General features: G+C 46.7%; 1 protein-coding gene across 1 annotated transcript; it reads right to left on the reverse strand.

The window, feature by feature from the left end:
* Positions 1 to 63,070: 63,070 nt before the first annotated feature.
* KCNU1 (potassium calcium-activated channel subfamily U member 1) lies at positions 63,071 to 103,925 on the reverse strand. Its single transcript, XM_065747153.1, has 29 exons — positions 103,766 to 103,925; positions 102,030 to 102,148; positions 101,441 to 101,502; positions 99,579 to 99,669; positions 98,907 to 99,018; positions 98,192 to 98,267; positions 97,719 to 97,794; positions 97,216 to 97,386; positions 96,695 to 96,786; positions 95,979 to 96,089; positions 94,993 to 95,098; positions 93,884 to 93,966; positions 93,210 to 93,279; positions 92,718 to 92,873; positions 91,398 to 91,510; positions 91,228 to 91,296; positions 90,102 to 90,191; positions 89,880 to 89,968; positions 86,817 to 86,913; positions 76,167 to 76,266; positions 73,730 to 73,954; positions 73,158 to 73,329; positions 70,106 to 70,183; positions 67,796 to 67,935; positions 65,118 to 65,312; positions 64,714 to 64,817; positions 63,898 to 64,033; positions 63,253 to 63,366; positions 63,071 to 63,120 (listed from the first exon to the last, which is right to left on the reverse strand). Exons 1-27 carry the CDS (start codon positions 103,923 to 103,925, stop codon positions 63,934 to 63,936), a joined length of 3,057 nt encoding a protein of 1,018 aa, XP_065603225.1. The 3' UTR covers positions 63,071 to 63,120; positions 63,253 to 63,366; positions 63,898 to 63,933.
* Between the last annotated feature and the right edge of the window lie 40,254 nt (positions 103,926 to 144,179).

Genomic DNA, 144,179 nt, shown 5'->3' on the forward strand with positions numbered 1-144,179 from the left:
GGCTGTGCACAGGGGGCTCAGGGCACTGCCCCACAGAAGGCACCAAAGGGCAGCAAATAGTAATGGAAATGTTTTCATCTCAGGTCTTGATGGAAAAAGCAGGAAGACTGAGCACCAAACACCTCCTCGTTTGCACTTGGGTCTCTTAATCAAACGGAAATTTCAGCCCTAATCCCAAACTGTGCTTCTCAGAAAGGATTGCGAAAGGATCCTTCATCAGGAGGAGCAGAAGCTCAGGGAATCCATTAACACCCATTCCATTGATGGAGAGAAGGAAGGCGACCTGCTCTGCGGCTCAGCTCACCCCGCTTCCCTCCATCCCCATCCCATCTCCATCCCCACCTCTGTTCCCATCCCCCTCCCCACCTCAGGGTTACATCCACCCCACTTGCTGGGGCTGCCAGCAGTGCTGTGAGCAGGCAGGAGGGCTCCTGGGGTCTTGACCCCTGCAAAGGACCCGGGCTGCACGTTGGGATGCTCAGCTCTGCCCCTGCCCCATGTCACCACGAGGCCCTCACAGCCTGGCCCCAGCTCCCTGGCACAGAGCCGTACCCGAGCATAACTCAGACGCCATTCATCCTCATTCCAGCCACAGGAACAGGAGGATTTTAAGGTGAAATCGTCTGATCAAAGTGAGTTTACGGAGCTCCTTTAAACAAATTTTTACAATAATAATTTCTCTGTGCAGTGCCTGCAATAAAAAGACAATAGATGAGATGGCCACGGAGCGAGCCCGCGGCCGTAAATCACCGCAGGGCCCCGCGCTGCTCTGCCAGCATCCTGCACTGCCTCGTGTGCTTTATGGTGTCATCTGCGTCCCAGCATCCCCAGAGTGAATTACAGCCTCGCAGGCAGCGGGTGGCCATCTATTATCCCACATGTAAACAGGTATTCAAATAGCAGCTTCAGAGCTCTCTCCTCGGCATTTAATCATGCCTGTAATCTAACCCCAGTCCTTGCCAAGGTCGCAGCTCTGATTGCTCTTTCTCCAGCGCTGCAGGTTTCAGCCGGCAGTGGTGACAGCCTCAGACGAGCTGATTGTCCCCCAAATTAACTCTGATGCTCTGTGTGGAATAATGCAGCAGCAACGCAGTCTGAATGCCAGTCTGGGACCTGGCTGCGGTGCCCACGGGTGGGACGGGACATCCCCGGGTGGGCCGTGACCAGGGGACATCCCGTGGCTGTGGTCCCATCCTTCCCCACGCTCAGTTCTCTCCTCAGCTCCTGGGCAGCGCGGTCCCACAAAGTGCAATTCAACACGTGCATCCTGATCCCGTGCTGGGCTGAAGTCAATGAGAGCTGAAGGTGCTCAGCAAAGCTTTTAAGGGATCAGGTCCTTGAAGCATGATCAATAATCAGCTCATCATCCTCCCCGCTTCGCTTTCCCCTTTGCTGCCTTTCTAAAAGCGGTTGAGAAATTCCTCGGTCGCTGCCCAACTAGCGGGCAGTAAATCCACAGAATATAAAGATGATTTTCATTTCCATTGGGCTACTCTATTTTTCTCTCTAAATATTTCAAGGGAGCTCGATTCATGGCTTCTCCTTTGGCGTTAAAAGAAAATAATAATAATTTTTTATTTAAAAGGTAGAGAGCAAAGCCCCGAGCGCCGGGGCCCTCCGTATTGTGTTTCAAATGGTTCCCAGCTTCATTACTAGCTCTAAGCAAGTTCTGTATACATCACCTAGTTTAATTCAGCAATATCATCAGTGTCAATGGGCATCCAGCGGCTGCCGGCTATTGGTCATCCGGACCTGACACAAACTCAATAAATACTCCATAACCCCTGACAGCCGCCAGCAGATTAGCCCGAAATGAACGATTGCCCAACCAACACCTGCTGAACCAAATCACCGTGCTGAGTGATGGGCCCGCGCCGAGCTCTGACCACAAGTGAGATCAGGGGAAGAATGATTTTGTACTTGAAGAAAAGAATTAGAGATGGTGGTGGGAGCGACTGGAGGGCCTTTGGGAGGCCCCGGCTCCTCCTGCCACGCTGACCACGCAGCCCCGTATTATTCTATACGTTACTGACGTTACCGTCGGCGTCTTCATTTCACGCCCGATGTATTATGGCCATACGTGATTATTTTAAGCCTTTTTTGCTCAGTTTTTAACCACTGAGGGCCGCACGCTGTGATGCCCTTGAGCTCTGGCTGCTCCATCTGCCGTCACAGAGGTGCTGCTGTTGGTGTCTGGGGGGGGGTGATGGAGTCCAGGGCTTGGTGAGGCCCCTGGCAGCTCCTGCACACCCAGAGGAGCTGTGCCTCCTGCATCTGTTGCACTCCTGTACTGCCTTGGGCAAGTAGTTTGCAATCGGATTCTTGAAGGGTTCAGCTCTCAAGAAAACCAAAGGGATTATCTGCATGCTGAAGAGCTGTCAAAGCAGAGCTGGGCCAGCAGAGCCACGGTCAGCTCGGGGCGTCTGCTGCCTCAGTTTCCCCATAAGCTCATCAAGAAACATCCCTGTGTGACTGCGGCCTTTTTTCCTATGAAATGAAGGCTCTTTTTGGCTCGATGACGCTCCCCATGTCATCCCAGCAGTCACTTTGCACCAGAAGAAACAATCTGCTGCAGAACCTGGAGAGGCTGAGCCTTCCGATGACGCAGCCAAGACCCCCACCCTGCTGCAGGCTGTGTCCTGGGGGTGGCTGCTGACCCCTGCCCACCCCCACGGCGTGCCCCCGCCAGCCCCGGGCACTGCAGGGCTGCAGGATGAGCCCCGCTCGCCGCATCACCTTCATTTTTCTGCTGGGAATCTGTCATCATTTTCACTACCCGGAATAGCTGTCACTCCGCTTTTGGCTCCGCGATCCTGTTTTGATTCCAGCCCTTATCGAGTTTATCTAGAATCCTTCTGCTCATTTAAAAGGAAAAAAAAAAAAAAAAAAAAGGAAAAAAAAACACCCCCCCAAAAAACCTCTCATTGGAAGTGCTTAGAGGAGTTTGTCTGTGGCAGATCCCAGGGAGCCCTGCGTGGGTTTGATGTGCTCCAGCCCCGTGGCTGCCCTGGTTTTGAGGAGCTGTCTGGACCAGGGGCCCGACAGAGCCTTCAGAGTAATGCGATTTGTGGGAGAGCCACGGTGTGGGCTCACCAACACTGCTGCTCCCACTGCCAGCTCCAATCAGATACCAGCCTGACCTCGGCGAGCGGTGTCTTTTCCTATAAATTTTGGCATCACATTGAGTTACATCATTCGTGCTCCATTATGTGCTGTTACAGGCAAGGAGTCACGCAAGTTAATGCAGCATCTGCCTGGAATTGAAAGGCGTGGGGCTGAGAGCCCCCAAAACGTGTGGCTGTGCCACGGGGAAGCATCGCTCTGCAGGCGGAGGTCCCCGCACTGATGTGCATTCTTTGCACCCCCTCCTCAATTCCTTTTCTTGACAAGGAAGGCACGGCGATTCTGCTCGGTTTGGAGGCAGAGCTTGCTGCCTAGAGCTCCATCTGGGGGCACCATCTGGGGATGCTGCCGAGCACACAGCACTGAGCGGGTGGGAGATGCGGGGACCCCACTGCAGTCACCCCCGGGGGCTCAGGGGCAGCGCCGGGCAACGATGGGACCTTCATCCCCACGGTGCCTTCCAGCTCCTTCCTGGCATCCCTCGGCTCACAGCGCGGCAATGCGCACTTCTCTCCCTTCTGCTTAATTTGCTCCTAGCTGCTTTACAGAGCCCCTCACCAATTAAGCAATTAGCAGCTAATTTAATTTGCTCTATCAGGACCGCGGCGCGCTGAGTGCCGTGGTGATGATGCACGAAGCGAGCGCTGTCCTCGCGTGCAGTGCTGCTGCAGCCCACGTGTGACACACGGGGCACGGGACACACTGCCGTGGCACTTCTCCCCCTGCGGGCTCTGACACAAAGCCCCCCCGGCCCCCACACTCTCACCCCCATGGCTCTGTGTCTCTCATGGCTCTGTGTCTCGGGGCGATACTTTTTGGCAGTAGCATCTCCTGAGTTCATCATTACATCTTGAGCAACGGTAAAATATGTCGTGTAGGTCTGAGAGCTCGGAGTCACTTTCCTTCATTTAATTTCAGTCTTCAGGCCACGCTCAGTTATTGATTCCATCCTATCCTATAGAAGTTTCACTTGCTGTTCCTTTCGATATCAGAAAGAAGAAGCACTCTGCCTTTTTTCTTCCTGAATAATGCAAGAGAGACGGGAGGAGAACACGAGCACTGGGCAGAGGTCGCAGGATGGGATGAGTCCCCAGCACTCCCTGTGCTCTTTGCACCAGTGGGACAGAGCCCAGGTCAACTCAGAAGGTGCTGTCTGCCCAATGCCACTGCACAGCACTGGGACAGCAGCAGCCCCGGACCACACCGACCTGGGAAGGCTGAGGTCATGGGGATGTGCTCACATCACAGTGGGAGGAGGGACTGGGGAAGAACTGCCCCCGGACAGCTCCATCTGCTGCCTTCCAGGCTCTGCCTTGAAGGAGTTTTTCGCTGTAATTGTAATTGATGTTTTCCTTCGTCCTTGTAAAATGGTTTAGTGGTTCGGAAATGATTTAAAGGTGGAATAAATATGCAAAACCGGAGCAGGTTTCCGTCAGCCTGCAGCTCCTCTCCCTGCAGATAGGCTGCGAGGCGCCTCATGCACGTCAGTGCTTAGGGGACAAAGTGATGTGACACTCCCCAACACCTCTGCTCTAACAGACACAGTGCTGGGGGGGTGGGCGATCAGCACTAGGCTGACAGTGCTGGGGGGCTGGGGTCTGCCTGCTGCCCTCAACACTGAGGCTGTGCTAATGCAGTTCATTCCTTTTCATTTAGCAGGTGCTTGTAAATAAGGCTGTTTTCCAGCTTTTAGGACCCAAGATGACCGCAGTCCTCCAGCTTCACGTGCAGTTCCTGAGCTATGAGCAATGGCAGCCAACCCGGAGAGCCAAGGTGGCGAAGGCCCCACGGAATGGCTTGTCATCTCTCCCCATGCCATCCCAACAGGTTGTGCCTGGACAGGTCACAGGGGGATCCCAGGAGCAGGGGCTGGTGTCTCCCAGTTACTCTGCAAGGGATTGGAGTGCATGCCTCTGGGGTGCTGGGTGCCTGCCTGGGGAATGGGGGTGCTCATGATGCTGAGTTCGTTGATTGTACAGTAAATTCCCTTCAGTGACAGTCATAGAATCGTTGAGTTGGAAGGGGCTTTCAAAGGTCTTCCAGTTCAACTGCCCTGCAGCAAACAGGGAGGCCTACAGCTCAGACCCACAGTGACCGTGGACATCTTGCATCAGTGCCAACTTACTCTTAGCTTGTGATGGTTTGAGTTGAAAGGGAGTTCTGGCCATCAAATCAGGCACCAGACCAGGTTGCCCCATGCCCATGCAACCTGGACTTGAAGACCTAGCCCCTCGGATGGTGTCTCCTGTTTTAAATCGAAATAAATAACTCAGTCAGCGCTTCTGCTACGACTCGCTGCCTTGTAGCATAGCTGAGGCTGAAGCAATTCACCAAAAATGAGAGATTTTTACAGCTCCACAGGGCTGTACTTCCAGAGGGGTATTGTGGGTGGATGTCACAGAGATTGGGGGTACACGGATGGGGAAGGAGCACGTGGGGAGGGGCTGCCTGCAGGTGCCCCAGACACCATTTCCTCCAGAAGGACGGCTCAGAAAATCCCAGAGAGCCCTGAGATGGGGTTGTTGTTGCTGTTATTGTTATTATTGTTGTTATTCTTTTAAAAAGTTACTTCTGAAGACTGCTGTGCTGGTGACATTCCCTTCAAGCTGCAATAACTAACCTGTCACAGCCTACAAACGCTGACAATACAGCTCCGTGTGGGGTTGACTTAATAAACCTCATTTACATTCATTTTGATTCGCTCAGGCATTGAAAAACATTTCACGGGGAAAAAGAAATAAGCAGGAACCTCTCCAAGCTGACACGATGTTAGCTGATATGATACGAACGGACTTAATAGCAGCACGTATGAGAACATGCATTCCTTACAATATTTGCAAATGGGCTTCTTTCTATTCTCCCTCAATCTCTGCTCCCCATCTCCTGTGCTGGTGCCACTTGTGGTCACGGCGTCGCTTGTGCAGCTCATCTCTGCACTGCCAATGTCCCTCCTGAGCTCAGAGCTGAGCCCTGAGCCCCAGTTTGGTCGTGTCCCCAAAGCTGCCACTCTTTACGCTCGGTCCATCCCTTCCCACGGGCTCCTGGTGCTCCTCACATCCCACTTTTCCCTGCCCACAGCTGCTGGGAGCGGTGCAGTGCAGGAGGAACCCTCCAGGGAAAGTTGAGAGCATGAATCACCATCGAGCTAGAAGTTTATCTTACCTCGAAGAGTGATAAACACACAAGGCGAGGTGGGTCTGTTATTTCTGTGAGCTTTTTCCTGCTGGCGCGGGTTTAAAAGGAGTTCCTCAGGATTTACATCTGCCTAAGATCAGAATGAAACAGAACGGGTTCAGCAGAACGGGATTCTGCAGACGGACACATGGGGCTCGCTTGGTTTCTCTTATCTGATTTGCATCACAGGGGGACGGAATCATTCAAGCACTGGATATGAGCGACTGAGAAGAAGAAAATAAATGAAAACAGCACCAAAAGCGCAACAGGGGGAGAGGTGTGAGGAGCAGGACACCATCCACAGGTGCTGGAAAGGGAAGAGCAGGGCCACGGTGTGAAGGATGCTGCTTGGTGGTGGGGATCACCACGCAGCCCTATGGCACTCCCAGAGCAGCCATGGGGTGATGGGAGCGGTGCTGAGTGGCCACAGTTCCACTCATTGTTTTAACACATTCGGAGGTGTTGGTCCCTCTCCTCCCTCTCCACACTTGGGCAAATTGACAGGGATAGGGAAAATTGAGTTGTATCCGTGCCCTCCGGGGAGGCTCACGTTGCTGCCTGCGTTCGCAAGCACTCATTTCCTACATCCACTGATGAGAGTTCCCATCGACTGCTGACCCCGAAACGCCGATGCTGATCAATGGCCCCCAGCATCTCACTGACACATCCATCGACAGCACTCCCACCACGGTGAGGGCTGGGGTGGGGACAGCTCCAGCACTGACGCATGTGGGGAAGCTCTCTCAGAGCAGGGGAAGGTGCACCTGCTGAGGGCCACGGGTTTCCTGGTGGTGTCACAGCAGCTGCTTTGCCCAGAGAGGGGAGTTCCCATGAATGGAGACAGTTCCATATGCACTGCCCCATAAGCACCACGTGGAGCGTGTTTCCATGCAGGGAGCCCTCCTGGCACACGCTGAGTGTCCCACCGCTCATCCAGGCGAGGAGCAGAGGGGAAAAAAATGAAAGAATATTGAACTTCTAATGCACTGTAATTACCAAATGATCCTATCTCAGAAGCAATAGGGCCCCTTGGGATTTATTGCTGTATTAACAGTGGTTTTCCATTGCATTACTTAATGAATAATGTCTGGGCTAATAGCACACCAAAAAAAAAAAAAAGAAGAACACAACTCCAGTGTAATTATTATTTCTTCTAATGCAGCCACTTCTTACATAAATACCCATCTCTCTTTATTGGGCTGTTGTTTAAAAAATGCTTCCTATTAAATTGCCGTCGGTGCGAGGCATACGTCATCGTTATTATTTCTTCTCCTGCTCCACGAGGCCTCCTCCCCCTCCCGGGTGCTGTGCACACCCCAGGGACCACTCGGGTGCCCCCAGTGCCACCCCCATTCTGCTACCTGAGCTCCCAGGGAGCTGCAGAGACCTCAGCTGTGCAAACAGCCGAGCCTCTGTTTATTTTGGTAGCCTCACAAAATATTTATGGAGAGTTATTCGAGCAGAAAGGCTGAATGGAGATCATTGCAATGTGTCAAATTAAAGAGTGCTTAATGCTGCCTAATCTCCCGGTAATTACTGCTGTGGCAGCGGATGGCATTAGAGCTGGGTAAGAAAGCTAATGATAGTCAGAGAGGAGCCCGGTTGGGTGTCAGTACAGCTCTGCCATCCCCTGCTCCAACAAGTGGCTCTTCCTCTCCACGTGCAGAAAATCCATCTCCGTGGACCTCTCTGCAGCATCATCACCCGTGGACGCGTGGTTACGCGTGCTCTGCCAGCACAGTGCCCCAAACACAGCCTGCGGTGCTCACCCCTTCAGCTGTGCCCCCAGGAGCTGCAGAGCAACTAAAGGAAGGAGCAGACAAGGAAAGCACTGTAGGGCAGAGGGCTCAAAGGACCCGGAGTCCCAGCAAAGCACAGAATGGGTTGGGCTGGAAGGGGCCTTCAAGATCACTGAGCTGCATCCCACTGCTGCCCACAGTTGGGCGCTTCACTTCGGGTGCGTGGGGTCGGTGGGCAACTGCACACGAGGGTGAGGAAGAAGAGGGGATGAAGGCAGCGCCCCATGGGCCCTGGGGGTCCGGGAAGTCAGCGCAGGGAGGGCTGAACCGGTCTGTTCCAGTTACAGAGCTCAGCAAGCGTGAGGTTCATCATTAACTGTCAAACAGCGGTTTTAATCAGCCCTGCTCCTTGGCGGAAGATAGATTTAATATCAAGGCACATTTTCAGAGCCATTAGTTTAATTATGACAGGTGTCTGCAAACTGGATGGCTTCGCTTTCAAGCTATGAATGACAGCGCTTAATTCTCCAGGCCCACGGGGGCCACTAGGGTACTTTAACAAAAATGAGCTTCCATTAAAGTGTAAGTGTTTCTTTCTTCCTTCTTCTTTTTTTTTTTTTTTAATATATATTATATATAAATATATTTCTCTCCTTCCGTTCCCTCTCCTCTCTGCATACTTCAAACCGAGAGCTGATCAGAAAATTGCCCTTTAGTGGAAGGCAAATTTCCTCTCCCATTAGGGCTTACATTACAGGTTAGGAAGGCTGTGCCCCGTGTCCCCTGGTCAGGCAGAAGCACTGTAATTTGCTGCTTAACCTTTCTGTTATCCATCTGCCTCCAGTGTTTTCCCAATAAATAGGTAAATAATAATAAATGACGGAGCTTTGGGTGCCTATAGGGATGCTGACAGTGGGGATGTACACCTCCCAGCTCTGCAGGCTGCCCCGGTGTGTAGAGGCCCTCCATATCACACTACTTCACATCCGTCTATCTTACACACCCCAAATCTTCCCTGATAAATGGCAGCTAACAGATGCCAAACTCATTCCACTTGCAAACACAGCACCAATGCACTCTCGTCCCACACAGCACCAGGGGATCCCCTCCTCACCCAACCCTTCCAGTGCAGTGCTACAGGGCAGGGGTAGTGCAGCTGCACCGAGAGCATCCTCATCTGCACAGGGATCTTAAGTGGTGCTGCCAAACTCATACATGCAAAACAAGTCCAGATTGACACTGGCATTCAATACATATCAAGGCATATAAAGGCATAGAGGGATTTTAAGGAAGCATCCAGGTGGTGGAGGCACCCAGCAGGAGCTGTTTTTAGATGGGGTGTAGCCCTCCAGCACCCATCACCTCCTAAAGCCACTGGGCTCTCATAGGAAAAAGACACATTCCCAAGATCCGTGGACAAAGTTAACCACAAAGCTGATTCAATTTCTGCATGACTTTCCAATTCCTTTTTTTTTTAAAAACAAAACAACAAAACCTGAACAATGTGCTTCTCCAGAACACAGCCCCCTGTCCCCTTCCTCTTCATCCTGCTTGGAAATGCCTCTGCCTTTGTTCCTCCCCAGGAGGGATCTGGCAGGTTCTAGCACAGGAGGAATCTTGGAGAAACAGCAGAAGTTATTTAAGTCCAAACACATAAAATTATACATATTCAAAACAAAGAGCATGGGAACTTGGCAGGAGAGGGTGTCTAAGTTACCAAAGCAGCCATAACTCAAGAGCTGACAAATGATGTGGGTTTGAAATGACTATTTATTCTGGTATTTAATAACACAAATCCAGAGCGTGGAAACTGCTCTACAGCTACATCGCATTGTCTTTCGTGCCTCCAAGTCACTGAGGGCTATAAGGACTGAACACTGCTGTGGTTTATATAATTTAATGCCATTCTTACAGCGTTTTACTGCAGAAAAATACATGATCAGCAAGGAAAGGGATTTCCCTGGCTGGTTTCTGAGCTAGCATTGTTCCTGAGACTTGGGAGCTTAGTGAGGCATTGAGTAGCACAGGGGGACTTGTGTCACAGGAAGCCCACCAGCTCCCCATCAGTCCTCCTGTCCGCATGGAGAGCTGCATCTCCCAGCTTCTCAGCCTCAGAACGAGCCTGGCTCAGGCTGGGGCAGCTCACAGGTCCCCCTGTGCTCAACTATGTGAGCTCCTTAGCCTTGCTTTTGTCACAAGATGAATTTCACCCACAGACCTCGTGCTGATGGGGAGCCTGCTGGGCAAGCTTGCTGACCCAACCAAACTGAAGTAAATAACACAAAATGAAACTGGTTGTCCCATTGCAAAGTAGCACCAACAAACAGCTCAGAAAGCAGCACGTGCTTCTACAGAGAGCTGCTGGAAGAAGAAGTCCACAGGGATTTGTTTGCTTCACCTTAAATGCCATGAAGTTACCCAAACTTCAGAGGCATTACTCAAAGAGAAGATCACATTCCCCCCCGAGCATGGTGACTTTCTGGCTGGGACACCTACTTAAATCCATCAGAGATGCACGGAAGCATTCAGCCCTGAAGAGAGGACCACACCAGAGCGCTGTGAACCAGCTCTGGTGAGGCAGCAGCACTTCTTCCCCTCATCTTCTCCATAGAGAAAACACAGAGTAGAGCTCCATAAATTATAGGCTGTGCCACGAGAAATAATCTCTCAGGATTACACAAGGATTACAGCAAATACCGGGAAACGAAACAGAGAAAAACAACTGTATCAGGACCAAGAAGACGGGGAACCAGCGCCGATGGGCTGTAAGTCACACGGGGGGGATGGGGTTACTCTTGGAGCCACGCATCACTCTGGGGGGAGTTTGGGGGGTTTTATACTGTGCCAGCCCAGCTGGAGCTGGGGAGTGGGGGCAGTGGGAGCCTGGGGAGCCCTGGAAGCCCTCACCTGCAGCCAGCCTGGCTCACAGCCACCCCGCTGTGCCCGGGTGTAGGGGAACCAGCGGCTGCTGTGGCACAGCCTGCTGGAACACAGCCCAAAAATCCCCGCAGGCTTCGGGCGAGCGTTCCCGTATTTACTGCTCCTGGAGTACCTCATTATTTAAGCCCCGACGTGTGATGCTGAGGACAGCTGACTCAGGGCTCTCGGTGCTCCGGGTCTGTGCACAAATGCTTTTTCAGAGCTCTGCTCACCTGCAATCCACGCCGACCCGTGAGCAGCCTGCACTAAAAACAGCAAGCCTGTAATTTTGTGCCCAGTTGCCGTTTCACTTCCCTCTTTCTCTTGTGACCTTGATACGTCTGTGGTCCCAGGGAGGTGCAGCAAATGGGAAACAGCATTTTGCTCCCGTGTTTCATCTGAGAAGAGGTGGTGGCAAGCACACAACCCGTGGTCCTGAGTTAGAAGCAGCACCTGGGGCAGCAGCATGGGGACACGGTCCCTGCAGACACTGGCAGGGATTTCCTTAAGGTCAGGCTCTGGCTTCAGCAGAGCCCAGCCCAGCTCCCACAGACTGCCAACCTGCAATCCCAGCCCTTTGTTTCTCTTTTACCGTAGTTGAAAAGAAAGCAACAGAAAAGAAAGAGACCCATCAACACAGCTACAAAGATCAGCTCCCCAGAAAGAAAGCTACAATGCATAGGTTATGGTTTCCTGCTAAAACAAACCCCCTCGCAGAATGATTTCATAGGCCATGCTAATTATTTTTAGGGCAAGCATAATAAAACCCAGGTGATTTGCCTTTAGCAATTTCTTCTTATCTTCACACAGCTCTGGATCATTTACCCACATGGCAAGCAATTACAATGAGCCCTGCAGTTCTTAACAGACATCTTTTGTCGAAACCCAGCAAGAGTACACAGAGGTTAATATGCTTTTGCACTACAAAAATCTGGGCATTGTCTTGTGTATTGTAAGACGTGCCTGTGACATGCTGAATTCGGCTGATTTACAAGATCAGCAGAGCAGGAGGTTTTCCCACTGGGAGCCTTTTCCACGCTGCTTTCTCGTCGGGCAGCTGCGGGCAGGAGTGGGCTCTGCTGTGCTGTGCTGGGGGAGGGCTGGCATGGATGGGGAAAGGAGCAGTCCCCTGCTGTGGAGCTCTGCCTGCTCTGTGGCACTGTCTCTCCATTGTGTGCTGAATAGAAAGTCCACTGAAGCCGACTCTGGGGCACCCAAGGGTGCTTATATCCAAATATAAATTTGGATAGGTGTAGAGCTGCCCGCTGGGCAGCCAAGAGAAAATCACTCTTGATGCAGTAGAGCTCTTCATCTCTTCAAGCAGTGATTCCAGCCCAGCATTCAGCCCCAGGCTTTGGCCAGCACAGCTTGTTGGGAAAGGAGAATCTCCCCTGGCACCTCCAGCTCCGACACCACGGGGATGATGCTCGGCCCCCACGTGTCCCTGGAAGAGCCGTGGACAGAAGGAGAAGGCCATTGTGTGGCATGAAGAAATAATTAAAAAAAGCCCTTGGAAGAGTTGGCAGCATAAAAATTTCTGGCTCTGTCGTCTCTCTGTTTCTGCGAGCAGCAAAAGATCCATAATTCTCACACTTAATGTAATTCCAAGGCATCTAAAGTGATTTACAGTCAGTTTACTCAATACTTTCAGCTTTATTTAATGTAACAGTTATGGCACATAAAAAGTTTATTGAAAATCCTTTGGGAGTATGATTGAGTAAGAAACAGTCATTGCTAATACCATTACAAGGGCTGAGGAGAAGGATCCCAGCATGTTCCCTCGGTGACCTTTGTGGCTCTGGGATCCGGGGTCACCTCGGGAAATCTCCGCTCTCCCGGGCGGTGGGAGCTTCTGGGAAGTGGAGTGGGGTGGAATCTCCCTCCTGCCAAACCTGCTCCCTTCAGCCATTATTTATTTTCGTGTTTGCCATTTGTGAGCAGAGCTGGAGAGGGCTGCGTGGGGTGGGGCTGGGTCGGGAGTGGGGCAGCAGTGGGGGCGGCGTGGATCCCTCCCCGCGGGTCATGAACTCTTCCAGCATCCCTGCTCTGCCAAGCTTCTCCTCCAACACAGAACTGCAAGAAGCCGTTCGTTTGCTTCAGCAATTAACCAACGTTACTTTCACCATCATCAGAGCAGCAGCTATCATTTCATAATTGTCAACACCATCAGCGATAGCACCCGCAGCGGCGAACAAAACCTCGACATCAATTTCTGTCGGGTGCTCCCGCCGTGTTGGCAGCCCACCAGCACCGCTCGGGGTTCACATCTCCCTTGAAGGGCTCTGAGAAGAGTGCAGTTGGACTAGATGATCTTATGGTTGGACTAGATGATCCTGTAGGTCCTTTCCAACCTTATGAACCTATGAACCTATGAACAGTGAGTGGCAGCACCCAACGCTCTGCACCCAACCCAGGTCTGAAGGCACAGAGCAGTGCCAGCAGCTCCCTGCCCCACCACTGTCCCTTCCCTCGGCCCCATTTCCCCGTTTCCAACCCCATGTCCGGGGTTGTTTGCGTCGAGCTGTCTTTTCCAGGGAGCAGAGGTGAAAGGTGCGTTACGGGAAGGTGGGAGGAGCCAGCAAGAGCAGTGAGAAACGCGAAAAAATAAAGTGCACAGAACTATCTGGAATAAATAGGCGGTAGAAGGAAAACATGTTCCACATGTGCATGTTCCACAAACAGAAGAAAGGTTACGTTTTTTAGATAAGGCGACTGTGATGGATTGTTTAGCTGCATTTGTCAATCAAGTATTAAGACTTGCAGAATTAAAATCAGAGCGGTTCAGAGAAGGATTCCAAGCTCTCCAAAACATCAGGTTTGGCATTTAGAGAGCTATCAAGCTATCATCTCTAGACAGACAAACAGATAGATGGATGGATGATTTGGAGGAAAGGATGGAGACATTCTTTCAAGGCTTTTTTTTTTTTCTTTCCAAGAGATGATTTGCTTTTGCCAAGAATTCAGCCTGGGGAAAAGTCCAAATGCAGCATTTCCTCCAGCTCAAACTGGGGCTCGGCCCAAACCAAACCTTGGCTCTGCAGTCCTGCTCTCAGCAGGGCCACGGGGAGTGGGATCCGGCGCCGGGAGCCCACCCTGCTTTAGGGGAACAGTGACGTGCGTGGCTATGGGGAGGGACACCTGCCTTTGCCCCCAGAAGCACCACGTACAGGTGCCCAAATGTTAATGCCGAACAGATGGAGGAGGAGAAAAGCAGCATTTCATGCTGCAATGGGCAGAGCAGCCTCCAACAAGCCCACTATTGTTAGACAGAAATTCCTAGAAACAGATGCAGCAAACTCAGCACTTCGGAGCCAGTTCTGGAGTTTGGGGTCTGCTGGGAGAAGGCTGTGTAGCTTATGGATTAATGTACTATTATTACATTACTCTTTAAGCTCCAAAGGTCTGCCAGGAAACCTAAGCCTACTATCTATTGAATGACATTTTAAGAACAAATAATACATTAATATATTTAATTTGAGAATAAACACATATATTATAGGAAGGGATTTTGTCTATGCTGATAAGTCAGCGCCTGACCTTTCTGCTGTGCTCCCCCGGTGCTGAGCCATGGGGGACCTCCTCTGTGCTCAGTGCTGCTCCTGCAGCCAGCGCTGCCGGGAGATGGGAGTGCAGCATCGTCGGCCCTTCCACTCTAATCCACTGCTACACTAAATCTCGTTGCCTCAAATTAGTTAATCAATTAAGTGTCAAACCACAAAACGTTAGTGATCGCAGCTGGAATTTATTGCCTTGGCACACGCTTTTGTCTGCTGCTTCTCTTCTTTATGCAGGTTTCTCCAGATGAAAACTTTGGGACATCCCATCCTTGGCCTCGTTAGGGAAGGGCTGGTGAGGGCGGGCTGCTCTTCGTCTCCAATGGAGGCAGAAAAGGGCTGGAAGTGCATCGTGCTGGGGAGGCACAGCCACCTCCAACCCATGGGGCTGAGCCCCATCTTCATGTGCTCCATCACAACCAGTGGTGGCAAACCCAAGTCCCATTATCTGCACGGAAAGTCTCAGAAGCTGGAAGGGTTTTCAGGGAGGGGTTTTAGAGGGTCAACAAGAAGATAAAGCTGATAACAGAAACGTTCATCTTCTTCAGAAGGCAGGTGAAAGCATTCAGCTTTGGAAAAGATTTCTGGTCAAGAAAGAAAACGGTTTGTTTTCTTGGAAGCAGCTTCAGAAGTGAACGTTGTGCTTTAAAGAGTAAGGAAAGTTCAGAAAGTTTTAGTTTTGATTGTTATTATCGAAAAACAAACAAAGAAAAGAACCTCATAGAAATGACTTTTCAATGGCAATTTCAGTTCTGAGCGAAAACCTATTTTTCATTTCAATTGGGTTTAGAAGAAGAATATTCACCCAGTCCCAGTCCCCAGGGCTAATGTCTGCGAGAAGTGCATGGCTGAGGGTCACCTTCGCCCCATTTGGAATCCCAAGGCTGGAGCAGAGAGGGGAGGAGATGAGCACTGGATCCTTGGGGTCCCCAGGTGGGATGAGTGATGCCAGCCGAGTTATTGTTGCACTGGGAACAAATGAAAGCATCCTGCTGCTGGGCTCTGTCACTGTCCTGCTCCTGGTGATCAGCTGGAAATGTAAACACGACAGCCAGACTTTGGGAAAGCCAGTGCAGGACGATGGGGGGAAAAATTGCAAAAGTGAGGTTTATTGATCCCCGGTCGAGATTGATGGCACAATAAGAGCAGGAGGCGAAGAGTGATTTTGCTTTTGAAAACGTTGATGAATAAGCACTCAGGGGCAACAAATAGCTGGACTCACCAGATGATGGACGGTGGCAGGCGAACAAGATGCATTTTTATAAATGGGTGAAAGGAGAGGAGGACTTATTAAAAAAAATGAATGACCACATGTGGCAGGGATATGCCACTGGGGAGAAGCCAGCCATTGATTTATGTGCACTACTGGCATTTGAAAATTCAATAATAACATTGACAAATGAGAGGCAAAGCTGGCCAGAGGACAGCAGAGAACTTGGAGTGGAGAAAGAAAATGCCAAGGTCAGGATGAAGGAACAGAAAAACATGCTTGTGTTGGAAAGGCTCTGAGTTAACTCATCTATATAAAGACATTAAGAAAAATCGCTCTGGGATCAGAGCTCACCATCACAACTCCATGGCACGAGCTGGGGAGAGGCCAATGGAGGCACTGGGCAATGTGGTGTTGGGAGCAGGGATCGATGCAGCTCCTTCTGCTTTTGCTACGCGGGTGCCTGGAGCATCCCTGGCACCTCCAGACTCACACAGCCCGCAGCTCCTGGGAGCAGCTGGCACGACACCCTGAGCACGAGCTGGGGGCAGCACTCAGGGAGCTCTGCTGCAGCCTCAGGCACAGTGCTGGTTCCTGCATCCCCTGCGAAGGAGTGGGAACGGAGCTCATCACAGCCACCGCCGGTGACCACCAGAACGGGCCGTCCCCAGCAGCCTCAGGACGCACCACGGCACGCAATGTTACCTTAACATTTGATCCACTTAACGAGCCCCCAGTTTTTTCCCTGTGTCTCTTCTGGCTCTGTTACAATTGGCACTAAAAGAGCACGGGCAGCAGGAGAGGCCACGAGCAGAGCGTGGGGGAGTGCGGCAGGAATGCGCTTTGCCCTTTCTCTCCGTCCCCACGGGCACGAATCCATCTCAGGAGATGTCTTTTCTAAATGCTGGGAGGTCAGAGGTGTGGCTGGAGCACAGCTCTGTGCAGAGGTGTGCTCGGTTGCTGCAGCACTTGCTGGGATGATCCCCAGCCCCAGCAGCTCACTGGGATCAGTGGGAGGGATGCCTTGTGTAGCTCACATCCTCCAGGTGGGAACTGTGACAATATATGTGCTTTTCTTTTCCTGGCCTTGTTTTTTTTTCTTTTTTCTTTTTTTGGTGAAGCAGTTCTTTCCCACCTTGAGCTGGTTCATGGTTCATGGTGCCTTATTGCTCTGCTTTCCAACCTGGTAAATCTCACTGCCAGAGCAGGCTTTAGCCTTAAATGTCACCTAATATCATGTCACTGATGAGCAGATGCGCAGCACTGGGCTGTGGGATTTAGGATCTGCCCATGGGTGAGCTCCCAGAGAAGGAATCCTTGGGTACCTGTGGGACTCAACCCCAGGACCTGCTCTCCTCCACCCACAGCAAACTTTGGCCCCGTGGTTTGGGGAAATTCCTCAACATGAGGTCCAAATGCTGAGTTACACTGAGATGGACACAAAGCAAAGCTCGTTCCCTTGTGCTACCACAGCACAGGTGTCCATGGAAGGGTTGCACAAACTCCCAGGAAGACTTCCATTGCTGAGAACAGAAAGCAAACCTTGAGTTTCCTCAATCCCAGGATCTCAAAAGAGTTCATGTTGGCAAGGAACCCTGTACAGGTAGGTAAAGTGACGTACAGGGAATTCACCAGCTTCACCTACGTTTTATGGGCAGTTTGTGGATGAAAACAGACCAAAACTGCTGCAGGGATGGCCAGAGCCCCTTACAGATCTCATACAGATGCACTTCACCCCTCGATCTCACAGTTCTACACCATTGATGAAGGCTGGCATGGAGTGCCTCACTTGTTCTGCTTGCTGCAAAAAACCAAACCACTCTGCTCCAGTTTGACACAGCTGAAATCGTTATAGAAGGGGAAAAGTTGAAGAGATGATAAAATCTCCACAGCCCACCCCGGTGCCTGTCCCAGGCAGTGCTCTGCCTGCAATGGGGCTCTGCAAACAAATCCCAAACAGTGCAGCTGAGGACAGCGTTATTTAGGGTTTGGAGCCAGCACTGCAGGAGCCCTCCAGGCCCAGTCCCCAGTGCTGTAAACTGGGAGAATTCTGCTGTTGTGAGGTCTGCAAACAGCAAGTGAGGATCTGCCGGAGGATCTCACCCCCTCCTCCCCACGTGGGTTGGAGCAGCTCCCAAGAATCACTCCAGAGCCCATTAAAACAAACGTAAGATACCTCCAATCATTATTACTCATTTTTATGGCCACGTTGTTCACAAATGACTGAATTTAGCTGTCAAACGTATAGAAAAGAAAAATAAAATCAAAGCATCAGCCATCTGCGCCCCGGAAAATGTTTGTATTTCCATTGGTTGTTTATGGCAGGAAGGTCTCAGCTCCTTAGCTCCTTTGTTCCACGCCGTATTAGTTATTGCATGGGAAATGGGTGTTATTCACTTCGCCATTTATAAGGCTTTTGCATCCCCCCCCTTCTCGTGCATGCTCTCTCCCTCTATGTATTTTTAGCTCATATGTCTCAGATTGACGCACGGAATGGTGTTTGTTTTACTGGTTCTGTCTCTCTAATAGTTTTTCATTGCAAAGGGGATCCAGCAGTTGTTATTTACTCTGCTTCCTTCCAGTGCCATTACTGTGAGTGCTCGGTTCAATCAGTCCCATTGCCTGAGAGCTGTGAGGTTCCCTGATCTGAGTGAAGGAGAGGGGAGCAGGGGGGCCCTGAACCCATCCCCAAACAAGAACTGGGGCTCTGCAGAGTGCTCTGTGGCCACAGGAGGAATCCACTCCACCATTCCTTGAGGCAGTTTTCCAGCACAGTTTAATGGCATTGCTCACAAACCGGGGCCCTCTCTCAGACTGAGTGCCCCAAATCCAGAAGCCACTTAGGAAAACCTTGGCCAAAAGGCATCAAGAATGAGGCACAGTTGTTGCAAGTGAGAGTTCTGCTCCATCAGATCATGTAAACACATATTTAGCTCTAAGTGGATAAGTAATCCCTCTGAAAGCCACCCAGGTCGAACGTTTTCCAGCTCTGAGCTGTGCTCCAGCTGAGCATCTCATTTTTCCTCTTTCAGTCCCCCTGCAGGAAAGCGCAAGCAGAAGTTAAAACCCTAGTGCTGCCTCCACCTTCACCCCAAGCCTGAGCTCACGTTCCCTCCCCTTCCCTGACAGCAAGCTGTGAGCGGTGGGAACATAAATGCGCTGAGTTCCTTGGGCATCAAAACATATGGGTCACCAGGGAGGCTCCTGTGAAGTGTGGAGTGCTGCTGTGGGCCCTGTGCTGTCAGACAGATGCTACAGGGGAAGGAAAGAGGAAATAAAGGGCATCTAAGGAGCAAGCAGGAAGGCGGCAGTGCCTTCCAGGCAGGAGTGCAGGGAGCAATGCAAGGATGGAGGTACCAGTAACACCAGCAAGGCACCACGGGCTGTCCCCATCACACCGCGCTGTGGACAGCACGTGGCTGCCAACCTGCGGGGATGCTGAGTGAGAAACCCGGGGAAGCAGAGTGAGGAAATGAATTCCAGGCAGGGGGAGGACGAGCGAAACGCACGTCTCTCTTCTCAAGGCAGCTGGGCTTATTTTAATGGGCAAGGTCAGCAAAGAAATGACCAGGAAGAGAAATCGCTGCCATTACAAATCAGTCGCGATCTTGTATCAATTATTCCCCGTGCAGTTCCCTTGCCTTGGGCTGAAGCAAACACGGCCTAATCAGTTTTACATCTACGTTTAATTTTATTGGAAAGAGGAGCTGGCAATGCATCATGGGGCTGCAGCGTGACATGAAAGGTGACCCCTGCCAACTTAATGACACAATACATAACCCTTAATGAAGTCACTATCTTGTCCTTTTTTTGCTGTCTCAGCCTGATGATTTATGATGGCATCATTTTGCTTTGCCCTCTTTTCATTTCAGCTTGACAAAGTGGATGAAACAATTATCTTCGTTATCGGCCAGAGCAGGAGAAATGTGATAGTTGAGAAATTCTGCAGGTGGAGGGCCACAGCTATGGATCAAACAAATGGAGAAACGCACTCAGGAATTGGGGGGTTCTCCCTTTCTCCTCTCTCTCAGACTGCAGAAGATGGATCGAGGGCCCCAAGCAGCCCCGCAAGCCCTACATCATTGTGGCAAGGAGCAATTTCAAGGAAAGAGATCTGTGGAGCAGCAGAGAGAGGAAAGCTGGGAGGTTTCAGTCAGTTTTCTTTCTCAGTTTTTCCTCTCCTCCCATGCACTGATATGACACAGGCCCATGGCTATGCCTGATGGCAGTTGCTAGCCATGTGTGCAGGTGCTGGGTGCTAACGGCCACGTGCTCATGCCTCTGCACAGCCAGATGTGTGTACGCACGTTTCCATCTGATTTTATGCGTAATTCAAATCAGCATAAGCTTCGTTGTAATTCTTCAGGGCTTGGTCTACCTCTGCCACGGCCACAGCTCCTCTGGCCGTTACCACCTGTACCTTGATGCTTTGAGCAAAGCCACTGCCCAGCCTTTCTACCAACTTTAAGAGAAAACAGAGTACTTTAGAGTACCTTCTTCCCTTGCTACCTACAGAGGTTGCATGATGGAAGCCTTCTTCCACTGACAGATGCAGATGGAAGCTGACGGCACGGTATTTCAGTCCTGCTAGGCAGAGATGACAAAGTGCCCTTGCTAGCCATATGCTTGATGGCACTTGGAACTGCCACACAGCAATATTTTTGGCTGGTGCTGCTCAGGGTCTGATGTGGCTGTTGCTGTTTACTTGGTTTCTCCTCTACACTGAGATGATTCAGGATGACTGTGAGCAGACCTCGACAGCAGCGTTTTAGGCACATGAACAAATTGCTGCAATTCCTCACAGATTTTAAGAGATGAGAAGGACAGACTTGGCTGTTGCACTCCTGCCCTTTGACCACACAGGGCTGCTCCTTGCAACACCACAGCCCAAGCACAGCCATTCCTCAGCCCTCCAAACATCACCATCCAGGCCTCAAACAGCACGCAGCCAAATCAATCACGTTGCCCTGCTCCTCACTGTGGACTTACATATTTGGAAGGTATATGGTTAACAGAGTGAATCATGTTAAATAGCACTGTAGCTCAGATATTTTACAGCTGGTATATTAGAAAGCTTATTGCGATGGAAAGACAATCAAAATAAAGGAAAGTGCTCACCCATGTCCTAAGCTCATGGTAGGAAACACTAAGGGAACAATCTCCAGAAGGAGATCCTTCCCCAGTGGTGGTCAGCCCTTAAATGGGGTCTGGGAGAGGTGGAGTTAGATCCCACCCCTTCTGGTCACACAGGTTCATCGTCTTCACCTGTACTCGCTCCCATGGTGGACTCAGTGCTCTCCTCAGGTGATCCATCAGTGGTCCAGGCTGTGATTCACCAGTTCCCATACAGAAGGCTACACCTATTTTGAGCCACGTTCTTGATTTTTTTTTTAATATTAATGGGAAACCTTCCAGGACTTTACCACTGCTTCTTCAGCCTTGTAGGGATCATTCAGGTTGAGACCTCTCTCCAAGGAACCAGTTAGAGTACCTCTAAGTTCTTCTGCCTCATTCCTGACGAATACAAAACACACTCATCAACTTCTATTCTACATCAGGGCCCTCATCAGCCCCAGCTTCATCCTCCTCCTCACAAGGAAGGCTTTCTGTCCATGCCGCGGCTTGAGCAGCTCAGGCAGGGTGAGGAAGGAATGAGAAGACAAATGTAGTTTGGCAGGACATTACGGGAAACCACAATATTGCCTTGTAATGCAGCTCCTATCTGATCAGCAGAGTCAAATGTGGTGCTGGAGTTGTGTCTCAGAGGAAGCAGGACCAGCCGCTCCCGTCAAGCCGATTGCAGAGATCTTCCCTGAGATACTCCCCCTGCCTGTCAGGCACCAGCTGCTGAGGAATTCCCTGCATGTGCTGCAGTGACCCCGTGGAGCAAAGGCAGACCTTTCCCCGTCCCCATCCCTCTGACCTTCCCTTCCCTCCTCCAAGAGCCGCAGCCACAAAGCTGCACGGATGGGTGCATGGCACCGCTGGGTTCTGGAGGCTTAGGGGACTGAAAAAATGGGGATGTGGGAGTGGGACGCAGCTCTTGAATTGCTCCTTTCGTTTCCTGACTCCTTCCTTCTGCCCTCACAGGAGGTATTCCCTGCTCCTCTTGTCAGTTTGGACAGCTTCCTAGGAATTCATTCACATGGAAGGTGATGAATGTGATGCGTTGGCAGACAACACAAGCAGCAGTAGCCTCTAGTAGCTTCAGAATCATCAGCAAAATCTTAACTAGTTCATTCTCAGAGCTGTCCTGCAAACCAGACAGGTATGAAAGCCATCGGATAAGGGAAGTCATGAGTCCCTGAGATCACTGAACACCGAAGGCAACACCAAGGTCCTCAGGTGGCCTTACCCAGAGCCCATTGCAGGCGTTGGATGTGACCAAAGCCAACTTGAAACCCACAGAGGGGGAAGGCAGGGCTGTTTGAGGGACTGCTGCGGTAATTATGGCCAACATTGGAACTGGTTGGACGAAAGGAGTGAGCAAACAACTGACTGCAGGGTAGTTTAATCATAACTAATGAAAGACGGCCGCTCTGTGAGTAGCTGCATGCAGACCCGGCAGTGGTTTGAGCAGCTGAGGGCGATGTGTAGTGGCTGTTTTCTGATCTCTCTTTATATGCCCATTCTTTCTCACGTCCTTGCTTTAAGAGGTTTTACAGCTTTTACATCGCAGTCCTTGCTGTGGTGTCCAAGGGGATTTAACAGCTACAGCCTGACACACGGCTCTGGTTTGGGGAAGAAGCAGCAGCAGCCCCTTCCCAGGAAGGCTGTGATTTTCTGTCGGTCAGACTGAGCTCTCCAAGGGTTAACGCATCCTTCCGCTTTGCCTTCATCCCACTGCCAAAACCCTGCTCACTCGTCTGCTGCGCTTCCTCCGCGTGTCAGCAAAGGAAATCCGTAATCTCCCAGCTACAGATTTGGGGAACTTTGACATCCCCTAATGAGGTAAACACATTACTGTCATGTACAAACAAACAGCGACAAATTAGCAGTTGACACTGAGGCAGGAACGGCGGAGCCGTGCAGCACTCTTACAGGCAATTAGTGCTGTGCCAGAAGGGTCCGGCTGGCCCTGCCCAGCCCTTCCTCCCCATTGAATTCCTCCTCCTCCTCCTCCTCCTGTGCCACCTGCCAGCCCACTGGGCGATGGGTGGCATCACCAGCAGTGCCCACAGGCACCTGGAGGGAACCCCATGGCTCTTGGCTCCCAGGCCCCGCAGGCACTGTCCCACTCCCAAAAATGGAGGTGCTGAAGGCCAGGCAGGATGGGGCCCTGGGCTGCCTGACGCAGTGGATAGCATCCAGCCCATGGCAAAGGTTGGAACCTGATGGTATCTGAGGTCCCTTGAGTCTATGAAAAAGGGTCAGGGACTGAAGTCGGATGGGAAGGGGAAACCGAAGTGGGAAAGAGAGAGGTCTGACTTCTATTTCACCCAAAGCCGTCCCTATTAAGCACAAGCCAGGGCAGTAGGCCCACGGTCAAAGGGCTTTATTATTCTAATTGCTTTGCGAGGGTGGGAGCCTGTAGATGAGGACCCAAATCAGCCATCATTCAGAATAATAACTGCGGACAAAAATAAATAAATAAAGACGGGATCCAGCCAAAAAAAGGAGCTCACATTATCAGCCAATAAACCAATAATCCATTAGTGACCAAGGTTGCTGAATAATATAGTACTTTCACAGCGCCCATAATTTATTCTGCAGACTAGAGAATAGACACGATTATTAGAGTGAGGGCTACTGGATGACACATGATGCATGACCACGCGGCATTGATCTTCACACAACAGGAAGGTGTCTAGACGGGGAGATGTATGGCCACGCGATCCAGAGCAGGGCATATTTCATGCGGGGCCTAATGGAGTAGTGGAGGCCGTGATGGATGACTTGCCTGGTTTCAGTAGCAGAGCAGTTATAGCAGTGCTAATGCGTGACCTCTCCCGCTCTCTGCGTCCTTCATTCAGTCAGGGTGACCTCATTTAAAGGGATGGAAAATGAGAGGCGCAGAGGACGAGGGGGAGGGAGGGGGAGGGAGGGAGAGGAGGAGAAGAAGAGAGAAATAAGAAAAATAAAAGATAGAGAGAGTGTGTGATGCAGGTGAACAGCCTCTCGGGAACTTCCAGCCCGCTGCAGGCTTACCCCAGCAGCGGGGTAGGACCTGGCTATCAGAAGCAATGAATGGGTCATCGGTATTTTCAAATTATTATTATTATTTTTAAAACTTCTGAGGCTTTCGTTAAGGAAAACAGAAAACCAGATGTTTTCCAGGTATTTTGTCCTATTTTTCCCATCTAACACCACCACCCTTCGACGGAAACTGGTGAGGATGTTGCCCCTCCTGATGAAACCATCCTCCCCAGGAACTCCCAGCCAACTTGTCCCAGGGCTGGGCAGCCTCGTGCTGAGTGCATGCTCTGCCCCAACTGCCGTGCAAAGCTCATGGTGCAGACGGGTGGAGAAAGGGCCAGGTTATCCTCTCTGCTCACACGAATGGGATGCAGAGCACACATCGCTGCTTGGAGTCACGAGGGAGGGATCAGAGCAGAGCCAGGAGCTCCCCCCCAGGCTCCTGGGGCTATGCCCTGAGCACAGGAGCATCCCTCCCATTCTCTTAACCTCTGTGACCCCAACCCTGCTCCACGTGCACCCCACAGCAGCTTTGCGACCCCAAACCCATCCATGGAGCCAGAAAACTCCTTCCACTTTCCTTCCCCTCCTCGAAGGGCTCTGACTCCCTGAGCTGACTGGAGAGAAGCAGAGAGTGGACATTTACTGTGTTTCCTTTACCATCTGGGCTTATTAAAAACTGCGCAGCAAATTAAAAATAGGTGGGAACAAAGATGGGGGAATGACATAGAGGGCTGCAGAAAATTCTCTGTGTACTTTTAAAAGCTGGAATTGCCATATGGACTGGCAGAGAGACATGTTTTACATTTCCACTGGTACATGACTGACATCATTTAGCATTAACTTCTATTTGAATAAAATGGTAGTAGACATTTAGGTAATATTACAGGGCAATAAATGTTTTAAAGAGCCTTGGGGGGATGCTCTTGAAACACAGTCCAGACCAGAACTCTAAAAATATGTCTTAATATATATTAACCTCTTTTAGGACTTTTGGCTCTCAAACAAATAATGGAGGATAACCCCTCCCCTTTTTGCTCTTGAAATTAAGAGTCCCCAGCTAGATATTTTTTTTCCCCTTTTTCCTCTTTAGCTGTGCTGGGAAGAACATGAGGGAATGTAGTTAAAATTCAAAAAGGTTCCCCTTTATCATTACCATGAATCAACACAATAAATGAGCCCCTTCAGAGCACGGTAATAAGAATTTGATAAATCATCAGCCAAAAATTAACTAGATGTCAAAACAATCTTTGGGAAGTGTGATGGATTAGGGGCGATAGTGGCAATTAATCTCCCAGCATGAGTTCACAGGAGAGACTGAGCGCTGGGAGATGGATCGGGGGGAGACCACGGCCTCGCAAGGTCAGGACACTGCAGAAAGGAATGGGAGAGGGAGAGAGAGACGGAGGAAAGAAGAAAAAATTCCACTGAGTCGGCAATCCGCGGCCCCCAGCAGCCGAGGTAGAGGTCAGTCACATGCCTTTGAAAACCTTTCTGTCTCCAGCTGCTCTCGCTGATGAGGCAAGCACTTTTCTGCTCTGCTAATAAATGCCACAAGCCAGCTCATGGGGTACAACACATGGCTGGAGAGCAGGGGAGCGGGCGGGCCCTGTCCTGCTCCGCGAACACGAGGCAGCAGGATGCTGCACACGGATCCTCCTCTGCCGCGGGGATTCACCATACAGGGCAGGGATAGCACAGAGGAACTGGGGCTGGGGATGGAGGGGGAGAAGCAGGGAGCAAAATGTTCCAGCTCTGCTCCTTCAGCAGTGCCTCTGGAGCACAGAGTGCCTCAAAACACCTCAGTTTCCCCAGGTTTGCGTTGGAGGTGATGATGGCACTGCAGCAGCGTTTCATCTGCTGAGGTTGGGAGGCACCTTGGGACTCCCAGAGGAAGAGGTGGGAGGGTTATGTGCTGTGTTATCAAGGCATGCCTGGCAGGGATGCGCTGAGGATGCTTTCCCTCCCACCCTCAGAGTTAATTCCTTAAAGCACCGCTCATCCCACCCTTCCACTCTGGGAAATAGATTGCATTCCCTGCGCTGGTTACTTCTGCATCCCATATCCCAACAGCAGCACAGCTCCCAGCTCAAACGGAGCACGGTACCAACTGGAGAATATATACAGAGAGGCAGTGGCTGCTGTGTTGCTGCCCTGGGCAACTGCTCACTCTGCTGGTGCTGCACAGCTCCCTGCTCTGCTTCCCATTACGTCCAGCCCCAGCTAATTGTGTGGATGCCAGCAGCTCTGCTCTGCATGCAGCGTGAGCTGGGCCACCCCAGGGACAACGCACACGATCTGCCTGATCCACACCCTCCCTTCTTTGCACAGTCTCTGCCACCCGGATTCCTTTGCAATCCAAGGAGGGAAAAAAGAAAAAAAAAAATAGGTGATGAAAGAAAATCCAAAGTCGGGCAATCGCCTGGCAGGGCTCCTGCTGACTCCTCACACCTCTCACTGGGCCTCGGGGCATGGAGCTCCCAGTGACATCTCTCCCAACGCATGCAGAGCTGCCATACGCTCAGAGCTGGGAGCACAGGGCTGTGCTGGGGGCACGGACGTGTCCACAGCTGCCCACGTTAGCAGCAACAGAGACCGCAGGAAAATAAATAATTGGCCCAGATCCTCTGTAGCCACACTGCTGCGGTTCTCCACTTCATCACTCCGAGGCTCGCAATCCCTTTCCTGAGCTGTTTAGCATCTCTCCTCACATTTTCATTGCTGGAGCATTGTTGGCTTTGATACACACTGCGCTCTTCCCCTCAAGCGACAAGGAACAAATGTTCAGTGCAACACAGAAAGCACCCACGGGGCGAGGAAGGAGAGCCTCAGCCTCCTGCTTTCACCACTCCGAGCGGGGAGAGGGCAGGGGGTGGCAGCTGGGGACAGCAGCTTGGCTCGCCAGAGGTTCTCCATTGCAGCCTTGGGTGGGAGGATGGGCAGTGCCTGCTGCTGACAGCACAGGAAGGGAGGGATGCTCGGTCTGGGCAGAGTGCTTGGCAGCAGAGCGCAGCCCTCGTGGCTCACAGTGAGCTGGAAACCTCTGAGATGGGACTGCAGCACGTGGAGGTGATGTTCAGAACGTGAGTGGTGAAAGTGGAGCTTGGAATCAGAAGTGGTTGTGGAGTGAACCAGCAAAATAGGGCCCTCTGGCCACGGCAGCGAGCTGGTAGCTCTCTCTGCTCAACCCCCCTGTTTCTGGGCCAAGAAGGTCAAGATTGGAGATGCACCTGAAGCAATAGTGCTGTCAAATGTTGCTTGTGGGCTCTGGCACAGCACCCCGAGATTCAGCTCTGCTGGAGATGTCACTACAGCTGACACAGCACCGATGCAGCACAAGGTGTGGACCTTTTCCTGGAGGAACCAAAGCCCACAGAAGGATTTCTGCTCCTTGGTGAGACGCCTCGGGGCCAAACACCACTACGTGTGCTGTAGTGTATACCTAACTTCACTGCTGTGTTGACTGACACCTGTTTATAGGACAGGACTCCCATTTGTGAGAGGCCCCAACTGCCGTGCTCCTGTGTGTCCGCACTGTGGCCAGCTCCTCTCTTATACATTTGCATCCTTAAGAGAGAACTTTAATTTTTCTTTCCCTCCATCACATTGCATCTTTCACGACGTCCCTGGGTTGCTGGTACTGCTCTGTGCAAGAGACAACCGCCTGGCAAACGTTTGGGTACTGCTGGCTGTCGGCACATTGCAATGTCAGAAAGATTTCTGGGCAAGGGGAAAAAAAAAATAGAAGAAACAAAAATCTCACCCAGCTGGAACGCTTTCCCAGCATGCCTGTCTCCTCTCAAGACAGACAGGGCTTGGACGGAACAGATGTTTCCACCCAAAAGCAGATGTGGAGATGTTACTTTCCCAGGGAGGAAATGTGGTGGGGTTTATTATTAACCAACAGCCCCCATCTGACAGCTTCCCTTGACCAACAGTTGGAAAATCTGGAATAAAAAAACACCACCCCCTAAGCCAAGTGGTGGCAGGAAGCAGCCAGCCCTGATGGACTCGCTTGATTTATTGTTATTAATTACAACCCGGAAATGACCAACAACATCTGGGAGAGCCAAACATGGAAGGGAAAGCAAGCTGAGCACAGGGGCCAAATTTGTCATTTTGAGATGGCCTCAGCACGCTGCTGAGCTTTGGGAAAGGCAGCTGCAGAGTGAGAGCAGCATCTGTAGGGCTGCAGGAAGCGGCCAGCAGGGGAAGGGTGACAGTGACCCCATCCCAAACCAAATGCAGTGGATGGGAACGGGAATGCTTCAGAAAGGCCAAGGGTCTCAGTGAAGACAGGAGCCAGACCCCTCCCTGGGGGCATGCTGCTAACCTCAGGTGTTGCACCAAGCCCCAGCTCCCAGCTCCCAGCAAAGAAACCCTCCCTCGTGCTTCAGCTGCAATGAAAAACTGCCCACTGTTAAGCCTGACCGCATTTGCTTTGGGATATTAAAGTTCTTTTTCAAAAGGGAGCAGTAGATTCACTGTGCCCTCTTCACCTCTACAGAAAGATGGGTAGAAATTGAACCTGAATGGGTCATTTCCACCCCCTGCTCTTTTCCTTAATTCGTTTCGTAAGGCACACACTGCAAAAACCAACTGCGGGAAGGTGAGGAGAAGTGCCCCATAATTGAGAACAATACCTCCAAGGGGCTTTTCCAATGAGGTGCAGATTTCTCAGGCATGCATTTTCTGAGCTGAAGTCAGTATAATGAAGTCCAGAACTTCTAGGTTTCCCCTTTAATATATCCATCATGTCTAGATCCATTATTGACATGTTGACTTTCTTGTTTCTGATTTAAGCTGCCAGACTCAGTAAAATTGCCTTGACAGCTTTAACATTTGTGGCAGAACACTGACATGATGTTACTTACAGCTAATTAAAGTTGAGAGCATAATAAACAATCTCGGGATCCTAGCAACCTAATTTCCTCGGGTATTGAGTTTGCTGGATCTTGAGCAGAGTTGTTTGAAGCCCCGTGGAGTTCTGAGCCTGACCTCCCTGCTTTGCACATCGGGGTCCCTGAATTCAGCTGGGTGACACCAATGCAACTGGGGAAATGGGGAGAGATGGGGCTGGTGGCAGGCACGGGACTGGGAAACTGGGAGGGCCACATCAGTGTGGGGGAATGAGCCACTGCATTCAAGCTAATGAGAAATGAGATGAAAGCGAGCAAAGGAGAATGGAGTGACTACCAAGATGTCTTTTCCTCTGCAAGTGAGCTCAGTCTGACTGCTCAGCACGTGGCTCAAGTTCCTCCCAAGCAGGGGCACTGGAAAGGCACTGGGGGGGCAGAGGGAGTACAGCAAGGGGACCTCATGGAGGAAGATTTGCTCTCACCAGCCAGAAGACCCAGGAAGCTCTATAACTACACCAGTTCGTTTTCCTTCCTCTCCCATTCCATCTCAAAGCCAGCTTGTTTTGCATGGCACAGTGGAAAATGGCATACACAAATTTTCTCTGCCTCCCTGGAGACCAGGAGTTCAGTCAAGGGCAGCATTTCACCTTTTCTTCTGATGAAGCCGTTTTCACTGTTTATTTTAACAACAAAACAAAACTCGCCGTCCCCAAATGAGATTCCTCAAGCTGACTCAGCCAGCAAATCAGCGTTTTTCTTGTCTGCAGTCAATCGAAAAGCACGACTCACTTGTGCAGCATCAACTGAAATTGGAGGTGAATTAAATCCAAAATCTCCCTCTGTTCTCACAAGTGAGTGACATGCCTCCCTGATTGCCAGTTTCTTGAGTGTTATTGGACCGATTTCCCCCACTTCCACTATCGCTCCTCGTTCTGCAAAGTAGGGCAACAGCAACATTTCATCTCTTGCAAAGTCTTGAACGCAGCGCAGCGGCAGCATCGCTGCCATCAGAGCAAACAGAAGTTGGGATGGATCAAGCTCCATCTCCATGGGAAGTGTTCTGCTCCAAGCACGCTGCGTTTGAGCCTACAGAACCTCATGAAGTCACCGTGAGTGGATGGTGCATCTGTAAGGTCAGGAGGTAATACGTAACCAAGTGTTGACCGAGGGGAGTGAAGAGCTTGGAGGTTAATGAGGCTCATGGCAGAGCGTGGAGACCAATGACTCCACCAGGAGGAATTTCTCCTGCTCCCGAGGAATGGTGTACAAACATGGGCCCTCTGCACTGCCCTCCCCCCCGGAGCCAGGGAGGGCCGTAGGGGGGTCCTCGGAGTCTGCAGATGTGACAGTGTTCGCAGCACTCACTCCCATTCAAGTTTCCTCTCCTGTTTTAGTCCTCCCCCTTTCCTGGTGTTCTCTAAGCCCAGGACTTGTTCTCAGTAGCAGGAGGGCACGGGCAGAACGGATGGTGGAGGGACAGAGAAGGAAAAGGAGAATTCATGTTTCCCCAAACCTACGCCAAAATAAAAATGTTCCCAAACCCCTGCGGGCTGCACCCATCCCCATCCCCAGTTAACACAGCTCCACTGAATTCACCGCAGGGGAAAAAAAAAACCAACACAGCTCTGGGATGAAGGACTCCTGCAAAAGCAGCATTTCCTCCCTTTTGTCTTGGCTGCGGCTGTTTTCGGTTCCTGATTGTTCAGCCTCTTTATTCCTCACTTTCAGACTCTTGTTCACTTCCAGCTGGGCTGTATGTGTGCCTCCGAGATCCAGTGGGAAAGGTGGAGCACGGTGACCCCCAGTCATTAATCAAGCTGCCTAAGCCGGGGCCTTTTCACAGCCAGAGCCTGATTATTGGCTCTTGGGAGCTGCGTAATAAAATGACAAGGGGAGTGAGTCTATTTCCTGCCGCCAAACTGCTGACATTAATTCACACCAGGGGGCTCGGGGAAGACAGCAGGAGGGGGAGTGGGGAAAGAATCTGTGCAAGCAACCCCTGCAGGACCTGCATGCCGATATACGGCTGCTGCATGCACGTGTGCACAGCCGTGCAATGCACCACTGTGTAATGCACAGCCCTGTAATGCAAGGCCGTGGTACACATATAACACATATAACACACAGATGGGTAACGCACGGCCATGCTCATGCACACACCATCGTGCTCACGTCCCCGGGCACGGGACCCCCAACCAGAATGAGAAGCAGACTGCTGGGCCATGCTCTGTTTGCATCTCACGGTGGTGATCGGTGGCTGCAGAGAGCTGTGATGCCAAATACCTGCCGTGCTTCTGGGGGGCACGAAACCATCGTAACCGTCGGGAGAACAACCAACCCAAAATAAACACCAGAACCGACAGCAACAAACGAAAGCAGAAACACCACAAGGTCAACACTGGAAGGGTTTGTAAGCCAAGTCCTGGCGGAGTTGTTTCGAAGAAAACGGGGCTATGGCATCCCCACATTCCTGCTGCAGAGGAATAAATGGGATGGTAAATACAACTGGTAGCAATTTTCTAAGATTGGAGGAATTCTTGTTCCTTTCTTTTTTTTTTTCTTAGCTAATAGTCCTTTTGTCCTGACTCTCAACGTTTTGCTAATCAGCTCATATCATATGGGAGCTATCAGCAGAGACAGTCAAGCCTGGGGATATGTAAAGCCTTTCCACTGCCTGAAGAATCCAAGGAGACCTTTGACACTTGACAAATTCCCTTGCAAGGGAAGGGTAAGGGAAGAAAGTCAGAGCCAAAAGCTGTCAAGTTGTTGTTTCATTAGCCCTCAAACAGAATCCTAAAATGCTCCTTTACCATGATACCTTTTTTCTATGGGGCATCCATGGAAGATCCACTTTGCTCAGAGCTCTCCTTTCCGTGCTGCTGGCTCAGCTCCCCTCCGTGCCCAGAGCCACCGGGGCCAGGGAGATGGGCCCAAAGGTAAATTTTGCAAAGGTGTTGGGGAACTGGGGCTGTGTTCTGCCTGGAAACATCCCACAAGCAATCAGGCATATAACTCTGATGCTGGAAGTGCCACCACAAGAGGAGTTTCTGGTGTAAGCAGAACCTGGAGGTGCGTATTGCTCTGCTGCGAAGCCACCCTGAAATAACCCATAAGAAAGCGCAGGGGGGCTGACAGGAGGTGCTACTGAAGCCTCTGCTCTGCAGCCCGGCCCTTCTTTTTCCTCTCCTATTGCAACAAATGAAAGGTGGAAATCAGGGAAACTCAAAACAAAGTCAATTGGAAGCGACAGAGCTGAACCCCAGCGCAGCGGATTGGAGGAGACGAAGGCTCTGATGGAGCCTGGTGTTGAGCACTTCGACGCTCAGTGAGGGCCAGCAGTGAACCTGATGCTGCACTGGGAGGAGGAAGGCTGTAAATCCAACAGAACAGCATCACCACTTCTCACGTGTGCGTGTGAGCAAGAAGGGCCCGATAAAAGAAGAGACCCATTTGCCGTTGCAACTATATCAAACCTACTACAAAAAGTCACTTCGAGGTCACTGTTTTTGTCCGGTATTTCAATACATTAAATGCAATTACTTCATTGTTGATTTACCTGTCATTAGAGGCATGTGTTTGAACATGATTTATTGAGTGAGTTTTGTGCCAGTTGACTTGCAATAGATTGCACAATATTCAAAAAGGCTCATTTGCTTGGCATTACATTAGAAGCAGGGTGATTGCAACACAAAGCAATGTAAATGAGTTCTGAGAGGCTCCATCATTCATGTTGTCATGTACTGAATCCTATTATTATTTATTACCATAATTGTACTGTGTTTCCTGGGGCGATAAATTAGGACTGATGGGTCCCGCTGACAGCCAAGGACTGGACTCGCTCTATATAATTTAATAGGGATACTGTTGGATCTCTGCTTGGAGGAGACTTAGGGAGGAATTTAGTAACTAAGCAAAACCTTTCCTGAAAAAAATTAAAAATAAAATAAAAGCAGCAAAGTTTTGGTGTGTGTGGTTTTTTTTTTTCTTTTCTCCCTTGGCAGCAATTTAAGTCTTGATAAAAGCTGCAAAGGAAATGGGAGCACTCTGTCTTTCATAATAGGATTGTTAAAAAAATCACTGCCCTGTGTCACAATCTGTTTTCTGCTCCCTGCTGACAGGCAGCCTCACGGCGCTGGGAACGGAGGGACAGGGACGGCTTAAAGGGACCGCACAGCAGCACAGGGACGGCCCAAGAGCTGCCCCACCCCGGCAGAGGTTACCCCCCCACATCATTCACACCGTGGCTGAATGGTTTGGGCTGGGAGGGACCTCAAAGATCACCTACATCCTGAACCAGAGCCACGAGGAGCACCGTAGCAGTGCTGCTGGTGGAGCTAGCTGGAGAAGGGCACATCTCAGCCTCTACGCTCCGGATTAAGATTCAGCAATAAAACTCTTCTTTCCATGCCTTAACCACTGCAGTGCTCAATCTTTCTACAGCACTCTTTGCAGACAGACTCGGAGCTGCAGAACCCTGGAGCTGTTGGATTAGAACGGGTTAATGGTCCCTACAGCGCTGTACATTGTGTTTGTGAGCAACCAAACGTCCATAAATCCTCCTAGTGGACAATTTTATGGAATAATCAACACATCGGGGATATTTCCTTCTAGCCCACCCTGAGTTAGTGACAGCCTCACGCTGCGAGGCATGAGAGCTTATTGACTGGATCCATCTCCTGCTCAAGTCAATAAATGTCTGTCAATTCAGGTCCATTCAAATCAGATTTTTATTGACATGAGAAGCAACGCAAAACCCTGCCAAAGCGTGAGAAAATGACAGCACATCCCCACCTTCTGTGGGGCACACACAACCTGCGCTGTTTACATACAGACTCACAGCTTCACCAGACGTGAGCTGTCCTCCACTGAGCTTCATTGACTTCATAGGGCCGAGCACTGCTGGCTAGAAACAGGATCCATCCCACTCCTCCGAGGACACCATGTCTTATTGGAAATAGGGCCGCACAGATATCCCCCTGCCAAGAACCCCATAGCAGAGCCCATACCCACTGCCATTGCACCGTCCACATCCCCGTTCCCCCTCCTCCCTGGGGACCACTGCTCCAGCTCACGTTCCCTCTGCCCCACACAGACATACGAAACTTGTCACTCAGACTTCAAAGGCGCTTTTCGCTCACCCCTCCGCAGCGGTGACACATTTTTGGCCAAGCACATCACATTAATAGAATTTGCTGTCAAAGCAGAAGGCTTTCAAACAATGGAAGGATTGTACAGTGTGCGGCACGGCTGATGGGCAGATCACCAGGTAACCTGATGCAAGAGCTATAAAATGCCTCAAAGACGCACGCGAGAAGCGCAGAGCCCAGTTTTGCAGAGAGCCTTGAGGTTTGTAGGGGTTGGGGTTATTTTTGGTATATCCTTTGGAACAAACCTTAACGTTGGAATCCTTTGGGTTTCCAAACCTCGCTTCAGTCCAACGTGTGCATTTCCTTCACCGGCACAATGCATTTTCACTTACTTCAGTGCTCCCTGCTCGGACCTACTGGGCATGGAGAGCCCCACAAGACCACGCTGGATAGTGCAGAGAGACCACCACCACGTTTGGCATCAGCCACACAGGCCACTGGACAGCCCCCTCAGACAGAGAGGGGCGATGACTTCGGGCACCGACCCCACACGGACCCCGACACGGATGCTCTGAGCTGCACCGGTGTGCTCCCAAAACCTGAGCATCCTTCTCCACACCTCCGGGAGCACAATGTGGCACAGAGTGTGGCTGACTGGAGAGATGAAGATATTAAGCATGTGTCTCTGTCAGTGATGGCCATTATCGTTAGCAGACTAGCTACTATTCCCTATATATTCCTTTTAGAACCGTTTACAGCTGAAACATTTTTAATGGCTCAATGAATATGAATGCAACATTTATAACCATTTACACATATGAGACTTTGGGGCACATCCATCTTTCATTGCAGGCACATAACCTCCCATTACAGCGCTGTCACGCTGAAGGGGGAGCCGGGAGGAGAGGACCCCACTTTGCAGTGAAAGATGAGGACATTATTTCTGCCTGTTTTGTGAAACACATGTTCAGAAATCCCCCTTATTGTCACCGCAGACGACTCTCCCAGTCACGCACTTATTTAGGCTCTGTATAATTTCATTAACAATGGAGAAGTGCAGGCCACTACATCTGTTAGCAGACATAATTTTAGACAAATACAACTTCTTATCAAATAAGCCTGCAATAAATGTTTCATGAACAGAACCCTTCAATAGAACTCCCAACACTAATTTAATGAGAAGTATCAAATGATTTTTTTTTTTTATTCTGATATCTCCCCAGAGACAAATGATACTTTGCAGGCCTATTTTTAACAAATGAATTATTGACTTAAACTGGCACAATTAATCACAATATAATGGGATCAGGGGATGTTAGAGGCTCATTCAGCGCGGCAGATGATGAGTACTGACTCTTCCAAGAAATGAGGCTCTTTAATCACTCCCAGATTAACAGCTACATGCTTTCAAATTTCAATCACAGGGACCTGGCAGAGGGGAATGAAAAGGGCCTCCTCCAGGGGAAGGAGGATGAGGAGGGCTTCCGACCGCAGCCCTGGTGACCACTGTCCCCAAAACTGACTTCTCCAGGGTAAGGGCAGTATGGAACACAGGCTGCCCATGTATGAACTCTTCCTCTCAGCCTTTATCAAGTCACAGTTTTGGCTCCAGAGGGATAGAGCATGCTTGTGGACTGTCGGGCTGCTCAACACCTACCATTAATGGGAAATCTGCAGGACATAGCAGAAAAATCTTCTCCATTCATCCCTTCCTTAGAACAATTGCCATTTTTCTACTCTCCTGCAAAAGGTGATACTGTGTGGGAGAGCATGGGCACAACAATGCTTTTCTTGTCAGTTTGGTTTGGTTTTGCTTTAGTTATGTTCTGTTTTTTTACTCTGCAGATTAGTAACTCCTTTTCTGTCCTCAAAGGCTGCAAAGTTCTCCTGGAAGGAACCTCATTCAGCCCCAGAAAACAACACGGAGAAGAGCACACTCCCAGAAATGCCTCTGCAGCTGTGCTGGTGCCATCCAACCACAAATGGATCCCCCTGAGCGACATCTCACCCATCTGGGCAAGAAACCCTTCTCATAGCAGTCACACCACCCAACCCATGTCCATAAGAACAAGGCAGGGAATTAATCCCTGAAGGGCTTTCCAGCTGGTAATTCTTTTTCAGCATGTGCAGGACTGCTCTGTGTGATCTGAGCACCCTTGTGCTGCAGACAGGTATTGCATGAGCTGCTTTCCACACCTCAAATGTAAGATGAGCTTCTGATTTATCACTTTGACTACGCTCTCCTCATGTGTGAGTGCATCCCCAGCAGCAGTGATGTGATGCAGTTGTCCTGCAGTAATTGGGAGTGGAAGTTCCTTCAGCTCCCCAGACAATGTTTGAGCCAATTAAAGAGGAATTCAGAAGCCTTTGTGACAAATGACAGCAAAAATGATAAGAATAAAGGTGAAGTTTTAAAGCCAAAAGTGAAGCATTAAGGCAAACAGTGCACACTGCAACCGTGTGGGAAGTCAGATACTGTGGCTGTGTTACTTTGCTCAGCCCAAGCTGAGGGCTCTGCCTTTGCTCAGCGGCAGTTTGTGACATCTCAGACACCTCAAGCAGAGCTTCCCCCCTCAGCCTGTGCTGCCCAAGGTGCTTGCAATACCCTGGAATCTTGCAGGGAAAAAAATTCAGTTTGGCAAGTGTATGGGAACTGTTGAATCACGGCCTGAACCACTGATGGATCACCCGAGGTGAGCACTGAGTCAGCTACAGAGTACAGGTGAAGGCAATGCATCTGTGTGATCAGAAGGGGTGGGCTCTGACTGCACCTCTCCTAGACCCCACTGAAGGTCTGACCACCAGTGGGGGAAGGATCTCTTTCTGGAGATCTTTGTCTTCCTGATCCACAGCTCCAGACTTCCAGACAACAACAAAAGCAATCCCGCAGGGCGTGCAGATGTTTTGCCAAGGAGGACGTCAGTTTTCTGTGCACTCCGACCCTGATCCTTGGTGGAGCTGACAGAGCTTTGCTGCGTTCACTGTGTGGCTTCAACAGCTGCACATCCCCAAGCCAGGAGGAAACGCTGCAGCTCCCATTACCCCTAAACCCACATGGAAAGGGGATCAGCCACTCGTGCTGGAAAAGGAGTGGGGAAGAGGCTGGGAAGGTGGCAGATGTCCTGGGCTGTGCCAGAGTTTTTCCAACGCGTGTCATTGCCTTCAAGGCAGAGAGCAGAGATGGGGAATGGCAGATGAAGGCTGTCCGTGCCACGGCGTGCCTGCATCTCCTCAGAACCAGAGCTGCTCTTGGAGCAGGGGCCAGCTCCCGGGTCTCCAGTGGAGGTCTGGTAGCCAAAAACATTCTCTTCCTCATGTTAATTTATGGGCCTGTCAGAGAGTTAGAATTGATTGGGAAGAGGTCTTGTTTTACCTACGGTGGGAGGAAATCGAGGGATGTTAGCAGCAATGCTGGGCACATTATCATCTGCTGGTTCCATTTAACAACTTCTCACAACATATGCAGTTTACATTATGGTATCCTGCACATGTAGTCTTTGGCTGAAAATATCCTCCAGAGCTCTGAATTTATGGTCATGCAAATACTCAGAGAAGCAAGAAACACGCATGCCAAAGAATGAAAAAGGAAAGCCTTCGTTTCTGCTTCTAGGTCACGTTAACTCTCCCCCTGCTGTGCTGCAGCAGAACAAGGGATGCCGGTGTTCACCAGGCACCCTCAGCTCTGCAATGGCAATTCCTCAAATACCAGCATCTCACACAGATTTCCTTGGCTTCCATGGGCAGCTGGAGCTGGGCCTCTGAGAAAGATCTGCTCTCAGCCAAGCTGTCTGTTCTCTCTGCAGGCCTGGCACAACTACAGCCCTCACTCTGCCGCCGTTCCCACCAGTGCCACATCCATGGGGCCGTCTCCTGAGCCCCAGCACAAAGCTTGGGGCAGCAAGCAAACCCCCAGCATCAGAGCTCTTTGAGCACAGCATAAGGAGCCTGACCCATTCTCACACTGTTATTTCTCCTGTTTTATTCCACATGAAAGAAGAAGATGGAACTAAATCTCTTTGTCCTTTTCTGCAGAACTTAACTCTCTGCAGTGGTACCTGCACAGACATCCAGGATCCATCCCAGGAGCGACGGAGATGCATGGGATGACCCTGAGCTCATCAGCCCTTCCTGCCCCGTTAATATGTGGGGCACAATGCTGCTGGTTCTGGAGCTGTGGGCTCACCACCCCCACGTGGGTCTCTGCGTGGCACCGTCCGGTGGCTGTAATTTTTGACACGGTGGGATTGCAGGTTTAATAAAAGAAAAGAAAAACAAGAAGACATTGTTCAAAGACCTCCATTTCCCGTTAGGGCAGAAACAATACGTGCGCAGCCAATGGAGCAATCTGTCACCTGTCAGCTGCTGGCCAAACCTTTGTGGGAAATGAATTTTCAAGTGCAATTTCAGGTGCCCATTGATGTAACGCTGTGGCATAGCGGGGATGGATGACGTGGGACGTGGTGCTGGAGGAGGGGGTGAATTTCTGAGGAAGCACCACTACTCCCAGCCCTGGGCTGGGTGGAGCAGCAGTGCAAATGGGATCATTCCTAGTGCTGCACATTGACCACTGCACTCAGCAACGCTCAGCTTCAGAGGGCTGTGAGCTTTCAGCCAATATAAAGCAGCATGTTAGGAAATGAAAGCGAGTTTGTGCTGCTCGGATCTGTTTTATTATTGCAACAGTTCAAAAATGAGATCTCGTATCTGTGAGAAAATTGTGACTGAAGTTGTTCCTGCATCGATAAAACCAACCCACATTCCCACCCCCCTTTTAATTTTTTAATCAGCTGATTCAGTCACCGCACGATATCACTCTGCGTTCACATCTTTATCAAAAGCAGTAATAAAATATTCACTCGGATTTTTGTTTACCAAAGTGTCTTTTGTGTGTGGATGAAATATCTCTAAAATCAGCTCGTTTGTGTCTTCGCTGAGCAGTATATGAGAGCATCATTGGTGCTGGTGAAACGTAAGGCATTCTGACAGCCGCTACCTGCTCTGTGAGCACTCAGCAGGGGAAAGCAGCATTCCAGTTCCCCAATTCCCTTCTTTCTTCCCACCATCTTCTTCTGGTTTTGCTCATTTCTGAGCACTCTGTGTCCTCGATATCATCCGAACACCGTAGAACCAAATATAAGGGAACGTGCTGAGTGGTGACTGAGCCCATCGTCCTAAAACGACCATTTAGGACAAATCCCTTCAAGCTCACAAATGCCATTCTTTTCCTTTCAAAGGTCTCGTCTACAGGGTACACTGAGAGAAGTTGAGACAAATGGAGGCAAGGTATGAAGTTAATAAGCGTACATCAAAGCCCCGTGGTTAGATGAAACTGCAGCAAGCTGCAGACGTGTTATTGTGAAGCGGAGCAACCACATGGGGCTTTAATAGCACCAAGCTTCTGTTTGCAGCCTCATGCAATTAGTTACTCCTCGTGGCTCCCTGCAGAGACAGGCCCCAAGCACACCGAGGGACTGTGGGCTGCACGAGCTGCTGCCATCCAGCCGAGCTGCAGTGAGCTGCTGGGGCACTGACACAGGGCTCTGCCCCACGCCCCGCAGCCCCACACCTCAATGGGGCTTGTGGGGTCCACCCGACCCACTGGATGTGTGCTGCAACGTGACCTGGGCCATATCCTGCCTGTTTCAGAGCAGCTCTGGAGGCACAGCTACCGCAGATGGGCGATGATGATGCAAATGAGAGCAGGGGGAGGTACAACAATGAATTTTCTGGGCTTTCTACAAAGTGCATCTGTTCCGTCTGATGGAAGTCAGGAGGGCTGGGGAAGTTTCGCTCCAGGAATTGCAACAGGTTGCAGTGCACACTGCTCCTCTTTCGACGATTGATGAGGATGCAGTGACAGAAGGACGGAGCAAATGGAGCTCCTTCCTCCACCCCTCTCCTAACAAACAACCCCACTGAGTGCAGGTTGGACCTTACGAGCTGCCTCCTCCTGAGAGCCTGGGCAGAAATTCACCTTTTCTGGCTGTGGTCAATGAGGGTAAAGAAAACAATCCCGTTGTCTGAGTTGTAGCTGCATGATTTTGGCAAACAAAGGAGAGCCTCCACTGTCTGCAGAGCGATGCCCGTGCTCCCACAGTGCCCAGGCCCTGCTCTGCTGGGGGCTGTTTCCATCCATGGGGGGATGCAGCACAGAGGATGTCATTGCAGAACCAGGAGTGTGGGACACGCACTCGTCTGCAAGCAGGTGTTAAGTGAATCCCTCCAAAAGGACAGGATTCACGCTTCCACCAGCTTTGGGATGAATTAGCATGAATTCATAATCCATAAATCCTGGTGGCAGCAGAACAGCATCCCTCCTGTTGTTATTTATTTTGAGATTTTCACTGGGGCAATAGCTTTACGTTTGACATTTATATAGGTCACAGTGAGCTAATAGCCATCTGCCATCTGGGGACTTTTATAATGAACATTGCAGAAGACTATGAAACAATCTCTGGCATTTCCGATTTGAACATAAGCTGAAATAGGGTTGATCTTTACAATATGCTCTGCTGTCTCTCTTCAGGTTTGCATTAGTCATTTGCCTGGCCTTGCTACACACACACGCACGCTTGCACATATGGGATGTGGTGGGCTTCAGCACTGAGTGCTATCAGTTAATCACCACGGGCACGAGAAGCACAATACCTTGCACTGCTGTGGAGGACCCCGCTCACACCTGAAAGCTCTGAGCACATTTCAGAGATGGTCATGACCCCCCTGCAGTGACAGTGTGGGACTGTCAGCCTTCAAGTAGGTGCATAGATGTGAAATCACTCCTGCAACGTCGTGTACCCTCTCTCAGCATCACCCCCCCTGCTCCGCTAAACCCAAATAGGATTTGGGATCTGCCCGGTAGGAGATGCCCTTAGGAATGTGTTATTTCCTTATGGCATCTGAGTGAGCTGCGCTGCTCTCGTGGATGGGGAGAGAGGAAAAGGTGAAGTGAGTTTGCTGAGTGGCAGTGAGCACCTCCAGGAGCTGTGAGCAGAGATGGGTGCCCGGGCTTTCAGGTCAGAACAGGGAGGGCATGGCCGCCCCTTCTCCCTGCACCTACGTGCTGTTTGCTTTACAACACAAATCTGTGGAAGGGCGGAATGTGCTCAGATGGATGAGAATACCCCATCTCGATTAGTCACTCTCCAAAAGGCCTCCTAGGGGGCCAGGGCTCCTTAATGCTGCTTGTTCCTCTCGAGTTCCCCGAGCCTCAGCAGGCCGCGGGGTAATAAATTACATTTGTCTCTGCCTTAGCAGCAGCAGCTCGGCCGAGCCCTCCTCTCCATGACTCAACTCGTGATGAAATGCCTATTTCCTGGTGCTGAGATCTGTGAAAATTGGTCTTTCCAGGCTCCTTCCTGAGGGACGTGCCTCGGTGAGGCAGCCGGGGCATCTTTGATCAGATGAGCTCTGCTCCCTCCCTTCCTGACGCAGACGCCTGGTCCTGGGGTGCCAATATTTGTATTATGTCTTTTGAAGACGACACACAGCGCGTTTGAAATCCAATCCCCTCTCACGGGGCCGTGGGGACGGGATGCCACGGAGATGCCTGAGCACTGACCAGGTTTTGACCTGGTCCTACGAGGACTCAGGTTACACGCAGTACTCTGCTGACTCCGATAAGCGTAAATGTTTTGGGCTGTAACTTCTGCAGAGTTCAGCAGGTGACAGCTTAAACAACTTAAACTCAGCTGCTGCTGTGAATGCTGATGCACAGTGGGGAGGGGGCAGAAGGGCTGGAGAGCCCAGGGAGGGCACCTTCTCTGCTCCCACCACTGCACTCTCCTCTCCCAGCAGTGCTCAGGCTAGGAGGACAGCCTGACATCTCTACTGGCACCAGCACAGTCCCATTCTCCTTCCCCTGGCCTCAGCCTCATGCAGTTACTCTGCACAGTTGCAAACATCCATGGCATTGCCTGTGTCACTGCCCCTCATTCAGTAGCATCACTATCGACACCGGTCCAAGTGAGAGCACAGCTTCCCTCCAATGGAAGGCATAAAGAGATGAACGCTGTAAGAACTCTACCTCTGCTTCTCCCTTCCCAACAGCAGCACGTAGCCAAGGCTGTACTTCAAGTGCTGCTCATTCTTCTCAGCACCACTGGCAGTACATAATGCAGCTCAGCCCGTGGAGTGCTCCCTGTATTGTTATTAATGTCCATGTCACAGCTGCTTGCATAGGATGTCCATCACACCCAGAGATCACTGCTTGCCAAAGGTGCCAGGAGCTCATCCCGGGTCCTGCAGGGGCTCAGACCCAGCTCCTCTTTGAATTACAAAGGGAGAGGTGGGCAGGAAGGCAGAGCAAAGCTTCAGTTTCAGTTGAGGAGGGGGGGGGGGGGGATCACGCAAAGGGTACAGAAGAGAAATGAAAGCAAAGGGGACCTTCTAAATGCTGGGAATACACACTTGCACTGACCACAGTGGGTAAACTAACTTTTGTTTCACTTGAAACAGAGCAGCCCCTTTGCCCACTCCCTGTGCCCTGTCCCACCCAGCAGCTCCCAGCAATGTCCCAGCCCTGTGCTCTGCACGTCCTTCAGCACTGCCTCCTGCAATCTGATGTCAATCACAGCTGTTTTAAAGCACTGGATTTCTAAATCCAGACTTGTGCTTATTTAACAATACGCTGCTTTGATCAGTGTAATACAAGCAAAACTGAGAGAAAGGAGCCCTTCTTTTCCCCTCCTCTCCTGAAACAGCCTCACCAGGCCTCCAGCTTGTAAAACCAAAGCAATTGCAATCTTTAATTTTATTTCCTTTATTTTCGGGCTAACAGTTAGGTGCTGGTTTCCATTAGGGGTGTTCTGAGTGGATATAAAGTTATTTTAAATAAAAAACATGTTGAGCTTTAGGGGAAAGAAAAACTCCACAGCTCAATTAGGAAGAAACGTCTTTGCAATGCAAGACAGTGCCCCCAGTGCTGTGGACAGGCCCAGTGGCTTGGGAAGGAGTCTTTCTTGTTAATTGCATTGCTCTGACCAGGGCTTCATTAGTGGTGGGTGGGATGGATTCGACTCATGGATGCAAGAGGGTGAGAGCTCCGGGCATTTGTGGGAAATGTCATTTCAGGAGCACATAACTTCTTACTTCTGAGCCTCACAAAACCAAATTGAGATTTCACCTGGATTTCATTCAGATAAATACAGGATTCAATGGAGTAGGACCAAGCTCACGCTTACAGCTCCATAAAGCCAAAGATGCTGTGCTGGGACAGCCCTCCACGTGGCTACTCCACTGATTCTGGTCCTGCTATGCCAGCCCACGCTGCTGATCCAACAGAGCACACAGGCTGGTGTCTGCAGTAGAGATGCTGTGAACTGCTGCCACTGCACATGGAATCAGATACAGCTCAGGAGCTGGATTTACACTGATCTGACTAAAAATGTCATTGTGCCTTCAGAGCGTGGGCCTGGCCAACCCAGTGCCAGCACAGCTCCTGCACTGAGTGAGCATGCTTCACCAGAACAGCACTGCTTTCAGACTGCTCGGATCTCCTGCTCAGGATGTGTGTACTGCATGGACTTGGTAGCTCTGGGGATGCTCAGGGCCACCATTTAATCCTCTTCAGTTCAGACTGACTAAAAGCTGAGACTGAATGCTCAAAGATGAGATTAAGATGAGAACACCTAATAGTGCTCTTTTGAGGACTGACTTCAGCAAAATGGTCTGGCACCAAATTTAGGGTGAGGAGTGCACTTACCCAAGAACAGGAATTGGTCTCTGTGGTGGTAATAGCTATTATCCTATTATTATTACAACTAGGAGCAGCTCTCCTGTCTCCTGTAAGGAGTATTTCCAGCACTCATTCCCTGACAGGCACAGGAAGGCTGGCAGCACCCTGGGGAAGCTCTGTGGGATGGAGGCACACCACCACACAGCCCTGAGCTTGGTCCTCCTGGACCAGGACCTCATTACAGTGAGTGCTGACCAAGCACTGGCAGCCAGCATTACTCCAGAGTGCTGAGCTGCAAGTGCAGCAGAGCAGTGCAGTTGCCTGTGCTTCAAAATGCTAATTCATTTTCCCAGGATATGTGAGTTGGTTTTATGATATCAGCATTTTATAGCTGGAAAGTGATGGGTTTCTTTTCAGCTCAGGGAATGCCCCACCAGGGCATTGGATCACCAAAGTCTTTGGGCACAGCCACGGTCCCTTTCCAGGGCTTCCAGGTGGCCACCTCCAAAAGCAAAGGCATCTCAAGACAAACCCCTTGGACATTCTTGGGCCTGGCAAATCCCACCTCACTGTGCCTCTGCACAGTCCTTGTGTGCACGTGGGGAGTTTGCAGAGCCAGGAGCTGCTGTTGGAGAGGGGACACGGCCCCGTGCTGCCACGAGTGCTATTGTACCTCTGCTGGCAGTTGCTGCATTACTATGACAGCTGCAAACCTCGATGAGTGAATAACCTAATCGAGCCATTAAAGGAAACAGAAGCCCTCTGCCCTGTTTGATTTCTCTCTGTAATGATGTAAAGTGCACTTTAATGGAGTCAAAGTGGTCCTGGGCCATTCTTGTTAAGGCCATTTGATGCAGTGCTATTGAGTCCCACTGCTAGCGTTCATTACCTCCCTTCAGCTCTCTCCCCTGCTGCATTGTAGTTCAGACTTCCCAGCACAGTTTCTCTGCTGCTACAGCCCCTTGCCTGCGTTTTGTCTACATAAATTAGACCTTGTGCAGCATATTGGCCTGTCAGGGGACTAGGAAGAAACTGTATATTGTTTCTGGCATTCCCGGGCCCTTCTGCCCCTGACATCTGCTGTGTTTGTGACAGGGAATACATTCCTGACTCATTATCCGGGCAAGCGGAATCCCTCCCTGACAGCACCATTAATCAGAATCAAGCAGTCCGGCAAATAAAAAAAAGGAGAGAGAGAGAGAGAAGAGGGAAAAGAAAGAGAGCGAAGAAAAGAGACGGTTTCTAACTTTCACTTTTGTGTCATTCCAGTGTCTGGACAAGCAGTAATCCATCTTTCTGAGTGACAGCTCTGATGGATGGCATTATTTATGCTTTTGTGTATTAAAAGACAGTTGTGGCGCTGCCTTGTCACTCTTCCAGAGATTTAATTTGAAGGGAAAGAGGGCAAAGATCAGAGGATCCGGGCTGGGGAGCTCTGCCTGGGAGGGATGGGGAGCAGAGGGGGGAGCGAGGTGCTCCAGGAGGTGATTGCCCCTACAGGTACTGAGACTTCTGGGTTTCACTGCGCATCTCTATTAGTGCCTCCCAGGGTTGGAGGTCTGTCTGCTGACACGAGTGAGTCTGACATCCCTTGCAGGGAGGCACTGTTTAGGGTGAGATGGGCATATGCTTAATTTTCCGTACATAATTTGTGTATGCAAACGTTATCCTATACCCACATCCACGTACCACCGTGTGCACACAACTGGGTGTCTTCAAATTCATCCTGAACACGTGGGGTTTTTTTTTTGCTCTAGCATCTTCAGAGTCGCAGAACACACACCTGACAGCTAAATGCACACAAAGTCAGCCCCGGGGATGCATCCCAAAGCAAACACTGCATCCACAGGTTCAATTTCTTAACATTTCCTTACTACACTCTTTGCAAACAAACTGAAGTTGAAACAAAGGGTTGCATTCTTGAAATCTGATGCATTTTTACTCATTTAAAGCTACAGGGAAAAAAAAAAAGAAAACAACCAATGCCTTTCACTTCATCTGGAAAATGAAGTTTGAGTGTTAATCCAGCCTTGTGGCTTTGTCTTTACATCCCCCCACGCACGGATCAGCTGAGTGTGCAACGCAGCAGTCCCGCCGTGAAGATTTAGATGCCCACACTTCCATCCCTACCATCTCCTGCCTGCAGACACCACTGCTGTTTGCATGTGAAGTGCCAGGCTGGGAGCTGGCTCACACCGATCCATTTATAACGTCGGAACCACAGGGAGTGTAAATCCATGCCTTTGTTTGACGGCGCTGATTTATGTGCTGGCAGAGGAACCCGTGGATATTTATACAGCGTATACCACACCGTATATAAATACCAGAACTTGGTCAAAGTGTGTTTCTATGAGGATATTATATATAGTGGTACATGAGGAAATAAGCAGGCCATGCTTGTTTCAAGAGCAAGCAGGTATATCTTTCTGAAGACTGTGGATTATGTGTCCTTGTGTCAGCAGTGAATTTGGCACTACGCATACTCACGTTTCTGCAGCCCTGACCATAGGAAGAACCTCCCAGGACCTGCTGCCTCACCTGCAGAGTGCACAGAGCTGACCTTCCTGGTCTGAGGACCACAGTTAACTTACTACAGCACATTACAGGAATAAGCCATCCCAAATTTAGCTGACATAGCTGAATTAGAAGCAGAAATCTTACCTGGAAAAGCTGGTTTGCATTGCAGCCAGACATCCATCTCTTTCTTCTGATGTCTCCCAGGACAGAACTGAGTGAGCTGCCTCGATTCCTGCTGCTGCCAACGAGGAGACCCACAGAGGTGCCAGTGTCACTCCGCCAGATGCATCCACCTGAGCATAAAATTGAAGAGAGCTGCTTGGTCACAAGTAGAGCAAGGCTGCTGGCCTCTGCCTGCAGGAGCGATGTGAGTGCAGGTCCAGCAGCTGCCAGCTGTGTGTGTAACGCTGTGCACGGGTCTGTAGGAGCACAGTGGTTTGGGTGTCTGGGTCACAAACACAGAGGTGACAGCACGGAGCTCCCTGCAGCGTAACTACACTGACTGACACCTGGTTTTGACCTGAGAAAATGTGAAATAGCTAGAAACATCCTTCTCATTATTTATAACTCCTGTTTTTGGATGACCTGTCTCCTGATGATTTTGACACACATCTGCTTTGGAACCCCTTAGTCAACAGACAACATTTGCTTTTAATTAATACTGATTTGTTTTATCCCCTAGTCCCAGCAGGTTTCATTCCCCTCTCCTAGGCTATTGGCATCAGCAGCAGTGGCCTTGCCACACCTATCAAATCTGGGCAACAGCCACTGCTGACACTACGGATCCACGGTAAAATCCCAAGCACGTCAGAAACTGCCAAAGTTCTCAGCTAAATCCGGGAATGGTGTTGACTTGCAGGCCCAGCTGGATCATTGCTATCGTCCTCTTGGACTCTTCTTCCTGAGGAGAGTGCATCCATCTCCTCTTCCTATCCGCAGGGATTATTCATCTCAGCTGCATTACAGCACTCAGATGGAACTCCGTATTTCCAGCACTACCCACGGACAGGCAGGGAAACTGAGCAATTGAGAACCCAGCAGCCCAGGATCACACCTGGGTGTTCTGCTGGAGGTGGAGCTCACCTGCACTGACTTCATCTGGAAAGGTTCCCCAAAGGGATGACATCACAGCAACCCCAGGCACTGAGCTGTCCTTGCCGAGTGGGGTGTTGTGGAACAGCCCTATAGTTGCTCCAGAGTTTGTATTTCAATGGAATTTTCAATGGAGACACAGCAGTCGTCTTTCATATGATCTCTGCAGAGACAACAATGAGAGTCAATCTTATTTTCAATCTTACTGTATCTACCTTCTTCAAATGGTACTGTGCAATAAATAAATACATCTGAGATTGAACCTCTACTGGGGTAAGTGGTGTAAAATGTTCCTGTCTCTGGTGAAAACGATCTCTACCCACTGAAGATCTGCCCCTTGATCTCCAAAGCCAGGGGAACACAAGCTCCTGTGCTTGAAGCACAGTGGTGGCAGTGCTTAATTCTATTCCATCGCCTGTCAGAGCAGCAGACAGAAGAAGGAATATATTGGTGTCATATGGAAACCACGGCTTGATGACGGACAAAATTAAATCCTTGCATTTGGACATAAACCATGGTAACACAAAATATGCAGCAAGTCAAGCTTGGTTTTCAATACTGAAAACACAAGGCCCCACTTGGCAGGCTGGGGAGGGATATTAGTCAGATTCAGACATGGTTTTCTTTGTTTTTTGAAGGATAAATAATTATGTGTTGAGATATTCCAGACTCGTGTTAACACAGTTGTGTGTGAACCACGGCAGAGGATGCTGTGAGAATGGGAAGGACTGAAGTTCCTTTAAACAACAAAGGGCCTGGAAATCCTGGACAAGCTCAGGGGCTCACTGCTGGAAAACGGCCCCACAGCTTCCTCAAAATATGTCTGCCACATCAATCCCCATCAATCAAACCTTCCAAACGTTTATTTGCTTTCTTGATGTTCTTAGGATGGGAGGTGAAGGTGCTGGCTCACCAAGTCCAACCATCAACCTATCCTGAGCTCTGATTTGCACTGATCCCTCATCGCTGTGTCCACTGCTCTACGTCTTGCACAATCCCATTGCCCTCACAAGTGTAAAATGGAACTTATAAATCACATTCTAGAAAGGGCAAAGGACATAAATGTCAGCACAGCAGAGTGAGTTTACGTGGATGAAGTCAAGCTGAGTAGCACAGATACGGCATGGAGCTGGACTTCATGTCTCACTGATGCTCCTGGTCCAAAGCTTTGCTCATTAATGAGGCCATGATTCTGTTATTCAAACTCGTGTTAAGTGGTTCCTCAGGCAAAGATCCAGCAAAGCACTTAGGCAAATTCATAAATTTATGTCCCATTGACTTCTGTGCAACTATTTATATGCTCAAAGTCATGCATGTCTTAAATGCATCTCCAGATCAGGCCTTGTACTCAACAAACAGCCTTCCTGCAGCAGCGTAAAGCCCAAGCTTCCAAGATTCACAAATTCACATTGTAATTTCCCCAAGCTACAATGGCAACATAGAATGCAGCATCAGAAAATGCTTTAAAAAGAAAAAAAGTCATAGCATTGAACTTCTGAGGCTAATAATTCTGGATAGGAACGATCTTTACCAAAGTGAAAGAGACAAAAATGAATGAAAGCTACGCCTCCCATCTTAGCTCATGCCCTTAGAAGATCAGAGCTTCAGAAAAATATGATGCTGTAAAACTTGTAATCAAGTCACTAAAGTCAGAAGATTGATTCTCATCTTTGAAAAGACTGAAATCTTTAGAGCTGCCCCAGTACAACCAGCAAAGTGCCACTGGAGCTGTGCACTGAGGGGAGGGGCTGCCCTCTGTGCTGGTGTCTTCTGGATGCTGCTCCTCAGTCACTGAGGTCTTTCAGCTCTGGTTTTGTAGAGCTGTGCCATTTCTTATTCTGTTCCACTGCTTAAAGGTCATTTCTGAAATGAGTATTTGAATCCCCAACCAGTAGCAATTGAACTGACTTTTAGTAAGGAGTCCCCTGGCTTGTGTTCTGTGGCATGTATGAGTTCTCATCATCCTTTTGACCAAAGTCACAGCTGACCCACGTCCGAGCAGGGCTGATGGAGTGCTTGGGAGCAGCTCTGGATCAATCGTCCCTCTTTTAGAAGGGCATATTTCAGTTCTCACAGACTTCAGGCACTGAGGATCTCAGAACCTCCTGCATTTGTGCCTGTGTGATTCACCTTTCACTCCTTTATTTCCCAAATGCAGCACAACACATTCTTTAAACGATCAAATATTTTAAATCCCAAAGCACCGTTCTGCAGAAAGTGATTTAGAGTCAGCTCAAGCTGCTGTTAATATAATTGGTAATTTCATCAAACTAAAGGCTGCAGTGATTTATTTTTAATTATACTCGCTATTTCTATGCAGGAAACAGTCATACCCGTGCCATGCCTGCACCTGACTCCCCATCCCCATTTCCATTCCCATTCCCATTCTCATCGCCATCCCCATTTCCATTTCCATTTCCATTCCCATTCCCATTCCCATTCTCATCCCCATTTCCATTCCCATTCCCATTCCCATTCTCATCCCCATCCCCATTTCCATTTCCATTTCCATTTCCATTCCCATTCCCATTCCCATTCTCATCCCCATTTCCATTCCCATTCCCATTCCCATTCCCATCCCCATCCCTATCTCCATGCCCATCCCAATCCCCATTTCCATTCCCATTTCCATTTCCATTCCCATTCCCATTTCCATTCCAATTCCCATTCCCATCCCTATTCCCATCCCCATCCCAATCCCTATAATCATTTCCATCCCCATTTCCATCCCCATTTCCATCCCTATCCCCATCCCCACACTCTGAGCTGTCTGTGGCTGCAGGGGCTCACAGGGGATGGGCTGACGCTGACCAGCAGCGACCAGCAGCAGCATTTACAACTCTGGATTTTTCCCCTTCTCCTTCCCGTGCAGCTTTTCAGAGCTAACATGGGCTGCGAGAGATGAACACGCAATTAAACCCTCAGGGAAACCTGCCTTGATGAAAATCTCCGGGCGGAAAAAAAAAAAATCCTGAGGCTTTCCACGTTTTGTGGGATTTGTGCTTCTCGCTGCTCTCCTCCACGCAAAGCCTTTGAGGAACAGATTAACTTTGTCTGCTGGAGAACTTTAGCTGCAGGAAACTCCAGTCTGCTGCGATTGCTCCGCTTCCCTTTGACGAGGCCCTGCACCCCGCGGCCGACAACCCGCATTACGCCCCACTGCTCTCAGCGGGGTCGCCTTACATTGCATCACCACTAAATGGAAACCACCCAGTGACACCAGGGGAAACCTGAGCTCACTGCTCTGATCCTTCCCTGCCCTGCACAGGGACGGCTTCGTTTGGGATGTGGAAGAAAGGAATAGCAAAACTCAGCGTCACGGATTTGCCTTTCGCCTGCGGGGCTGCAGGGATGAGCGTGTACCCACCCACGTCTGTGCAGGGAGAGGTCCCATAGGTGCCAGCCCAGAGCCCCGTGTGCTCTGAGGGCTTTGTGCTCCAGCCGTGAGCACATTCATTGTGTTGCTGGCCTGGTTGTACAATACCCTCTGCAAACTCAGCGGGGAAATCAGGTCCATAAGGTTGAGGGTTAAGCGCTAAAATGGTGGTTTTCAAAAAGCAGACAGGGAGATTAAATGCACGTTGACATATGAAACTAAACATACCCACAGGCCATGGAATAGGTTCCCCAGATCTGAATGGATGCACAAACAAGGCTCATTTCCCTCCTCCCTGTCTACCAGCACCCAGCCAACACACTTCATCGTCCATAGAGACGCGGCATTATAAAGATCACGCAGCCTAGAAAAGTACAAAAGCGATTTAAAATGTTCTAATCTCATTAATCTATTTCTTCTCCCTGAAGACATTCGAAGCCCAGGCCAGATCCTCAGCTGGCAAGTAAAGTAGGAAAGCACTTACGTAAGACCTTGAATTTAAGCTTATGCTTCAATTGTATTTACCACAAAGTTCATTTCGAGACAAATTCAAGCTAAGACAATATTCCTACAGAAAAAAAAACACCTCTCTGAAGCCGAAGCCTTCACAGTACCAATGGAGCTAATTTGCCTCACCTAATTACACACTAATTCTGTGCAAACCAGACAAACTTCTGCGGTGGACTGGGGCCACTCCTGACCTCACTGCAGTGTGATCCCACTTAATGCCCCTAAGCTTCGCACATGTGAAGAAACCAGTGCAAATGTAGCTCGGCCACATCTGTAATTGGAGGTACCGTGAGCGTGCCTGTATTGCATTATTGTTATTATTGCTATTGACAGTATAAATGGCAGCACCGTAATGGGACAACAGCATCAGGTCTCAGGGAGGCAGAGGGTAAGGAGACATTAATGTGTGCAGTCAACATGCATCTCGCACTAAGAGAGTGTGCTGGTATGAGTGGTTCTGACACCTAGAACATAAACCAGATGGCCCCTTTCTTACACCATATCATGCAAAAAGAGATTTGAATTAATTCATGTAGAAATCATGACAATTCTGTTACTGTTGGAACTCAGTACGGCGGACAGGGTGGCAGTAGATTATGCTGAATTTTTAACTTATCAAATACCAGTGACAGATGTCACTGCCTGTGCTCCTTTGTCGTCTCCCATCCTTTCTCCATCTCAGAGCCCTCGTTTCCCTTCTCCAGAGCAGCAGATCTGGAAAAGTATTTACATTAAATTTTGTGCACTACTTTCTCCAAGTCCCTGTGTAAAAAGCAAACCCGAAGTGTGTTCCCAAAGATCACAAAGAGATCGGGGTAACATTTTTCAGTCAACACCTCCTCTCCACCCTTTTTCATTGCGATGCCACTCAAAACGAATCAGATTTTACAGATCAGAGCCCCATGTGCTCCATCACTGCCCTTTGCATACCTCCTCAGTATCACACAGAGCCATAGGGGTGGGAAGGGGCCTCTGCAGCTCCCACTGAACCCCTCTGACACAGGTTCCCCACAATGGGAAGGCATTCAGGTGAGTCTTGAATCTCACCAGAGGACTGGACTGCTCCACCTCTCTGTGCAGGTAACAAATTTCACCCTTATGTGCAGATGGAGCTGCCTGGGCTCCAGTCTGTGCCCTTGTCCTGATGCTGGGCACTGCTGGACAGAGCCCGGCCCATCCATTTGACTCTAAGTCTCCAGATATTGTCGAGCGTTGCTCAGATCCCTTCTCAGCCTTGTCTTCTCCGGGTGAGCAGCCCCAGGGCTCTCAGCCTGTCCCCACCCGGAGGTGCTTCAGTCCCCCACCATCTTTGCAGCCCTGTGCCAGCCTCTCTCTGGCAGTCCAGTCTGCCTGGAACTGGGGAGCTCTGCACTGGGCACAGTGCTCCAGATGTGGCCTCCCCAGGGGCAGAGCAGAGAGGAGGAGCATCTCCCTGCCATGCTGGCTGCACTCTGTGCAGTGCTCCCTTTGGTCTTCTTGCCCACCAGGGCATACCACCGTCTCATGGTCAACCACTGGTCCATCAGAGCATCTCCTCGGCCACTGGGGCACGCTGCAGGCTCTCTCTGCACAGTGTGTCCCCGCTGACCGTGCCAGCCCCACACTGGGTGGTTTGCAGCACCTTTCAGCACCCAATCCTCAGCCAATATGGCTTCAACCCATCTGCCGGGGTCCTCCCACCGCTCAACCGCCCGCGTGGTTTCGTTGGCTCTGGCAGAGAGCAGCGGTGCTGAAGTCACCTTTCATCAGCGGGGATCAGGCTCAAGCCACCGCCTCTTTGGATGTGTGAGCAGTGCTTCCACCTCCTGTCACCAGGATGACAGATCCACCAGGGCCTGGCACCTGGGCGTGCCACAGAGCCGGCTCTCAGCTCACAGCACACACGGCCCTTCTTCCTTTTCAATTTTTATTTATTTATTTTTTTCCCACTGGGGAACTTTCTCCTCCATTTCCCCCCCCCCACCCCCGAACCTGAATGAACACTTCTTTCAGTAATGGGTTTTTTCCACCTGGTTGACTTGATGAAAGGTTTATGAGTTGACATTATGTGTGAGAAGAACAAAGCGAGCGCGGGGACGTGTGCGTGCGTGGGGGTGGGGAGCGGCCTCGGCAGAGCTGCTGAAAACTTTATTACAAACTAAGAGATGCTGGGAGCAATAAATCAGCTGGATGCTCCCTGTGACACTGCTGAAAGCTGCCGTCACGGAGCAGGAGAGCACACAGGGCTGCACTGGGCACTGGGAGATGCAGGAGAGGGCGAGGGGAAGGTGGAGAGGAGCTGAGAACACACGGAAGAGCCTGCAGTGCTCCCACCCTTTGTGACTGCCCCAGAACCACCACCGTGGGGTCCCAGCTCGGGTGGGACGGTGCTGTTAGGAGGGATTAGGAGGAAATCGACAGCTACTTATTTACCAACAAACAGATGAACGTCAGCTTGCTGCCAGTGTTTGAAGACTACTACACCTAAAACAAACAAAAGAATCTCAGCTGTTGTTTGTTGGGAAGCTGGAGTTAATAGGGTTATCCCTTCGGAGATCAAGACCCACCCAGAGCAGTTTCACTTAGCTTGGCAGAGAAGGGCAGCAAGGGCTCGTGTGGCTCCAGCTGAGCCTGCACCACACGGAGCAGCACTGCTGCCAGCTCTGAGCACATCCCAAAGCAGCACCTGCGGGCAGCTCAGCGGGGCTGTGCTCAGCCCTCCTGGTTTTATGTTCAGCCCGTGTTTTTAAAGCACTAGCCTTAGTTCTGCTCTAATTTAGACCTGTGTTAATGAGCTCTGTCTCTGCTGAGGTGAAGAGAGTTTCTCTGGAGCAGCAGGTAGTGGCTTTCCCTGACTCAGCTGAATAAATCTCCCCGAGTATCGCTGTATCGTGGCGAGCAAACCGAGCCCCATCTCGTGAAAACCTCTGAGCTCCTGCAGCTGTGTGCACTCGGTGCTATTTCTCCCTAGCAATCCCATGCAGTACACAAAGGCAAACACGTTTCTATTTTAGACCCTAATCCAAGGCTACTGCGTGCCTTCGGAGTGCGGATGTCCTGGAAATGTCAGCGCAGAGCGGTGTGCTCGAGCGATTAGAGCCGTTCCATTTTGCAAATGACAGAGCACAGTCACAGATGATACTCCAGCCATGGGGTCAGGCACAGTTGTTCAGGCTTAACTTGTTGAATTGGTCGTTAATAGAAAGGAGAAGGGGCAAATGCTGAAAGGTCCTGAGCAGCTGTAACGTTCCTCAGGTCAGTATTTCTGAAGCTTTTATCACAGAGGAATAATAGCCTCTCCCCTGTAACAACCCGTGGGCACTGCAAGCTGTAGAGAGATGAGTTTAGTGGTGGAAATATCAGGCCAAAAAAGGAGGTTTGATATTTGCAGCTTTGTCATGTGTCAGAAAGTACTGACATCTGCTGAGCCATCTATAAACGGAAAGTGGAGATGGATGAGGGAACTGGGCAGGACCAGAGATGGCAATGGGGAGAGCTCCGAGGAGATGAGGACTTAACCAGGGCTGCTGAGGGGCAGACAGAGGGACAATTGGGAATGCAGCCTCCAACTGTGGTTGGGACAGAGCCCAGGTCCATGTGCCGTGCAGTCCAAGAGCAGTACAGGGTGAGCAGCTGCGCTCAGAGCAGGGCTGGGGAGCACAGCTCTGCACGGTGCAGCCTGAAAGCGAAGTTCACATGGAAGGAGTCGTGTGAACTCACCCTGCTGGGATCCTGGAGGCCCAGATTTCCCATTGCAGACAGCTGAACTCAGGCACTGCACAGTGAGCACGGACTGCAGGCTGGAAGGAAGCGGAGCTGCATGAGCAGTACTTCCAGGAGTGACTAATACTATAGGATGCCTCTATTTTTAGGTACCAAATCTGAGAGCTTCTTATCTGCAGACAGTGAGAACTGAGTAGCTTTCACATTTTTAGAAAACCAGGTGCTTTTAAGATGCACCTTTAAAATCGAGTTCTGTTCTAAATCACTGCTGAGGATCTTGGCTGGTGTGTAATTGTGCTCCCAGGCACTGGCTCTGAAAAGCAGCCAGAGCTCTGTCCTAGATCAGCATGCAGTGACACGCATCATTCACACTAATGGACTACCTCTAGCTGTGCTGGGGGAGAGGGAAGGGTGGGGAAAAAGTGCCAAGATGTACTTAAAAAAAAGTAGAAGAAGAATCAGGTGCAATTACAGCTCCAGGCTGCGTGCTTGGTGTTAATCATTCGCTTCATCTCTGGCTCATCTCTGCTCTACACTTCTGCACTGCGAGCAATTCAGATGTTCTTTAAGAAGCAAAGTACAGACATGCTTGAATCTAGGATGAGCCCCACGTTGTGAGGTTTCTGCCCAGCACAGGGAGAAGCCCTCCTTTTGTAGGGCCTGCATCAGTCTGAGGAGAGCTCGGGAAAGGAAGAGCCACAAGATACCTGGTTACCCAAACAGTTCCAAGCCAAACTTCCAACTAAACAAGCAAACTGCTGCATCCAACTGATGTGCCCAAGTTCATAGCATGACACTTAGAAAATGAGAGCAGCACTTGATCCTACTGCAGACTGCTGTTCAGGAAGCAGTGTCCGTCCTTGCGTTCCAGCTGGAGCTGAGCAGGTAATAAAACACTCAGAGCTACTTTATGGGATGCCTAATGGAGCAGGGAGACCAGAAATGGGACCGGGAACAAGTGTGGTATTCAGGACACACGTACACTAGGGCTATAAAGAGCAAAATGGTCTCTAGTGCTTCCCCACACGTTTCTTACAGAGCTGGTGCCCTCACAGGACTATCCACGTGGAACTGACATCTCTTTCCTTCAAGATATTAATGCAGAGATGTTTCAGAGGAAATATTTTGGGGATTTTTTTTTACCATACAAGTTCACTTGCCCTGAATTCCCTGTTGTTTCACTGTCTGGCCATTCAGTACCATGAAGTCCTTCTGGAGTGGGAGCAACCCTTTTGTGACATCTGCTCTTCTGCCTCTTTCCTAAATGATGAACATTCCAGCCCACCACCTCCCCAACACCCATCACCCTATCCCGAGCAGCAGTCCTGCTCTGTTTGCTGTGGCAGTTTGCTCCCTCCCCATGTCACCAAGTCCTACACAGAGGTGAAGGCTGCAAGCTGTCAAGGTGAGGATCCCAAAGAAGGACGTGGTCAGTTCCTCCAGATCACTCTGTCACAAATGGGCCCTTTTTCTGAAGAGTGGAGGAGTTGAAGTCGAGACCAGCAACGCATCCCTGCTCACATCCCAGAGAGCAAGGCCTCCCCCCTGACAAGCTGTTGATTACGAGCTCTGATTTCTCAGCCTCAGACCTGCTTTTCCTTTTCCTTGGGAGCAAATCTGATCCATGCACTTGCTGACTAATGCTAACAAATCATGCCAATTGTTGCTTGCTGGAATCACCTTTCAATGGGGAGCTGACAGCAAGAACAATGCGTCTGTTTGCAGCCTGGGGAGGCTGTGGGGAGCATCTGTCATCAGAGGAGCTGCTTGTCAAAAGAGGTTTCAGGCTCTGGCTGCTTCTCAGAGCAGGGAAAAGAGACGTGCACAGGCCCATCACTGGACTGCTGCTCTGCACCAGTGGTGCTTTCATCTGTTTCCTTCTTTGCTTGCCCAGGCGACTTTGTTCTATCAGATGCAGCTTTTAATTAGGAGAGTTATATGTGCCATTAGTGGTTTACCTGAAGGGAAATTGAACTGTGTATACAGCACCACTCTGCTATTCCCTGTTTATACTAAGCTGGATTTCCCTTTTGATAATTACTGAGGGAGATGTGGGACTGTTTCAAGATTCAGCTCAGCTAGTTAAGGTTTTACTGGAGGAAGGAATTTAGCCACCGAAATCGCCATGGGCAGCATTGCAACCGGTTGGGTAGGAAAGAAGCAAACAGCAACCACCACTTAAGCAGGGCAGATGACATCAAAGAGGCATTCCACCAGGGGGTTGTGTAGCAGTCAGTAAATGATGCACGTACAAAGCAATAAAGGAGCTATAATCATGCCTCGCTATTGCATGGGCACTTTTCATCCTGAAGTACTTTAAAGGCTGCAGATCTGCCCGCTGGAGTTGATGTTCACTCTTTCTGTTCTTTCAGTGTTTGGATCAAGGAGGCACGATGCTGTGGTACCTGTTGGCTCCCCGAGCAGCTCACAGTCTACGTGTGAAGTCTAAGAAGTCAAGAAGTGCTGAGCGAGGAGTTACAAATGCGTCTCAGCACTTCCTAGGAGTTATGCAGCACTTGCAATGGTGTGAAAGGAAGAGCTAGCAGGCAACTGCTGTCCTCAGCCTTGCTCTCTGCCAAAGCATTACTTTCCTCAACAATGACACATGGCTTGCCTTTTGGAAATACTTGTGCATCCACAGGGTTTACCAAACCAAGCAGGAACTACACATGCTCAATTGCACAGTAGGTGATGTGGATCCCCTGGAGGTAATTGACCCTAATACGAGAGTGGGTTGTCAGGCTGTCTCATCTGTCTCCTGGAAAAGGCCTGCTGGCAGAGATACTGCTTCGTTAGAAAGCAAGCGAGTGTTTGAAGTTCATTTCTGTCTTCTGCAGGCAGAAGCTCATAAGAGCACCCAGAAGCTGCCAGCATACAAGCAGCAGTTCTGGTTAAATTATGAGTTGTGAGACCATGAAAGCAAGGGAAGGCTTGCAGGAGAGAGGCTTAGCTACCTATGTTTTAATTTCATCTCAGCATCCCAGTGAGGATATCTATCTGTGTCACCCTCCACACCGCCCCATACGGGTGGTGGCTGTGTCACCTCCTCCCGAGAGGTCCAATAATGTAATCACTCCAACCTGCAGAGCTCTGTTTGCCAACTCTGACAAAGCTGTGCACTGCAGACTGCGTGGAAAGGAGCAGAAACGTGTAAAGTTAGCCTCTGCTTTTCCTTTTCTGGTTTCAGAAGAAAACTGGCTTGATTACCTCCACAATGTATTATGCAACGTAGATCAAGACTCGCTTATTTTTGCCCAGCAATTCTCACGAGCTGAGCTGTTTTGCAACATGAGACGAGGAAGTAAAAACTGAGAGCTTAATAGAAAGCAACAGACGCAGACAAGCAGACATCAGCATCTAATGATGTTTGAAGAGCTTCTCTCTTTCAGCCCAGCGTCTGTTTGGCCTGGGGGCATCGTGGACTGTGTCAGTCAAAGCGTCTGTGGCACCCATTGTTTGTGAAGAAAGCTGCAATTACTCATATTTGACGACTCAGTGCTACAAAGCCTTGTGAGGTTCAAAGCTGCCCACCTGGCGTTTCCTGCTATCAAGCACCCAGCTCTGAGCCACAGCTTTGGGAATCCTTCCACCATCCTTTCCCACACACCCAAACCTTCTCTCCCTCTCTTTCTGGCCTTCCTTTCACCCGGATATCACACTGCGAAGGCTGAGAGCACCCAGCCGAGGACCGAAGTGACTCGGTGCAGTGCACTCTACCCCGAAGAGCTCTACGAGTTGGGCAGGGCTGCTCTGAGCACCGCCCAAACTCAGAGGCTGAGGAGGGCTCCTTTCACGGCGCTGCATTATTATAGAGACATGTGTCTGAAGATGCCACGATTGTAACAGAGAACGTTTATTTTGTCTGCAACCCAGCTGGCTGCTCTCTGTATTTCAAACCTCTTCAAGTAAATAAACGAGAGGACTCCACTTTTCCCCTCTACGCTACAGTGTATACACGAGTGTTATTTCACGTATCAGATGCCTGTACAAAAACTGCTGTCAGGCTATTAATTATCTGGAAAAACACCTTGAAACTTGACTCGATGAGGGCGCGTTGCAAATGGGCTCTAATGGCTTTTATTTCTCATTTCTGTCACCCGAGATCTAATCTGCCATCTCCTCATTTTTTATCCTCTCTGTTCCCCTCCAACATCACTGAGGAGCGCTTCCCTCGGTGCCAGGCAGGGGTTGGGTGATGTGATGAGATCAGGGGATGTTCTGGGCAGGGGAAGGTCGGCTGTGCAGTGCTGGGAAGGAGTTTTGGGTGCAAAAGAGCACAACTGTGAGGCTGCTCCTGCTCCTTCTCCTCCCAGCAAATGGAAGAATGCGAGAGGACCTTGAAAAGCATTGCTGTAATTCTTACTGATCCGTGTCCTGTTAAGGACTTACAGCCAGACTTCAGAATCGTTCGGATGCTCTCAGGTTGTTCATTGGGTACATTCACTAATGAATTTGCCTATCTGCTTGCCTTTAAATGATCAGACCTCGGGTACACGGGTGGGAAAGCAGTTCCTGACCGGAGCTGTGCGGCGTGAGATGCTCAGGGAGAAGCCACAAGTTCTCCTCCTCAGCCACTCTGACACAGTGCTCAGTTTTGGAGATCCCTCTTCTGCTTTATTGGGTTACGCAAACATCACTTGAAGGAATATTTCTCAAACCTCCTGTGGGAATCCAACCCAATTTCCAGAGACAACGCGGGTGCAAAAATGACTAACGCTGCTCTTTGAGGAGGGGAGGAGATTTAAGGCTTTTGACTCAAGGGTTTCTTTTCCCTTTTTCTTTTTCATTTCCCTCCTTCTTCTAAGTATCTCTTTATTCATCACTTTAATTACCTAATCGTAAATTTCTTTAGGGGGTTACTTAGAAGGAAAATTAGCATCAAAGCTTGGCAGTAAATTCAGGGGCCTTTGGAGCAGGTCCAAGCTGTTTCACCTGTGATTAATTAGATGATTTTTTTTTTCTTTAAGTGCCAGAGGGCTGTTGAGGTCTTTAAGCAGTTACATGACTGCTGGCAGCTCAGGAATTATGATTGATGTATTCGTTTGGCATTCAGGACTTCTGCTTCTTTCTGGAGTTGCAGGGAGAAGTGAGAACAGAGGACGAGCTGCACTGATGGAGGCAAAACGCTCATCTCCAGCACACCTGAAAGAGCACCAGAATGGGTGGGACAGCACTCAGCAGAACCACAGGGAGAAATGGAGAAACATCTGTCACTCAGATCAGTGCCTTACAGAGGCACAAGTCCAAGGCAGAGCAGCACTGCTCTCTTTCTAAGCTTCCTTCGAGAAGGCCTGGGCTTATTGGAGAGAGAAAACAAGAGGAAAACTCAAATCTCAGCCTTAGAAACATTCTGTAGGGGGGGAAGTATAGAGATAAAAGATGCCCTGTGTCTCCCACCCATGCTAGGATAGAGGAGCTTGGGAAAAGCACCTGAAAATGGAGACAGGGAGCACAGCGGGCTGCGCCTGTGCTGCCACTGCTCCAGCCACGTTTCCTGGGAAATGGAAAAACTTCAGCCATTAATGCTTATTAGTTGGCACATGTGTACTACAGAAAAAGTGTCAGAAGCATTAATGATGCACTTGCAGATTGCTTAATATGGTTAGCTCACCTAATTCACTTTGCACGGCCTCCTGCTGCAAGTGCGGAAGCAATCAGCAGTTAAACTGCTGCAGTCCCCCGTAGCTGGCCCCAGGGAGATCAGGATGGGACCATGGGTTTATGGTACTCCAGTGGCAGGTCAAGAGAGTAAGCTCATGGAGATGGATGGAGAAGCAGCAGAGAGCCCTTCCTTCAGCATGGAGCAGCCAGAGAACCCACTGCCAATTACGGATTGGGAGAGGCTGCCTTCTGTTCTGGCATTAATTGAAACCATCGGGTGTTTGGAGCTGATCGCAGCAGAGTGAAATTGGATCTCAGGCAAGATGCTTTGCAGGAAGAGGTGCGTGTGCTCTCCAAAGCTGAGCTCCTGCTGTCGTGCCCTTCCTCCCAGGTGCTCTCAGGACAGCCCCACGTCCCCTTGTGGCAGCAGACAGGACGTGGCCCTGCTGGGAAGCACTGTCCATCTCTGTGGGCACTCCCCATCGCTGCTCAGAGAGCCATGACACCCGATGTCTGCAGTCCCCTCTTGTTTTTAGCAACGGCCACCCTTCCCTGTCCAACACTGATGGAATCTGGATTGTCCTCAGAGCTCACTGGCTTTGTGTCAGTCACCAGCTGCAGCGTGCTGTACAGCACAGCCTGGTGCAGCCCTCACTGCTCGCCGTGCTGGACTGGAGCAGGCTGCAGGAAGGGATGTGCATATTCACCAACTTAGGGGCAAGTGCAGAGCTCTGTGTGCGTGTGTGCATGCCCTCGCAATAGGGAAAGCTGCATTCTGTCCTTGCTTATGCCACACATCTGCTAGATGTCTCTCAGCTGCTTCCCTGGTAACGCTTTGTGTACAACACCTGAGCTCACGAGATCAGGGACGGCTTCTCATTGCTTCTAACCTCAAATCTGCACAACTCAATTGGAAACTGCGAGCACTGCTAAAGAATAAAACCTGCAGATATCAGTCCCTATGCACAGGGAGGTCTTCCTGCTCACGAAGGGTACAGGTGAACAAACTTTGGCACAGAGATCCTGTAGCAGCTCTGCATACCACGCTGTGGTTTTCGCTGCAGGAGCTGAACTTATTTATACTACAGCTCTATAAATGTGTGACCCTGCAAATATGCAAGATCCTGCTGCTGAGGAATCAAAGGTGGCAGCTTCAGAAAGCGTGTTTGCATGAGCCCAGACACACATTCTCTCCTCCACCTTTGCTTTTCACAGTTTGTGACAACAGAGATTATTCCGTGTTGGAAGAATGTGGCATTGTTGACATTAAAAGAAAGAAAGAAAGAAAGCAGCAGGAGCAGCAAACAGGCCTTTGCTTTGCTCGAACAGCACAGGCTTTCTTGATCAGCTGTCTGAGGTGCCTCATCTGTACAAAGCATTTAAACCTGTCTAACATCAAAAAGTAAGGTAAGACGAGTCACTTTGATGCTCCAGAGCACATGCCTAACATGATTACTGCGGAATCTCCTGGTGATAATGGAATTATGCAAAGGAGGCCTTGACCCATTAATGCTTTTACCTTCCTTAGGATTTCTGTCCCCCTTCTTCTGTGAGAAGCAGAACTGCTTGCTCAGAGATAGCAGCTAAACAAAACCTTGGAATAAGCAAAGTGAAAGAGGTCCCTTCATCACCTTGTCATCTCCCCCTGCTCCACCTCACCCCGGTACATTGCAGCAGTTGTGGGTTAAACAACCAGAAATCCAACACACAGAAAAAGCTCCATAAGTGGACACAGGCACATTCCCCCTTCTCTAACAGTTTTACACCACGCATAGCTCTTTTTTTTTCCTTCTTCTGGTAGTTCTTAGAGTAAAAATGCATTGACATTGCACAAGAGCTGCTTAAAACCTGTATACAGATCTGGGCATGCACGTGTAGATATTTAAAACCAACAGAGCAATAAGAAAAGAAGATGTTACCTCCTCTGTGCTTAGTCTGAATTAGAGCTGTAAATAAAGAAGAGTTCAGGTGATGGTGATAAAGAAAGCTTGATCTCAGCTCTTCCTGCAGCTCACAGTTGGACCAGGGGCTGCAAAGCCTGCCTGGGCTCTTCCTTCCACCTTTTAACAGTCTCTGTCTCAGAAAATATTGCGAGCTATGGAACAGACTGAGGACCCTGTTATGGAAACCTCGACCTGCCAGAGGGGTGAGTAGATCCCAGTGCACAAATTCTTATCTGAGTTCGTAGATACAGCGAGCAATTTTAGGCCAGAAAACCTCCTACCAAGAGATCAGCTGTCCTGGCTCAGTTTCAGGTCTGCAAAGGGCTGGCAATGGGAAAACTCTTCCGTGGTATTTTGTTTGCTCTAAGCACGGTTCACTGATTCCTACTTACAGTTCCAGATAGATTGCACAATTACTTTCTTCCAGGAAAGATGAGTCCAACACATTGAGACACAGACTGAATCCAAACCCCACACTTCCCCAGGAGCAGATTTATTTCCATCTGGAGTTTTGGTCCAAGCGTTTTCCCTTGCTTATTACTCACATGGTTTGAGTGGAGTTCCTAAATGTCCCATCCTAAATCAGTGCCCATTTACACCAGGCTAAACAAATCACAAGAGACAGCCCCCTCCCCTGAAGCTCCTCATTACCCAAATTACCAAGTATGTTATTATTTTCCCTGTGTTCAGTGGGCAGCAATAGGATACTGAGATTGAAATCACTCACGCAAGGTCATACAGCCTGTTTGCAGGTTGGTTCTGAAGCCAGTTGTCTGACACTTAACAGTGCTTTATTTTATTCCTCAAGGGAAAAAGCCCAAGTCCAGGCCCAGCCATTCCCACGGGTGGGAAAGCTTCAGGAGGATTTATTTGCAACAAAGGCCTTATATTTCCCTTCTTCCTGCCTAAAACAGAAAAAAAAAAAGACCAAGACCATACTCTTGAGCTTCAGGGATCTGTTAATTGGCTCCCTAGTAAAATTACAGAGACTCAGCTGCCTGATAATGATTGTAAATGACAGAGACTATCAGGTTTACCTTGTGATGTCCCTGGGGAGCTTGCAGTTAGTTTAGTCTGAACTCTGCATCAGCTGTTTGGGTTCCTTTCTTCTCGGCATGTGGTATCTGGACTCAAGCTGCAGTCTTTCAAACCTAATTAGTGTTAGGGGAAAGAGAGAGGGGAAAAGGGAAAAAAAAAACCCAACATTCTCCTGCTTCCCTCCACTGACTGTAACACAAGGGTGGGACCTGACTTATGGCATGAGTAAATGGGGGATGATTTGGGGTTGTTTGTTTTGTTTTTAAATGTATACCAATCCAGCATCTGTGGTTATGCATGCAAGAAAAGTGCACTGTGCAGTGCTGGAGCCTTGGAACTGAGTTGTACAGCAGAGCATCTCTAACCTTGATAGAGTATTGTGTTTGAATGCAGTTGGATCTGTTTTATGCTCAGCAGAAACTCAGGTTTTTGCCTTTGCAGATCTTTCGCTGTCTGATAGGCACTGCTGTTAGAGTGCTGTTTTCAACGCCGATCTCTTGCTTGCTCAAATTTCAACTACCCACTGCCCCCTAAGAAATAAGAACACCAAAAATTTATCGTGGGGTCTCAATCCATTTCTACAGTCCTTTATTTGCAGGGCACTTTGCAGTCTCACTGTTCTGGCACGGAGGTGTCTGTAGTACCTGCTCTCTTGCTTTGTCACTGACCCCACTTTCCTCTTAGAGGTCTTCAGTTGTTGCAATGTTGAATGGGACAATAGAGAAAAGCAGATCTGTAGGCAGCATCTTCAAATTGCTGGCAGGCCGAGCAATGACAAACCTGAAAAAGCAGTGGTATGTGAGATTCAGAGTGCACTTTGTGCTGAATTTCTGAGGAAGAATGCTGCGGGGTTCTGTGTATGAATAATGACAGACTGCATCTGCAGAATTCCTTGGAACGATGAGACAATACGTGGAGCTTTATTGTACCTGTCTGTTCACCTAGGAGTGGCCCCCTTTTTTAAAATGAAAACTAATTAGTCTCTGAAACAGCTGCCAAAACGTGTGATGGAGTTTTGATTGCCCAAAATCTCTAAATCAAAACTGAGCATCTCTCTGAGGGATCTGGAGATCAAGCGATCGCTGAAACCTTGGAATGAAAGTATCAGAGAGCAGAAGAGCTTAGGTGAGGCAGTGCCCACAAACCCTCTGAAATCTCTGCCCTCAGCAGTGTTACTAACTTCGTGCTCCAGCAGCTCTCTAATGAAGAAAAGATAAATCACACTTCAAATGAACTTCAGGGAGCCTCATGAAAGCACCAGTAAACACCGGATCTCCAGAAATAATCAGACAGCCACGTTCAGCCTGCTCACAGGCCTGCTTCAATTGGCCTTAACTGCCTACGAGGATGTCTGAACCCAAAAAATAAGGAATTCAGATTGCCTCCTGCAGATGCCTGACTTCAAAGTCATGAGTGGCATCCCTTGACTGATGGCACAACTTGTAATGAAGCGTGCTTGCCTGCTCTTGTACGGATTGGGCTCCTCCATCAGTCGGTAGAGTCCAAAACAGAGTATTCCAAACTTGTCTAAAGCTTTGCAGTAGATGTCTCCAAAGGAATCCTCCTGCAATAAAAGAAAACACTCTTAACTCAAAGAGTCCGAAGTGGAGAACTAGGTCCAGCACTGCATCAGTCACTGAGCCAACTGTTCACTCCTTTTAGTCTCATCATATTGGCTAAGAGAGACAGAAAGCAAAATGCCCAAATCCCCTAAAGGTTAAAACCTAAGGTAAGGCTGTCTGATGTCTTCCATCCCCTTAAAATGTGGCTTAAGCTATGCAGTGATCTTCAGCTGAATGAAACGAAGCTCCAGGCAATGAGAACCAGTGCAGACCCTGCAGTCCCACTCCGTGATGTGACTCACCATTCCCCCTGACAACAACCTCCCTGACAGCGGCAGGAGTGCCAGCTTGCACCTGACTTGGGAGGGATTTTGGACCACGTTGTCCAGATTTCTGCTCAGCCTACTGTCCTCTTCCCAATGCTGCTCCAGCACAGGGCATGTCCTGCTCGTCACCAAAGTCTGCAGCAAAGCCAAGATGCGATGGTTGTAGTAGGTCTGGGAAGGGAGAAATAAGGACGGTGTAAAGGCAAAAGAGTAGACATACCTTTATATACCAGACTCCTGAAAGACAAGCACGTTTCTCCAGTGAAAACCTGGAGAATGTGATCAGAGGCTTTAGAGGGTTTTTTTGTTTGTTTGTTTTTGTACACTTTGATTAGTCCTCAATTGCATTAGTCCTCAATTAAAGTTTTCTGACACAAAGATTTGAAGACAAAAAAAGACCCAGCGTGTTATTAGTTTTTATTTTTCATTATTATTTTAAATTATTTGATCTGTAAGTGCTCCTCTGCAGTGCATCAAATAATTCATTTCCTACATTGAGCCACTTTGTGGAGTCTGTCACCCGTGTTCACCTGAGGAAAGAAACTAAACAAGGTGCAGAGAAGGATCGCTGCTGCTAAATCCAAGCTGAACTCAAATCCGCTTAAGAACTTCTGACCATATTGTTGGGCAAAAGGGTATAATGCTGTTAGAGTAATTCTCAGCCTTTTAAAGTAAGGAGCTATAGTCCAGGGTTATCCAGGAGTGATACAGCTTCAGGGGAATCTGCACTTTACATATTTAACAGAAGCGTGCTGAGCTCTTTAACATATCATTGCTGTACTTTTTGACATCAAAAGGATTGCATTTCCATACTCGGATGAATTAATAGGATTTGCATGTCACCCTCATTCTGTACGTTCTTGGCTGAGTTACACGGAGGGGGTTTGAAAGGCAGGGAACAACGGCGGAGGTGTATGCACAGGGGAAGTGGCACCACTGTATTCTGAATGGCTCTGGCTTTAAGGAAGCAGCACTCCTGCAGTGTGCCCATGAGGAGTCAGCTCCTTTCCCAGCTGTTATTTGGGTACAGCTTGAGATAAGGATGCTTCCAAGGAATGGATCTGCACCCAAAGTCCAGGCCAGAAAGCGTCTCCCACCACCAAGCAGCTGCGTAGTCACACTTGAGAGCTGGTCCTTCTAGAACCCACTGAGCAACTGCTCAACAACAGTGTATTTCTCTCCTTCCCTGGATTTACAGACTGACTGAATCTAACGTGAGGTGCCCCAGTACTCCAAAGCACAGCTGAGTGCTGATCATCCCTGGACAGACTTGGAATCTATGCTGGAGTGAAATTTTATCCTTTAAGACAGGTCATGCTAAGTCTCGAGTTACTTTTTCACTTGACACTAGCAGCCATTAATTACTATCTGGCTGATTGACATATCAGAGAGTAGCAGCAATATAATACTTTCCCTAACACCTCCTCAGAAAACCATAACTGGACTTGACACGCTTATTTTGGACTGCTTATCCCTTTGATAGATTTGTTTTGTATTTATTCAATTTCTGCAAAACTGCCACCCAAGCACTATCCCCTTGGACAGGAACGGTGAGCAGTGCACGTGGAGCTCAGCTCCAGCACGGGGAAGAGAAAGAAATGGGCTTTGGGGGAAAAAGGGAAGGCAATTCAGAAGCACCAGCTGCAGTTCTGCTGCCAAAATCCTGTCTTAACTGCACCTGAGTGTCACCTGCAGGTGTGTCACCACGAACAACATCACTCAGCTTTGACAGCAACTTAAAATGATCACACCACTGGGGTGGGATTGCCACGTTCCACCTGGTTTGTGGGTTTTTTGGTGCAGTGTACCCAGTCCTCTCAATGCAAATGTCTCTAAAAGGACATTATGGGGGATTTATGGAGAATCAAAGTGAGAACTGCTCCTAAAACTCGATCCCATGGATCAGAAGTGGTCCAAATATGTGGAACGTTTCAGAAAAGAGCCATTGGGAAATTCCCATTGAGTTAAAAAGAGTTTCCATCCAAACTCGGAGGGAATTTCTGCCTGGGTGGCAGTCAGACAGGGAGTTCATGCCCACAGTGTGAACATGCCAGACCTGTAGGACTCCACTTTGTGAACCAGGTATTCAGAATCCCCATAATCTTCCCAAGCAATGAGCATCCCTGCTGGAGCCTCCACCACGAGGCCAGCTGGTGCAGCGTGCAACTCCAGCATCAGTGACTGCTCTTCCCTTCGGTGGATTGATTGGAAGCTCACGTCATCAATCAATTTGTAAACAAATCAGGCAGGAGGAAAGGGAAAGTTATGAAAAGCTATGGAAACACTCTGAAAGTTTCTCCAAATCATACCATGGGTATATCAAAACCAGGCAGAGCTGCTGCTGCTCAGAGCATCACTCAGGTTTGTCTTCCGGAGACGAGAGTCACCTTTTATGTGGAACCCACAGCTCCAGGAAATCAGAGGCCCACTGTCCCATCCAATAAAGGTCCCTCCCAACTCAAACCATTCCAGGACTCCACGATTAGCAAATGGCTTCAACAGGAATAAACATGCTTAATTCTGAGGGCAATTTGGGACACGTCTGGCCTTGACCATTGTTAAGGATAGATTAAGTGGCTTTATCCTGGACTGATAATCACTTTGTTAACACTCCAGTGCCACTGGATGTGACAGGAGGAGATCCGTGTACTTACCATAGACAAAAGAGAAGTCAAGAAGCTATCTGAGAAAATAGCTCCTGCAGGGGCAGCAGTGAGGGAAAGCAGATCTTCCTCTGGGATGTCAGAGCTGCTGCTGGGAGCCTGATTAATGAAGTGGGCATTTGGGGAAAACTCTGTTGGATAAGCAAAGAAGAAACAGGAGACATCTTAGTGATGGAGGCAAGGCATCTAGGATCAGAAAAGAAAGCTAATGAATGTAGCTAGGCACAGTGTGCTGCATTAGGAAAGTGAAGAGGAACAAAATACTCAGTGCTGCTGACTGTGCAATGGGACACAAAAGAAACAGGAGCCTGAAATTGATTTTTCAAGCAAGAGCTCAAAGGGAGCACGCTGAAATTCATTTGCCTGTTTTGAAAAAGAAGCAACAATCTGATTTCTTCCACTCGTCTTCCTGACCTAACAGAAATGCAATGACTAGAAGGTCCTGCTGTGCTCCTGGACGTGCCAGGTATGTCCTGGCACTCCAGCACTGCCACTGCCAGTTCTGATGAATGACAGCAGCACAGCCAGAGACAGACAGGAGGACTGAAAAGAATTGAGATCAAGAACCCACGTCTTCCCATTAAAAAACAGGGAGAGCAAGCAACTCTGTGTGAGTAATGATTGATTCTTATTATGTCCCCTTGGGCCAGAATGCATTTGAGTGTATCATTTTTAAAGATGACTAAAGCTAGCCAGAATCACCATGCTATTAATGCCTCCTGTTGTCTTGCAGTGTCGGTGTCATCCTTCAGCCATGTACTCTCAATACTGATATTTCACCCGCCCTGGCTTTCAGGAGCTGGTGCTCCTCTGGAATTAATCAGCGTGGCTCTCCCATGGCACCCAGGCACCAAGAGCAAGTGGGTTTGAGCATCTCCAGAGAAGGAGACTGCAGCACCTCTCTGGGCAGCCAGTTCTGGGGCTCTGTCACCCAGAAAGTAAAGAGTTTGGGGGTTATTTTCCTTCTTAGCCCATCCTTGGATCTCTGAACATGTTTCTATGCTGTTGATGGCTACAAGTGGGGCAGGCCTCCATGTGCTAAGGGACCAGGCTTGCCTCATTATGCTGTCAAAGAGCTGAAATGACTAAAATCCAAGTTATGTCAACAGATCTCAGATGTTTTCCCCTCCATGACACACCACATCCTGGAGGGAAATCACACTGGTGCAATGGCTGTCTGCAGACATTACTGTGACTGCACAGTACCTTCGCTGGGCCCCAGGAGCCAGCTCAAAACATTCCTGAAGCTTCTGGACACAACAGGAATAAAAGCTGAAACCACAGCACCAGAGAGCATCCAAATATCGCTCTGGGGAATCCAACAGTTCTGAAGGACTCTGAAGAAGGCATTATCTTATCATTAGCTTCTGCTGGAGAGTTTTGGTCTAAGGACTGAGCAGTGCAGTGCTTTGCTGCTTCGTGGAGGCAGCAGTGCACTTGTCCCATGCCCACCCCTCGGGTGCACGCCTGTAAGCACTGCTCTAAAAAAGGAAGAAAGAGAACCCAGACCTGAGCAAATGGATGAGAGGTTAGCCATGGTGCCTGGCAGCATGCTGTGCTGATGTGATGTGATGTTCTTGTGTCTGAATGGAGTGAATCAATTCTGTAACCATCAGGAGACAAGGACAAAGATGAAAACCAGCCAAGAGCAGCAATGAAAGATATCCACGGCTGCTCCAGTTGTGGACACAGCTTAGAGGGGCCAATGGAAGAAGCCTGCAGCAGCTTCCACCAGGATCCAGAGAAGAGGAGGGAACCATCACAGCGTTTCAGAAATGGGATGGTTGAAATGTAGAGAGTTGGGTCTTGGTTCGCTTCATTTTGCTGGGAGATGAAAACCGAGTGTGCAATTATTCTTGGTGCTTTTTAAATTACCAAAGAAAGGGAAGCACAGACAAAGGGCAACTCGGATTCCCTCTGAAACATGCTTCTGATTGATTTATCATAGCAAAGTCTGTAGCAAAAGGTGGGATGAACGTGGGCCACGTGAGCAGAACACAGATCTCTCTGAGATCCAGTCTAGCAGAGAAGAACAAGGACATTATCTTCATCCTAAATGGATGCTTCAGTGTTCTGCTTCGCACTGAGACCTTTGTAACACTTTGTTTTATTTATTCTCCCGATAAACCATCCTGACTCCTTCAAAGCCAGTGAATTAACATCTAAGTCAAACCTTTTAATGTTCCTTGGACATGTAGTGCGTGTCGCTTTCTGCCTCTGAATTCTAAAAAGGCCTGGGGTAAATAAATAATGCAGCACGCATATTGCTTCTGTGAAATTCTTTCCCAAAGAATAACTTACTCAGCTCTGTAGTGATGGGGATCCTTTTATAACATGGCTCTGATTGATTCCCCAATGCTCTTGCTCTGAAAACAGCATCTGTAGAAACAGTCAATAACAACATGAGGAGAGAGGGAAGTCAGTAGAAGCAGAAAGGGGGAGGAGAAACAAATGAAACCAAGGCACAATGGTTCAGACTGACAAATGAAGGAAATCTTTTGCCTATGCCTAAAAATAATGTCATTGTCATGCAAAAAAAAAAAAAAAAAGAAAGAAAGAAAGAAAATTCCCTATATTTAGAAAGTTTCTTGACTTGGCTTGCTTTTCCTTTTACTTTGTTCATTCAGGCCTTCAAAGGATGAGAAAATTAAAAGTTCTCCTGGGAGCTGCTCACTGATATCATAACTGAAATATAATTACCCTCAGTGGTGTAGCAGTGCTGGCTCCACTGCTGTTTGGCCCCAAGTACCCGATAAGCCAAGTTACACACAGAGGAGGGGGGCTTTATCCTCCCACTTCAAGGAGGCTGTGCATAACTGGGTGAGACAGACGAAGGCCAAAGCATACACCATGAGTTTTGAACACCTGACAGTCAAAAAAGGAAAGACAGAAGCTCCTTATTCCTCTCAAATCTTCCAGACAGCTGACTTAAAAGAAGCAACCCCAACGAAATCTGCTTTCTCTGTTTTGGTTATATACAATCCTGTCTCCCTTTCTGTCATGTCTGAGTTTTAACTTTGCTGCACAGCGCAGCATTGGGGTGAGTGAGTGTCAGGAACACCTCCTGCTGCACACAGCTTCATCGCAGTCAGAGGGGTGAAATCTGCACTCCATGATGGATTTTGCAAGGAATTAAACTTGCTGATGTTCAGATGCTTTGTAATGACTCCTTCTCCACTCTGAGGAGAAAGTGAATATTGGAGATCAACCGCCGTCCGAACCAGCCATCCCTGGTTGGGTGATGGACCAACAAACACCTCCCTAGAGACGGCAGGTGCCACCACAGCCCTTCCCAAGCACAGCAAGGCATCTCTGAATACATGCAGCTGAATGCCTGCAGTGAATCACTGCCTCTGTTGCACCTCTCCGTGTGCCGATTTGAATGTGTCTGATCATTGCCTGGATACCTTTTCCTTATGTCAATATTTTTGCTATGAAACAGTACACAGCGCTCCACCTGAAATCCTACAGACTGGCAGGGTGCTATTACAAAAGATTACTTAATTGCAGATTACTTCTGTACATTTGAATTTCAGTAGCTTATTAAGCTGTCAGATTTAATTACCATTACATGTTTAGATTATGCCACAGATTATTTAGTTGGGTACCTAGGTTTGCCAACCTGTTTGTGTGGTGACATGACAGGGTGATAATTACAGCATTACTGGAAAACCTAAAATTTTCCATGGGAAAGACTAGAAGTCCTTGGCATCAGCACGACCCTAGGAAACGCTCATTCTTGCAAGTGTAAGTAATGTTTACCGCAGTGTGGGTCTGGTTCTCTTAGAGCTGCCTAATTCTCCACCCCATGAGACAAGTCATGCACAGAATGGGCCTGGGTTGGTTGGGTTTGAAAAGCTCACCCTGACATTTAAAACCACAGGAAATGCAATTGAATTGTGTTTTGTTACAGCCTCCAAAGTGAGACTGTGTTTGCTGCAACATTTACCAAAGCACCTGAGCTCTGAAATGCAGATTTCGGCGGTACAAGTTGCTGTCATTAAGTACTGCAGGAGGTGAGCTGACACCAAGTTTAGATCAGCACGGGCTCTGCCTAGCTCTGTTGCTGGTATTTACTGTTCTCACTGATTCCAAGCTAACTTGACAGTTACCCAGTCTGGCAAATTTCCTTGCTGTTCTCTATCTGTCGGCTCTTTCCTAGCTGCAGTTGTCTTCTGTGCTCCTGCACAAAATAGGAACTGTGCAAGGCAGCTTGGGAAGGCTTTGAGGAACAGATGCTCACATCTCTATTTTCCACGTGCACATTGTAGTTCAGAGCTCTGCACGCAGTGTACTGTGCTTTTGAGTCATTAAGCAAAAAATAAAAAAGTGCTGGAGGGAGATAGAACAGTGGCTGATAGGATGAAGTACCCTTTCTCTGCCTCAAGTCTCCCTCTTTTCCATTTATAGGTACAAAGATGCAGTAGGTACAGTATCTACATCTGTTATTATAGAGATACATAAATTATATATATTTAAGTACACATTATTTACTTCCTCCCTGTCTATGATCATTAATGAGTTCCATATATCCTTATATATATGTAGCAATAAATACATTAGTTAAAAGTGATCTATTCAAGTCACGATTACCCCTTACTCCAATATCCATTCTAAATCATTATTCTCTTGTTCTGACAGTACATGCTGTATGTTGATGTTATTTTGCCTAGTTATTATTAAAACACCCTGCCTCTGCCTCACTGTAATATTTTCTTTGGCACAGCCCTTGCTTTAAAAGCCTAGAAAGATAATAAAGTATATGAGAAACACTTAAGAGAGCCATCCATTTCTCAGCCCGTCTTCAGTTAATTAATACTTCCACATTCTCAAGAGGAGGACAAATCTTAGCTCTTTTGCCAAATTAAGGAAGGAAGAGACACAATAAATATTCTGCTGGGCTGAGGCACAGTTTTGTGCTGGGAACGGAGAGCCCACCTTCTCAAGCCTCAAGGGAAAAGTGTTGTTTTTCTCTTTTGGAAGGATGGATAGGGACTCCACTCACACATGCTTTTGCAAGTAATAACAGCAGTTACCATCTCCCATTGCCACTTAGCCTCCCACAGTTGTCTCTTTACTGGAAACCTTGAAGTTTCACTCGGAGCTTTCGGGAGGAGCTGGTGTATTTCCAGGAGCAGTGCTGGCATACCTCTCCTTTACAAACCTGTAGCTGCACAAATTGGAATAGGCTGTCCAGCCAGCCAAGCTGAAATGGATTTCTGGCTATATCCACTGACACAGTCAGGACAGATGGGCTGTGGCTCAGAGTAGTGACAAGTGATACCTTCATCCCTCCCTCCTTTCCCCTCCTCCTTCGTCACATCAGCTCAGAGGCCAAGAGAAGCACACTTACCCACTGAGCTGGGCTTAGCCTCCATGGATCGGACATTGAGAGTGGCTAGGATGCTTTCTGCGTCCACCAGGGAAGGATTGTTTGAGACAGGGATTTTGGAAGACAGAATGACACAAGCAGCACAATCTTGAACGTTAACTGCCTTCAGATCCGCAAAGGAGAGAGCACTACCCTGATAAAACCAAACCAATAGTGATAAGGAGAAATCTGAGACAGTCGAACATGAAGGACCATTAAAAGTGAAACGTGAACAAATATATTTATCTCAAACCCAGCTGCTGCTGGAAGCATCTTCAAACACAAGAAGCTTTGGTCAGAGAAGAAAATTAATGGGTCTAAATTTGCAAGTTCTTGGACAGTTCCTCATTTCCAATCATGATTATCTTCTCAGTGGTAACCAGTGTCAATACCAACATCTGCCTCCGATGTCGTGGCTGAGCCCGATAAAACAGGAGGCATTACTTTTGGATCAGCCTTCATGTGAACAAACACTCCTAAAACGTTTTCAAAAGTGAGAGGGAGAACTACAGAAAGGAAAACAGAGGGATGAACAGCATGCAAAGAATTCTTACCGAGAATAACCACAGCTTAGGGAAATTCTGGATACACTGCCATTCTCTTTGCAGATACTCCAAGGGCCCGAGCAAAACAATGTCTTTCAGCTCATGGTAGAGGAAGTTACTGGCTCGTAAGGGCATCACGAAGTCCTGCAGCCCAATCAGTGGTGAGCTGGCATCGCCAAAGACGCAGAGCAGGATGTGGTCCTGCAGGTACAGCACTGCTGGGTTCTGGCGGTTCTGCATTTGAAACAGAACAGCTGATACAGTGATCAGATTGCAAACACTTCTTAGCCTTGTGACGTCTACAGCTACAACAAGAATACATATCAAACAGAACATTTTTCCCTAAGCATTTGGATTCCAAGCGTATCCTACGAAAGCAGAAAACTGAAGTTGGTATAAGGTGTCAGAATCATGTAATTCTGGGTGCTTCCTAACTGCTTTGCCCTGGTGGGTTTTTTTCCTGTTTATGTTTCTCAAATTAACTAATGAACGTAGGAAGTGGGTGTTGCTTAGCACAAATGGCTGGTGTCTCGTGGTCAGTGGGTGCTATGGGAAACTGCCAAGGCAGGCACAGCACTGACAGCCACATCCACCAACCAGGACCCATGGGATCCGTTCCCACAGTGTTCATTCCTTGGCAGTTTGTTGTTTTGGTTTGGTTTTTTTTTTCCCAAAGAGAAACAAAGGTCTTTGTCAGGGAGAAGTTTCCTGATGAGAGATTAGAATCATAACCAAATTAAATGATTGTCTCTGACTAATGAGATTAGTTTAAATTGAATAATGAAACCTTTAGCTGTATTTAATGTAACATGCCTGAAGACCAACGATTAGTCTCCTGATTGAAGCTAAACAATTAAAAACACAATCTATTTTATAGCTTATTTTATGGCAACAATTGGAAAAACTATTACTGCTGATCTCTGCCGAGGAAATACACAATTGCAAGATCAACAGGAGCAGCAGGGAGAGGTAAGGCACTCTGAAGGTGCTATGGAAGAACCGAGGGGTCAGGAAGGTGACCATCTCTGGCTTCACTGCTTTTTTGGTGAGCTTACGTGGGACAAAATTCCACCAATCCATCTGAGCAGAATTAAGAGTGAAGATTAAAATTCACTGAAAAGTTTTAAGAGTATGGGAAAGTCAAAGAGAATTCTGTTCTCACGTGTTTAGATGCCCTGTGTTCTGCGTGGGCATTCTGTAGGAACTTCTGTGAGGTATACGATCTAATTTGCTGTAGTTTCCAGACAGAAGGAATTGTTGAACTGTTGTGATGAAGCCCACAGGACTTCAATTGCACCTCGAAACTCTTAACTGAGTTTAAGAGCTTGGGAGAACTCAGAGCGTGGTCTGGGATGCTGTCAAGCAGCTGTCTCACTCTAACCTTCCCAAGACATTGAGGGTTTGCCCGTCCTAGAAACGTGGTTGCAAAGGTCAACACTGCATGAACATGAAATGCAATAGCTATTACACACTTATTTTCTTCCTGGACGTTCTTAAACCTCACAAAGGGCCTCTTGCGCAGCCTAGCATAGCTATACACAAAACCAGCATACACAGAAGTGGCACATGGGGAATTAGGACACACCAGCAGTGGTAAGCCTTCTCCTTGCGTAAGTCTGCCTGTAAGATCTTTTCAAAACATTGCCCTCCAATTCTCAGAGCTGAGCTCCCGGTCCTATTGGGATATTTGCCCATTTGTAATGACTAATCCTATTTTGGTGGTTGCTGGGCAATGGGGTCCTTTTATTTGCTTGGAAGGAAGCTGCAGCATTTCAAGCAGCATGAATTCCAGCCTGCTACAAGTCTCCCAGCTGGCAGAACAGCTTGAACATTCTGTATTTTTGATGAAATCTTTGATCACCTCATTGCAAGATTTGGTTGCCTACTCTCAGCTCTCTGGCAGCTCTGAGCACAACCTGCCATTTCTCGATAGGATTTGTTCTTTTACGGATTAGACACATGAAATAAATAAACCTAACGGTGTTAAAGATATCCAGACTGACAGTGTAAGGGACACAACATCCAACATTTAAAAACAAAATAGGTATCGGTCGGACCTTCCTTTGCACATCTGCTGAAATGCTCTCCTGAGATTGGATGCCTACCCTGCTTTAGAGGATCACGGGAGGCATTGCCGGTCTCTTGTTACCTTGGAGATCTTTCTCTGTTCCCAGGTTACCACTTAAATTAAAGCAAATATGTCCAAGGAATGAGACTTTGGCTCCCATTGGGTGCTGGTCAAGACACTTTAACTGCATCCCATTTCTGAAAGGGGGGTAGTGGTCTCAATCTCTCTCCTTCAGAGCAGGGTCAGCTGAGGGAATGCACTTGAACAACTGGAAATTGCTGTGCTCTCCACCCAGGTGAGAGCTTTGAAGCCCCAGCTTACTCCTCAGAGGACAAGGAGGAACGTGTGGACCATCGAAGGCCACCACCTCACACCTACCAGAAGAGCATCGTGCAGCGGAACAGCATCACACGAGTGGAACCTTCCTGTTAAATACAAGGAGACTCCGCTGCTCTCCTCCTCCTGGGCATTCAGGACTCTGAAACAGAGAGAGAAGCTTCTGAGCTACAGAACAAGCTCTGAGCTGAGATCACATCTCCAGCTGCTGCTGAGATGCTCTGCTCACTGACACTGCAGCTTCCAGATCCCTTGACAGCAAGGAGAAGGGAGGTTGTACGAGTCACAAGGGCAATATGGTGGTGAATTTCCTTTACCACTATCAGTTCAGTGGGACAGACAACATGAAAAAAATATTGTAACAGGTTGAATTAGTTGTGATGTTTATGGCTGTTCGAACTCGATCTCTAAAAATATTTTAAATAAGGAGTTCTTCAGTGGGGACATCCACTGAAGCAGTGTTTATATAAACATGGTCTCGGGTGCAAGAGGAAGTTAGCAGGGATTTTCCCTCTTCTTCAGCAGCTTTAAATGAGGCCCATGGGGCAGGATGTTCCATGAGGTTGAGTTTCAGATAGACAAGTCCGTGAGCATCGTGCCAGTCCAGAAGCAGCTACAAACAAAACCCATTCGATCAGATGCAACTCTGACCCCACTCTGCTCCAGAGGACTGCAGCAGCTCAGGGATGGTTGGGGAAAGTCGTGCTGAACAGCAAGGGAACTGGTGTCTGCTCATGGAAAAGACCTGTTTGCTCAGCACTCCCTCTCCCCAGTTTTACTGCAGGTAGAAGGAGCCCTGAGCAGTTGTCTTAGGAACAAAGCTCATTTAATCACTCTGTAACTGAAATAGCAACAATAAAAGGAACTTGCCATCTAGGATTACAGCACACGCTGAACACAACAGCCTCAGTGGAGCTGTATGACCAGACAAGTTGTTGGGTCCTGACACTGTCTTTTTTCTTGTCCAGTTCATCCTTATCTTGTCAATGCAGTATTGAGATTAACAGAGAAGGGAGGAGGGGTTTGCAAGGGAAGGTGCCATTCACTGCGAGGCAGATCTGGCTGTGCCCTACACAGACCAACTTCTGCTGGGATTCAGCTTTGCACTTCTTAGCAGAGCAGTGGGGAACCTGAGATTTTACCCATTTTTGAACCTGGCATTGTGGGGTTTGCAGCTCGTACCAATCCCACGATGCCGTGGCTTCACAATTAACCAACGCCCAGAGTAACTGGTTAAGAGTCACAGTTATTTCAGTAATCCCAGCACAGCTGCTGACTTTTCCATTCCATATCAGATTCTGGAAGGCCAGGCTGGAGCTTTCTGGTGGTGTCAGCTAGCTCCTCAGGTCTTGTGCTAAGGGACATTCATTCACCACACGTCTCCTCCTCAGATAATGAATCTTTAGGGCACTGATTAAATGGCATTTTGGCAAACGGAAGGCTCTTCTCACAAGCTTTCTTTGCTTGACTCACATACACCAATCAATCAGTGTATATATCTCTATCATAATAAAGACATCATCTATATACACAACTTGTCAGAAATGACAACCTCTCCTTCTAGTATTATGGGAAATATATATGTCTTGGAAGAAGCACCTGGTGGATCCCTGAGGCAGAGAAAAGAGGAGAAGGTAGCAGGGGACCTGCTTTATCATAACAGCATCCCCCTTTGCAAGGCCAAGCACACTCTCATTTAACAAACCATTCTTTAGTTAGGGGTTTCTCCTGTCACAAACTCTGCAAATCACATGACCCTTTCAGAAATCCAATTTTCCAGAGAGGCTCATAAATCATTCTGCATTGGACTCCGAGGAGCTTGAGGATAGGGGCACGAGAACTGAGATGGTGTGGTACTCTACAGAGACAGAAATAGTCTCCAGCTGAGCTACGAGTTACTTACTACAGCTATTAGAAGGTTATCTGGGTCACAAATTGACTGCACTGAGCGCACGGTTATCCATGCTTTCTCTCTGTAAGTCTAGAAAGAAAAGAGTTGCATTCACAGGATGCTGTGCCTTCTTCCACCACCTTCTCATTTAAGGTTCTTGTCACTTTGCACTGAGCAGAATACCAGAAGAGGTCTGGGATATTAAGCAAGGCCTGGAAGAGCTGCACCGCTGGATTTCAGCGATCTGAGCAGGAGAAATCCGGGAGCAGAAGTCCCGAGAGGTGCCCACGTGTGGGAAGCAGGCAGGTGGCTGCAGCAGCTGCATCTGGGGGGGCCCCAAAACCCCCCAGCACCACCGCCCCGACATCGCTCTGCAGCGCAGCCCTGGGGATGATTTAGCACTTGGCACGTGGGCTGGTCGGCTCACATCCCATTTGGGAATCCGCTTATTGTTTCTTGAATTGCTCCCAGATCTGCACATATGTTAGCCTTCTCCTTTAGGGAGGAGCAGAGTTTCACACACGTACAATGGAAATTGACAGTGCCCGTGGGGCTGCTGCAAAGCCCCTTTCTCCCTCCCAGGACTGCACTATGAGAATACAGTGCTTATCTGGGCTCGGTTTATTCATCACCACGGATTATATCACTCGAATCGCAATGCATCAAAGTGTTCTCCCTACCTCACAAGGAACCACGAGGCTTAATTAATTAATAGAGGCAGAGGTATTATGCGTCATTGCAAAGTGTTGTAATTTAGAGCATTCCATCCAATAATTAAAAAATATCAGGCAACAAGTAAAACCGATCTTAAAAATGAGTAGTTAATTTTTTTTAATTACATCCACTGAACCAAATCCGCCCCTAAGCAATGCACATGTAATCCCAGTGAAGTCAGCGTGGTTGTACAGAATTCATTGAAGTACAATAGGCAGTAGTTATCATTTATACTGTAGCAGCTTACTTAGAGGTTCACCCCTTAGGTTTAGGGCTGTAGACATGGATGACAAAGGCAAGCTAAGCTGAACTGAGAAAAGAGCTTGGAGCAGCACTGCTACTTACAAAGGCCGAGTGCCAGACTAACAGGCACTGCCCTGCATTCTCACATGGAGCCAGGACCCTCAGATAGCTGCAGGGCTCTGAGTGATGGAGCTCCAGAAAGAAAGGAGGAACTCAGAATGCCCAAATCAGTGGGCCTGCTTCACCCCAGAAGATACCTTCTGCTTTTGTCATCCGGTCTCCACTTCCACACCCAACCTCCATCCAACCCACACCCTGGCTAGCACTCTGCTATGAAGGGACATATTGTTCAGCCACCGATGGAAGCCAGGTGTCATAACTCCAGCTCTTTCTCAAATAAATATAGCATGGTTATTGTGGGGAGGCTGGCTCCTGCAGGCAGACCTCACGTGTCAGATCCACGAGCCATCGTTTCTGACAGAAAACAACAGCCCATTCCTCGTGGCATCCCAGCTGAAATCTTTGCTGAGGTTCCCCTCTTCCCCCCGAGGTCACTGGGTTCCAGCACATGTGTGTGTATGTACTGTTCCTACACTGCTCAGGCTGAGCATGAGCTGGGATTTGAAACCGAAGCCTGACCCTGCTTACAAACACCAAGAACAGGGGCTTGCTTCGATTCCAGAAAGGCTGCTCAGAGAGTAGGACAGCAGGCAGCTTGAGAAAGGGAAGCAAAATTCAGCTCCTAATTATTAGATTCAAGCCTTGAAGCAGTTGTCACGTATGAAGGGACAAAGTGGGATTTGGCAAACAGGAAGGGAAAAAACAAAGCCCATAATGATAACTAATCTCTGAAGACAACCTTGTCTTTTTTCTTTTTTTTTTTTTTTGAGAGCATCTCAACAGTTTCCTCTTTTTATTTATTTTTTATTTTTTTTGGTCACCGCTCATCAAAATTTGCATGGCTAGTTAGTGGGTTAATTTAATTATGAGCAGCATTTATGAACAGCCTGATGGGGGATCTGCAGAGGGCAATAGAATCTGTTCTTGAATTATGAAATTGCACACGCTACACATCTGGAAGCCGTCATGGGACAGATCGCTGCCTTGTAAATGCGTGTTGAGTGTTACAATATTTTACTAAGCACTCCCAATCTGTCAAGGTTTACAGGAGAGTAGAGACTGAGAACATTTGGGATCATTTGTGGCTTAGAGCCATTAGCTACTTCCACCCACTTATTGTGACATTATTAATAGCAAAATAATCTCAAGAGCAGAACTTGGCTGAGTCGAGATCTTAGATAATAGGAGTGATATCCACTAAGGGTCAAAAGCAGAGAGCCAGGACCCAGCCCAACACAGGGCCACGCAGGATAGCACGCCTCGCTCTGGGCTGAGCTGGTAAACTCTGCTCCTTAGAGGACTGACTCCCGTGGGTCTGTGTAAGAGTGGCACATGGAGGAACTGCTCAGAAAATAAGCAAAGGAGACATGGTACCACAGCGATGCAACGCTGACCATGGCTTACTCACTGCCTTCCTCAGGGTGGCAGTGCTAAGAAGGGAGGGATGCACTGCACATGGCATCAAAAAGCTTGCACCTCGGAGAGTGATGGATACAACAACAAAAGATCTCTGTCAGAAGAGAAAATATGAGCTCTACTGCTGTGCTACCCCTTCTGAAACTCAGGCTAACTGATTAAAACCCAGTACCATCTCGCTTGCATGACATCCAGGGATGCTTGCAATTACTGCCAAGGATAAGCAACAGCCGTAATTCTTCTGGAGTCAGAGAGCAGAACGTCCAGTTAGCTACCACAGCCACGTCACATAGAAGCCCATTTCTGGTGGGCACACAGGGATGGATTACATCCCATGAAACACAGCTTTCTCTCTTGAGAAAGTGAGGACTTGGCCAGTGACAGAAACTTTGCACCAAGATTCTTCAACTGCTGGAGCCGCAGCTCAAAAAGAAGGTTTGGAAGACTTTATCTCCAAGGAGCTTTTGGCTCCTTATTAAGCTCTTGCATACCTGCTTAATTCAAATCCCCATCCAATCATTAAATATGTTTGGGTTTTTTTTTTCTTACGGGTCATTATGATGTGATTTATGGCATTGGTGTAATTGTCAGAATTACTGTGGGTAATTAAAATACAAAACGCACGCTGCCAGAGGCTTCAGTCACTCTCAGCACCTCATTAAAAGTCAGGAGCTGACCAAATTATAAATAGACCGGTTTGCACAAGTTCACAGGGAAAGCTCATTATGAAACTTCTCCTCATGCACTCAGAGAGCACACTATCAGTCATGCAAATTCCTTAAGTGATTATGCTGTTGTACAGCACGGAATCAGATCTGTATGTACAGGTGGCTGCAACTCGTTACCATACACAGCACAACTGTACTTCACACGGTGAATGTGAGCCCCTAAAATTCTCGTGTAAGCTCGATGAGAGATGCAGGACAAGGGAAGAGGGAAAAGATGTGATTTCATGTGATATACAGAAGAAACTGAGGACTAGGTAAACACTGGAGGTCTCTCCCAACCCCTACAATTCCATGAATGCATAAAGAAGTAGAAGTTGCAGAGAATAAGGTCCATAATGGTAAGGCAGAGAGAAACAACAGAAGAATGTGAGCAGAGGGGTAAAAGAGCTTCAGAAGGAAGCTGGAATAAGCTTTGGATTATCTATAGTCAAACTCATAAGGAATGACAACTGGCTAAAATCAGAGAAAGTCCAGGTGCCAAAAGTGATGAGTGTGAAAACAAACTGAAAATCTATAGGCAGGAAAGGCCTCAGCCCTTGTCCTTACCCAGTAGCAGTCTGAATGCTTTACTCTCCAGAAAGGACAGAAACAGAACAAAAACCACAGAGGAAAAAAAAAATAGAGGTCTACGTACAAAGTCTAGCTGAAATTCAATCAAGAAGAAAATCACCAATGAAAGCGTGCTGTGGTCCCAACACCTCTGGGGCATTGAAGCCCAAACGGAGCACGCTTTTTGCCTATTATGAGTTTTGATGAAAAAAAAATAAGCACGGGACCCATCCTTCAGTGGCAGCAAGCAGACTTGGTTTTCATACAAAGAGACAGTGCAGTCTGCACAGAGCAAGTCTGGGCATATGCTGCTGTAACTTTCTTCCGTCAGGCCTCCGCTCAAATATTTGATCCATCACACTGATTCTTGAGCTGTGAGTTTCAGCGAAGAAGAGAAAGACGTTATTGTTCCACGAGCAAGATGCAGCCAGCCTGCGCTGTTGGAGTCATCTCTGTTTCTTTGGGTTTCTGAAGAGTCACTGAGACCGAGAAGAGTCACGTTCCCAAACTAATGCTGGTTTACATTGTGTATCTGTGTGAGATTCGGGGGCTGGAGATTTGAAGAGAGAAAGCTTAAGGGAAAGTAGGCATGGATGATGTCCCTACCTGAATTTTCTAACCCAGAGATACCCAATTAAGTGCTTCATCCAATCTGTCCTCCTCAAAAATGCACAGCACAAACACGGGCCTTGCACAACAGAAAGCAGAATAACCTCTCCTTCCTAGAGGAGCTCCCAGTCTGGCAGCAGTTCCAACTTCCAGAGCCCAAAAGATCTGCCCATTTTCTTCCCTGTGCATCCCAAACTGCAGAAATGCCACTGGTGTTGTTCAGGAGGGATTCTTCTTAACATTTCATCTCTGAAGCTCTCAAGGGGCATCCAATCCTATCGCTATAAGCCCTCTGAGCTTTGGCTATCACCAAAACACCCCCTCCACATCTTCCCCATTCTAGCAGTAAAAGCAAATCCAAATTAATGTGAAACTCATCAAGTGTGAGGGTTGTTGTTTTTTTTAATTGCTATGCCAACTGACTGCTGACTATTCCATGAGCCCCCACCCTGCAGCGTAAATACCAGGTAGTGAGCAAAAGCACAATGTGCCTGCTGACAAAGGGATCTTGCTCACTGGAACAACACTTTCTCCACCTCTATCTAGCTCCTTTTTCTTGAGAACACAGTTTTACACTTGTCCTTCATACAAATAACCCGAGGGTGGGAATTATTCAGAAGGCTCGTGTTTGACACCCCATCTGTTCATTTCTGACAGCGATATATAATGTAAGGCTATAAAAACTTGAAAAATAATGCAACATAAAAAGGGATTGACTCGGCTCCAAGAGGCCATAAACGGTAACAAATACCATTGTATGATTTATTTCACGCTGTAATCTTTACAGTAAGTCATCTTTCAGACATTTCCTTGTGACAGGTTTTAATAATATTAATGCCCAGAGCAATCCAAATCATCGCCAATAGACATATTTATCAAGCTGCCAATCCAAGTAAATGAAATTCTATAAGCAATAATGTAACATGTTTAAAGGAAGCTAATAAAACAAGTCAGGAGAGAAATATTACTGCAAAGTATTCTCTCTCTAATCCGGCCCTGGATTTTATACAGCCGTAATGCAAATCTTTCCCTCCGTGATTTATCGCTCCAAAAATACCAATGACCTTTTTGGGAGCTCTTGCACAGCCCTTCTCACACATTTATAAAGGCTGTGATGCATTCTGCCAGATTAGCTGAGCTGGAGCTCAGTGTTACTGCTTTGCTTTGCCCTGCCCTTGGCTTGGGGAGTGATGGGCAGCGTCAGAGTGGGATCTTAAGTCTTAAAGATTTATTCAAGACTGACAAGCCCTAACACAGGCTTGGCAACTCGGCAGGTATTTATTAGCAATTATCCTGGCAGTAGATAAATTACAATTAAGGAAGAGCTAAAACTTGTTTCTTTAGCCTGGGTTCCCCTTTAATCTAATTCAGTTCTTATTAATCCTTCGCCTGGCTGAGGTGCTTCTATGCCAAGACAAAAGGGAAGGAGACACAGCAGAGCCACGCACACGGAGCCTTGCTCACAAACATCCTTTTATGCCTCACCAGAACAACAAGAATCAACAATTCAGCAAAACACACACCACTAAATTTGTCATGCCCCAGGCAAGGCTGTGGAGAAGCTGTGAGCAGTAAAAGAAGTTCATCGATGCTTCAGAAGCATCTGAGCAATACTCTGTACTCCTTCCTGGGTCAGCTCTGGAGCTCCTCCAGTCCTATCCCTCTCGTGTTGTGGGTTTCTTCTTTTCCTACGGTGGTTTTTCTTGGTTATTGTCATTGTGTTTTGTACTGGCTTGTGATTTCTTTCTCTTTTTCTTTCTAATGATGCTAATTAAGTTCTTTCCCTGGATATAAAGATCTGCTGATTTTCAATGAGAAAGGAAAGAAGTGTACGAGCACAGTGTGAGCAGTGCTGGGGGTGACAACTTGCAATTCTCTCCCACCACACTTCACCACGTTTCCCCTGAATTACAGTCTGATTAAGTTTTTTCATTGATCAGCTCATACATAAACCTTTCTCAACCCTAGGTGCAAGGGTTCTGATGTTTTAATTCAGAAATTAAGTATTTAGCAGGCTAAATAGTCAAACAGATAGTGGGCCCACAGCAGGATGGAGTGGTAAGTGCCCAAAGTCATTGTGAGAACACTGCCCACTGCACACAGCAGAAGCAATCCCTGGAGTATACCCAGACATCTCAGGAAATGAGACTTGTGTTCAAGTCCCCATCCTCTCCTCTGCATCAAACCGCTGTTTGCCATCCTAAATCAAACAGGGCAGAGATCTGAACTTGGAGCTCCCCTTGGCAGCTGTCCCAGCTATCCTAATTTGGGTAGAAAAGGTCAGTGTTAGCTTTTCTATTAGCAGAACATCCCAGGTGGAAAAGCTCAGCTTGATCTGAAAACGGGCAATTGCATCCAATTCTAATTTGGGTTTTAATAATAATCATAAAAAAAAAAGAATGAATTGGGGTCGATTTGAGAACGGTAATGTTAAGAAGAGTTGGCACCAAACGGCTGTATTTCACACTCTGAGTATTCCTCTGTGACCTCTGAGGCCTCACGTCACCCTTTCCTCCTTCCCTTCCCCACTGTTTGAGGCAGAAGTGCTTTGAACCACGCACACATTCAGCCTAACAGGGCTCCAGCAGAAGCCTCAAGGCACCACTGTAATACAAATAATAAATACTGCAACTAATAACAGTATGGTAAAACACCCTCCCCAGGGGAAGTGCTGGAAAGCCATTCCCTGGTGCCACTTAAAACTAAACACCAGAAAACATCCGTGCCCTGACTGGGTAGGATATAGTGTCTTCCTGATACGGCGACGAGGGAGAATCTTGATGGGGATGGGAACGGTTATTTATCTGCACATTTGGCCATTTCTGTAGGGGATTTCGGGATGTTCTGTTAGTAACAGTTCTGCTCCTCCCTGCTAAGAGGCAGCAGAAGTCTCTGGGAAAATAAATAAATAAATGAGGACTGCATAATCCCCAAGGTGTAATCCCAGAGTACGGAAACTCACTTCACTTAAATACCTCCCTCTGGCATAATTGACTTTTCATGTGCATGTTAATAATGGTATTTCAGCAGGTTGTGAGGGCTTGTTCTTCTCCCTCCTCCCACCCCCTCCCCCCAGTAAATTATGTTATTGGGCACGAGGAGGGGGAGGGCTGCATTATAAATCTAATTATGCGTTCGTTTATATTTAACAAGTCAGCACAATCTGCTAGCATGTGTGTATGTATTTACCACGCAGTCCCAATATTTACAGCTGACCTAATTGGTTGTGGGACAGCAGCACTGAGCAACAATTTTATTGTCCTGATAGCATGTATGTGCTGGGGACAGCTGCTAAGATGCAAAGCTCTCCGGAGGACACCTTACAATCCTTGCCATACTGACATTTGCCTTTGCTGCTGAAGCACGAGATGGGATTTTGCAGGGAGGGGAGGCAGTATTTATTAAACCTCTTCAGCTCTACAGTGACTGCAAATTGCTCACAAGCAGAAACAAGGTAAGAAATACTAGTTTGTGCATCTCTTCCCCTCCTAGGTTCCTGTCTCCTTGCTGCAAATTCTAGCACAATGCTATTTGCCAATATGTCCTGTCACCTTCTCTAGTGGATGTAGGAAAAGCCTAACAGCTTGCTGTTACTGACAGCTCAGTTGCAGACCATGATACTCTTCCTTATGCTGAATATAGCAGCTCAGGTTGTGAGAAGTTCCAAGGCAAGTCAAGTGGGACTGCTCAGCAAACTGAGCACAGTGTAGTTAAAACATTGCAATTCACACCTAGACTTACACAGAAGATGGCTATGCTCTGCCACTGCTTTGGGAAACCTGCTGGGAAATCAGATTCCTCCGGCCAGGAAGGATTCAGATGGCATAGAATGGACTCCTCCTCCAGCATGCACTGATGCTGATGTTAGGGAAGAGGGCTGCTGGGTAAGATTTCTCTTGGATCACCAATTGGCCTTAGAGCAAATCAGAGACTGCTGCTCTTCCATGTTGCTGCCAACAGCACATTGCAGTTGAGCATCTAAAGGACAAGCAAAACTCAGCGTTGGCTTTTCATGTTCCTATGCCCAGCTAACTCTTGCCTTCACAGCAGAATAAGTGTGCTCATGATTTCTTTGTATTATTTGCTTTTGTCTAGAGGGCAGTAAGCACTTCCTCGAGGTGCACCAATCCTCCCTTCACTTTTCCATTGTACCTCGAAGTGGTATCACAAGTTTCATCGCATCTCACGTATGCTTATTGGCTTTGATCCTGCAGGAGAGTGTTGGAGCTAAGGATTTGGATGCAAAGAAATAGTTGTGCTTTCTAGACCAATCAATTAATCAAGGTAGGGAGGAGCCATAAACCATCCACTAACAATAGCAGAAGAGCTAGGAAACAGGCTGTTCCTGCTTCCCACACAGATTCTCAATGAGTAAGTTCAGGAAATGCCTGCTCAGCACTCACACAGCTTTACATTTCTTACCCATCAACAAATCTCTGAGGTGGAAGGACACTAAGGGACCTTGGTTTTGTGAGCTCTCCATCAAAAACAAGCGACGCTCCGTAGCGTTTCCGTTTCTCTGGAATAAAGGCAATGAAACAAAATTGGTTTCTTTTTGAATACCCCTTGGATGGGTTTAGGCTGTTTCTGCAGATGGCCACTACGCCATTCGAAGCTTCTGACACAGCTTCAGGAATGCTAGGCAGAGGAGCTTTGAATTGGTTATGCACAAAAGTGGTCAGAAATACAGCTCAGTTCCTAGGCACTAAATGGTCTTAAATGTGGCAAGCACACACTTAATGCACCATCTCATTCCAAAGGGGGCTCCTTTTCTTTGTGAAACATGGTCCTCTAGACAGGAAAAATAAACCAGAGAGTAGGCAGAGTTCGTCCTCAGCACCATAGTGTCCTGACTTGAAATTATTAATTACTCTATTCTCATGTTGTCTCTGAGAGTTGAACCGGTAATAGCTGCGTCCCTTTCCCAACAGGAAACCAAACTTCAGAAAGGCTAGGAGGCCTACAGTCCCAGATTGAATCTGAGGAAACAGATCAAGAAAATGAGCTTCAGCTCCCCAAATCCTAAAGCAGCGATTTAACAGCTGGAACATCTTTTCTCTGACATTTGATCAAGTCCTTTCTGGGCCATAATCTGAGGTCACGGGCCATTAAGACCAGCATTAGAACACCAGGCAGTGATTTGAGGATGTACAGCAGCACCCTCGGAGGTTTCTAAGCCCCAGCTTGCACCTCCTGTTTTCCACAGCAATGCAGCAGGTTCAGGACACACAGAGCTATTCCTCGTGCTCCCCTGGTCTGTATCTTTGTTGCTAATCTGCATTCCTCCCCTTATCAGGGTTTGACAGCAGGCGCAAAGCTTTTCACATCACAGGTGTCCAAACATGTCCAAAGCATTCAGGTGGGGAAGGGAAGGGTGGACTGGAACAACTTTCAGACACAGAGGTCTCTATCTCACCAACTGACAGGTGAACCCTCTCACATACCTTCAGCTTCCTTGTTTGGTCACAGCTATTGCCAAAGCACACTAACCCAGATGAAGCAGCTTGAGATTCTAAAGTACCCTGGCAGACAAAGGGACATCTCTGAATAGGCAATTTGTCAACCTAAAGCTGTAATTGCTCTGCACAGGTGTGCTGTATGCAGGTGAATTTGGCCTTGGTAGCAGGGCAGCTCCTTCCACAGCTCTGTGTTCAGCGAGGCGGGAGCTGGAAGGGCAGAGAGGGGAGCTCTCCGAGGATGCCATGTGAAACCTAATCAATCCTTCTAGGTCAAATCCTATGATGCTTCTCACAAAGCAAGCCAGAGAATGAAAATCTTCAGCAGCCTGTCTTGCATGGGCAGTAATAAGTAAATACCTCCCAAAACGAGATGCTTCATTTTGTTTTAACTTACGGCCCTTGAGTAAGCCATGCACGCCTGCTACAGCAGCAAAACGGTTCCTCTAATTCAAGTTCACAGCCTCAAGCTCCTGTATTAAGCTTTTTATTCATGGCAGTGAACTTGGTCTTCACCAGGTACACCCCCCTGTTTCCACTGGAGGCATCTTCCACATCTAACCTCTTTTATTTCCCTTCCTCCCACATTGAGTCTGGAGGCAAACAGGACATGGAGTATCACTTAAACTGTTTTATATTGAGAAGGGAGGAACCAACCAAAGTGACTACAGTTAAGCTCCGATCCATCTGGAATCCTGGGGAAAACTGATGGCAAGGTCTTTTGGCTGGCAAAACTCCTGCTCCAGCTCAGGCAGACATCCTCTCTGCTGCATATCCAGCATAGAACTGCAGCTTTGCAAACAACTGCTGTCTACTAATACATGATGTAACCTTGTCCTTTTAAAATCTAAGCTTGCCCAGGAAATCAGAATAAAACCACCCAGGCAGAGAGAGCTCCCACAGTGTCAGTGCATCTCTACTCCTTCGACACTGACTTTTATTAAGATGTCTTCTACACTTAAAGAAATCTCTTTTCTGGGAGGTAGAGAGCTTTCAGGGACCTCAGCTGCATCTAAGTTGATAAGTGCGTGGGACTAAAAATGGGCTCCAGCTTTCCTTCCTACATGGCACTGCTAGGCAGAGTCCTCCAGGTGTCAGTATGTTTGTGCTGGCTGCGAGAATGGGCTCTGCCTCCATCTCTGCCATCTGCAGTTCAGAGGAACGTTTTGTAATGGGGCTTGACTGCCATCTGCTGTTTAAATGGTTTGCAAGCCTTTAGGAGGAGTACGTGTATGCCCATATTTAATGGAAAGCTCCTTCTCAACCCTTTAAAGCCAAGCACCATCTCCATGGAGGGGAGACACCAGCAGAGACAATCACAAGTGGCCATAGGTGTGCAATTTGGCCTTCAGTGGCTCACATTACTGCACTTCATGGATCAGAGAGGCCACACTTTCTCTTTCAGCAGAAACCAGAACCAAAGCAAAGCCCAGGAATTCCCTGAAGGTGGAGGTTGAGGTGACAAAAGCACACATCTCCCTGCTGTGGGTTATGACTGATCTGATCTCTCAGTTCCCCTAAGCTTTGCAGTCCGCAGAGCAGACACCATCAAATGCTGCCCCATACCTTGCACAAACCCCACAACATTTTTCTGACTTCAAATTTCACGTTCCCTATTCTCATGATGGCCAGGACCTCTAGGAACTTTGACCAATAAACTGGGCGCAGAATTCTGGTTTCATCCAGCTGTACTTTCTGCTTTATCTACTAATGAGACATTTACAGTTAAAAGCCTGTATTCTGTTAATAATTAAGAGTGAAAATCCTGAACAAAGTGCATTTTGTCCTACCCTTTTTTAGCCAAGAAGCTTTGACTCCTAAAGAGAAGCACAAAGGAGCCTTTAAAGCATTCCCTGTAAGATTTATTAGTGTAACCAGAAAGATCTTTATTTTACCAGATAAGGGCTGTTCTGACCTGTTCTTATTCTCAGTATCCTCATTAACCATGATAAGCAGTTAATAAATATACAATTAACAGATACTGATTGGGCCCTTTTCAAAGTCAGAAACTGCTTTAAATAAAACTCACCTGTGAAGGTTTTGCTTCCACACTGACATTTCTCTATCTGCTCTGGATCCTGTATATCACTGTGACAAGCTTTGCAATAAAAATATGCCCTAGAAAACAGAAGTGAATTGGGCAGGAAGGAATGATGCTTAACTGATCAGATAATAAATGCACCTGTCTGCTCTTGAAAGCATCTCCTGTTCTAGAACTTTTTCTGCACAGAACAGTAATAAAGAACATTACCTCTTGACTTCTGCAAGGGAATGAGCAATAAAAAAGCCCATTGTATTCCGGTGAAGCTTTATCTGTGGAGATGGATTGATCAGGATAGCACTGTATGGAGAAACCATCAAAAGAGTAATCACGGTTTGCCTGACATTTCCCACCTCTGCTGTGAGAATTCAGATTGGATGATCACAGCAGTCCCCTCCCACCTCAATACTTTAATTCCCTTTGTTATAACTCCCATGACCCAAGTTAGGTTTTTTTTCCCCTCTTGCTTTGTATTTTCATCATTCTATTTTCATCCGGGCAATGTATGAGCTCAAGAAACAATAGATTGAGCCTTGTGCTGTTTTCCATTAGTGCAGAGCACCTACAACACACGCTGGCTGCTCTCAGCGTAGGGCTCATTCAGCACTTGCAGAGAACTCCCAACATATTTCTCACAGCAGTGGTTCCCTATACTCCTTTGTTTTCAGAGTTTCTATCCTACAGCCATTTCCTTTATAAAAGTGGAAAGAGTAATAATTGCGCTCAATAGTCTGCATTTTCTGGATGATTTCTCAAGCTTTGTGAAGATCTATGGCACTCATTTACTCCCCTTTCTGAACTAGTTCCAGCTTCCCCATTAGGATGTCTTGTATTTCATCATTAGAACAGACAGAGAGTGTTATCTGGCCCAGGACCAGATCAGCTTCAGACAGCAAAATCTCCGCTGCCAGGATTGACAAATTATCCCTTTATGACAATGCTTTATAGCATTTAGGAGCTAAAACTCATGTGGTTAAAAAAAACAAAACAAAACATGATTAGATGTTTCCATTTCCCATGAAAATAAACATGCCTGATTTGCCTCAAATCAAAAGGAGCTCTGTGATGCTCATGCTGACTGTGTGGAACAGAAAGTGGGAATGGCATCTCATCCCCCATCTCTTGTTTGATTATTTGTGAAAAGAAAGGAGGCAAAATATGGTAAAATTCACCCTGGCATGTAAGCAACCAGGAACAACATCCTTATCCCATCTATTAATTAGTGGGCACAGGAAAATAAGAGGTGCAGACCTGAGGGGAAGTCTGAATTCATTGGTAAGCAACAGTTTGGACTTTTTTTACTTCTTACTAGGAGAGAATTCTCCCAGACAATTACCTGTCTCCTCGACTGCCAAACTTGAGCTCAATCCCCAAGAGGACAAGGTTCAGTTTTACAAAGCACAACCTAGGGAAAGAGAGCAAGTCAGCCATGCTGCCTGTCTGCACTGAGGAAAGGTACATCTGGAAGGAAATAACAGAAAAAATATCCACATCTGTACCACATACCGACAAACCTCTATAAAAGTCATGCCTGCAAAATCATTGGAGAGCTGAAAAGTCATTACTCTGTAGTCTTTGTCTCCCAGAAGCATCTTGTCCTTCAGATGTTTTCTCTTTGTCTGAAAGAATCGATCATAAAGATGATGTATTTATTCAAGGCGAAGCAAGTGGGATGTGTAACCTAACACGGGGACGTTGCTCTAATACCACATGATATGAGATCAAAGGCCCTCCATTACTGGAGCAGAAAGACATCAGCTGTACGTTGTCAGAAACAATATTAGACTTCGTATACAACAGACCAGGGAAAGGCTCAACTCTACTGGACACTTCCAATTCATGTTATCGTTGAAGAACAGGTATTGTCACTGCAAACAATTAGCAGGTTAATTTTATGGCTGTAAAGTATTGGGAGTCCATCTTTTGAGGAAAGTTAGGCTTTATTTTGCAGTAGGCACAGCCTGTCTCCCTGGTTATTTGGGCCTTGTGTTAAGCATTACCAACCATAAACACAGGAGAGCTGTGACTGAAGAGCAGTGGGGGCCCCTCTGGGCTCAGCACTCCTCAGTGCCTTTTTGTTTGCTCCTCCTGGAAGGCTTGTCCATAGCATGGGATTTAAGGCAGGAGAACATCCTGCTGCTGTCAGCTCCTTCAGCTTTTACACCACTACTCATTACTCCACGGTATATGCCATTCTCTTGGCACATGAACACCTTCCACATAAAACTTCACAGGCTGTTAAGAGTTTTGCTTTCCAAACAAAAATTACTTAATGGACATTTTAATTGAGAAAAGCTTCACAAGAAAATGTTGCTGAGTTTTCATAGCACGTGTTAAAAACTTCACATAACAGCTTAGCTAACTTCGCTGTGTCCCAGGGAAGCGTTCAGACCTGAGAAACATAGCACTGATGAAAAAGCACTCTGCCTACAAACATCAGTTCTACACAAAACTTCTGTATTTATTACACCTGGTATTTACACAGTTTTCCCAAGTCAATTCTGCGAATGAAAAGCCCCTGAATAGAGAAATGCAGTCCAATTTAACTTTCTGTTCTGGAGAGTGAAGTATCACACACAGCCACTAGGTGATAGCAAAAGCATGTCTGCTGTGGGACAGGCACCCTGAGGGTTGTATGGGCAACTCTGTGCACAGCAGTCACATTTGTACGATTTCCTTACGTCTCCTGGTATGCCAAGGTAATCCCAGCATCATCAGGTAAGTCACAAAGGCCTCGGCTGCAGTTTCTGCACAAGAGCCAGCCCCTTCTTTCAGAGGGCACCCACTGGGCTGTACTGCCATGATTCAGACAAGAAAGGGATTTACCTTGGTGTTCTCTTTCCCGATGAACAAACTGGTTAGGAGAGTGGACAGACCAGGAACCAGGCAGCTCTGTGCCATGAAGCCCAACTTCAGCTCAGCAAAGCAGATGATGCTGTCTCCCATCCTCCAGTCCCAGCTGGGTATGTCTGGCAGGTATACCTGTTTCAGTGTAGGAGAGTGATGGGTCAGGTCACTGTTCAATAAAATGACCATCCTCGTCTTGCATTCACCAAGTTTAAACAGGGTCCTGACATTGAGGTTCTTTTGCTTTTGTTTTTATCCTTTAATTTACTGACAACTTAGACAAACACAACAAAGAAATGGTTGCTATTTATTTTTTAGCAATGTTAAAAGGTGTTCTAGCTAGGTTAGTGCCTGTGTGAGTAAGAGACATAGGGTAATATCTCTGCCTTCCCCAAATAAGGGCCTTTGATTGCAAAAAGGCCAGAATTTTCACTGTGACACCCCCCTGAGACAGACAGACAGTTGTCATACCTTGTTATGGGATTGAATTATCTGTAAAATGACTCTCGTTTTGGGGTAGTGGTTCTTGATTGACAGCACTCTGTATGAAAGGTATAATGTTAGATTACTATGCTTGGCCTTGGCTACAGCCTCTCAGTTTTCAAGTCCAGCTAAATGAGCTGGACTTCTTGACCTGAATCTTCACTTTGAAGACACCCTACAGATGGAAAGTAAAGGTGATCCAGTCTGGAACTTGGACTTCTGGACTGATTCTGGGGGAGAATACTATGCCATCTGAGCCATCGTATTCACAAAAAACAGCAGTACTACAAGAGAACTCATTTCAAGTCTGACTGGTACAAAAATGCTTAGAATATGAGACCTGACAGCTGAGCATAACTCTTCGCAGTATAAAGCAAAGAGACTCCTTGACTGTCGATAGTCAGGATAGCAAAGAAAATAATTACACTATATTTAGTAATATTATATTCTGTGGACGGTTGCAAGACTGCACATCTGCTACCTGTCTCAGCCCTTCAAAGCAGCTGATAAAACCATAGCAGAAAGCAGTCAGTTGGCTTTCAGAGTTCTCCTGACAGAAAAAAAAAGCACGACGGGACAAATATGCTCCCCTGCCAGCTGCACTATCTGTGTCACTGTTAATATCAATCAGAGAATGAAAGCACTGGAGTATCTCATCCTACCTCATGATATTGGAAATGTCTTCAGTATAGGGTTCTGGAGAACAAACATCTGCTAGAATGAGACACGCATTTGCAGACTCCATCTGTATCCCACGAGAGAAAAGTTAAATCAGGGTTTAATCCCATATGGAGCACAACGATCTCTAACAGTGGCATGTGTCTTTGGTTAAAAACTTGCATAAGGTCATCATGATCCTATTACTCTGGAGTTGTACACATGCTGGAATGTTTCAGCAGTGACACGGCTCCAATCAAACACGCAGTGTGTAATGCATACTTCTATTTTCAAAGTGCTGGAACACGTGAAATTTATGGTTTCTTGTGCTAACATCTTCCTAGAAGAGGTTACGAAAGCCAGGCAGCAGAGCTGTATTCCTCCCCAGCAGAGTCCAGCCAAAACACTTCGAGGGTCAATACTTGGACAGGTCAGAAGAACTCTGCCATCTAATTAATATCTGGGCTTTATAGTGAAATTGATAACAAGAAAAAAATAGTTTCATTTATAGTAGAATTTTTATAGTCTTCTGGGAAGTGGATGGAGATCCACCACTGCATTTCGAGTAGGTCACTAACCAATAGAAACCACAGTAAAATTAAAACCAGTGGTGTTTTTTTTTTGTTGGCCTCATTTGTTTTTCCTTTTATGTGAGGTCCATTCCCCTGGCTTCTATTGGAACATTTCACTCACTCTTCAACATCTCAAAACATGAGGTCTCTTCATTCCTGAACGTTCATGGATGCAACTCAAACAGGAAGAGGTAACTGAGGATTATTGCAATAATTTAGACACTATTTCCAGAAATGCTGCTACCTCAAATCTCTCTGTTTTAAAAGCAGTCAATCAGTTTGGCTTTGCCTTTTATTTTTCATGCTTCAGTACTTGAAATATTTTTAGTCTGAAAAGTCTGTTATGCCCGATTCTCGCATCGTCAGTTCCCAGGAGCATTACATTGGTATGCAGAAGGTACCACGAAAGTAAATGGAGCTGCTTGAAGTGTAAATCACAACATGAATTGAGTAAAAGCAGCTGATGCATCCTTTCATGGGGGACAAATTTTCACAAGACTCACAGATCTACAAGAAAGGGCAAAAGATAAAGAAATTCTTACCTTAACTCTTTTCAGATCTTCAGAGTTTAGTGCGGAGCCATAGAAGAAAGTTGTGTAGGGTGAATAGCACTTGAACACAGCTTCCAGCTCAAGACTGGGAAGAGACCTGTTCAGTGTAAACAACAACAAGAAGACAAAAAAACCCATCAATCTCTCATAATTGTATGCTCTGCAGTTCTCCATTTCTCAGAGAAGCCATTTGCAGTAACTACTTACTGTTTAAAAAAGAGCTACAGGGATTTTGGCAGCTCATCCAAAGCGCACAGTTTAGATTTTAATGAAAACAAGCTTCTGTAAAACTTAACAGTTGCGAAAATGTTTCTTGGATTTTTATTTATTTATTTTTTTCCTGTCTTCTGCTATTGTCGTTAATTTTTCACGAGTGCCATTCCACAGCTATCCATGCAAGTGTAATTGTACAGCTCACTGTTCCTGAGCAGAGCCAGGAAATGACACTTCCCAGGGTTTCATTCTGCCTTTGGTGTTCAGATGGAAGTGCTGAACTTCGACTTTCTCCCCAGCTCAAATGTTATTTTCCTATCCGGTGTACACAAATCGTATTTCACCCAGGAACTTTGGTATCATTCTTTTCTGTGATGGATTGCAAAACTCGCATCAAAACATTGGTGTGTTGACCTCAGCAACAAAGTGAACTCCATAGGAAGGTATCCAGTCTTGGTTTAAATATATGGGTTCAAAAATCCCCCCATTCTCTAAGTGGTTCATTTCAGTCATTATTAATCCCTTCACTTTTGCAAGTATATGCCTGAATTTGCTCAGCATTAGGCTTTCATCATTAAATCTTTATTATAGCTATCCTTTCTAGGTGGTTTTTTTTTCCTTGTTGTTCTAATTTGTCTTGAAATGCTCAGTGATCAGGTAATAGAGAACATAACGGTGTCTCCCTTTCATGTCAGACCTCCCCCATTTCCCCTAAGAGCTCAGGAAGTCGAAGTGGAATATCTCAGAGGAATGAGAATACTTACTCTCCCAGAAAAAGGATTTCTGTGCAAACATTCCCCTTGTCCTGAAGCAAAAAGTCTTGTAGCAAGGTAGTAACGCTCTTCAGAGTGACATTGCCGCAGACAACAATATAGCTACAGGAAGAACCAGGGAAGATTTCACACTTGGAAAACAGCACGGTGGTTGTTGAGAATCTGACATTAAATGACACAATCTGCCTGGAGTACACTGAAACCACCAGTGCAGAAGAAACAGAGTTTGTGTCTTTGGTATGATGTTAATCTCACCCGATACGGATCTTAGGAATGATTTTGGATAGGGGGAGAACTGTGCTAGGAAATAGCAAATAGTAGAGATTTGCTGAGTGAAAAGTTATATAAAGGAATGGTATGAGACCCCCTAAAAATTGTCTGGTTCTATGAGAGGTGAAGGAAAAAATAACAAAACACACACACAACCCCTATCACACTGATAGCTAAAAAATCACCAAGGAAACAGCTCTCCTCAATCTCTAAGTGAAGCTGCCACATCACCTAAATTTTCTCTGCCTTTGAAAAGAAAACCCACTCTAAAATGTGCTGCTGAGGAGGTTTATCTGGACACGCTTGAGGTAAAGAACCACTGAGAGTAAGTTTCAGGATTTGATTTAAGCTACCATAGGAATTTCTTGTGAGCCAGTTCCCAATGTAGGAAGCAGCCTGGTTTTTATTTTCTAAAGACAAAGAGTCGCCATACTTACTTTTTGCCACTCACCACTTCATAGGAGGATTTGTAACTTCTACGGCTTTGAACAATTTCCAAAACTTCAGGAATCAGATTTGCAAACAGGACCTAAGACATCAAGGAATACCATCTTCCTCAGAGCCAGTTCTGTATCTCCTAATCATGATAAATCAATTCAGGAGAATTATACTACGTGGAACAACAACTACAAATTTACTTTGGATTCCTAGAAGTCACTGGCAAGGATGTGTAACTGCATAACCCAGTGACAATGGATTTATGCTGCTGATAGACTTGGATTCATCTTGCCCAGTCTTTTGGCTCTGGCCAGGAAGAAACGTGTACCAGAAGCCCTGCCAACCCTTAGAAAATTACTCTATAGCCATGCCAGTGTGGACTTACTGTTAAAAGCTCTGTTTCCACCCATTGATGCCTAATCCCTGCCTAGAACCCTGCGAACCTCAAAGCTTTGCTGACAGCTCCGTTCATTCTCTGCCCTCAGTTGTCACTTTCAGAAAAGAAAAGTAGGTTTCTCACCAAGCCACCGATAATGAAGAAAAAAATGGAGGTTTGACCCAAGGCTGTTTGAACCACAATATCACCATAACCAACGGTGGACATCGTCACCATGATGAGGTATATGCACTTGAAGTAGGTGATGGGCTGGGAATTTGCAGGCTGGACCCAAGGATCTCCATTGTTTTCCACCTGTCCAAGGCAGGGAAAAAAAAAAAGGAGAGAGAAGTTCAGAGTGGTTCTCATTCGAGTTCATCTCCCATCTGAAAATTTTTGATTAGAAAATCTGCACTATTTTTTATTGTAGAGTGATGCATTACCACAGCAGGGAGTGGTGCTGCATCAGTGCATGCCAACACATGCAAGCAAACTACACTGGTGTAAGTCATGCTCTGTATTGCAATAGATTTGTTCTCTCTCTTTGAAGAGAACACTGCATTCATCACAGAAAACCAAAATCCAAAGCTTGCATGGTCACACTGATCTAAGGTGACAGGGAAGGACATACAGCTGATGGTACGTACCAGGTGAATGAATCCTGCAGCTGTGAGCCACATGCTGATAAACACAGCAAAGAGCTTGGAGAGCTTGATTGAATAACTGGAGACAGGAAGGCAGAAAGCCCAGAACGTTAAACATGTAACACAGCACTGGCAAGAGTTAAAGCTTCCTACAGGACCCCACCTCTGCTCAATCAACAGTGTTCTCTAGTAACTGCAACACTGCATAGGAAGGATTTAGAGTCAGAGAAAGTCTCCCTACATCCAGCCCTTCCTGTCACAGCATTGCAGCTAATACCGTTTTTTTTCTACATTTATCTGCCTCCAAAACCTTTAAGATGTCTTGATTTATGGTTCCCCTTTATCTTCATCCTCCCTCCAAGAGTTTCACTGAGCCATATGCAACACCTTCCCCCTTTGCTACCCAAGTCAGCTAAAACACAGATTTCAGGGAGAAGGTCAGGCTTTGGATGGCACCCAGCAAGGCTTTAACTCACTTGTCCTTGGTGATCCTGAGGATCTGTAGTATGCGGGGAAGGTCCAACAACCTAAGTGCTCTCAAAAAATGCAGACCTGCAGAAAAGCAGGAAAGTCGATGAGAAAAGATAAACCTGTCCGTGCAAGTGGAATTTCTGCACATATTCAGATATGCTTAACAACGCGTGCTTTGTCCTCCACACATTTGCAGCAGATAATTCTTCAATCCTAGCAAGAGAGGATACTGTTGCTTCGTATTCAGAGCCTTTATAACACTGGATTTTCATTTATGGCTTCAGAGGTGCTTTGAATTATGAGAAAAATTAAGGAATGTCATTTCTCTGAGCTGGAACCTGAAATCTTAAGTGGCACAGAGGTCCACTGGACTACGGACCCTAAGCACACAAGAAAGCCATTCACAGAAACCAGGGTACCACGATGACAGCCCCTCTGGGTGGCTCCTCATCCTGTTGGCCAGCACAGAGATTGCTGAGATCCTAAAATCCAGGCAGACAGGCAAACAGAATAGAGGCAGAGTTTGGTAACTCAGAAGTCCTGCAAAATTAAAAAGCTTTTTTAAAGTAACAAGGAGTAATTTTGCTCCCAAGGCACGGTTTAGAACAAGGAAAGAACAGATGGGGACGTTTAACTGGCCAAGACAATGAAGATTTGAAAGGAGTCTCGGTGTAGGATGCAGAACAAGTAAGGAAAGCCAGATCTCCAAGTCTTACTTACCAAGGCAATTCCTCCTTAAGAGAGCAGAAATGAAAACTGGAGGGATCGTGAAGAAATCCACGAGAGAATTCAGCTCAAGCCAGAACCTCAGCTTGTCATCAGCTGCCACAAACTGAAGATGAATAACATCAAAGAGCATCAGTGCTGTGTGTGATCTTTGGCCTCGGCAGTGCAAAAAGCAGACCTCTGAGGAAGAAATCCATTTTTGCAGTGTATTTCTTCCTGAATAATTTTGTCTTTTGTGGACATCATTCCTGTTTTGTTTCAGAAAGGCCTGGGCTGGAGCCCTGAGAGCACAATCATGGGTTGGACCTAGAGGTATAACGATGCTTTCTTTCCCTTTCTCATCTGCCCCTTTCATCCATTCTTCTAAGCTGCCTTTCTCTGCGGTGCTGCTGCATCATTAATAACAAATCACAAAACCTCAGGACAAGTAACACCACATCCTCAACTACAAAAGGGAAAATCCCATTTTCTAGTGGCTTGGCTAAAAAAACCTACTGTCCAAAGCTACAAAATCAAAGTGTATTCTACACTGGGGTAACTGATGGCACCTTAAGAACAGATGGCACACAGCTTTCTGGTTTGTTCAAGAGTGGCTGAGGAGACCCAACTAATTGATTCAGCACTTCAGTTTGTTTGTAAATCACCTTTCCCACAAGGTGCACTTACCCGTAATCCAAAGTAAAAGACGAAGAAAGCACTGAAGAATTTATCCACATAAATGATTCTGTCTGGGAAGGAGAATGCAAACTGCTCTGCTCTGATGGGAAAGCAGACGTCACAGAGAGTGGAAAGAAGGGGGAAAGAAGAGAAAACAGCGTGTTGGCTGTACAGTAACATTTGGTTTGAGTTTCTATTTTGGTTATGAAATACCGACCAAACCACACTTTCATCACATTCACAATTTTGTGTAATTTAAATTTCCACTTCCTCACTGAGCTATAAAGAATAAACAAATGGTAAGAGCGGGTTTTTCTTAGCGTTTCTGAGCACGTTCAAACACGACATTATTTATCTATCATGCAAATTCACTGGAAACTTTGGATTTCACATATTCATAGAGTGTTTAAGCCAAGGGTGTTTTCCTCTTCTCCAGGAAAACCATTTCACCTTTCTCACGTGGACTGGTTTACTCATTTATATTCCACTTATTCAGCAGAACTGATAGCTCCTGCAGTGATTTCTCACCCAATCGCTGCTGAACATGGAGTTCTGTCTGCCAAGGGAACAGCTGAAGCACCAAATAATTTCCAGCAGAGTCTGCCAGGTTAGCTTGTGCTGCCCATGGAAATCTCTAGGCCAGCCCACTGGCCTTGCCCAGAAGAGGATTACGGAGCACACAGAAGTGTAGGATGACAGCAGGGGCAAAACCTGGCAGCAAAAAGCTGAGGGGGATGAGCTTCTCCCATCAGCACCACCTGGACCAGCAAGGGATATCTGACAGAGACTCAAGAGATTGCCAAGAGCACTCAGTGACACCGCCTACCCCAGGAAGCAGTCGGCTTTGTACATCAATTACGAGCCCTCTGAGACACCTCGTCCTCCTCCGTGCAGGGAATATTTGGAAAACAGAAACACAATTAAGGAAACGAGTCCCATAAACCAGCCCAGGTGAACCTACTCTCACCTACAGGTGCAATGTTATTCACAGAAAAAACTCCGTGTGAATAGGATTAACCACCTGTTTATTCCTTAAAAAAAAATAAACTCTTTTCCTTCTGAAGCTATTCCAAGCTGTTCGTCAGATTTATAATGCCTTGGGACTGAACACAGTATTGGATTGCTCTTGATGTATAATTCTGTTTCTCAGGTTTACCCCTGCTGATTGAATTTGGCTTAGAGTGCTCCACAGCTTTTATATTTTATTTATCTCATTTTATGATTCCATTTTATTTTTCCACTGTTGTGCACCAGTCCAAGCAAAGCGCTGAGAACAAGGCTCTGGCAAATTAAATCAATCAAAGGGTTTTACATATTAACATCTTTGTACCCCTAAGCACATTTTACAACACGTATGCATTTAGGCAAAGATTGGTAGAGGTAACAGTGTGCTTTCTCAGACAGTTTTGTTGTTCTACTGCCATCTAATTGTTTACAGAAATCTAGACTTTAGAGAAGAACTCCATTCCCATTTGGGTACCCAAAATAGATGGCTGCATGTTCAAACGAGCTTTATTAAAAGCTTAGTGTTCTCTGAATATTGCAATAGGAACAGCTGGGCTTTGAATATTTTGAAAATCTCTTTTTCCAAAATGTGTTTTGGACCATTTTCAAAACTTGTTTTCAGCTGCAGGACCTGGTCACCTGTCTCTCAGCTCTTCTGAAAATCCAGGCTTGAAGGCATAGACAGAGAACTACGTATACCAAAACCTGAACAGCTGAGACAGAAAGATACATGCTGTCACAAAACAGCACCCATGGGCTCCCCTATCTAATACCCGTGGCCACAAAACAGCTCTAAGAAAACACATCAACATGAGTTTTCTACAGTTTGTTCAAACAAGCTTTTTGGATAAGCATCAGCAACTTACTTAGTAAGATCGATAAAATAAATGATGAGCGTGCCAATATCCAGGACAAACACCAGTATCATCTGAAAACACACGGGTGAAAAAGGATGTTATGAGGCTTACTCAGGCAGTAATACAGATCTCATCTATGACAGCACTTTTATTGTCTGTCTGCCACTTAAAGAAAGGCAGAAGGAACACAATTCAGTTACCTGCACTCTACAACTATTCCAGGAAGGGCATTTTAGTGAGGCCTGCTCACAGCCAACCAAAATCTCAACCAATACAAGCACTGTCACCTTGATTTGCTACTGCTGAGGACTGGGTGCAGCTGACCTAATTGTTCCCAGGCAAGTCCAGTGTCCTGGTTGTCCCTGTGAGATGCCAGGGAATCCACACTTGTGACTCATTCATCAAAATGGGATAAATGTGGTCTCCTCAGGAGGATTTCCTGAATCATCTTCCAGTCCAAATACATTTGTATGTGGAAAAAGTTTGAACCAGACCACTTGAACTGCAAAATTTGGCATATTCTTGTGCTGTCATGCAGTGATCTCAGAAGATCACACATCCCTCACTGCACTGGAAGAGGAACCACTGCTCTACTTACCAATACACGTCCCATGGAGGTTTGAGCTGATAGCATCATTTCCATCTGTGTAGAGAAGATTCTTAAGTAGTAGACTGATTTTTGTTTCCTCTTGTTTGACCACCAGACATTTTTGTTCTGACAGAAAAATAAAGACTGTTATCCTTGGCTGTGCCAGACATTGTTTCCCAAGTCAGCTAATGCAAACACATTCGGCCACCAACAAATTTGAACAGTGATTGAAGGAAAGAAAGCAAGAGGAGCTTGTCTTCCTTAAGCTAAGCTGAGGGCACCAGGATGCCATCTCCTCCCAGACTTCACGGAGTGCATGCTGTGCAGACATATGCTGTGATCTTCCCACCACAGATGCACCATCATTTTAATAGTTGCATCAATGAACGTTGATTCTCATCAACTTGAAGTGATTGCTTCATAACCTGAGCCTGAAAGGAAGTGGCTAATAATGCCTCTCCACAACTCTCCCCACCCCTTGCCATCTTATGCCAGCAGAGGATCCATTTCTGTAGCTTTGATTGCATTTTTCTTGTATGGCTTCAGCTAATTCTGATGAGGTCCTGTGCTCTCAGTACAATTCCGTCCTTCTCACAGATACAGTTATCAGTAACCATAATGAATAACTAACACAGATTATTCAGTGACAGAAAAACCTGCAAACATGCACCAGAAAAACACGATAATGCTTGAGATACTCTGCTGGCCCCTCTTCTTTTGCACTCAAAGAGCTGACACTTAAGAACTGAGCCCCACCTCTGCTCCAGCAGCCAAGGGAACAACAGAGTCAGGTTAATTCAACTTTTTGGCACACAGACTTGCACAGGTGTCCCCTTGATCTTCCACCCATACAACCCAGGCAAGCCCTCCTTTGGAAGTGATGGAGGGAAAAGGTTTGTGATAGTTGTTGGAAGCAACATGAAGTGATGCAAAGAAAAAGCTCTTCAGTCCTACAAATGGCACTGTAAGCTGGTAAATAAGCGACCTGGATGTGTCATTTGAGCATCCTGGTGTTACCCTACTAATACTTCCTCAAAGCTTCTTAATACACACGGGGAGGACTGAGACAAACAATCTGGTGGTAGATTTTTTCAGCTGCTTAGTCCCATCCTTGTTCAGTTGGACCAGACCACGTGAAAGCAGCTATCCTAACATACTGAAAAATAGTTTCTCAAGGCCATTTTCCCAGTACTTCCAGTATGCAGAATGGGAAAGCATGCCACTGAGAGATTACTCGACCGTGTACACATATTGCTCATTCCTGTTACAAACTTGAGTTGTTTTTTTACATACGTACAAGATCCTGTGCATTTGCATACATAAACTTGCACGTTTAAGAACTGAAAGTTGTATGCAAATGCAGACAATTGTGATGATTATTAAAGACAAGCATTCCAGTGCTCTTATGTGCACCTGTGTTTATCTGCATGCGAAGGAGCTGAGCTCTCTCTATGTATGTTTGTGAAACTAGTAATAGCTACATTGGTAAAAACCAGCTTGCCCCTTCCTCTTAAAAGGAGGACAAGAGTAACACACAAAAGCATTAACCTGCTGATGTATTTTCTTGAAAATAAAAGCAGTACATCTGGGTTTCCCCAAACCCAACTCTGCCTCAGTATGCCACATCCTGTGCACCACAACACGGTGTAAAACTCTTCCACTGAGCGCTCCTTCCACACCAAATGCGATTCTCGAACTCTCACATCAACACACAGCATCTGAACTAAGCCAGGGAGACTTTAGCTTCACCTTTTTTCTCCAGATTTGCTTTAGGATGAATCTATAAACGCATCGAATCGATCTGAAAACCAGAATGGTAAGCAGGCCTCCGAGGAAAACAAAAACTGATGGAAGAATAAAAGCCAACTGAAAGTGCAGTGCACAGGTAAGGTGAGATTCAGCCATGTTCTGGTCCTGACATTCTAGAACACGCACTGCTCTTGTGATGCTACTGTGACCTCAGTGCTCAAGCTGGGCACTGGGGAAGACCTCCACGCCCATGGGAGCTTCTGAATGGGGGCTCCAATGTAGAGCTGTGTCTGTGCAGTGATATTACCAAGGTACTTTCTCTCTCTGGAATCTCTCAGTTTATAAAGCTGGCTCTCGCACAGACTCACTGTATAAACATAAGTTGCTTATCCAGACCTGTGAAGTCTCACACATGGCACTCAAGACTCATCCATTCAGACCTCACTTCACGCTTCCTTTCAAGAGCTGCAACACAGACATACTGCAGTTCTCTCCTGGGAATTTCCGTTCCACTTTTGGATAGAGTCCTGATGCTGCTCAAAAATAAATACAAGCAAGATGCCCTGGCACTGAACGAGGAGATGTCATAATGAGAGCTTTGATAGAAACAGTGAATAAACACGAGATTGGCCAGATGAGTCAGACAAAGGATGCATTTATCCTGCTGCTCCGTTTGTTACCGCGCACTTGTTGGTGATGAAGGACAGTCTGACCTTTTCCCTACAGTCTTCATTTAATGAGATAACCCTCTTTCTTCCTTCTTCTTCTGCTTTTGTAAACTTCCTAATTAGAACAATTTTAACGAGGTATGTCCAAGTTTCCCAGGCTGCATGCACACCCAGCCTAGGGTGGCAGCATTCCCTTGGAGTCCGGCCACCTTTGCATGCCCATACATAAAACCTATTTGCTTTTCAGCATCACTGCAGCCTTGGACAAAGGGAAAGACAAAGCAGACCAGCACAGCAAGCTGTCCACAACCAAAAGCACTCCATAAAAGCCAGAGCTCGTCCTGCCCTACGAGGCCTTGCTGTCTCACCCACAGCCACTGTGATGTGATCAGTTCACGCAGTATCTTCCCCACTTCTGTTGGAATGAAATGAAGTCCTCAAAAGATTTCGGTGTAGTTGAGAGTTTTAAAGTCTTTACGAGCACTGCAGATGAATAATGCAATCAGACTCTTCTTCATGCAATCAGGACAGCTGAGTTATGGGAGTAGTGATTTCACCCGAATTGGGAAAAGCATGTGCCCAGAAAATAAATAAATAAATTGTAGAAGAATGGGGAAATAACAGCCCAGCAAATAGCTGGCTGGGAGGCAAAGAATGTATTATTGTAGCCTTTAATAAATACAGTAATGCTTAACGTCTGCCCTCCTCTTTCCTTCCCTCCCATGCTGAGCATCAGTGGGGTCTAAAAATGATTGAAGCCAGTGGGATGTTTTGAATGGAGAGGGTGGTCCTGGGGACAGTCTGTCAGCTGACAGTCATCATCTGTGTTTTCACGGAGACCAAAGTGACACAGATGCGATCAGCTCCTCATCTAAGGCTCCAGGATGCCTGAAGTCAAGGACAAAAAGGATTCTGGTCCTCTGCGTTTCTTCCCGTGCTGCTGTAGGCAGGCTCTGACTGCAGATGGCAGCCTCTGCCCGCTCTGTGGTGCTGCCCAGAACTCCCATTTCTCAGCCCAGCTGTCCCCAGAGCAGGACCAGGCCATCCACAAATCACAGCCACTCAGCGGGAGCTCAGAGCTGCAGGAAGGAAGCGATTTATCAGCATGCACTAGCACACCGCCCTGTCCGCAGCGAGGTGCGTAAGCCAGGAGAAGGAGCTCACAACAGAGAGCGGGCTCATTTTCCCTAATCCGACTAAACTGTGGTTTCTGCTGCACCGATGCAAATGCTTAGAGATAAATTATGGATGCTCACCAGTTGACATCACGTGCTGCTCATTTTTTGGTGCCAGAATTACCTGAATTCAGAGTGTGAGGACTTCCAGCCCTTCCTCCCCAGGGAGAGCGCAGCCCTGCAGTCAATAACTGCAGGTAGGAAAACTGCTGGAGAAAAACTAAGGCCATAGAAGAAATAAGCTGGCTAGCAGGAACCCGATTTCAGGTGTTACTGACACGGAAGTCTGTGCTTAAAGACAATCCCTTTTGGCAGCTCCACGGGCACCACTGCTGCAATGAGTCTGCACAACGCTCAGCCACTCTCCAAGGGCAGCGTTTGCAGTGATATATCATTTTGCTTCATCTCTAATCATCAGAATAAAAGTAGAATACAATAATGCTCTCCATCAGACAGCATTACAGTTCTCCTAAAAGAGAATAATTCCTTCCAAGGGCTATTTAACACTTTAAACATTCCCTCCACCCCCCACCCCCCCCCCCAGCCTTTGTGATAGCTCCAGCTTCCAAGCAAATTCTTCTCCTGATCATCCAGCCAAGTCTCCCTGCCTATCTGTCTACTGGTTGGAGGAGCCATCTGTTATCAGAAGTCATCCTCCCTGCATTTGTTTGCATTGTGACAGAGCTCCCTCTTTATTTCCTCTTCCATATCCTACATGGATCAAGCTCCTAATACCTTTCAGTAGGAAGAAGTTTCCCAGACTTTGAATCATGTATATGGCTCTTTTATGAACCGTTCCAATTTTTCAGCATCCTCTTTGAAGTGCAGACACCAGAACCTGAATTCCTATCCCAGTGAAGATCTGCCTAATGGGGGTGGATGGGGGTGGTAAGCTTATTACATCAGATCTGTGAAAGGAAGTACTTGATCATAAAGTGCACCGGTTTGACTGAGAGGAAAGAAGGATAACAGAGGCACCAAACTGGGGAGACACATCCTGAAAGGATTTAACTTCTGAGTAATGAGGACATCCACGAGCACATCAGACTGGATTAAAATAAAGATGCATTCTGCTGCTTCAGAGCATAAATCAATAGCTGGCAGGGATTACAAATAAAAGTCTCCTTTGGGTAGATTCCTCTATAATTGTTCACTGTGGAGAGTTTCCACCTCCACTGAAGCAGCTGGCTACCAGCAGACACAGAACATTGGGATTAAGGAGACCAGAGCAAGTTGCTCACTGTCTGTTATGGAGAGACACACATACATGGAAGAGACAAAGAGCTTAAAGGCAAAATCCTTACATTGTGTTTTTCTCTCTGTGCTTCTGAGCCTATCTAGGTAGGAAAGATAAGAAATTAAATGAAGAAACACATCTCTGCCAGCTCTCAGCCTCCTTCCCACAGCAGTCTACTTTCTGCATCCATCCAAAACAAAGTGCATGAATGTAACAGCCCTCATCCCTGCTTGGTTTCCACTCTCTGAATCTTCTGGTGCAAAATAAAACAGACTGGTCCAAAATTTGGAAGCCCGTGAGCCAGGCTGCTTGCTCTAGGCTTCCAATTTAATAAACGTGTATCTATATCTAATGGACAGCCTGCCACTTCCCTTTAATGGAAATCACCTGCTCCTCTAATTATCATTAGACAAATTGACAGTGCGAGAGCCAAGGCCTCTCATCTTAATGGCACCTGCAGCAAGAGTAAAATAATGCACTAATATCTTCTCAGAAAGGCCATTATTCTGCCTAATATGAATGCACATACACGCTCCGTGTAAGATAGGATCAAACATAGCCATGAAGAAAATACTACACAGCAATTCTCCCTACTTACTCAGTGCGCATCTTTTATGAGTGAAATCATTTCTCATTTTCTCTGGGCAAGGACCATAATCCCTCATGCCTCCTGCAGTGCTGGAGCCAGACCCCGAGCAGCTGATGGGCACCACAGCACAGAGGCAGACACGTCTGCACCCCTGGCTGAAGTGCAACTGCTTTTCAAAACTGAAGAGCTTTCAGGCCAAGACGTGCTCACTGCTGCTGAGAGCCAGCAAGTTTTCTAAGAGCACACTGCCCCTTTCTGAGAAGGATGAGAATCGCTCTTCTCTGTGCCCTTGTCTCGTGGCAGGAGCCAGAGGGACATCCCACAGCTAACGTGGGCCCATGGGAGCTCTACCAATTTGTTATGGTCAGACAGAACCCCTCAGAATATCATTCAATAGGCTGAAATACCCAGGGTGTTGCATGCAGCCCTGCTTGGTCTTCAGAAACACAGGCCTGAGTGGATGCCACCATTTCTCAGACTCTTAACAGATGTCTCTGAGCTCAGTCAGCATACACAGGCTTTTTGAAGCAGCCAGGCACAATTCTACATCAGCACACAGAAGGTCGCTGAGCCTTAAACTTCAAGCAATAGGACCCAGGATCCTATTATACAGCACAGGGTCTCAAGGGTTTGCATTGTAGGGGGCTCTGCGTTTCACTGGCATTCTCAGCTGCCTGTCTCAAGGCACATTTGCCTCGTTGACCTGTCTTGTCTGACTCCAAACACAGGCCAGAAGTCCCAAAGCTCCGCTCACCACCAGCCTTCAAAGCTTCCTTACCCACAGCATTCATTACCGAAGGATTCTTGATGATAATGAAGGATTTTTAACAGCCTTATGCATTCAGTTTGATTGCCTCAGTGACATTGATTTGGAAGCAGATTGTACCAGCTTGTACCCACAGGACCTCTCATATCTGATGAGAGTAGATTTGTTAGGATAAAAGATGCCCACATGCCTAAGGGGCAGCGTCAGCTTGGCACCAGAGCCCTGGCAGAGGAGGGCTCTCCAAGCCTGGGACAAGCAGCTCCATCAGGGCAGGTGCACAGAAAAGTCCTACTCGTGTTGGCAACCCTGAGGGGTCTGAGATTATCCTCCAAATCAACTCTGCACCCAGCCCCACGGGCATAGAGCACCTCAGGAGATGCTTGGCTTTTCAGGGCAGCCCCAGTCTGCCCTCCATGCTGCCAAACACAGCATGCAGGAGAGCCCATGCCACAGGAAGGTATTTGGAGGTTTAATCACTGCTGCACCGCAGCCATTTCCCGGTGGCTGTGCACACAAGCCTTGCAGTAAGTTACTCTCAGTGTAAAGCAGATCAACTGTCCCCTTCACAGCTCTCCCTCTGCAAGAAGTGCCTCCACATCCACATATTCAGCAGCAACCGAGGACACAGTAGGAAAGGATCTACTCCAGGACAATCCCTAGGTGTAACGAACCCCATGGGGCACAGTCTGGGAATTAGGATGGAGGATGCAAGGGAAGAGATTGAAATGGGTCGTACAGGGATAAATTGGGCCCTCGCTGTTTGTCCGCTCCTTATCTCTGCAGTAGCAGAGCATATCTGTCATTTGCACAGTTCTACGTGCAGCACACCTATGTGGAAGAGAAATTGCACATCCCCATTTTGCAAAGAGGGAGGCAAAGCAAAAGGAGAATTGCATGACTTTTCTGTTCCTCCCCCAAGCCACGCAGGAGGCGTGCGGGTGAGTGGAATGGAAACACGTTGCCCAACCTCCCAGCTCCCAGTTCCCTTCTCCAGTGATGACAAAGTGCTCTGCAATCAAATTTGCCCTACAGAAATCTCAGCTGATGGTGCTTCTGCACCTCACGTTACCCAAGGCTTTTTGTTTTAGGGGAACCTACTTCTACTATCAGTTTGAAGCCAGATCCCTGCTCGCTTCTTTATTATGGCATTCACTGCAAGGCACCAACAGACACCAAGAGATACGATTGCATTCCACACATCCACTGAAGCTAATTTCAGTGGCGTTGCAGCTGTAAATTAAATGGAGCTCTCTGTGAAGTGTTCTCTCTTTCTCTCCTCGCAACTGTCTAGCCCGCATTTGGAGGCTGCCAGCTTTATTTAAAACGTACAAGCTCTGAAGCATTCCCATATTTACAGTAGCAAGGAAAATTATGGATAAAAGGAAACAAGCATCTCACCATTTCTCTGATTAAATACATGGGTTGTTACTGCCAGGAGTAAAACCCGCTGTTTAGATGGATGAAGAATCCCAACAGTATTTCTCTCTTACAGAGACAGAGCTGCAAAGAAGCTGGAGATCCTCCCGCAGCCATCCACTGCCAGCGGGCCCAGGAACAGAAGCCAGAGCAAGCAGTGCCAGCACTGTGCACAGCATCATCACTCACCCCTCCACTGGTAAGGGCTGGGGCAGTGCAGGTGTGGTACGAGCACATGTGCTGATGCTCTGATCAAAGTAGTTTGCTCTGGATGGAGGTTAGCCTAACCAAAGCGCATTAGACAGACCAAGATTAACATGCCTAAATGATACATGTGTTCTAATTAGAGAATGTAATCACCTCAGGCTTGATCATTACTGCTCCCTTTATGTTTAGCATTTCAGCTGCATTAAGATCCCTGGCAGTTCTTTCATCTAACTTCTATATTCAAGGACATCAGGATTTTAATCATTAAACACCTAAACTCAGGAATCTTTGAAGAATAATTATTTTCTAAGTAGAAATGCTATATCACCAAAGACTGTTTTAAACACCTCTCATCTCTGGCTGCTGCACTTATGTCAACAGATCTCTTTAGAAATACGGCTGTGGGAAAGTAGCTTAAATTAACTAAAAAAAAAAAAATGTTTTGTCATTCCCCCTCTATTTTTTCATCCATTTGGTTCTGTTGGAAGACTTCCAGCCATAGGTTATTTCAAAGCATCAGCACTGTCAGAGCTGAGGCAATTTTCATTCAGGATTGAGACCTCAGGGCAGTACTACCTCGATTTGGGACCGCCTGATAACCAGAGCTTATTCCTTCTGATTTACTTTAGTGTTTCTCCTCACACCTTTTTGCATGCATCCCACTTTCCCCTTTGCATGGGAACTGTTGAATCGCGGTCTGAACCACTGATCACCTGATTGCACTGAGTCAGCCATGGAGCACAGATGAAGGCAATTCACCTGTGTGACCAGAAAGCTCCACCTCTCCCAGACCTCATTTAAGGGCTGACCACCACAGGGGAAGGATCTCTTTCTGGAGATTACTCACTTTGCAGTTTTTCTGCTGTGAGCCTGAGATATGGGTGAGTATTCTATCTATTTTCAATTATTCCCTTCTGGTGTGACAATCTTTCTTGTTTTACATCCTGACTACCATACTGTTTGAACTGTTTATTCTGTTAACTACACACCCTTCCATGCAGAACCACCCTTGCAAATCAAACAAAAGGTGTTACTGCCCTTCCAAAACTCCTTTTCTGCAGAATTAGTGGCATGTAGGGAGAGGTTCAGAAAGAGTTGGCATAAATTTGTGCACGTTCATTGATACATGCATTTGTTGTGTGGTTAGCTTCGTACAATCCTGCAGAACACATAAATCTGGCTGAGAATATAAAAATAGCCCTCTATCAATCTTCCTGCAGTGGGAAACGTAGATTCATTGGTGCAGGCAGAGGGAGCACTGGCAAAACTTTATAGCAGCTTCCATAAAGCTGTCAGCAGTGAAAACAGGCTGGTTTTTAAGCTCAGGGAACAAAGACCATATTGGCACCGTGTCCTACAGCAGGAATACTGATGAGATCCTGCAGTCAGAGGTTTGTGGCTGGGACAAGGAAACACAGATGGAGACCTTTGAGCTCTGTACTGGTGTGACTCTGCCAAGCTGTTAGAAGTGACTGCAGCCCCTCAGAGCACAGCAACAAAGCATGTTTTCTTCTCTCAGCAGTTCTCCTAAAATACATCATGAATCATTAGCAAGGATGGCAACAAGAAGCATACAGACATGATTATTCCTTAGTACGACAGCCCATTAAATGTAGAGTGGACGAAATGGTTTGGAATTGTGTGAAGTAGTGTTGTATGCCTTGCTTCCTTCCGTGGCGATTTTGCAACATACACACAAGGTACATAACATAACCAGAATAGCAGCCCAGCAAAGAAGAGAAAGGTTTCTGCAGAGAAAAGGAACATCTGAAACTGCTGAAGCCCATGCAGACTCACCAAGAGCACCTTCCCACAATCCCAGATCAGCTCTGCTAAGTGGGGTCCGAACCCTCGAGCAGCTAGCTGATGTCTTCTAGGAGCTGCCTGTCCTTCCCACATGCAGCTTATCTGATGCCTGGCTCTCATACCCAAACCAACTTTGATAGCTGGCTCTCATACCCAAACCAACTTTGATAGCACTGATTTACACTGACCAGTGGGAATGCTTTCAATTGCTCTGCATTTGCCTCCTTCATTACAGCTCTAATTAGGGGGTCAGTCTTTAAGATCATCCTCTGTATCATTGAAAAAAAAGGCAGAGAAGTCTCCAGCCCCTGGAATAAGACATTGGTTGGGGCTGGAGTGCTGTCATGGAGCCTGGTTTGGAGATCTCTGCTCTCACAGGCCACTAAACATAGTTACAGACAACAAAGTTGGTTATTTGTCGGACTGGAACCTAACCGTTGCCATTTAGGACCAAATAACCTTCTCATGAATGAAAATTGATTCAAATTGTCTGGGCTATCTCTCATAATTAGAGGCTTAAAATATCTTTGTGCTACTGTTGCTGTGTATTTTTCCCCCCTTTTGATCGCTCTGCAGTAAAATCAGAAGTACCCGGGCATCCCCAGGCTCCAGTTCCTGTCTCTTAACTAACAACAAAGTGACAATGCAGTACTTCAATATGAACATAGTGGAAAAATGTAAACATGATGACCCCAACTGCATTTTTCATGCAGTTTGTGGCAGACACGATCCAAGCCCCTTTGAAATTCATATAAAACCCTTTCAAAATCTGTTTGAATGTCATCAAGTTGCACCGTGATGGTTTCTCAGGAACGTGGCACATCCACTTGTTGTGCCTGAATACTAATAATTCAGAATAAAAGGAGGAACGCACCTTTTGAGACTAGTGCCCCAGACACTGGAATCGGTAAGTAAGAGGCAGCAGGATCTTTTCTTCCCGACTGGCATCTTCTATCACTTTGAAGGACATGAATTGTCTGTATGCAGGAACGTAAACACATTGTGTACTATCCTTCACTAAGTGCCTTGCTGTGTTGCAGTATCAGCCCCGCTGCTGCCACACGAGCAATCATCAGAACAAAGAAACAGTCCCACTGTTTTAAACTCACAATGGTCTTGGTGAGGGGTTACCACACCTCAGGGTGGGAGCTTCACCTGGAAGAGAGCATCCTCCCATCACAGCCCTGACCCAGAGCCCTGCAGGCACCCCGAGCTCTCCCTAAAAGGGGTGGAAAATTCACTGACTTTCAGTTCTGAAGTGGAAATGAGCATATTTTCCTTGATTTGTGTTCTCGTTTTCCATCGATGGTTTTTACTTTCAGAGCGTCAGGAATCAGAATGATTACGCACCAGAAGCCTTATTAAGATAATGTAATTTAATCAATGAAAGAATTTCTAAATGTGTTTTTAAATATGTTTGTTTTTTATGTAGTTGCCTAATTTCCTAGGTATATGCCAAGCTATTGACATTTTGCAAGGCTTGCATTTATAAATAGCATCTTCCTAATGCACTAAACTTAATAGAATCCTTTTAAAAAACCTATTATGGTCTTTAATGTAAGGTAAAGTTTTATTACTTTTTTAGTAATTACAGTGTTTGCTTTGCAGAATTAATTACCAGCTGGCTTCAACCTGAACAACTCATCTCGAGCTTCCCTTTCTCTCTCCCAGCTACACATTCCACGTCTGGGTCATTGGCATAATTACCAGAGATTAGGGGAAACAGGTAGATTGTTTTCTGTATTCTCTTGTGTACTCGACAATGAACATATTTCCTCATCAAGCATTCTACTTTGAATTAGACCTTGAGCAAGAAAGGTAACACAATAAGGCTGTTAGAAGGAGAAAAACAAAATGCTGCTTCTTTTTTTTCCCTTCTTCCACGGGCTTAAGCACTTGAAAGGGTACACAGGGCATTTTTATCTCAAATTCCTTCCTGTGTTTCAGCACAGTGTCTGAAACTTAGCAAAATGACAAGAATTCTAACTGCTATGACATTATTACAACGCCTACACGACGGACTCACTATGGGAGGTTATACAGACCTGATGCCCTCTGCACGACAGCAATGCAACAGCAGGAACATCCTACTGCCATCAGATTGGAGTTGCCCTGAAAGGGAAACCCATCCAAACGCAGTTCTTCCAGGTAGGTACCTCAGCTCTGTTACCAACAGCACAGTGAAAATACCATTTTGATTTTCACTGTGCTGTTAAGATGTCTCAGAATGCACCTATGGCCTCCAAATGAACCTGCAGAAACCTGCATCAAAACAGGCTTCAATTCCACAAACAGCAGGGACCAACCCACCCTGCTTTCCCCCCTCATTCTCACACACGTATATACACAGCCTGATTCAGTCCTGCAAGTTAAAAACCACACATGGACACATGCAAAGCCCCAAATTTTCATAACAGTTTCAAACCCAGGGCTGGGGACCGAGGTCTGGGAGCTGGCATGCCATCTTCACAAAGGACCTGCTTATATTTTCACAATCTGATAGCGAGTGACTCACGTTATGCATATGCTGACACATTTACATGATCAAGGGCATAATGACTACCAATTATTCTAAATTTCTAAGCCGAACGATTGCTTACATTATGTACACTGTGAAAAACCTACAGTCTCTTGGGAAGGGAACAATTGCCATCCATCCATGCTTTCCTGGAACTAGATGCAAACTTCTTTCCCCTGCTGAGACCACAGGTCATTAACATTGTTAATGTTCTCCCTAAAACTGTTTTGAGAATGTGACAAGTCTAATTTGTTACTGACAGAGCAGTTGGGAGTACGTTTAAAATGCATCACTCCTGCTATTGCATCCTTTGAATGGATTCGTGGCTGCTGTCAGGTGCACTTGCTATTTTGTTAAGGACTGTCCGCTGTTTCATCAATCTTTCCAGTCGGCTCCAGAAGGAAAAGCCTTGCATTCTACTCAACACCATTTCTGCTTTTCGATCCAGAAAAGCTGTCTTTAAAACACAACAATCACAGCCCAAGGCTAAGTCTGGGGACCTAGACCCTCCAACAGAGCTTTTTTGATAAGTTGTACGGCTGGGTGCCATAAAGTTATAGGCCACATCTTCCTTTCCACTTTGCTTTGATGGTTTGGTAAGATCTGTTTACAAATGCATGAACTTCAGCAGGGATTTAGCAGAAAAAAAATGTATATTTTAGCAATCTGAACACGTATCAGGTTCACATCAGTGGGCACCAGCCTCTTATCATCCAGTACTTTTCAGAAGGTGACAGCCCAGATCTTCCTGTCCATTCACCTATGTCCATGCCTTTAAGCACACTTGTGCTCAGCAGCTGCTTCACCACAAAGCAGCCACTGCTGCCTCACATCTCATCGCTCACCAAGCTGCAGAGTGCTCCTCAGCAAAGACAACCAGCTTCCTGGGCCTTGAGCCTATCAATAGGAAGCTGGTACAGAACAAGCCTCAAAACTTTACTAAGGGATCAGCCAGCTGTGACATGGAGCAGCTGAATTCTGTGTGGGATGCAGCACCAAGCTAAGCATCCCCCAGGTGATGAGTAGACCTGTCAGCTTGGTGAGAGCCTGCTAGAGTGAAGGATCTTGGTGTCTGTGCTAAGCAGCTGGTGTTATGAGAAGCGGTCCAGAGCTGCTTAATTTATAACATGCAGCTCTGTGCACACAGCAACTTCGTTTCCTCATGTTTTGACAGGTTTCTGTGCATAACTGCTTCCTCTTCATGCAAACTAAATGGTTTGGACATATTCTGGCTGCAGAAGTGCAGCACTTAAGGGTACGTGGGAATCACTTTCCTCAGCTAAATGCAGCATCTCATCTTTTTGCAAGACATCACACAGTGCCTCCTTGCTTGATAAGAAGATAGGAACTTGCTGCAGCTAGGGAGATGGAAGCGGTGGGGTTGATTGGTTTTGTTGCATCAGCTGCAAAGATCAATGCTTTGAACTTCCCTGTGCACAAACGTGAGCTCATTGAAAGCAGAGTTCGATTTCACACAGGCCTCATAAAAACGTTACAGCCTCATATCTGGACATTTTTACATTCATTTCAGCCTTACTGGTGAGAACCAAAGCACTGAAACTTGTTTAAAGCAAATATAAACCTATGTTGAGGAGTTGTACAGCAGCTCATGGTGAACAGAAGCACAACTTCTGCAGGTGGCTTCAGGAGTCAAGGGATTGCTTTCTTAGTCCTCTGCTGAGCACAACCACTCTTTAACACGGTGAAGAACCAGAAGTCATAAGTCGTGACTGACAGAAATACCCAGAGAACCCTCTTATAGGCGATTTCAAGGAGGAAATGGAGTAGTTCCACCTTAGATATAGAAACCTGTACCTGTCGCTGCCCAAATTGAACATCCTAATCCACAAAACAAACAAAATCCACCACACAAAAGAACCCCAAACCCCAGAAACCTGTTCCTGCGTTATACCATAGATGTGCTTTTACTCCATGCACTGAGGGAGACTGCAGCTCCATCGGAGGTTTGGTTGGTCTCAAAGCTCGTTTGGAGTTAAAAGCCCATAAGTAAGATCTGATAGTTTAATGCATTCCTGCAATGAACTGTAATTTGCTGGGAAATAGATAGGATAATATCATTCTTGATATCAACCGGAGGTCAGTGTGTTAAGTTTCAGCTCTAAGTGTTGGTACAGAGGGATTCAATGAGGGATGGGTGACACAGTTCAGGGGTGGTAACAGATTATGTGACACCTCTGTGGAAGCTCAGGGCAATTATTAATCCCAGCATTTGCAATGAAATAAAGGTAACAGGAAACTGAATCGTCCAAGAAAGGCAAATCACCAGAAGTTAAAGGAAAACAAAAATAGGAATTCCTAGGTGAGCACTCAGCCAAACATTCATAATTTAACAGATTTGAAACATTGGCTGTGGGCACTACATGGTATTTTCTACATTGAGAAGTGATAAAAACATGTTAATTCTGAGCTGGAAATGAGATAGGACAGAAAGAACTATTGGTATTCTCTGAGGACACTATTGCTGCAGTTGGCTTTATGGATAAACTAAAGGTAGAAAGACCAGAAGTAATGAATTTAGGGGAAAAAAGTGTTGAAATATCCCAGAGTGATAATCACTGAAGCTAAGTATGAAAACACAGCCCTGACCAAAGCTGGTGCATGACAGCAGGAGAGGCAGAGAGCTGAACTTCAGAAAGAATTTGTAAAGCCAAAGGTGAGGTTAATGCATCTTTAGGATTAATGTAGTCATAATGTAATGCTGCAAAGAGCTGGTCATAAATTGCCTCAAGGGAAGGATATGACAATGGGGAATCTGTGTGGAGTTACTGAATAATAGTATCAGAGCATCTGCTATACAATATGGTTTGAACTTTTCAAAGCCCGTTGTATAACTCGCTTGTCATTCGGGCTGAGGAACAGATGACAGATCTGCCAGGAATGTTCAAAAACAGACCTATTAATTTTCCCTTTTTTCCTCCAAGAAGAAGCTTCTAGACCAGCTGTTCTCACTGAGACGATGTTTCAGCAAACAGATCAGGCTCCATTTTCAAAAGGTACATGCAGCAGAACCTTGTAAGGGCTCCTGGAAAAGCCAGAAGAAGTTCAACTGGCACCTGCAGCATCTTCAGTTAGCTTATAGGATGAAGTTTCTTACCAACCTGCAGAGGAACATGATGCTGGGAGGGACCAACTGAGCCATCAGACTTCAGCTTTCATGGTATTAAGGTAACAGCAGTGGTGCCAGGTATTAAACAGCACAGCAAGAGATGCTTTTCCTCCCTCTTCTCCAGCAATATTCCGTAACAATTCTGAGATAACAGAACAGGGAGGGCTGCCAGCAATGCTGTCTGCCCTCCAGCCAGAGTCTGCCCATGAACTCAGCATCTGTTTGATAAAATCCTCATCAAAGTACCTAAGTGTTTGCTATGCTTCTCTGCACAGCAGCCCTTGTCTTTGGGTGCTGACCTGATGGGGATTCCAGGAGCTTTCCAGGTGACCCTGGGCTCTTTACCAAAGAGGAGTCCAAATTTTAACTCAATTGAGGGTTTAAGCATGTGAGTAAATCTCAGGAATGGGACTCTGTCTCAACTGGCAACTTGCTATTTTCCTCTGAAATACTGTATCATGCAAGCACATACAAAGAAGAATCATTACTTCATTAAGATGTTATCTAGGCACCCATGGCTTATACAGAGGTTTGCACCTCAGTCCTTGCTTCATTTCTTAATGAAAATGATCATCTCCTATCTAGATCTTTCATGAACTGTCACAGTGATTCTTCAAGAACTTGAGAACAAAGTGTTTTGTTCATTAAAAAATAAAATACAAGTAAAGCAAAGATATTTGCACTGACATCTTAGATGTTTTATAGATTAAGAGACCTGTGAATAGCAGACTTTCCTTGTCATCTTTGCCTCACCTGAGAGCTTCCTTTAACTGAGGTTAACACTAACTAGAAAATAATTAAGGCAGTTTAGAGAGTCTAGCCTTCCATCAAGACCATCTCAATCACTTCTTCATCCTGGTCCTCCACATCTAGAGAGTCTGCATGCCAAGAAATCAGGCATATCTCCCCGTAGGACAGAGCTAAAGTGATTTCTGTACTTTATCAGAAAAGGACAGCCTTAATTCTGTATTTCTTTATGTCTATGAGGGCCTTTTAATTAACTTTCAGGTTACTCGGCAAGATGAGTATTATATAATCTCTGTTAGATATAGATTAACCACGTCCTTATCACCAGGAACCACATTTTACTACTGCAGCACCCATTCAAAGGATGAGATGCACTCGAGGGCTGTGCAGACACCTCAGCACATGACAGAGACCTGCAAGCCCCACACAGCTGAGCTTTAAAACTTAAAGATGCAGAAAAATGAAGTAAGCCTCTGAACGCAGCGCTTAATCCAAGCAATCCAAAAGCAATCTTGTTGGCACTCTAATTGTGTTTTCTAAAGAGGAGACTGCAATAACAGTTTACATATAATTGCATCCCCTCTGTATGTTTGTACTGTGCTTAGTTCTGAAACCATTCAAAATGGAAAGGCCTCGCTTTCACTCCAACCTGAGGGACTGTGCATTACTTCTCACATAATAGCCCCGACAAATATGAATTTTGTATTAGCACTGATCAGAAAGCACAGCTGTCCCTTGAGGGCCCACGACCAGGACGTGTACAACAAAAATTAAGGAAGCTGTGCAGGTTTTTAAATTGCCTTTTGTTTTGATTGGTTTTTCCTTAGTAAGCTCTCGCTGTACATCAGCTCATCTGCTCTAAGTGCAATTCAGCAGGGAGAACGAGGAAAGAGACTTCACATTCGAAGCAATTTTTCAAGTTCCCACAATTTTAGCAGAACGTTACTTGTATCCACACACTGGAAGTGTTTGATTAATGGACGGATTTCAGAACGTGCATCCCTCTCACTGATACCATTCATAGCTCTTAATTGGAAGCTGTGACTGTGCCTCTTACACTGCTAGGGGCTTCTGTGGGAATACAATGCGATGAGAAGCACCTCCCTGTGAGTGAAGGGAAATCACACCCCCACCCTTGCATACAGATGACATGCAGTTCCCTGTGGGGACAACAGCTAACGCTGCTCTCATCACAAAAAGCGATGTTCCTTGATTGTTTTTCCTTAGACTTGTAGCAGATTTTCAACCTCCATTTCCCATATGCTGCAGTAACTAACTTTGACATCCAAGTATTATTACCAAAGGGTGAATGAAAGAAGACCGTACTTCGGCAAATGACATCAGCTTATTTGCCCATCAAGACATTATGCTGACTCCAGCTAGTACCTGATGCTCAGGGAGAAGCTAAACTTCCAAATTAAAACAATAGTGCTGAACTCTGCAGCATGGGAATTTCTTCCCGGGCCATCCCCACCATCTGCGCTCAGTTTGGAGGGGTTTAAGAAGGAGGAATGGAAGAAAATTCCATGTCTCCCCACTGAGATCCCATGACCCAGAGCTCTTTCCCAAGCAGGATTTGGTTCTTAGCAATGTTTTTCTCATGCACCCAGAGAACAGAGTGACAAAGCTTGGTATGGGCACCTGACAGCAATGGAACAGACAACACACATTTTTCTCTCATGGCCCCTAGTAAATATATCATCTACTTGTCCAGTGGGGTGGAAAACAGATGGTAAGTCTACATCAGCCCTGCAATAGGACCTATGGAAGGTTTAGCACAGACACAAAAACCTCTGACATCTGTGTTGTTACAGAGCTCCACCAACAGGGCTTGTGAAGCTTAAATGTTTGTAGAGCCTTTGCATTAGGAGAAAAAAAAAAGCAATACTATAGTAGCACTAATAATGGAGACCCATTTCACCCAGCTGAAGGTCATGAAAGATCTATAACATACAGACAGAATGGACAAGCCATGCCTACAAGTCTTAATACAACTTTCAGCCATCATAGGGGAAATTTGTAAGCATATTGAAGGTAACCAGTGATGGAATTGGAAGAGAGAAAGCTTCAAAAACAAAAAGTGGGAGGAATTAAAGTATGCAGACATGCTTTGTACTTAGAGGAAGTACATAGTGCCTGATCTTGCATCATCTAAGGTCTGATGACTGGATGCAATTCCATCCCACAGTGCAATAAAAGCAGCATGTCAGAACACTGATTTTTCCATAGCTAAAGTGCTCTCTCTCTTGTGGTCTGGGAGTAAATTAGCATGGTCTGCTTTCCCACCAGTATCAAGATGAAACCTCAGAGCAGAGGTGATGTCAGCCAGCAGATGGTACTGCAGGCTGCCATACTGCAGCTGCTGTCAGCTTGCTGCAAGTCAAGCTGCTGGGCCTGAGTTAGTTGGGCTCTGCCTGCTCTCCCCCTGGGTTCTGATGTCAGGAGACAGGCAGCTCATTATACCGAGGAGATAGCTGTGGAATGTCAACTTTTCAGGGAGCTGAAGGAACGAGTTGTCTGAGTAATTTAGATGGGCAGTGAAAAGCATCATCTGTGCTCCTGACTGTGCCATTTCTCTACAACTACGCAGGTGTGAGTTGCAAAGGCATCCACATGTGTCCTCATGGCTGAGAGATGTTCTCTGTCCCTGAGCACTGAAGTCCACCCCCGTGCAATACATCAATACACATCACCAGCATCACTTACACTCAGCTTTATCCTGGCTATCAGTTCGGGCTGTTCCACTCTCAATTGCTTTCCCAAGGACCACAGATGGCACACATCTCTACAGGGTGAGTTTCAGCAGCTCTCCAGACCACGCTGACTTGGCTAAGATTCAATAATATCTGTATGCTTTTTATCCAGACAGAGACATGCTGAAAGTAAATTCTCACCGGTCAAAATAGGCTGTACCACCTTTCATTTTGTAGAGACATGAATTGAGCTCATGAAAGAAGCATAACTTGCAAAAAAGAGTAGTTCATTGTATGACAGATTTGCTTGCTTCACGAGGAGGTCCACCAAGCCAAGAAGAGGCATTTTCTTTTGCACCACAATCTACTCTTGATTTTGATTTTTCTTCTTTCCTGCCCCCCCCCCCCCCCAAAGTCGATCTGCTTTACTTATTGAACGTGAGGGTTTTTGTTTAACAAGGTAGGTGATGACCCACTTTAGAATTGCATGATTGGCAACTGAAGGGGAGAAATGTACGTTAATTACTAGTTTCTCTGGGGAAGACTTTAAATTGTTGAGCTAACTCTAATGTGACAGCACTTTGAAGAGTCTCAAAATGAGAAAACAAAACCAAATCTGCTGAATTTACAGGTCCACAGTGCATCATTTGGAACAGCTGCTGGAATGTGTACTAAAGTATCTGCACCTCCTGGGGACCTGTCCTCCATTCTTTTGGAAACATACCACATCCTGCCTAACTGAGCAACAATTCACTCTTAATTAACGACTACCACTGTTTCCCCTAATTACCCAAACTAATTGGGAGAGTCAGGATACCCCAGGTTTAGATCTGTCTACACCACCGATTCTTGGATAAGTTGAACAAGTCACTTTCACCGATGTTTCCAGAAGTGGTACTCTGAGATGTGATCACGTGGATTCTGAGCTGCCACAGCCCCTGCTGGAGCCAGAAGAGAAAAAGCTCTTTGGAAAACTGGAGGGCTGTGCTTGGAATTTGTTAAGTTCATTAAAACTCTACATTCCCCCATGCTTCAGTTTCACGTTCTATAGACTGCCAATAATTTACCAGGGGATGGCTGGATAGAATGAACAACGAGTTAAAAACCAGGTTCTATTTTTTTCCAAGAAGTTTTTAACCAACTAATGCTGCCTTCAGCACACAGCAGTAAATTCACTCTCCCTGAGTGCTGGCACCTTCTGCCCCAACACTGCACAGCTGAGAAATTCAGTCCCCACATCCTCCAGCACAGCATCACCCTGAGCATGCTGGGATACATCCAGTAAACCAGGTGAAGGCAATGCACCTGTGTGACCAGAAGGGCTGGAGTTTGACTCCACCTCTCCCAGACCCCATTTAAGGGCTGACCACCACTGGAGAAGGATCCTTTGGAGTTTTCTACAGTGAGCCTAGGACATGGGTGAGCTTTCCACTTATTTTTGATTCTCTTTCCACCACAATAATCTTTCTAGTCATACAACCTGTAAAACACCATCCCAACTATAATACTATTTAGAACGGTTCATTCTGTTAACTATACAGCAGCACATCATCCTTCTCGTCTCAGAACTTCAGCCAAGACAACAGCAGCTGTCCTTCAGACCGCGTTGCTCTGCAGCTCACACGTACAGGACTGTTCATAGCACTTAACAGGCTGATTCCTCTTTGCCTTCCCCTTTCACATTGAGGTTTTAAACACTGAAAAATGAACAGTGAAAAAATTTCCTCAGTCAGCAATTTGCAATCTATTACGGCAATTAATCAAAGACGTACTTTGTCAACTTCCCCTTGTTCTCTTATGCTTTATGATCGTGTTGTTATTTCATCAACACAATAAAAAGGGATTAATCTTCATTGCTGGGAAAATTGCTTTCAGGGCGCAGGGTAGCAGCCTTAGCCACGCTACTGATCCTGTGGTCCAAATCAATCCCTGAGAGTGGAATTAATTATTTTTAACTGGGATGCATTCATTAAGCCCTAGTGAGAGCATTTTAGTTTTGCACATTTTGATAATGCAAATCCATCATCCAGGGGCAGTGTGCTCACACAGCCACTGCAGGTTCAGCAGACAAGATATTAGGGCAACTTGCAGTTGAACAGACTCGTTGGGGTGACTGTATCTAACAATGTCATACATCTACAAAAACATCAGCAATAAAGCAACAGCATCACGCCAAGAAGAGCAACTACACTTATGACACGAATATACTACAAAGCAGAAGCTATTTAGTCTCTACCACAAGGTCTAACATGGCAAATCATAATCTGGAGACTACAAAGCAAGTGCTTCATAGTGCAGTTTGTCATACTTAAGCATTTTGACACCTCTGATCAACACCAGGCCATGCAACTTTGTCATGGAGCTTTTCAAGGTTAGGAAACTAACTGAGGGAGGACGTGCAGGATTCCTGGTACAGCCACACAGACCATCCTGAACTATCAGAATTGGTCCCCTGTTCCCCAGAGGTTTCCTAGAGTCATCAACTCAGCTCCACTTCGTCACTCTTGGGGCTGATGATCCCAGTTAGGGCTTCCTGTTAATTATACCCAAGGACTAGCGAAGTCATCTCCCAGTCCTGCCTGGGCCAACCAAGTGCAAGAACCCACTATCCAGTAATTTAACAGATCATCATTATTTGACATCCACAATGATGTCTGTAACAGCACCACAGCATCTCACTTCAACGCTCCAAGATTTTTTTTTCTTTATTATTATTTTTACCACATTCTCACTGAGTCATTTTCTTCCCCCCCCCCCCCTCCCCCCAAACAGGACTGTCCAGACACGAATGCTGTAGATGTCAGAATTATTTGCACGTCAGTTGCAACATCCTAAATCTGAACGCTGACAGCGGAACTTCAAAGCACTGAGTTCATGTTCTTTGCTTTTCTCATTACTCAACACTTTGGCCTTATCGTTGGCACACGGCCCACTAAATATTGATTAACCACAGAAACTCCTTCGCCAGCACTGTAAAACCAGCCATAGATTTACATTCTGGAAAGAAGTTCTGACAGGGCCAATAACAACCTTAACACCTCGTAGGCTCTTGTTACCAAGTAGACAGAGGGCTCATTTTTACCAGCTCAGTAAATAATTGGTTTCAGCTTAACGTTCTTGTAGTTAAAAGGATTTCTAACAAGATTCATAAGGGAAACAAAATGCAGAAACAGCACCAGCCTCAGTACACCTACAGACATGCACAGGCTTTATGTGTGGTTCAGTCCAGAGCACATCTGGAGCTGCTCAGTGGGTCAGATCCTGTGCTGCTCTGAAGCAGCGTGTTGAGCAGTGTACCCCAGCCCCCAACTCAACACCCTGCATCCACGAAGGTTTTCGGAATGCAACGTGATGGGGGAAACCTCACTTGGGCTTCAGCTTGTGAAAAATTTTTTTTGTAAGTGCAGAACTTCAGATACAGCTTTTGCTCTCCACTACCTAAAGGATGAATGGGTCATTTTCCAGGCCTTTATTTGAGCTGCAATCCATCCTATGCTGCAACACAGCAGCAACCTCACAAAGGCACTCCTGTGCTATAGCCTTCCCAGCTCTGATTACAGCTCCTAATGAATACCTCCTCCAGTGGCCATTAGAGGGAAAAAATCCTTCTCTACCAGTGTGCTTCTTGCTCCTAAGACTTTCTTTAAAAGCCTCCTTACAGAATATGCACTGATGATTTATCAGCTTAATACCTGCCCCAGCAGCACACAACTGCAGCTTGCTACGATGTGGAGTTCATGCACTGCTAGAGCTTTGGTTGCCACAGTTTGTTTCCCTGATTGGAATGCAGAGCTGAGCTACTTTCTACACTCTTACTGATGACGAGGACAGCTTCTGCTGAAAGGTTTTGTAACTATAGAAATTTTAGACCATTGGCAGAATCGAATAAGCTGCTAATTCGCCCCAGTTGCTAATATCCAAATAGCACGTAAGTCAAACAGTTAACAAGGTATGGGAAGAAAGGGAAAAACTCTGGTTTAAGAAGAATATTCAAACCATTTGCAATGTTTAATGAAGCAGACAGTTCCACAGTGCTTTTGGAAATCACTTTCACCTCCATCAGACAGATTCCCATCATCTTCTAAATCATAAATGAATGCAGAAATCACCATTTTGAAAACCCTCACCCCCCCCCCAGAATTTCAGAGTCATTATTCACGCTTTAAACGACGTCAGAAAACTCTTCCCTCATAATGCCTCAAGAAAGCACTTCTAAACCAGTTCACACAGTCCTTATTAGAGCTCAGTTCTGAACAAGCCCAGGACTCAAACAAGCAGGCTGCTGGTGCTCCCCTTTACCCATGGCTGCTTTCTATAGGGCAGATGCATTAGAAAGAAAAGCTCTCTACAGTTCAGCACCAGCAACCTCCCTCAGGACATCCAGTTTCTTCAGCTTCTCTAAGTCCTGTAAACTTCTCTAAGAGCTCATGAGATGGGGAAATGATACCTTGAGCTACAACGCCTCTGCATTACAGTGATCATAACAGATTAGTGATGACAAATCCAAAGTAATTGATTTTTCATTTCTCCCTCCTCCAACAAGCTTAAACTAATAACGATAATTATGTGAAAGTATTTCCATCAGGATGTTTGTACATTCCTGGCAGTAAAATCAATTGTTCCAAGGACAAGTTTTATCGCAGGAATTAATCACTGCTCTCTTCAATTACTGTATCACATGATTATCAATGATATTCATGGCATAAAAGTATGCAGGGGGGTATCTTCACTGAACACAGTGAAGATACAGCACTGAAACTGCACTCTTTCATTCCTTACAGCATCATGCTCATGCTGTTGGAAGATAACCCGACCAAGAACCATCTGAGAAGCATTACTGTATTGCTACCCACTGCCAACACAGGGTAAGGAGGTCACTTTGTTGTTTGGATGACAGCATTCATGGAACAGAGGGTTGTCACCACTGGGCTCAGCTCAGGGACGCCTCGTTAGAGCCACTCAGGCATCACCAACACAAACGGGAATCTACATTGACAGTCCTCTTAAGATAACACTCACATCCTTACAGAGCTTAAAGAGAGACCGTATATTCAGATCAGCTGTTAAAATACAAACATGACTCATCTGATCTTTCTGCCTATGAATAATGAGCAGCTTTTGTTAGTGCCAGAAGGGAGTCACATAAACAGCTAATAGCTTGTAGCCTGAGAAAAGGTGAGGTTAGGGTGAGACAAAGATCACAGCTCCCAACAAACCAGGTTATTCTTCCTGCTGGAGCAGGTGCTCTATTTTCCTGTGCTCTACTAGTCTTTGTTGATCAAGTGTTGTCAGCACCCTGCAAATATCCAGTTTGCTTAATTACCAGGCATTTCCTACAAAAATAATAGCCCTCATCATCCCCCTAGGTGGAAGGAAATGAGTACAGCATCAAGGTAGTTAGGTTTTTTTATAGGGCATTTTGTCAATGCTGCCCAAACAGACGAGCAGTGCTGCTTTATCTCCTCACCAGAACATCACTCACACAAATTCCAACATCCTGCTAACCAGGCAGCCAGACCAAACAGAACTGCCCTAGCACAGATGCCACAACAAAGTAAAATGGACATTCAGAAATATCTGCTTCAAATCCTCTGGTGCTCTGAATTGTAATTTCTCAGTTGATTTATAGCTGCAAAGAATCTTGATCTTTAACTTGTAATTAATTTTCTTAGTGGTGAGTCTAACATGTGTGTTTGGTAAGAATAACACTCACGCTGTTTTTGTACTGTGCCATGAGATAAGTCATTTATCATGTGCTTCTAATCATGTCACTTTCAGCACCCAATAATTAATCTCCTGTAACCCTTATTTCATTCTGAACTCCCGAGTAGATCCCAAGGGATACCAATTGCTAGCATATTGTCAGAGGAACGCATCCCTCTTCTTTCCAAAGCTTGCCCAGCTACCACAACAGGCAGCACTATCCACCTTGAGAACTGACACCCAAAGGTGCCCTGCAATGGCTGCTGTTGCAGAGCACACAACTGCAAGCTTTCACTGCACCGTGCTGTTATGTATGAGCAGTCAGTCAAGAACTGTAACAGCGTGGCTGGAGATGGAAAGAAGTCATGTTGTACTCAATGTACAGCCCGTTGGAAAAGCCTAGATGACAAAAGCCAGAATTGGAACTGAACTGTAAATCTCTAAGTCAAGCAAGATCGAGTCACATCCTAAGCTGAGATATCCTGCTGCACATCTTTAAATGCAAGGGGGAAGACTGCGTGGCAGACATTGAGGCCCCACACATCTGACTTCTCTTCTAGCCTCAGAAGAGAAGGATGATCTGGACTTCCTGCCACACTAGCTGCTTTACTACAAACATCAGTGCCTCCCTGGTGCAAGAGGGAAACACAGCGGCTCTCAGAACATCCCAACCCATGTAACTTTTACTGCACATCAACATCAGGCAGCAGCAGGGAACCAGGAGGCAGCACAGCTCCCTCTGGAAGGAACAAAGGACCTTTCTTTGCCTAGCACAGGGACTTTCCACCAGTTCTCAAACACACAGATCCAGCTGTAATTAAGCCAAATTGCAAATTTCCTCTTTTAAGTGATACTAATTTCCTATTGTGTACACTGCCTTGGTTAGGTCACCATGCCTCATTAGACACAGCATCTCAGGTGCTCAGCTACCAGGGGTTCTGGGCCTGGGAAACCTTTCCCACAGAGATATTCTTTAATAGCAGTTATTTAAATGATGCTTAGGGGACCAAAGAAAATTATGTATTTTAAACACTTAAAGTATTATTAGTAGTAAGCAATAGAAGCAACTGTGCTGGAATAGAAAAACATTTCCTAAAAGGATCTGTGCCAGCCTTAATTACACTCCCATTGTATTTCATCTTCATGCTCCCCACACTGAGAGGGAGGGGTGGGTGGGAGATAATTGGAACAAGGTGAAAATGAGTGCTCATTAAATTGCAGACTACACAAGTACTCATTCCATGTGAGAGGGCTGTAAATATGACTTTTAATGAAGTTATGACATGCTTGCCAATAAAAGTCATTTACTTCACAGTATTACAGTTAATTATACACAGCTGGAGCCATTTATTGCCCATCCCTTGTTAACTTCGCCTAGGCTCATTAACCCTTTCACAGCTCTGTGCCTGTAATACCTCACATGCAAAAGGTACACGACAATTTTTATGTAGATGTTGTAGAGAAACTTGGGAAATAGTACATTCTTCACTTGAAACCAAACTATTGGCTCTGTTAGGCAAAGTGCAAGTCCATGGGAGTCTAGAAACATTAAGGTACAGATAGCAAACAAAGGAACAGCAGAAGAACTTGGAAGCAACAAGTGAGGCTAACACCTAGATCAAACTCATGAAGACCACGGTATGCCTACGTGTAACCTTGCAGGAAACAGATAAAAACAAAACACTGTCAATAGCACACTGTTTTTCAAGCAGGTGGCTTACAGTAGTCTCTTCTAGCCATACAGCTACAGTTTGGTATCAGATCACATCAGCCACAAGTTCTGTTTCCCCCACAAGAAGCTTCAGCTTGCTCCATACTCCAGGAGGTGAGTGCACAACTATTCAGATTATCCTTTCATACACCATCCCTTACATACTTGCTGGTACTCAATCCTTTTGACAACACGCTGGTGTAGCCCCACATAACGCCCCATGAGAGGGACAGGCTTTAGGGCAGCATGGCAGCACAGACTTCAAAATTCTCTTCATTTGCTTCTCCATACTCAGAAGAAAACACTGGTTAAGCTGTAAACCACACACTGTAATCCCTGCAAGCAAAGTACCTTGTTTCCCAGAAGGAATCCTCATTTGGATACAAGCATCACTTTTCAGTCCCCTATAATGCTGCTTCAAAATTTGCAAGTAAAATGAGTTATCCCTTGCTTTTCTAATTAAAGAATCACATCAGTACCTTCAAACTGCATTTAGTGACAGGTTTCAGAGCCTGTTTCAATGGCACAGTACTGGTGATCACAGACCACGTGAAGGGAAGACGAAGGTTATGGTGTTTGTCCCAGATTCCTGCTGCAGAAGAGGTGCAGCCTTACCACCCACAGACAAAAGAGAGTTAGTGTTTTATGCTCCTGCTTTTATGAGGACTCAAGCTATAGTTCCACAGGATTGTAAATTCAGTTTAGGATGCCTAATATTACATTAGGTTAAGAGACAAAGTGCTGAACCAGGACAAAGCAAGCCTGCTCACATAAATTAACTGAAAAAAAATGTTGAAGGGATAACTTTATGCCCACAGATCAGATTCTGCTTGATCAGGAACATTCCTACTGCAGCCAGCACAAAGCTGGCAAACCAAGACAAATGCCACATCACACATTCTGGCCAATTCTGCAGAAGCATGCTTTACAAGCTTGTCTTACCCACATCAAATCAGTATCACTACTGAGCAATCCAATACCATAGCATTACTGAAAAGAATCTTAACCTGACATTATTAGACACTTGCTGTTGCACAGAAGTAGAATTTTAAGAGCCTGAGGCTAAAGCATATGAAGTTCACTAAGTGCCAACTCATCTAGAGGTTGAGCCTGCAGGTAACAACAGATAGACTTGCTCCAACATACCCCAGCCACAGACCAAGGTGAGCAAACTGCTTTCCCATAGTTTGAGTGGTCATTTCCTTTGTCAGAAGACTTCCCAGCACAATAACATCTATAGTGGCATTAAAAAGCTTTAAACTACAATGCAAGCTTCGGAGTAAAGCAGCACTCCCCTACTACTGCTCCTAATTAACTTCTTACCTGCTGGCTGTTGGGTCCTTCCCTCCATTCCTTTCTTTTTAACTGCTAACTAAAGCTACAAAATGCAATTCTTGACTGTACTGGTTTAGCACAGTTAATTACAGATCCTCCACAGTTCACAAGGATACTTCAGTAACTAAATTATACACCTCCTACTCTTTCCCTGTTGTTTGAACCCTGTTTGCAAGTTGTGTTAGACAAATGGCACATCATGAGCCAGGAAGTTAGAATCTTATTACATTTCCTCTTCTGCAAGACCTCTAACATCCCAACCTAGTCTTCGTTAGCTACAGGATATCAGCCAGAAAATGCTATGATGCAAATCACATCATTGTTCCTAGCTCTGAACATGGTAGATTCTACTTCCTTGTGAAATAAGGATTTGATGCTGGAGTACTCTCATGATTAATGCGCTAGAATGGGTCAGTGGACAAGCACACACAGTGATGCCATTATTCACACTGTGCAATAAACCCTTCCCCATCAAAAGGGGGAACTGCAACTGTTAAAAGGCTAAGATTTTTTTTTATGGGTCAGAAAAAGGTTGCCTCTAACCAATCAAGAGCATCCTTTAAGCCTCTCCGTTCCTAGAATACCTCATAAAGTGAAGGTTGGCAACACAGGAGATATTTAACCTACCAGATACAAGCACACAAAATGGCAGCAGCAGTAGGTTGCAAGACACCTGCCCTTAACCTGCTGGCAGAACACTTAAACCCAAGACTAGTCATATTTTTAATGTGGGCTTTACTCAGACAAGCAGAAAAAAGAAACTCTCCACCCAGCGTGTTACACAATCTTGGCTCTGTATCATAATTTGCTCCAATTTGCTAATGAAGACTAATTACCCAAATAATTCAGCACGACTATCTGCTCTGACCACTGCAACTCATCCCGCTGTTCCTCCAAATCCTGTTTGTTCCCTCTGCCTTCTCCTGCTTTAAGCCCCTGGCTGTTCCAAGTGCCTTTTATTTAAAGCACAATTGGATACCCGCTGTGTAAGTTTCTGCAGGGAGTCCTTCAATATAGATTATTGCAATTTTCTCCAGGAATATACTAATAATTACAAGGACTGGGAACTTGCACTGTTATCTAAGAGAAAGGGTGAAACAACAAAGGAGAGTTATTTGTTCAAGTCCACACAGAAAACAAAAATATTCAGACCTGGTGATAAGGAAATATGGTCTTAAGTACTGATGGGCTCGAGAAGAGCATAAAAATCAGAGGAAAAAGGAGAGCAGAGGCAGACAAACTGCTCACTGTACCTGAGATAACATCTCTTCCTCACCTTGCACAGAATCAGTCAGGCTATCATCCTACAGAGCAAATGAAAACAGAATGTGACCCATTTGGAGCACAGACCAACTGCACGGGCTGGGAGAAGCACGAGGAAAGAGACAGAGAAACGCTTCATAGTGCCTTGCAATAAAAACACCCTGATGCTCTTGTGCCCACAAAACATCCCTGAGGAGCAATTGCTTAAAGCCTCCTAAAAACCAAAGTTATTTCCAGCTTGCACTGTTATTTAGTAGCTAGCTACCTGAAAAATCTTGAAGTCCAATTGGGGAATAATTACACGTTTGAATCAGAGCACTTTGTCCAAAAGGGGTCTTTAGGAGAACTTAACTGTATTTCTGCAGTAAGCCCAGGCCCTAACAACTTTAGTTTTGATAACTCCTCTATATTTCTATGGAAAAAAAAAAGCAAGACATCAAGAGAGGCTCAGTAAAACGAGCTCTTAAGAATAATGTAAATCACTTTGACTGCCTGGGGCTGCATCAGCCAACTGAGTGAGCTCAAATTAAAACCCTCTTTCCCTGTTTCTAACAGATTATTTGCACTGATATCAAAGTGGTTCGAGAAATATTGTTAGCCACATTACTAGCGTTGATTCACGTTTCCTCCTGTCTTAAGGTTTCATGAAGTAGCCATAGAAATACCACGAATACCACTGCTCCATGAGGAAAGCAAGCAGGGAGCTAAGAGCCATAACGCACACAGCAACAAGAAAGCCACTAACAAAGTACAGTAGCTGAAAGCAGCCAGGGAAATAGCAGCTAACAAAACAAGAGCAGCAGGAAACCATGGGACCTGAGCTGCACTGAGCTCCTGGGCCAATAGGGAGCAGCTGTGTGGGGTGGAAGCCTCAGATGATGCTCATCAAGGCAATTAAAGGGGCAAATAAAGCCCAGTGGCTCACTTAGCCCCAGGTGAGGCTCATTTGCCTTCTGGCTCGCTCAGGTGCCTCAGATGCAACATCACTTCGCTCCTGTTTGTAAGCCTAGCAAATACTTTTTCCTTTATGAAACAGTAGGCCATCACAAGTAAGCTATTCCCATCAAATCTTCAACTATTTCAAGACAGGATTTGAGGGGCCCATTAAGCTACAGTTCCTTCTTCAGTTGTTGTCCTTTAAATATGAACCCTTACTCTGCAAGCCCGTGAAATAATCGCTTCAGCTGAGCAATAACTGTAGTTTTAATTCTCCTGTCAAGAGCTGTATTTGCATTTCAGCATCTTTGTAACAGAGAAGGTGTTTCAGGGATAGGGAATGCACGCTCCCAGCTTTTCCCGTTCCTCGTCCGTTTGCAGACTTTCTGAGTTTCTCCTTAAGCATTCTTTTCACATCTACTCCCATACTGCTGAAGATTGGATGTTAGTGGCAAAGACCTATCTTCTTATTACCGACGGCAGCTGGAAAATTAGGGTAAGTTAACTGTGTCACACTACAGCTGAGCAGGGAACAAAAAGAGAGAAAAAAGAGGAGCAATTCTCCATCAGGAAGTCTTCAGTCGGATTGTGCGGGTGAACGTGGGCAATGGAAAAGCAAATATGCTGCTAAAAGAAGACTTAACAAGTTCCTTTTCAACAAAGGGTGACGGGCTCATAACGCTAACTCACCGTGAAGAAAACCCAATGGATGCTTCCAGAGGAGGTACCCTCAGTCCCTCATCTCAGGAAGAAGGCAGGACTGCTAACTCGCTTTCTCACAGTATTCTATGAGCTCTCCCATTTAGTTTATTTTATTATTATGGTAATAGCTCTGTCATTCTCCGGTTTTACTCACGGCTTTTCACTTAATGCTTTTATTTATTTATTTAAATCTCAGACCTGTATATAAAACGAATAAATCATCAGAGCTGCGAGTGAGTTCCCAAGTTCTCTCTTTTCTTTAAACTCCTACGGTTAGGGGCTGCAGAATGATACTCCCCATGCAATGTGTCGTGTGCCAGCACTTGAACCGTTTCCCTTCAGATTGCTGTTGAAGCAACGCTTCAGATTCAAAACTGCAGTAATGAGTCTGGTTAGATAAGCTGGGCTGGCTGGTGACCACAGGTGTGCAACTCCAACTAAAACTAACACCAGACGCTCAGATAAAGGGTTTTTTTTTGGAGGCTGTGCAGCTCGATTGCTGGTTATCCTTTTATCCTTAAGTACTGAAACAAGGGGACTTCATTCTTAGCATCGGAGTCACTGTGTGACTTCTGTGCATCTCACAGTCATATCTAGGCAGCTGCATTTGGGGTATATGGAAGGGATCATCTGTTGCTAATGGGGTCTGTTTGTAGCCTACAAGGAGGCAGAAAGGATGTATGACTCCAGGAGATAGCACCACACAGATCAAGAAGACAAAGAGCGTGCACCACTGTCACAGGTAAGCACTGCTCTCAGCCTGTCCCCAAGTCTAGGTTTGACTTCACAGCTTAAATAGATTTACTCTGACATCATTTGTGTTCTCCTGCTACACGGGGGGAAAAAAAAAAAGAATATTTAAAGCCTTAAATATACTTGTAGATAAAATCATATTTTTAAATATTTATACGATGGGGACAAATACTTAAGGACCAAAATTACTAAGATCTGTGGTGAGTTGTCCTGACCACTACAGAGGTCTTTGGGACCACGAGAAGGAGAAAAGAGAAAGAGGATTTTGGGATTACAATCTCATTCCTTTGATTCCAAGTTCAGCTGCAGATTGCATTAGATTTGATGCGGTGTGCTATCAGGCTTCTTAATCCTTCTTCAGAGGAGATCAGGGAAGGCTTTTCAAAGAGGTGTTTTGGAAGAAAAAGAGGCAAATGTGGATGATGAGGGACAGTCTGATCCAAACCACATCCAAGTGCAGGTATCCAGAGGAGTAAGGGCTGAAACAGGCCCCCATTCATGGCTGTCAAAGTGAAATCTCTAGAATGCTGTGTTTTAATTTGGCACACAGCAGGCTGCTCAGACACGGAGCAGAAGTGTGTGCAGGGAACATACAAGGATTAGCTGGCATCTGCTGTGCCCCAGCTCTGCCTGTTAGAAAACAGGATGCAGCAAGGGTGGAGAAAAGGCAGCGCTCTGGAGCTGTATTTCCAAATCTCCTTTAGTCTCTGCTTTACAGCAATATTTTTAAAGGCTCTTTCCATTGACAGTTTTGGCTTTAGAGATGTGGACTTCATGCTCAAATGCACAGAGCTGTTACTTACACTATTTGCAAGAACTTGGAAGCTAAGCTGACAAGGACGGCTAGGTTCCTAAATCCAGGACACACATCCCAGTTCCTCAAGTGGATTTAGACAAAGCAGTGGAAGTGTACATTATATCCCACAAGAACCTATAGGACAGGATTGGGGCCTACCTCATAGAATCGAGATGTCCTGTGTCATTTAGGGTAGAGGATTTGGGTGCTCTGGCTGAAATGTACTGAGATGCTGTATTTGTGTCACTGAAATGGGAAGGGCTGGTTCCAGAGATCAGATGCTGATGTGCTTTGAAGTTGATAGCATCTAACACCTCCAAGCATCGCTCTGCTGGAGGGACATCAAGGGAACGATGCAGAGATGCAGGTGTACACATCTAGTTCATTTTTGTCACAGTGGTAACACTTCTCCTTGGAAATTAACTGCAGACTGTTGCTGAGTACAGAGCAGTAGTGTAAATGTGTTCCATGCACTGAATACTTAGTAATGATAATAATTAACAATAGAGGCTTGGAAACAGTTCTCGTTTAATAGTACAGTTGCCTGCAAGTGTTTCTGTTGTTCACAGGCTGTCAGAGCTTTCTGCTTTTAATTAAAGGGAACGTGATACCAGTAGAAAGGTGCTGGATTGTCAGTCTGGAAATGAAATCCTCTGCTTATCTGCCAGCAAACACCAGGCACAGCTACCTGAATGCAATGCAATACACCCTTGGATACTGTAGAGGAAACTTCATAGGGCCAAGCTCCAAACTTACCTAGGGATGTTGGCTGTGGATTTAAAGCACTGTTCGGAAAGAAAATGTAAGGCTGTATATATTATTTAATCAACAGGTGGGAGAGCTCTGCACTGTGGACTGAGCTTTGGGAGAGCTGCGTTCCTTCACACGAAAGGGGCAACCTCGAGTTAACTCTTAGCATTTATTGCTTTCTGTTTCAGGGATGCATAACTGAATTTGGCAGAGAAGAACCCTTCGCTAGATGCTCCTATTTCAGCTACAGCTATTGGTACCGTCACATTTGTTTATGTTAAGAGCTGAGAGTACAACAGTTCCCCAGACTTTCCTAGGGTTAAGTGCCAGTAGGAGAAAAAAACAACATTAGAAACACCACGAAAATAAGGCAGGCCACAAAAGATGAGGACGTGGGGAGGTGCAGTGATCCAAAAGAACTTTTAAAGCCACTACTGTAAGCCTATTTCAAAATCACTCTGAGGAATAGAAATAGTCTCTGTGTAAATCTGTACCCTCCCAGTTGAGGAAGGCTAGAAGGAAGTTTATACCAATCTCTTTTTATTCCTGCCTCAGAGGAATATTGAAGTAGCAAAGCCATCCTTATTGGGCTCTGTCTTTACCATTTTAGCCGTATCTGTGAAGCGGTGTAAACAAGGGGATGAATTCTGACTCGAAGGGTCCCAGGCTGAACCCAGAAGGCATTACAGCTTCACTAATTTCGCGGTGAACGATCGGCCGATGGTCGTAGCAGCAGCTGTGATAAGAGGATGCTCGTTTACAACGTGCCAGATAGCCTGCTTTGGTTTTAACAGCACCTTTTTCATTTCCAGTCCAGGAGGCTGTCACAGCGAGGAACCATAAATTACTGCCACAGCGTGCTCCTCACCGCCCACAGCCTTTCCATAGCAAAATATGAACCATAAATCTTACCGACATCCTTTTCCACGACTCTTTTAATGCTCTCTTCCCTCTTCTTCCTCTCCTCGCCGCGAAGGAGATCCACCAGTAATCAAAACAGAAAGAAAAGTAATCAGACTCTGTGGGGAGGAGTGGTGGCGAACACAGAAGTTTATCGGTCCTGCTTTGCAAAGAGTTCAGAGCTGTTGAAGGCTTTGAACGTGGAAATGAGCCCTTATGAGCAGCACATCAGCACGAATTTCACCACCAATCTTCCAGGAATCACTCAGTGCTTTGGGTAAACGGTAGCAACGTGTTCTGATAGAAAAGGTGCTCCATTCATTTTCCGGATTAACTGCGTGTCATCAAAAGCAAACTTGGTTGGTGGCCCCTAGAGATGCTTCAGGCACCCTAAGTCACAGAGATAAACGCACACTAAAGATTTTAAGGATTAATTCCACCGTGTTTGTAATGAATAGATTCTCTCCAAAGCAGCAGCAAGAAATTGCTGGGATGATTTATATAATAATTTCTCTCTCAGTCTTCCCCTTGGCTCATCGGACAGTATCGTAGATATACGCTTCTATTATTTCCCACTTCATTATTTATTTTGCTTTCTGTTCTGTTCCATCTATTCTATTTAGAGAGCAGCACCTCTGCCAACTGCAGTTTAATTGGTACCCACGGTCTGCTCTGCATTTACATTTCACTAGAATAACAACGTTGGCAAAGGATATGATTTTTTTTTATATATATATAAAAGAATGATGCTGCTCTGAACTCTTGGGTGGATGCAATTAGGTTCGCGTAAAAGTGATTTATATCGGTTTAGTTCTTCCCTTGCTCTGTAGTAATTGCCACCTCATTATAAAGTATGTTTACCCTGACACAATTGCATCCACGATCCCGCTCTCCCCTTTTATTCCTCATTTATCTTCATGTAAATGCTGTCGAATGACACCCACACGGGAGATCATCGAAGTCCCGAAAACCCATTTGGTCAAATCCATCAGAAGACAATTCTGCCTCGGGGGCTTTAAGCTCTAAAGAGCATCGGATCGGTTGGCGGTGATCATAACTGTTTGATTTGCATTACAGCCGCAGTAAAGGAGTCCCGGAGTGCATAAAGAAACAGCGACTTTTTGGATTTTCCTTGAAACGGATGGGATCGATGGCACCGTAAGGAGCTGAACTGCCGTTAGGGAAAACGCGTAGCGGGTTAATTTAACCCTTCAAGGTCTGCGTGCAGCAAACCTTATCAAATCCCTGGGTCACGCTGTCTTGATAAGATCTGGATCTCCTAAGATCAGAGCTCCGTGCGGATGGTTTGCAGCGTTTGTAAGGCCTTTCTGTGGCCCGGAGGCATCGGGGGGAGGGGGGAAAGAGCAGAGGGAAGGGGTACCACGACCGGGACACTGTCGGAGCAGAACATGGCAATGGGGATAAGAGGCGGCCAGAAACACTGAATCTCCGGAGCTGGAGGGGCCCTAAGGAGCGCCCACCTCCAACCCCAACATATGGGGACCCACAGCACTGCTGGGGCTGCACAGCCCTCCGAGCCTAAGCGCTCCTCCCCCCACCGGACCCCGCCGAGCTCTGGGAGAGCCTTTCCCATCTCGGCCGCCCCCTACAGCTGTGCTCACAGGTGCGGCCGTTAATGACCGCTAATGACCGTTAAAAGGCGTTAACTGTGGGTAAGGGGGGCAGTGATGCTGCGGGAGCTCGCGGAGCGCTGCGGTCTGCAGATAAGCGGCTTTGGGTTCAAAGTGCGTGGCTTTTGAAAGTTTAGCGTGTGGCTTTTTAAAGTGTGTCCGCTGAATGGATTCAATTCCCGAGTGCGGGGTCTCTCGGGCTGATGGTGTTTGCGGGGTGGGAACTTCATCGGGCGCTGCGAGTGCGCATCAGAGCCCGATGGATGCGGGGATGGATTTGGTGGTTTCTCGTTGTGCGATTTGAGCAGCGGAGAGGTTCTGAGCTCAGAGTTGTTAGCAGGGCGGCTGTAATAAGTTTAAAAAGGCAGTTCTGGGTGTGGAGTGGGGGAGGGGGGCAGGAATTGACCGTTTTTAACGCGAAAAATAGACGCAGTCAGCTTTTAGCTCCAGTGTGTTGGACGTGTGCGCTCTGTTTTGATCTCATTAAGTTCCGTAGTACTGTTCGAGATGAAAAACCATCGCCAAAGAGATAGTTGCATGAAGCATAAGCAGCATTTTAGGCCTCTGCACGAGGTGGCTTGCGATGACACTATGCTGCTAGGGTATTAAAGCATTAGGAATGAAAAAGGTGAGCTGTACAGATGAAGTGCTATGGTAACTTTTCATGTGCTAGAATAAAGATTAAAATAAAGAGATACTAGTAAAAGTTACTCGAATTGCCCTTGAGCCATACAGTGTGATCTAATTCTAAGATCATAAAGGAGAAATCCTCCTTGAGGCATGCCCACAGTGGAGAATGGAGGGAGGAGGAATCCTGCTGCTGTCAGTAGGCAAATGGCTGAGGATGGGAGCAGAGCCACAGCTGATGTTCCCGGGGCAGCAAGTGGGAAGAGGGAAGGCTGTTCACTCTCATTTCTTGCCCTCCCACTGTCTGTTATCCTGTCCCACTGATACAGTGGCTCGTTCCCTGTGCAGTCCCTGTTAGCTCCTGTGTTTGGGAGGGAGGATGTCCTGCTGGCATCTGGCTGAAAGTGAATGGTAGGAAGACAAGAAAGGAGCTGAGGCCCTTCCCAGATGCCAATAGGACAGCAAATCAATATCCTTCTCGTTCAGAGAGCAGAATGAGCGGAGTTTAGAGTGAAACTAATAGGAGGAGTAGGAAAGAAAAGCCTCAACTGCTGTTGCCATGACAAATAATGACAAAAAATGACTGAAGCATTTTAAAGGTAATGTTGCAATAAAAAATATCCTGTGGGTTGCTTGGTTATAATTGGGCTGGGCTATGGGCACTCTGTGGGGCTGCAAGCAGTGCTTTATGGGATGCACAAACAGTGCGAGCCCTGGTGATGCACGGGGGCAATAAAGCTGTTATGAGAAGGCCCCAGATTGAATTCCTCTGGGAGCTTTTTTCCCCCCTTTCTTTTTTTTAATAAAAATTCCAGCTTGGTGGAGATCAGGGTTGGACTGCAGACCAATCTAAAGCCTTTCTAAAGATGATTTCTGTGCGTATGAATGTGTTTTCTTTTCCTCCCATTCATCCCAGTGGATTTTAGATGCATCCGATGTGGAGCCTTTCTCTTAGCATCTGTTTCCAAACTCTGACCTTAAATCTGTGGCATCATGAACTTGCAAAGAGCGTTAAGTTTTGTTTTGCTTTCTGAGGAGCATTCTGAGATGGGTTACTTGTGGCTTCTCAAAACAGTGCTTACACCAAATAAATAAGGCAGCTAACTACTGCAGTCTGATTCCCTGCTCCTTTTTTCTTCCCCTCTCACCCCATTTCTGAGAACTGATAGCTTTGAAATAGCTCTCCAAGATGTTAAGCATGTCTGCAGGTGGAGGAGTGATCTCTGGATGTACGTGCTGAAACCTGGGGGTTAAAAGGATACAGAATGAGCCTAATTATGGGTGTGGTGCTTCAGCTGCTGTAAGGCAGGCTTGTTTGTTTGTTAATTGGCACAGCTGGTTCACTGCAATTCACCTACACAGTATAAAACCAGAGTAGCATAGCAGATTTATATTTTATTCATGAATATACAAGCAATGGCCAGCACAGAAATGTAAAGGAAATGAAGCGAAGCTAAGGGTGCCCGAGTGTGAGCATGGAAAACTGCAGGTGTCCAGGACTGCTATGTTTGGAAACGACAAGTTAAAAGCAAAAAGAGATCGTTTAAAAAGTTCCTTAGTTATTAATATTCTCTTGCTGTGTGCTGAACCTTTCCTGTGTTTTGGGGCTGCTCAGCTGCTGAACTTTGCAACCCCGTGGTGCTGATAGAGGTGTCGGTACAGCTAGATTTTGTAGTCTGGAGAGTATAAAGATTGTCAGCAGAGATTGGCCCAAATCAAAGCCCTGTTTATGAGATCTCAGGCGAGATATCAGTCTGAAGTCAGAATTCACTGCTGATGTTTCTTACAGTGTAAAACACCTGAGACCTTAGGGACATTGGGACCTATATGGAGTGCTGATTGGGTGTTGTTTGAATAGTGCCCTCTGAGGTTTTCTATAATAAGATGGGCCAAACTTGCACAGAGAAATTCTAAGAAGGGTTCTGCTTTGCTTTTGTGGAGCTTTGGAATGAAATTGCTTTGGCCACTATGGCTTTATTAAATTCCTTCTTCTGGTTGCCTTTGTAAATTGCTTCTCATTGGACAGTGTTTCTGGAATAGAAAACAAGTTGTCTATAGACACTGGGCTGGGATGGGCAGTTTGTGGTTTTGGAGTAGGCAGCACTTGGTTCAGTGTGACAGAGGCATTAACAGCAAATTCCTCAGTGTGTTCAACATAAAATAATCCAGTGAGGTTTTGGAGTTTTTCTCCTCTTCAGTCATTCCTAATAGACTGCAAAAAAAAAAGGCTGCAGGTGCCTCGTGTTAGCACGCTTGGTGATTGGCATTGTGCAAACACTAGGAGCTAATGGTTTCAACTGTACTTTGGAAGGCTGTGCCCTTTGAGAAACACACTGAATGAGTTAGCACCGTTCTCGATGCAAAAAATAATCCTGTAATATGAGAAGTATATAACTTTTAATACTCGTACTTCTCCCACTGGCCTGCAATGACCACAGACTGTCAGAATGCAATAATTCCAACGGGGAGTGACTTCACAGCAATAATAGTATATGTGAAGGCATCAAACATTCATGACTGTACCTGAGGCTTTTTAGTCCATAAACCTTCTTTGAACCCAAGTAATAGAGTTATCAAAAAGACAGAGCATAGAGCAACTGTTCATCATAAATGTGCTGTATTCATAGAGTTTCCTGAAATGTAGTGTATGGAGTACAGTGGTGTAATTTGGTCTGGTCTGTAATAGAATAACCAATACCCAACAGGCCCCCACTTTTTCTAGTCTTTCTCTCATTGTACTTTGACTCAGCTAAATGCCATAGAGCTGCTCGCTCACTCTGACCCTCCAAGATGAGAGGGACGGCAGCAGAGGGATGGATTTTGATGTACTTGACAGCAAATAATAAAACAGCCTGAGTTGGAAGAGACCCAGAAGGATCATTGAGTCCAACTCCTGGCCCCACACAGGACCACCCAAAGGTCAGACTGCATGACTGAGAGTGCTGTCCTGTAGTTAATCTGGTGTGACTGAGGATACTGCCTCTGTATAGCTTGTACATATGTACATTTCCTGCTGGGGACATTTAGGTAGGATTATAAAGTCAATTTATTCTTGGGATGAGCACTTCATCCGTTTGAAGGAGAAGTTAGTCTTGTAGAAAAACAAACAAAAAACCCCAAACCAAACCCTATTTGTGTGCTTAGTATTCAGTTAATATCGAGGGCATTCTCCCAAGTGTGGCATGCACCTAGGATTTAGCTGCATTCTGAGCCTGAGATCTTTGCAGCCTGCTTTTCATGTCAGAAAAGTGACGAGTGGTTTGAAAGTGTTTTGGTTAACAGGTGCTGCTCGAAGCCTTGATTTGGTGCTAGAGCTCTGGAAGTCCCTCTGTTTCCATGTCACTTACAGAGCAAACTCTTGTTGTGTATGTGTACTCCTACATGTCAATTGTGTTGCTGCCTGTGGATTGCATTAAGTATTTCACCCTATGCCTGTCTAAACTTCTAAGCATTACAGCTGTAGACTGTGCATGTAAATAATTTATGAAAAGCATTGTATGGATTTTAAGTCTTACCCTTTTAGCATCTGCCTTTTCATCTCTGAATGTTACTGGTGTATTACACGGCTGTGATGAATTAGCTATTTAGTGAATTGGTTATGGTGGATTTTCAGGAGGGAGCTGAAGTAGCTGTTACTCACGTAAATATGCAAAACTTTGCTGGTAACAAACTAGGAAAAAAAAGGCTAATTAGTGTAATTACTGTCATTATGATTCTAATTTAACTGCATGGACTTGCACTGCAGCAACATCAGAGCTGTCACATTTGCAAACTGCATAATTATATGTATTAAGTTCTGTCTCCGTTGCATCCAATATATGAAATGTACTGTTTCCTTAAATTGCTCCACAAAAGAAGTCAGAATGTCATTAAAGGTCTGCCTTGATTTCCTTGGTTTTTATTTTTTTTCCCTAATTACTAGTGAGAGGTGAAACAAAAAGCTTTGCTAAATAAATCTTTTATGAACTTTGAGTGTATTTTTAAATAGATGCCAAGTTGAAAATAACAAATCAGGATGCACGCATGCAGAATTTGTGTCTGCATTTATAAATCCTCCTGGCTCGGACTTAATGGTAGCACAGATCTTCACTCAGGTGACAAATGCTGTAGGACTGAGAGTCTCACAGTGAGAGTCCTTCAGCCTGGCTGGTAGGGAGCAGCTGTCTCCAAGTAGGGCTGTAGGAGTACCGCCCTGCTGGTGGTACGTGATTTCTTTCGTGGAGGTTGTGGCATATGGAATAATGGCAATTTACTCCTTACACTCACAGCTCAGAAGTATGATTCTTTGTGCCTATACCTGTGCTGAGGCTCATTAATTAATGATACGTTTACAAAAACTGGATGGGAAGTCTACAAGAGCCCAAGAGATGCCACTAGGAATTCTGGATTTTCTATTTTACTACTTGACTATATTTTTATGTGTGTGTGTATATATATATTTCAGACTCACCCCAGCAAGGTTTTGTTTTCAGTGGTTAGTACTCAAAGCTGTTGAGCTTTGCTCCTTACCCCCAAATAAGCAGCTTCCTAAACTGATTGATCTTGAGTCATTGAATGATTGTGGATAATCTGAACTGAATTAGTTCACCCACCCACGCAGCGCTGCCTCGCTGCCATCAGCGTGCTGAAGTTATGATTCAGTGCCTTTAATGATCAGGATATTAAGTAGAACAGTAATTTTAAATAACTCCTTTTGGTTGCCAAGGGTTTAGTTTTGCAAAGCCTGGAAGTTGTTGTCCCTCTCAGTGTGGTTTGGTTGCCTTTCTAATGTGCAGCACTAAGGGAAGTGCTCACCAAAACCAGCTGCAGGCTGCAGCATCAGTTTGTTTCTCTGTCAGCATTTGGTGCCATGCATGTTTCAGGAGGTGGGCCTGTACTTATCACCAAAGTGTGGAAAAATGGGTGCAGAGACAGTGCCACTTCTTTTGAACTTGTCTTCTGCTCCTGCATGATGCATTTATTCAGCTCATAACACAGACAGAACTTAGCACGGGACCTCAAAGCAAAATCCCTCCGAGCTTTGAAGCTGCTAAGAGCCTTGAACCCACGATTACAGCTCTCACAGAATGGAAAGATGAATAGGAACAAATACAAGTTTTGAAGTGATCCAAATCCATTTTTGATTTTGAGTTCTCTACCTTGACTTAATTCCTTGAGATGCTGCGTGCCCCTTCCGAGCCCCCAGCCCTCCTTCCAGCCTGAGCCAGTGCATCCTCTGAGACTTCCTCACTTAATATGTATTTATGCTTCTGGAGCACTCCTGACAGTTTGTTTTCTCCCCCCTTCTACATAAAAAATGAGTTGCTTTTGTACTGCTCAGCGCTGTTATGAATATTTATCCGGAGGGTTTATTTTTGTTATCCTAAATCTGCCTGTATCCTTTGTACGAAGAAAAATGGGAAATAATTAATCTCTTTGTTAATCTTGATATTTGCATGGAGCAAGTGAAACAAGCTCTTCAAACCACTTGCTCCTCTCTTTGGAAGTATTTACTCTGCAGTTCAGAGGGAAACATGAGGGCTTATTTATTTATTTTTACCATTTAGGATTCAATATACGCAGTGGGAGGCAAATTTCCTAGTCCTCGGTGGGTTGTATCTGGTTCACTGCGGTGGTTGGAAGAAGATTTCAAAAAGTAACTGTGGGAGAGGAGTGGGAAGTTACCAAATCTGAGCAAGCAACTCATGTAATAAACATGTGCTTCAGATCTTCCCTCTCCGAACACAGCAGGCCAAGGGAGCACCCTGGGGCATGCTGCATCCTGCTGCTCACAACCTGCTGTTAGTAGGCCCTCCTGGTGGCAGGAGGGACTTGGGCACTCCAGAGTAGTTCAAGACAGTCATTTTCTTTATGTTTTTTATACCCATGTGCATTACTCTGTGCTGTCGTAGTGAGATGTGTTGCAGGATGGGACCCCTGTGCTCTCATCTCATAATCGGTGGTGGCTGAAGCCAACAGAACACATTGATCCCTGGGTATGTGGGGTTAAGTCTAAGAGTAGGGACCTCAATTTTCTCAAGTTTTTCTTCTCGTTAAGGTAATGCCACTGGCCTGAATTTCATGCATATCACTAGGTGTGAGACGTCCCACGTGCCCTGTGAAAACGTCACTTGCCCCATCCTTTGTGCTGCAGCCTGAGGTGTGCAGGGGAGGAGCAGAGTGGTGGAGAAGCCTTACTCCATGCACTGCTGTCCTCCTTTGGGATGGAAGGTCTGTGGGTGTAGCTTCGTGCTGGATCCACAACCTCTTAGGATGTCAGCCCTGCAGCTGAAACCTGTTCTTTGTGCCCGTGCTGTGGGATCTACGCTTCAATGAATGGTAAAGGTCTTGTTGCCTTCAACAGAATCCAGCAGA

Source organism: Cyrtonyx montezumae, unplaced genomic scaffold (genome assembly GCF_038088225.1).
Source record: "Cyrtonyx montezumae isolate F1298 unplaced genomic scaffold, pur_monq_1.0 scaffold_42, whole genome shotgun sequence".
Lineage (NCBI taxonomy): Eukaryota > Metazoa > Chordata > Aves > Galliformes > Odontophoridae > Cyrtonyx > Cyrtonyx montezumae.

What these genes read in the sequence shown, in the direction of transcription:
- KCNU1 (XM_065747153.1), bottom strand. Translation starts at nt 103,925, where the DNA reads ATGGCTGAATCTCACCTTACCTGTGCACTGCACTTTCAGTTGGCTTTT. An exon ending in AATCTGGAGAAAAAAGGTGA is followed by an intron (nt 102,149 to 103,765) that starts AGCTAAAGTCTC and finishes TATTTTTCTGTC; the next exon opens with AGAACAAAAATGTCTGGTGG. An exon ending in GAAATCCTTTTTCTGGGAGA is followed by an intron (nt 95,099 to 95,978) that starts GTAAGTATTCTC and finishes TACACTGAACAG; the next exon opens with GTCTCTTCCCAGTCTTGAGC.